At 52.8% G+C, this 139,969-nt stretch overlaps 3 protein-coding genes across 7 annotated transcripts; all 3 read left to right on the forward strand.

Moving 5' to 3' along the window:
• Positions 1 to 13,381: 13,381 nt before the first annotated feature.
• Positions 13,382 to 63,838, forward strand: LOC105483123 (intermediate filament family orphan 2). 3 transcript variants are annotated; one of them, XM_071099437.1, is made up of 10 exons: positions 13,388 to 14,391; positions 47,353 to 47,413; positions 48,702 to 48,797; positions 49,971 to 50,111; positions 50,612 to 50,674; positions 51,428 to 51,567; positions 56,057 to 56,177; positions 56,638 to 56,730; positions 57,646 to 57,776; positions 59,465 to 63,838. In XM_071099437.1, the coding sequence occupies exons 1-10, from the start codon at positions 13,727 to 13,729 to the stop codon at positions 59,568 to 59,570; spliced, it is 1,617 nt and encodes a 538-aa protein (XP_070955538.1). In that variant the 5' UTR covers positions 13,388 to 13,726; the 3' UTR covers positions 59,571 to 63,838. The 3 variants fall into 3 exon arrangements, with proteins under 3 accessions (XP_011742095.3, XP_070955538.1, XP_070955540.1); XM_011743793.3 differs by lacking the exon at positions 50,612 to 50,674 and having other exon boundaries at positions 13,382 to 14,391; XM_071099439.1 differs by lacking the exons at positions 49,971 to 50,111; positions 50,612 to 50,674 and having other exon boundaries at positions 13,389 to 14,391.
• Positions 63,839 to 65,530: 1,692 nt separating this feature from the next.
• On the forward strand, positions 65,531 to 97,703 carry LOC105483124 (aldehyde dehydrogenase 4 family member A1). Its single transcript, XM_011743794.2, has 15 exons — positions 65,531 to 65,649; positions 78,824 to 78,917; positions 79,477 to 79,569; positions 82,420 to 82,467; positions 83,289 to 83,444; positions 85,462 to 85,611; positions 85,692 to 85,766; positions 86,999 to 87,186; positions 89,507 to 89,580; positions 91,255 to 91,451; positions 91,611 to 91,658; positions 92,382 to 92,534; positions 93,331 to 93,452; positions 94,262 to 94,380; positions 95,860 to 97,703. The coding sequence occupies exons 1-15, from the start codon at positions 65,588 to 65,590 to the stop codon at positions 95,970 to 95,972; spliced, it is 1,692 nt and encodes a 563-aa protein (XP_011742096.2). The 5' UTR covers positions 65,531 to 65,587; the 3' UTR covers positions 95,973 to 97,703.
• Positions 97,704 to 112,087: 14,384 nt separating this feature from the next.
• On the forward strand, positions 112,088 to 131,200 carry LOC105483125 (taste 1 receptor member 2). Of its 3 annotated transcripts, none has more exons than XM_011743797.2 (5): positions 112,088 to 112,363; positions 114,680 to 115,453; positions 120,112 to 120,321; positions 128,274 to 128,397; positions 129,594 to 131,200. In XM_011743797.2, exons 1-5 carry the CDS (start codon positions 112,094 to 112,096, stop codon positions 130,520 to 130,522), a joined length of 2,307 nt encoding a protein of 768 aa, XP_011742099.2. In that variant the 5' UTR covers positions 112,088 to 112,093; the 3' UTR covers positions 130,523 to 131,200. The 3 variants fall into 3 exon arrangements, with proteins under 3 accessions (XP_011742099.2, XP_011742097.2, XP_011742098.2); XM_011743795.2 differs by lacking the exon at positions 112,088 to 112,363 and adding an exon at positions 114,182 to 114,249; XM_011743796.2 differs by lacking the exon at positions 112,088 to 112,363 and adding an exon at positions 114,232 to 114,302.
• Positions 131,201 to 139,969: the final 8,769 nt, after the last annotated feature.

The raw sequence follows: 139,969 nt of genomic DNA on the forward strand, positions 1-139,969 counted from the left end.
AGCCTGTACTTTCAAATATTATTATTATTTTTAGTTTGGCCATGTGCTGTCTTTTTAAGCTGACACTAAACTGTGGGTTTTGTTTTTTTTCACACCTATTCTGCAATTCTCTGACACCAACTGAGTGTCCAGTAATTCAATTCAATTCTGACAGTAACTACTTGGAATGAGTGCAGACTGCACAAGTGAAGAGCTCAGTCCCACAAAACGGCCTGATTTCAGACACTGGTCCCAGGAGGTCACCCAGACTTCTGACCAATTGGCTGTAAATTGAGAGTTCTCATGACCCCTCCTCAGGCTCAATATTCCACTTGCATGACTTGCAGAATTTAGGAAAACACTTCATTTACATTTGCTGGCTTGTTAAAAAGGGTACAACTCCGGAACAGCCAGATGGAAGGTACTGGGGAAGGGATACAGAGCTTCTATGTCCTTTCCAGGCCCCCTCCCTCCCACCCAGCACCTCCATGTGTTTACCAACCCAGATGCTCTCTGAACCCCATTGTTTAGGGGTTTTTATGGAGGTTCCATTATTTAGGCATGATTGATTAAAATCTATGGCCATGGGTGATTGAATTCCATCTCCAGCTCCTCTCCTCTTCCCAGAGATGGGTGGTGGTGCTGAAAGTTTCAACCCTCTAATCATGGCTTGGTCTTTTTGGTGACTAGCCCCCATCCTGAAGCTCTCTGGGAGTCCCCTCACTAGCAAACAAAGTACAGTAAATTCCAAGAAACTCAGAAACTCTGCTGAAAACTAGAAACCAAAGAAAAAGATCAAATATTTATTTTTAAATTCTATCATAGAGTGCCTTTAAGCAAAGGCATGCACACTCCAATTTGCCACAGACCCCACCATGCCCTATTATTGCCCACTGCCCTATTCATAGATTTGTGTTGTCTGCTCACCCTCTGTAGGTACTTGAAATTGTGATGCCTGCTTAATAGATACTATTTGCCTTAATAATAATTGAAACAGTCAGTATTAGTCCATTCTCACACTGCTGTAAAGAACTACCCGCTACCAGGTAATTTATAAAGAAAAGAGGTATAATCGACTCACAGTTCCACAGGCTGTACAGGAGACATGGCTGGGGAGGCCTCAGGAAACTTACAATCAAGGCAGAAGGGCAAAGGGGAAGCAAGCACACCTTCACATGGCGGCAGGAGAGAGAGAGCAAAGCAGGGAGTGCTACACATTTTTAAACAACCAGATCTCGTGAGAACTCACAAGTGCAGTGAGAACAGCAAGGTGGAAATCTGCCCCCATGATCTAATCACCTCCCACCACGTCCCTCCTGCAACACATGGGGATTACAATTTGACATGAGATTTAGGTGGGGACACAGAGCCAAACCGTGTCGAATAACAAAGTAGCTATCAACTGTTGGGTACTTATAATATTCCAGGGGCTGTGCTGAGCACATCAGATATAGCATCTTGTTTAATCTTCACAGAAAGTCTTCTAAATAAGGACTTTTACTTAAGGATTCCCTTGGTCCATTTGTCTATTTTTCAGATAAGGAAACCAAGGATCAGAGAATTGGGGTACATTTTCTAAGGTAACACAGCAAGTAAGGCAGAAAGCTGGATTGAGCCCAGGCTGCGAAGTGGGATGGGGTCATGTGGGGAGTGGGACCAGCTCTAACCTTTGGGGACTGGGTTTTTACTGTATGAGTGGCACAGGTTTGGTGGTCAGATGGGCCTGGCATCAACCTTCACGCCACCACCCTAGACACGTTACTTAGTCTTTTGAGCCTCAGTTTCCCTATCTAAAACATGAGTACAGTGACAGCCACCTCACAGGGTCACAGTTAGGATTGTATGTCTTAAGCACTGGGTAGAAGTTCCATAAATGATTCTTTGCTGCATCTTGTCTAAGCAGAGGGGTTGCTACAAAGTGTAGGGTCCCCAAGGGGTATCCTAGCTCCACCACCTGCAAGACCCAGTTCAAGGCTACCTCCTCCAGGAAGCCTCCCCAGGTTCTCAGAACCCATGTGGCCTGATTCTAGAACCCATACAGCTTCTAAGTCACCAAACACTCCCCCTGAGCCAGGCATATTATCCAGGTGCTTTAAGCTCAGGATTATCTCTACTGCATCTGCCCTGCAATAACTTGGATTTCTTCTTTAATCCTCACACCAACCCCATGAAGTAGGTATGAGTACCCCCAATTTAAAGGTGGGAAAACTGAGGCTTGGAGAGAGAATTGCCTTCTTTTTCCTCTCCTGCTGTTGAAACATGAAGCAAGGTTGGCCTCAAAAGCTGCTTTGTCCTCAATATATCCCCAGGGATTTTGGGAAAGGTGAGGGCAGGAGAGACGGCATCAGCTTTGGAGACAGAAGTTTGAATCCCATCTCCACTACTACTAGTTTCATAGCTCTGGAAAAAGCCAGGAGCTTGCATTTCCTCAAGGGTACAAGGGTGGAAGTTACACTAACCTTGAAGGCTATCGTGAGCCCAAAATGAGATAAAGTTCTCAGAGCAGTAGGCACATAGTAGCTGCCCAATAAATACAGGTTTCATTGCCCCCAAAGCCATGTCTTGTTCTGTGTTCTCATAACACATCTCCGATTCCTCCCTTGGTCCACTTACCAAATGTGAACAGATATTCTTGTTATTTAGACACCTGGGGCTGGAAACTTCTTGAAGTCAAGGGCCACTCCCAAACATCTTTAGATTTCCCACTTGGCCTAGTACCTTTGATGCAGTCATATCCAACCAACGTGTTTTTTTTACAAAGTGCAAATAGCTTTTCCATTTTTTTCTCCAATCAAAGTGTAAACTAGGGAAAGAATTTTACCTCCCTCCATCGTCTTGATGCGAGGATTACCTGTGAGAAAGCTGGTAAGGTGCCTATCATTGTGTCTGTCCAGAGCCTTCTAAGTATTGTCATCTTCATTAGTTCAAAAAACGCATAGGGCATTTCAAAAAGTAAAAAAACATCTGACCTTGTGGGAAGTCCTTACTGATTTTTTTTCCACTATATATATACATTTTTTTTTTTTTTTTTTTGCAATGGGAGTCTCACTCTGTCGCCCAGGCTAGAGTGCAGTGGTGCGATCTCGCCTCACTGCAAGCTCCACCTCCCGGGTTCACGCCATTCTCCTGCCTCAGCCTCCCGAGTAGCTGGAACTACAGGCGTCCGCCACCACGCCCGGCTAATTTTTTGTATTTTTAGTAGAAACGGGGTTTCACCGTGTTGGCCAGGATGGTCTTGATCTCCTGACCTCATAATCTGCGCACCTCAGCCTCCCAAAGTGCTGGGATTACAGGCATGAGCCCCCGCACCCAGCCTCCACTATATAAATTTAGACAACTCAGAGACATAAAACACACACACTTTTAAAAATGGTCGTTCTGTGTTTTACAGCATGCCTTCTTACTTTAAAGATAAGTGGAGGAACTCTTTCTACACCAATAAATATAGATGTGTTTTATCCTGCTGGATGGTCCCAATAATTAGATGGTATGGATGTGCCATGACTTATTTAGTCAATCTCCTGTTGATGGCACTTAGAGATTCCCATAATCTGTTCTGGGTAGGGCTGGAAAGTGCCGGACAGGTGTAGACCAAGGAAGCCTCCCACCGGCGGAAGCCTCTGCAGTTACAAATCAGCCACCAGGGATGTCACCAGGCTGGCACAGTGACTTCTGGCTGGCAAGTAATTTTGAAGTTGTGTTAAGGACAGTGAGGGAGACATTCCTGTCGTGGGGCTGGGATGAGCTCAGCCGCATTCCTCCTTTTCATAGAGTTGGACGGGGCAGTCCTCCGGGAAGAAGGCCTTTTGAGTCAACCTTTCCTTTCAGTCACCTCCCAAGAGGTGTCTCCATTGCCGCGACATCTGTTTCAGCAGAAATAAGATGATGAAGCTTCAGGGGACCTGCCCTCCTTCCCTCAGAGGGTTTTCCTTGACACGTGAGAGAGTCATTTGTAAACCAGCCGTCAGAGATGAGGTAAGTGGGGATTTACCGGGCTCGCCTTCAGCAAGCCGATGGAGAAGACAGGACGGGGCCCCCGGGGCAAGGATGCCCTTGTCCTCCTTTACCCTGAGGTTTCTGGAACTCCCAGGGTCTCCCTGGCAACAACCCACTTATCCTGGTCCTGTACTCAGCTGTGGAGTCGTCCGTTGCCCTGAGGCTGGTGTGGACATTGCAGTCTCTAGGCAGGACCTGGCTTACTATTTTGGACCTATGATGTTCAGGCCCTGGAATCTTCCCTTGGCCAGTGACCTTCTCCTCTCCAAGCCTCAGTGTCTCCACGTGTAAGATGGGAATGATGAGCCTTCCTGAAATTGACGAGTTTAGGATGGAATGAAATGATGCATGTGAAGTCTCCATCTGATGCCTTGCACTCGATCTGATGTCTAGGTGCTCCATAAACCACTGCCGTTAGAACTGATCTGAGCAAGGTGAGGTGAGGATGAATGAGACACGGTGTGTGGAGCAGTGAGAAGGTGCTCAGGGGTGTTGGTTCCTGAGGTCAGGGAGCCGTCTCTTTGGGCAGAGATAGTAGATGCATCAATTCATACTGTTGGGCACTTTACAGTGCTTTTCCCTGATGATAAGAATGAGGCAAGAGAGGCTGTCTCTGCTGAGAGAGGGCTGCAGGCTCTGGAGTGGCCTCAGAGAACCACCCTGATGCGGCACTTGCCCTCTACCAGGCATCCTTCCAAGCACTTGGACAGCATTTCGTTTAGCCCTCACCAAAACCCTAAGGGGCAAAGGTGCCCTTCCTATTTTACAGATGGGGAAACTGAGGCTGGGAGAGGCCTCTGGAAGAAGCTGTCTTGTTAAGCATTTGGCTTTAAATTAATTAGGGGCCAGGCACTGTGGTTCACGCCTGTAATCCCAGCACTTTGGGAGGCTGAGGTGGGTGAATCACTTGAGGTCAGGAGTACAAGACCAGCCTGGCCAACATGGCAAAATCCCATCTCTACTAAAAATACAAAATTTAGCTGGGCATGGTGGTGCACACCTATAGTCCCAGCTACTTGGGAGGCGTGCGAATTGTCTGGACCAGGGAGGCGGAGGGTGCAGTGAGCCGAGATTATACCATTGCACTCCAGCCTGGGTGACAGAAAGAGTGAGACTGACTAAAAAAAAACAAAAACAAAAAATTAAATAATTAGGGTACATCAAAGACAGGGGTACTGTGTTCTCAGGGCAGGACTTCTGGCTGTAGGGAGAAGAGTCAGAAGGAGGGTGCTTGGGGCTGGGGCCACAGGGTCTGGCTTCTCCCTCTGGAAGGAACTGTGAGTCGGGCAGATAGTGTCCTTCCCTCCCTCAAGGAACCGTCCCTTCCTGAGATGGGGAAGACAGTAAACTGGTGGAAATGCTACAGAGAAATGAATGCTTACAATGGAGAAGAACAGGAGGCCCCAACTCTGGGTTAGGGGGTGTGAGGTAGCTTCTAAGAGGAAATGCTGCCCTTACCCTCATCAGAAAGTCTAACATAAAAGGGACTGACTTTAATATTAAATGTTAGCTGGAAGGTGGAGCAATCAAAACCCTCATGCGTTGCTAATGGGGAGGTAAAATTGTATGGCTACTTGAACATCTGTTTGGCAGCATTTGCCAATGTTAAACACGCGCTTCCCCTGTGACACAGCAATCCTGCCCCTGGGGCGAGTCCCAAGAAGAACAAGTACTGTGTTCACCAAAAGACGTATGTGAGAAGGTTCCAGCTTGACTCCTAGCATCCCCAAACTAAGACACAGCCCAAATCTGCAGTAGAATGGATAAATAAATGGTGATGCTCACACCATCTACCTCTATGTAGCAAGGAAAAAGAGCAAAACAACACACAACTAAATGGATGAATCTCATACACGTAGGGTTGAACAAAAGAGGCCAAAACTAGACCGTATGATTCCACTTAATGAAGTTCTAGAACAGCCTAGAAAGGAATCTGGGGAAAGAAAAGTCAGCACCTGATTACCTTTGGGAGGTATCAACTGAGAGGGAGCATGAGGGGACCTTCTGGTGTGTGGGAAATGACCCGGTGAGTTCATCAGGGGTACATATGTAGAGCTCTACGATTAGTATTTGTGCACTTTACCTATATACGCACCTTTATGCAAAGTCAGAACAAGACAACAAAAGAGAAGGAGAAGGGCTCCCAAAGCTAAGACCTGGCCCATAAGTAAGGGCCGGCCAGTGATGAGGGAGATGGTGTCTTGGAGGAGAAGCCAGCAGGTGCAAAGACCCAGGGGCACGAGTGTGTGGTGTTGCTTCTCTGCCTGGCTCTGGGATCGCCGATGGTGCTCCTGTCCCTCTCTTCTCTATGCTCCCTTCCACTCATTTGGAGGTTTCCACCGACACAGTGAACCAGGTTGGCAGACGTCATTTCAAGAGCATGTTCCTCCAGTCCATGTTTAATGTTCTACCTTTGAGTTGTTGCGGGAGGAGCTACAGTCAGAGCAGGAGAGGGGCTGGCCTTGGAATTCAAAGCTGGATTCAAAGCTCAGCTATGCCATGAATGTGTGTTCTTGGAGAAGCCCTTTCTCCCCTGTGAGCCTCAGTTCCCCCTTACTTATCAGTAAGCAGGTCTTCTTAACATATACAGTTTTAGTGAGAAAGTCGGCTGCAGGAGGTGTTCAACAGATGCCCATCATATGGGAATGAGGGAATAAGGTCTGAAGGCAAGGGACCCATGCCAGGCCCATGGCTTCCCCTAGAGTGATTAAGTGTGGCCCTGATAAGGCCTCTGCAAACCCCGGCATTGATCATCTGTCACATAGAACTCAAACCACCACTCAAACAGTGCCTGGCACATACCAGGGATTCAAGGAGCATTGGGTTGTAATAGCTGGTGCCTAATACGTGCCAGGCATTGCTCCAAATGTGTCATACCTGTGGACTTCCTTTTTGATCCTCCTAGCCGACCTATGGATGTCTACCTTCCCATTCTACAGAGGGGAAACCAAGGCACAGAGCTTTTGAGTGACTTGCACAAAAGCACTCTGTTAATAATTGATGGAGCCTGGCCCTCGTCCCCTGCACCTAACCACACTACCACACGGCAAGAACAGATGGGGCCGCCCAAGCTGCCTCCACAGGGTGGCCTGGAGAAGGTGCCAAAGGCAACCAGGGCTCCCCCAGGGCTGCTGACCAGGATCAGTGCTGTCAGGGCAGCCAGGGGGACACTCCAATGCCCTGACTTTGACAAAGTCCACACCCTTTTCGAGGAAGACAAACCCACTCATAATAATTGTTGAGGCAACAAGCAGCTTAAGCCGCTCATAAGCCCTGAGGTGCCTGTGAAGGCTGAGGCCCGGCAATGAGCCGCCACTGCCCAAACCAGCAAGAGTCACCCTTTTTGCCAACCTTTTTTTTTTCTTAGCTGTTGTCATTGTTTTTTGGGAGGAGAGATGGGACATCTCAGGAATTCGCCTGTGCTGCTGAATTCTCACCTGCAGCATCATGTGGACTCGCAGCCACTCCCTATCCTCTGCACCGTCATGTTTTACTGTTCTCTTTAATTCCACCATGAAGAGACTTGATAGGAATGTTCTGGAAACTGCAGCCTGGGGGTGGGGACAGGGGATGCGGGGAGTGGGGAGCAGTTTATTCTCCATGGCAGCAGGACTGAACTTTGGTGCCAGAGGGCCACTGGGTGTGAGATGTTTGTTTTTTTCTGCCTCTTTATACATTTTATGGGCTTTCCACATTTGCTTAAGCAAAGTTAAAAAATGACAATGATAATAGTTCACATTTATTGAGCATTGCTGGCATTGATTGAACACTTATTGAACATACTGACTTTCCATGTATGAACTCACTTAACCTTACAATCACGGCTTTTTTTTTTTTTTTTTTTTTGGAGACAGTCTCACTCTGTCACCCAGGCTGAAGTGCAGTGGCGAGATTATAGCTCACTGAAGGCTCTACCTCCCAGGCTCACATGAGCCTCCCACCTCAGCTTCCCAAGTAACTAGGACCACAGGCATGTGCCACCATGCTCAGCTTTTTTTTTTTTTTTTTTTTTTTTTGAGACGGAGTCTCGCTCTGTCGTCCAGACTGGAGTGTAGTGACCCGATCTCAGCTCACTGCAAGTTCTGCCTCCCGGGTTTATGCCATTCTCCTGCCTCAGCCTTCCAAGTAGCTGGGACTATAGGCGCCTGCCACCTCGCCTGGCTAGTTTTTTGTATTTTTAGTAGAGACGGGGTTTCATCGTGTTAGCCAGTGGTCTCGATCTCCTGACCTCGTGATCTGCCCGTCTCGGCCTCCTAAAGTGCTGGGATTACAGGCTTGAGCCACCGCACCTGGCCTCAGCTAATTTTTTTTAAAGTTTTTTTTTTTTTAGAGATGGGGTCTCACTACGTTGCCCAGGCTAGACTCGAACTCCTGTGCTCAAGCGATCCTCCCACTTCGGCCTCCCAAAATCCTGGGATTACAGGTGTGAGCCACTGCACCAGGTCAGATATTATTATTATTATTATTATTATTATTATTATTTTTTGAGACGAGGTCTCACTCTCACCCAGGCTGGACTGGAGTGTAGTGGTGCAATCTTGGCCTCTGGGGGTTCAAGTGATTCTCGTTCCTCAGCCTCCTGAGTAGCTGGGACTGCAGGCACATGCCACCATGCCCAGCTAATTTTTTTTGCATTTTTAGTAGAGACGGTGTTAAGCCCTTGGCCAGGCTGGTCTCAAACTCCTGGTCTCAAGTGACCTGCTTGCTTTGGCCTCCCAAAGTGTTGGGATTACAGGTGTGAGCCACTGCACCTGGCCCCAGGTCAGATAGTCCTATAGTCTTATTTCCAGATGAAGAACTGAGTACAGAAAAGGAAAAATTAAAACTATTGACATTTAAAAAGAGATCATTAATAAAGAGGAACAAACTATTGATACATGCTACCACATGGATGAACCTCAAAGACATGGTGCTCAATGAAAGTGGCTAGACACAAGAGGTCACATCTTGTAGAATGTCATTTATCTGACATATGTAGAAAAGGCAACTCTATAGAGACAGATCCTAGATTAGGGGTTGTCTGGGGCAGGGGGTAGGAGTGGGGATGATGAAATATTCTAAAACTGGTTTATAGTGTTGTTTGCACAACTTGGTAAATTTATTAAAAACAATTGACATGGGTGAATTATATAATATGTAAAATATTCCTCAATAAGGTTGTAAAATAAAGAAATGCAATTACATTCTGCAAATATAACATTTCCTAAGCAGCCATGATCCACTTTACAGGAATTTCTCCAGTAACTAACAGTTCATTCATTTGTTCACCTGAACTCATCTTCATTGAGCACCTATTATGTGCCAGGTTCCATGCCAGGATGTGGGTTCCAGGGTTAATCTGATCAAGTGTTTCTGCTCTAATGGAGAATATGGGTTAGCAAGTGTTAGAAGGCTGGGCTAGAAGGGGTGGAGATGCAGACGAGAAATCCAGCAATGACAAGCGAGTATACTTGGGGCTGCCACAGGGTGGGCAGTGCTGGCAGAGCCTGGAGGAAGCACCTTCCACCCAGACCTGGCAGGTACTTGAAAAGGTTCTGAGAAGAGAAGGTTCCGAGAAGAGAAGTTTCTGAGAAGAGAAGGTTCCGTGCTTGAGGCTGGGACCTGAAGGACGAGGAGTCGTTAGCAGGTGAAATGGCTGGGGAGTGGGGCAGGAAGAATAAAAGTCATTTGTTCATTCATTTCTTAATTCTTTTATTCATTCATTCAGCAACCTTTCATTGAGAGCAGTTATGCCCATTTCCCTGATGAGGAAATAGAGCCTCAGAGAGGTAAAGTGACTTGCTAGAGCACAGATACAAACCTTAGCCAATCTCTTGTTTTAAAAGCCCACTTTTCCCCACTCTCTCCTCTTGCCTCCAAAAAGAATCTGGGCAGGTTAGACACACCGCTATGACTTTGAGGGTCAGGGGGAGGTACCCTGCCAAAAAACAAAACCTAATTATCCTTGTTTAGTGAGAGGAGGTTGGCCTGACCCTCAGGGATGTTCCTTTGTCTGTTGGAACCCTCCCCCTGCTTTGAGGACCCATCTTTAGCCCCCTTTGGATCTTGAATCAGGGAGCCAGCCTGCCAGCATCCAGGGTTAAGGGGAGGAAACCACTGAATCCATTGTCTGGACCAGGGGGGACCTACCATTGGAAAGGGAATGGGACCAGAATTCTAGACCAGGCTTTGCTACCAATTATTCGGGTGACCTGGGTTAGTCCTTACCTCTCTGTGGTCCTAAGTTTTCTGGTCCCCAAAACAAGAGCATTGGGCTGGCTGCATCCTGAGCTACAAGACTTCTGGCCTCAGATGCCTCCAGATTGATATGGGCTGGAAGTAGGGTGACACATTCGTTCTGATTTGCTCATTCAGATTTACTTTCCAGGTTTTAGCATCAAGATAAACCTTCTCAGTCCCTGATAAATTAGGATGGTTGGTCACCCTAGCTGGAGGACTGTTAGGTTAACCTCACCTCGCATTTTACCCACCAAGTCAAGACACGCAGCATCTCGCCTTTGTTCCTATGTGGCCACAGAACTATTTTCTAGCCATTTTGTTTGTATGTATCGTGTTTCTAGGGCTCAGCTGAAAACCCTCTCAGGTCCAGCTACCACTTCCCTCAATTCCTTCAGATCTTCTGGGCTCTGCTTGACCATCTCCTTTCCCCCCTCCCCGCACCCCCTCCCATTCCTCAGGATGGTCTTTTTTGGTTGTCTCCATCAGCTCCCCTGGAACCCCTTTAGTTCCTTCCTCTGCATTTAATGCGGGATCTGTGCTGAAGCAGGTGCTCCACAAGTCATCACGGAAAGTCTGAATATCTCCAGGGCCCAGGGCAGGGCTGCCCCCGCCCCCCAGGAGGGCTTCACACCCCAATTCCAGGGCAACTTTGTTGGCAGGACAGATCCTTCCTGGAAGAGGTTGCAGGGAGCCACTCCCCAGGTGTGACTTCTTAACCCTTTGTCTTCCATGGGACCACTCAGGCATTGGGTGGAGCCTGTGGACCCCTTCTCAGAATAATTTTTTACAAAGGCTTTAGGATTACAATGAAAAATCATTTACTAAAATAGATATCAAAGTATTAACAATTTGTCATATAGTGATATATGTTCTCCTTTACTAATACATTAAATAAGATTTAGTGGTGGATCTAATATGACTTTAATTTCACAGTTCTGGTAGCTTAGATGATATCTTGAGATGTTTACAGTAACTGTAGTGTGTTATGTAAATACCTGTGATTTCTACTAGTGACAAAATCACAGGGACATCTACTTGCTACCTACATTCATAATCAAAGGATATGTTAAAAACCATTGGACGGGCATGGTGGCTATAATCCCAGCACTTCAGGAGGTCGAGGTGGGTGGATCACCTGAGGACGGGAGTTCGAGACCAGCCTGACCACATGGAGAAACCCCCATCTCTACTAAAAATACAAAAAATTAGCCAGGCATGGTGGTGCATGCCTGTAATTCCAGCTACTTGTGAGGCTGAGGCAGAAGAATCGCTTGAACCCCCAAGGTGGAGGTTGTGATGAGCTGAGATCGCACCATTGCACTCTAGCCTGGGCAACAAGAGCGAAACTCTGTCCCGAACAAACAAACAAACGAAAAACCATTTAGAGATTAGTGAGGATAAAGATAAAACTTTTGTCCACCCCCGTGTCATGAACTCCCCAGAATTCTATCCTCAGTCTTCCTGGGGGTCCATGAACCTCTGCTTCAAGGCAAAGGGGTTTTGATTCTTTAGGTTGGATAAACAAGAACATCCTCAAGAGATGAGAGAATGAAGAGTAAAGGGCAGTGTCCAGATTGGGTTGGGTTAAGCAGAGAAAGGTTTCTAGATGGGTGAGTTTCAGAGCTGGGTGTTTAAGGTGAGTCCGTGTTGGCAGGAAGCAAGGAACTGCGGTTGAGGGAAGGAACTATGGGGAGGGTTTGCTTTTATGGCTAAATCAAAAACACAGCAGACTAACATCATAGCCACATCACTCCAGGGCAAGCCCGTGTCTCCTTTGTCACCAACACCACCAAGGCATTGTCCATGTAAGACAGTGTGCCTGTCCTCAAACTTACATACAAAGAGACAAAACAAACACAAAAGTTAATAACAAGACAAAAATTAAATTGCAATTAAAAAAATTCAGTCGGAAGAATCTGAAACATGCCACATATCTGGTTAAGTGCATACAATACAAGCCACAGGCGTTCACAGGTGGGGGTCACCTCCCCTCTGAGGTTTTCGGTGAGGACCAAATGCGGGAATGGACACGAGGCCAGCTTTGTGGAAGGCCGGTTAGAGTATGCACTTTGGACCATTGCGGCTACTTAACGTCTCAGTGACCTTCTCTGTAAAATGGGGATAATAAATAAGTATGGTGCCTGACATATACTGATGTTTGCAACATGATTCAGGAGACCCCAGAGACTGGAGAACTTGGCCTTTAACGTGGTAGGTGTGAAAACATTTGAATGAATGAATGAATGAATGAATGGTTCCTCGGGTTGCCTTGGTCTGCCCCAGGCTGCCCGCTAAGCCCCATGTCTGTGAAATGAATTCCCAGCTCTCGGGGTCAGCTTCATCTCAGCGTGTGGGTGTGGGTGGTGGGGAGGTGCTCAGCAGCTCAGCGGAGGCCAGGCCCAGGCCGAGTTTGTGGGTGTCATCCCGGGAGGGTCTTGCTCAGCCTCCCCAACCCCCATGCTGCTCGGCGCCTCAGTGGCGGGGGAACCGGCGGGCTTGGCGGTGCCCGGGTTGATCTCGGGGGGACGAGGACGGCAGCTAGCGTCCGAGGAGCCCACCCCTGGGTCCGCAGCGTGGAGGACGTGCCGGCCTAGGCGCCGCCTTATCCCCGTAAGGTGGATCTGGGCCTCCCCAGGCTGGAGTGGGGGTGGGGTGCCGGTGCACCTTCGGATACTGTGATTCCCCCAGCCCTTCCAGCCGCGGTCGCCCACATCCGAAGGAATTTGGGGCCAGGGGCATTCGGGGCGGAGAGGACAGAGAAACGGAGCCCTCTCGGCAGGCGACGAGGGAGAGGAGCGCCCTAAAAAGTGGAAAGCGAGCGTTGCCGAGGCTGCTGGCCCCTTTAAGAGGCCCGGCTGGCTCTGCGGCGGTTCCAGCTAACTCGGTCCCTGGTGCAGCTCTGCGGTCCGGGTCCCCCAGCAGAGAATCGGCACCCGGCGGGGAGGCAGGACCAGACGCAGGAGAGGGCGTGGCCCCGCCGGGGAGCTGGGCGGAGTCGACGCTGCGGCGAAAGCGGGAGAACCCGGCGGTGGGCGGAGCCAAGGGTCTGTGGGTGGGGCCCGGCTCTGCGGGCCTCGTGGGGCGGAGCCTCTGGCTCGGGGAACGCCGCAGAGGGAGGAGGGGTGGGCGGGGCCGCGGTGAGGGCGGGGCCAGTGTCTGCAGTGGGCGGGGCCCGCCGCAGAGTGGGCAGTGCCGGCCGAGAGTCCTCTGCGTGCGGCTGCCGCGGCCCCTCCACAGCGTCTCTGACAGCCCGGGCGGTGCGACCCGCGACCCTTCTGGCCCCGCGCAGATACCGCGGCCTCTACCGCATCCAGAGGAGCGCCCGAGTGCCCTCTCTCGCCTCGGCGCCCGCATCCGGGGCCATCCGTCCCGCCGTCGCTGCGGAGGCCGCATCTGGCGCGCATCTGGAACCGCCCGGCCGGCCGCGCTGGAGCCCGCGCCCACCCTAGCCCGGCCGCGCCGGGAGCCCTGCCCGGAGCTGGAGCCGCACCTGGAGCCGCGGGCCCGGGGCCCTGAGCCGCGCAGCCGGCGCATGGTGAACTCGCTGCTGTTCGGGGAGATGGCCTTGGCCTTCGGCTGCCCGCCGGGCGGCGGCGGCGGGGGCTGCCCTGGCGGGGGCAGCGGCGGCGGCGGGGCCGGGCCGGGTCCGTCGCCGGTGACGGCGGCGCTGCGGGACGACCTGGGCTCCAACATCCACCTCCTGAAGGGGCTCAACGTGCGCTTCCGCTGCTTCCTGGCCAAGGTGCACGAGCTGGAGCGGCGCAACCGGCTGCTGGAGAAGCAGCTGGAGCAGCAGCAGAGCGAGCGCGAGCGGCGGCTGCGCTACAAGACCTTCTCCCGCGAGCAGGCCGTACAGACCGGGCCCGAGCTGCTGCGGCCCCCAGCGCCCGGCGGCGGGCACGGCCTCGGCAGCGGCGCGGCGGCCGGCGTCAACGCCAATGCCGTGGCCCTGGGCGGCCTGCCCCCCGGCGGCGGCTCGCACCCGCAGCACTACGGCCGCCTGCCCGGGACCATCTGGAGCTACACGCAGGTGCGGCGCACGGGCGGCGGCGGCGTGGAGACCGTGCAGGGCCCCGGCGTGTCGTGGGTGCACCCCGACGGCGTGGGCGTGCAGATCGACACCATCACGCCGGAGATCCGCGCGCTCTACAACGTGCTGGCCAAGGTGAAGCGCGAGCGCGACGAGTACAAGCGGAGGTGAGTGGCCGCCCCTCCCCCGCCACCCTGGGAGGGGGCGCCCAGGTCCAGGCTGCCGCGGAATGCGTGTGCGGGACGGGGGCCGGGCGGGCAGCTGGTCCTGGCAGGTGGGCTGGAAGCTGTGTTTGCAGAGTGCCTTACACATGCCAGGAAGGCCCAATTATCTAGATCCCAGGATGGGGGTGGGCGCTGGCTACCGTGGGGGCCACCTCGATGCTATCACTGGTTAGGCACATTGTTTTGTAGGTGACATAATAACTATCTGTGTTTTATGTGATCTCATTTAATTCTCAGCACAATACAGCGTGTAAGGCAGACTTATCCTCATCTTATAGATGAGGAACCCGAGGTGCAGAAATGCTAAGTGACTTGCCTAAGGTGGCTTGGCGAAGGAGTTGTGAAACCAGGATTTCAACCAGAGATTTTAACCACTCCTGGCTAGTCTGTCTCCTAGCATAGGTATTTTTCCCAAGGAAGTAGGAAGTAGGCTCCCCTCCCTCAACAGATGAAAAGAAAAACTCTAACCAACCCACTGCCTTTTTATTTCTTGAATTAAATGAGATCATGTGTTTGAAAATGGATGGATCTGCCCCTGCCCCCTGGGGCCAGTGTCTGCCGTCTTGCTCCAGCTCTGTAACGTCCAGCTTGCTGGGTTGGATAACCACAACTATAGCAGACTGCTCACAAGCTTTTATAAAATGCCTCCTTTCATCCCTCTTCCCCCCACTCCCTGAGTTTCATGGTTTATTGAGCCCTAACAAACTCAGCCTTAAAAGCCCCCAGGAGAAGATAATGTTGGGTTGGAGACTGGACATTGAATGGACTGAGACCACCATCTCTGGCTAGAACTGGGGTCCAGACTCTGTAGGACTGGCCAGTGCATTCCTGCCCAGCTCAGATTCCCCAGCTGGGAAACTGTCATTGCTTCCTGCCCGCAGTCTGGCCAACAATACTGTCTGCTTGGCTTTCTGATGAGAGGAGAGGGGTCTCCTATCCTCCTCCTCTTCCCATAAGGGTAGAGGGGTCTGTCTTTGGCATCTCAGACCTGGCTGGGGGAGGGGCCCTCTGGCCCTGGCAGTCGCTGTTCCAGGCACGGGCAGCCTTCCACCGGAGTTATTGGCTCTGAACTCCAGGGCTTGGAGGATGTACTGAGAAGGGCCCTTCCTTCCATCTCTAAAGGTCTGCCCAGGGAGCTGGGCATAGGTCTCCTTCCTTATTCTCCCATTGGACAGGCTAGCAACTGGGTAGGATTCAAAAGCCAGCCTTATACCTGCTGGTGAGATTATCAAACCACTTGAAATCCTGTTTGCTCATCTGAGAAATGGGAATAATAAAATCTGCCCACAGTTGCTCGAGGGGAGAGCAGGACGGTGATGCTCTTCGGAAGGTATAAAGTAATCAAGCTGATGTTATTAAAGATGATAGGCACTTTGTCAAGCTAGCGGGGAGCAGAAACGCTGAGAGTCCTCAAGCTCTCTCATGCAGCACCTCACTTCCTGGGGGTAGGTCTTACACTCCACTGGGAGATGGGCTTCTCTCCTGAGTTACCTCTTTCTCTGGAGGTACTTGAGAATGGCCCACCTGGTGCCCTCTCTCCTGCGTTACCTCTTTCTCTGGAGGACTTGAGAATGGCCCACCTGGTGCCTTGCCACATAGAGGCCACCTCTCCACCCCTCATGGTCAATGTCACTGGGGCAGGCTAGGGAAACAGGCACTTGCTCTCGATGGTGAAACTGGGGAGGGATGGGCCGGGCCCTCCTGTGTGCCACTGTTGATCGTGTCGTCATGCCTCAGGCTTGTGTTGTGTTTGTTTTATTGTGTGTATGCTTTTTTGGACCTGGCTACTAAGGGGATGGAAAAGCCGTGCCCAGTCTTGGAGGGAGATGGGTTGGCATTGAGCAATGCTCTATTCAAGTTGCACCCAGGGCGTGGGGTGTGATGTCAGCTTCTGGCGCTGGCCTGGAATGAGACGGTGCTGCTGAGACAGGTGGAGTGCGGGCGTCTCTCTTCCCGCCCTTCTGGGATGCGCGCACACCTCTTCTTCCACGTTGTTTCTGAAGTTGACTCAAGACTTACGTTGAATTTTTCCAAAGCAAGTATACTCCTTTCCTGGAGCCTCAGTTTCCCCATCTGTGAAGTGAGGCAGGTGGGCTAGAATTGTAGTCCTTGAAACCCCAGGCTTTCTTAGAGATGCTTTAGGGGTTCCTTGAATATCTAATAAAAATGATCATTTAAAATAACATTAAGACAATACAGTGATAAAAATGTGCTTACTCACCTTTAAGTTCTTAATATTAACTCATTGGGTTCCACTAACACCGTAACTTGTTAATAGTATGTTTTGGGTACCTCCTAAGAATTTTCTTTGGGAAGGAGGGCAGACATTTGATAAACATTTTTTAAAAACTTGAAAAACCACTGGGCTAGATGATCTCAAAGGGTCTTCCCAGCCTTGGCAATATATAAATCTGAGTTTGAGCTCCCAGCCCGCTTCTGATCCCCTGGCCATAAGAGAAGTCACCATCTAAGGGATGAGATCCAGGTATCTGCCTGTACTGCTGTGGCCACAAAGGGTTTTAAATCATCCCAGGATGTCTATCACAGAACTCCAAGCAGTGATGCCCAGAAGGAGCCTAACCCAGAAGGAAAAGGTTCCAGGGTTTCCCCTGGTCCACCTAGAGGAACCTGCAGCTCCAGAGACCCCCACTTGCTTCCCCAAAGGACAACTTGGGATGTGAAACTCAGCAATCTTCAAGCCGGAGGCTTGTTGAGTTCCACCTTCGTGGTTTCTGGCCATGTCCACGTACTACCACCTGTGCTATTGCTTACATAAAATATTTTAACAACTTCATTGAGGTACAACTTACACATCACAAAAGCTGCCCATTTTAAGTGTACAAGTCAAATTCACAGAGTTGTGCAGTCATTACCACAATTCCGTTTTAGAGCATTGCATCACCCCCCAAAAAGATCCTTCATGTCCATTTACAGAAAATTCCCATTCCAAGACCAGCCCAGGTAATCACGGACCTGCTGTCTTTCTAGAAATTGGCCTTTTCCGGACATTTCATAGAAATAGAATCATACACTCTGTAGTCTTTGTGTTTGGCTTTTTTCAGTTAGAGAATGTTTTTTTGAAGTTCATCCATGTTGTAGCATGTATTCGTAGGCTGTTCCTTTTTATGGCAAAAAATATTCCTCTGTAGTGTAGCCCATATTTTGTTTATGAATCCACCCAGGCATTCAATATATTTTAAATTTAAAACGTCAACCGTATACCACCTAGCATCATCTCATGTGCCATCAGTGGTCCACGAACCGTGATTTGGAAACACCAACCCAAACCAGAGACCCTGGCCTGGGGTGCCTGGGCCCTGGCCCCAGTCACCACTGCTTTGGTTTTCCCTTGGCCCAACCAGGTCTTTACCACGTGGGAAATGTGGTCGCTGAAGCCACAATGAGGACAAGGTTGTCAAGCGTTGATTTGGAAACCAAAACAAACATCTCTACTCTGTCACCACCCAGGGCCACTAAAATATCCTGTTCTGACTTTGCAAGCTGGGGGCTTTTCCCTGGAGATTCCCACTGAGTTTATCTGAACTCAACAGTGGAGAGTTCCCTGAGTTGGCATCCAGGAGACCTGGACTTTAGGTCCAGCTCTGCCACTAGGTGCTGTGTGACCTCTGGCCAACCGCTGCCCTCTCTGGGCCTCAGATCCTCCACCTTTACATGCAGGAGTTCCTGTGGGTGAGCTCTCTCAGCTCTCTACTTGAGGTCCGTGACTCCAGGAGGCCCGCGTCGTGGCTGATCTTTCTGCGTCTGGAGACCACAGTGTGTTCTCTGAAGCCTTTCTCTGTTCTGGGCTTCCCCTTCCCTCTCTTGTCTCTGCCCCAGATGACTAGGGTCCAGGCTCCAGGCATGGGCAGTACTGGTCATCCCATCCCCCAGCTTAACTGGTTCAACCGTTTCCCCTCTCTTCATTGGCTCCAAGGAAGGACGCGGGAAAGCTTTCAGGTTGTCAAGAAAAAGGTCCCTCCAGCCTGGCAGTTGCTGCAAAGTTGCTCTGGACTGGTAGAGGAAGTTGCCCTGGGCTGGTAGAGGAAGTTGCCCGGCATGGTAGTGCTGGCCTAGCTGCCTGTCAGACAGGGCGACTCTTTTGGGGGCCTGGTGCCCCTGTCCAGAAGCCTGTCCAGCCATCCTGGCCCCCTCAGGCCCAGTGTGATTTGCAGCTGGCTGGCCTTGTTCCCTCCCGTGCGAGGGGCTGAGTGTATGCGCCCCCCAGTTGAAGTCAGCCTGGAGGCTAGGTTTCTTTTTTTCCTGGTGCCTGGGGTGATTGGAGGGTGGTTTGGGAGCCTGGAGAGACCACTGTGATCATCCAGCCTGGTGGTTTTCAAGTGGGCTTTTTAGAGCCCTGGAGTCCATAGCAGGGTGCCTTGGGAGACTTCGGGGACAGTGGGAGGCTGAGCACCTGAGATTTGACCCATGTTGCCCACTGTAACTCCATGCTTCTCTGACTCCCAGATTGTCCAAAAAAGATTCCATTTTAAAAAGTGTTCTGCAGTTTTTGAAAAGAAAGAAACTGCTGATTCAGCTGAGTGCTTTCGTTTTAAAGGTGGGGAAAGCAAGGCCCAGAGGGGGCTGTCTGTCTGTGCCGAACTGGGCAGACCTTCCGTCTGCTGTGCAGAGCTGGCCTCCCCACCTCGACGTGATGCCCGCATCATCTTCCTGCAGTGGAGGCTTTGTTATGTTCTTTCCATCTTTTTGTGTGTTTGCTTTAAACATTTTTTTTTAAAAAGCCACTTTCTGGGATGGGAGGGACTTTTGTCACAGCTATTTCTGACTGTGAGCCGGAAGGGGCTGGGCTGTCGGCCGGAATGAAGGACTCCAAAAAGGGATGGTGGGTGGGTCAGCTGGAGTGTCCCCTGCCCGTTCTCGTCACACCCCAGGGGGGCCCTCAAGCAGGTGGGTGCTGGCCCCTGAATGTCCCAAAGCTCGAATGCTGCCCTGGAATAGAAAGCTGAGGGCTTTGTTCCCTGCCACTCCCATTGACACTTTCGTTATTTCTGAAGCTGGCACCGATACGGATTCTTGATTTCTGATTTTCCAGTGAGGCAGCCTTTGATGGTGGAACAGGGTTTCACATCCTGGCTCTGCCACTGTCCGTGTGAACGTGGGCAAGTGGCTTGGTCACTCCAAGCTGCCCGTGGAGCTCCCCGCTTTGTCCTCTGTAAAAGAGGGGTCATCTTGTTGCTCTCCCAGGGATTGAGAAGGAACAAATGAGGTCTGGTGTTAAGGTACCTGGGGCCTGGCAGGTTTTGGGCATGCCTACCCACCCCCCAGCCCAGCCCCCTTCCCCTGGCAAAGTCTGTTCCTTTAATTTACAAGGATTTCTCAGCATGGCCCTGACTGCCTAACAAGTCCATTTCAGGGCACGTTGCCGCTCTCTCTGTCCCACGGAGGCGCCAGAGGTGGTGTTGGGGGTGGAGGGAAAGGGCTGCTTCTTTGTCCAGCATCTAAGAAGCCTGTTGGACCTACTCTTAGCCGTTGATTTGTGCCTCCGGAAATCTCTCGCCATCCCCCAGCCCTTTCTCCCAACTTCCTTTAAGAGAAACACACAAACCCCTCCATCTAGCGCCTCGGGTCTCTTGAGAACTATATTACAGAATCCCTTGGCTGGGTTGGCATTCTCACTGGGGACAAATTTGGGAGCGATTCTCAGAGCCTCAAGCTAGAGGGAGGAGAATGAGGTCCCAGAAAAGAAAAGGAAGCAGGGAGACAGCTGACGCTGAAGATTCCTTCTCAGAGGAATGCGAGGCGGGGCTTTGCCTTGGCAAACGAGACCGGATGCGGGGCCCCTGGGTCCCCCTTCCCCCCACGTGTATGCACAGTCTCACACACATGCACACACACACGCACACACACATGCAGATGCACACACCAGGCTCTCCGTTCAGTCCTGTAGCTCACGTCCCCACACATGACTGTATTTGAAGGACACAGAAGGGTAGACCTGGAATTTGAACACGCCCTTTGCTGCAACGAGATGCGTTGCCTTCCAGGAGAATTGATTTAAACTGTGCCATGTGTCAGTGACACCGGAGGCTGTGGGCTTTGCATTTGCAGTCCTGGCTTTTGATCGCATTGAGAGGTGAAAGCCGGCTGGCGTTCCATTTATTTCCTATGTCGCGGATGGCTGAAGGCCCGGGACGGGAAGGAGGCAGCCCTGCCTCCTAATCCCTGTACTCAGGATTAGGGATGTGTTGCTTTTTCCTGACTTTCTGCTGTCAGGCGGTCCTGAGCGCCCACCACCTCCCACATCACAGCCCTCCACACCCGGAGCTGTAACTACCTGGCATGTGTCTGCGCCTGCATCGACTGGAAGCTCTGTGGGGGCCGGCTCCAGCTCTGGCTTCGTCTCCCACTGGCAGAGCCCAGCCAGGACCTGGCCAAGGTCCATGCTGAGTAAATACTCATGCAGCAGGGAGGCCTGTGTGTCTGGCTGCTGTGAGCTAGTAGGCCTCCAGGAGGATGAGACAGAAGACGGACGACATAGACCACGTCCAGGGATTCGGCTGCTTGTGGAGGGGATGGCCTGCACTTGGAATCAGAAGGTCTGGGCCAAAGTTCAAAGTTTGAATGAACCCCCTAGCCTGGCAGTGCTGGGTGCTGGGGCCCCAGGGCAGGAGTTAAAAGCCGAGTGAGCTTGGGCTAATCACTGCCTCTCGAGCCTCAGTTTCTTCATCTGTAAAACAGGGATGCTAAGCTCTGTGTCTAGAGGTTGTGGAAGAAGTAGATGAGCTCACCTAGCTACAGCACAGCACATGTAAATGGTCAAGTTCGGAATGATTTCACAGGGCAGAGAGTGGTTGCCCTACAGAGGCTGAGCTACGCTGGCCCTGTGGGGTGGGCAGAGGTTGAGAACCAAGCTGGAAACCGGGAGAGGGTGTCCCGTGCCCTTTGCTGGCAGCATCTGTGGGTTGCACAGCCCTTTGAGCATTGCCAGACTGTGAGGTGCTTAGAAAATTCCAGGCCAGATGGGAGGCTGCTAAAGGTTTGTGACGTTGCCGCCGCCTGCCCACCAGGGGAGTATCCTCCCACCCACACTGGGCACCGGGCGCTTGGCTTCCTGGGCAGGATGTGGTTTCTCATTCTAGCTCTGGTACAAGAGAGGGTAGTTGTCATCCAACAGTAAACCTGGCAAATGGCAATGCCTGGTTCTCTCGAGGGTCCGTGGAGCCCAGGTTCTGCTCTGGGTTTGCCTGCAGTGTGGTCTGGTCTTCACTATGCCCACCTGGGAATGGGGACAGTGGGAAAGTGGGCTTGCCCAGCAACCCTGTGAAGACTGCATTCTCTCCGTAACGTGGCACAATTCCGTGCGTGCCATTTAATTGCTTGCCTCTCAGTTTGTTGCTCTCTAAAATGGGGGTGGGGTTTCTTACAAGTTCCGCTTCTCAGGGTAGAGGTAAAAATCAATTCAAACAGTGCAGTAGGAAAACATTTTGCAAAAGGGTTTGAAAATAAATCAATATGGCTTAATGCTCCTGTTTGTTGAGCACCTACTTTGTGCTAGGTGCAGTGATAATTATGAGAGCAGTCCCAAGAGGTGGGAAGTGATTATGCTCATTTTACAAGTAAGAGGTTCAGAGAGGTGAAGACATCTGTCCCAGATCTCGCCATGAGTCCATCTGGTTCTCTGGATCCCAAGGTCAGTGCTCCTCCCAGGAGGTGGCCTTGTCTTGTGTCCCTGGAGGTTGGCGAAGGCTGGCTCCGGGTGAGGAGGCAGGCAGGAGGCACGGGGTCTCCCCAGCACCTGTCACAATATTGCCACGGCGGGTGGCAGAACAGGAGGCGGCTGCTGCACTGGGAAGATTCCCTGCTGTCACTTTACAGTAATTATTTCTTGAGAAAGCAAATGAATCACTGGCAGTAGCAGGCAGATGAGGCTCCAGGGCCACTGTAGCAGGCCTGTCCAGTCCCCTGCTCTTTGGAGAAGGTCTCATTGGGGGCTGGCAGGGCTGGCAGGGGAAGAGTTGGGGAACAGGGAACACATATTATGACCCGTCTGATGATTTCCATGAGGTCTCATTTAAACCCGGTGGTGGCACTGCAGGATGGAAACCGAAGCTCAGAGAGGAGAAGTAACTTGAAAGTCAGGCTCCAGATCCAACCTTTATCCTGTGCTGTACCCAGAAAGGGCCATGCCCATTGCAAGCCGCTTTCCTGCTGTGAGCCTCAGTTTTCACTTCTGTGAAATGTCGTCTAGCAAAGCTGGGGCAGGCTGTGGATCTCAGACTCTGAATTAATGCTCTATTTATCTTGCCCGGCCCCTGAGTGTCCTCAGGGCAACACAGCCAGAGGTTCTCATCCACGGATCACCAGCAGCAGAGGGCCTCGGGTGCTCTGGTGGCTATTTGGGAGCTCACCTCCGCCCTGGGCTGGAGTCTCCCTAGCTTTTGCTTTCAGTCAGTGCTGTGAACTTTGCCAGGGAACAGGGAAGTTGTTACAATCATTTGGCGCCTCTTGTTGGGGAAGATGAGACTGCCGGGTATGGATGTCTGAGGAGCCAAAGAGGTGGTGTTCTCAGAACAGTGGCTGAACACCCACCATGGGCCAGGCTCCTGCCCTCGATAACTCAGAATCTGGGGACATAGACAAATGTGTCATGCCATGTGGCAGCATCACGTGATAGCAGCATGTGCCCAGTACCTTCTCCAACAGTGCTTGTGGATAGTAGGAGCACAATAAACATGTATTAGTTAATGAATTTCATTAAATATTTATACAGCATTTACTCTTTGCCAGGCTTCATTCAAAGCGGTTTGCAAACATTTAATTCATGGAAGCTCTGATAACCCTGTGAGTTGGGTACTGTCCTTAGCCCATTTTAGAGATGCTAAAACTGAGCCACAGAGACAGGGGAGGGAACTGGGCCAAGACACCTTGAAAGTGGCAAGCCCAGGCTGGGTGTGGTGGCTCACACCTGTGATCCTGGCACTTTGGGAGGCTGAGGCAGGTGGATCATGAGGTCAGGAGTTCAAGACCAGCCTGGTCAAGATGGTGATGGTGAAACCCCGTCTTTACAAAAAAATTTTAAAAATTAGCCAGGCGAGGTGGCAGGCGCCTGTAATCCCAGCTACTCAGCACCCTGAGGCAGGAGAATCACTGGAACTTGGAGGGTGGAGGTTGCAGTGAGCCAAGATCTCACCACTGCACTCCAGCCTGGGTGACAGGGTGAGACTCCATCTCAAAAAACAAAAAACAGAAAAACAACAACAAAAAAAGAAAGTGGCAAGCCCAGATCTGACCCCAGAAAGTCAGGCTCCAGTTCCAACCTTAAACCTGTGCAGTCCCAGAAAGGGCCGTGCCCATTGCAAGCAGCTTTCCTGCTTGAGCCTCAGTTTTCACTTCTATGAAATGGGAGTAATAAATCTGACCTCATGAGGCTGTTTGGAAGACCGTCTAAAATGGTACCTGTGAAGCACTTTGAAAACTGGCAAGTGGAGTGTCTGTAGGGACTAAATCCTTGGGAGTCCTGAGCTCTACCTGCTCTGCGGTTTCTTTTCCAACTTCCCGCGCAGCCTGAAGCTCTGTGAAGCTCCATGCAATGCCTTGTCCTCTCTTGCCTTTACATTCACACCTCCCCGGATCCTGGGATGGGATGTTGGACAGAAACCTGCTATGTTAGACAGCTTAGGGGAGAAGGTTTATGTGGAACCCAAAAGCTGGGAAGAGAGGAACCTGCAGCATATATTTCTGCTGCCTGTCAGCTCTGAGACCTCGGGAGAGTCACTCTGCCTCTCTGAGCCTCTGTTTCTTATCTGGAAAGTGGGAATGGTCACGTTGCATGGAAGGCAAGGGCGATGATGGTGCTCTGATTCCGGCTGCCGTGGCAAAAATCACTAAATAAGGCTGGGGGTTCTGGGGAGAGGAGTTGGGCAGGAATCGAATGGCATTTGGGCCTTTGCCCTGGCAGGAGCCCCTCCACGTGGCCGTGCTGGGGGTGGGGCCTGTCTCTGAGATGCTTGCTCAGCGCTCTCTGGCCTGCGTGCTCCGACTCTGGGATGTGTGTTCACACAGACCCTGCTCATCTGCTGCTCGATGGAAAGAGGCCCCTGCAGTGGAGACAGCGCCTTCCGCCCTCTTAATTGGCCATCTTTATTACTTGGGTTATTTAAGACGGTTCTTGGCTCGCTGCCGCCTGTTTGCTGTCTTGGGGGAGGGGAAGAGCTACTGGTCTAAGTAGACCTTGTGAAATTCCCCGGCAGACAGGCTCCTCTCTGTACAGGGTCAGCCCATCTTCCCAGGGCCCACTGGCACCCCCTTTTTGCTCCTGACCCACTGTGGTAATAGGCAGAAGGCCATCTTGGGGGGTGGTAGTGGAAGCTTTAGGGAAAGCTTGTTGCAAAGTCAGGACCGGAGAGTCTTGGAGGTCTGGGTGGGACGCTAGTGAGACCCTGGGGTGCCCCAAACCCAGGGATTCTGGAAGGTACCCAAGCCAGTTTAGAGCCAGTCAAGGAAGGCTTCCTGGAGGTGACATCACCTAGGTTGTTTTTGGAAGGTTTAGTAAGAGTGGAAGAGAAGGAGAAAGGGTGCTCCAGATAGAGAGGACAGCTTGTACAAGAGCCTGGAGTTGAGCTGCTGTGCAGGACACAGTGTGGAGCTGCTCCTGGTTCCTGGGCTTGAGCCTGGCACTGCCAGAACTTGGCCTGTCCTATGCTTGCTTCTTCCCTGTCTTGTCCCCTCCTCCCTCCTCATGCTCTTCTTGGCTCTCATTTTCTGTCTCGCTCTCCTTTCCTCTCCCTCTTTCTTTCTTGTTTTGGGCACGAGCAATCCTCCTGCCTCGGCCTCCCAAGGAGCTAGGACTACAGGCACACACCACTACACCCAGCTAATTTTTTTTTAAAAAATAATTTTTGTTGAGATAAGGGTCTCGCTATGTTGCTAGGGCTGGTCTTGAACTCCTGGCCTCAAGTGATCCTTCTGCCTTGGCCTCCCAAAGTGCTGGGTTTACAGATGTGAGCCACCATGCCTGGCCGAGTCTTGATATTACATTGCAGTTGGTTTCACACTTGCCTTTAAAGAAAATATTAGCATTTAAAACATTAGGACTTAAAATTTGCCGGGTGTGGTGGCACGTGCCTGTTATCCCAGCTACTTGGGAGGCAAAGGCAGGAGAATGTCTTGAACCTGTGAGGTGGAGGTTGCGGTGAGCCAAGATCTTGCCACTGCACTCCAGCCTGGGCGACAGAATGAGACTCCATCTCAAAAATAATAATAATAATAATAATAATAATAATATAAAATAAAACATCAGGACTCATCTGACTTGGAGACTGAAGGCTTGAACTCAGCAAGCTACTGCTGGCAGAGCCAGAATTAACCTGGTGCCAAGTTGAGGGACCTCCAACTTATAGGTTGTTCTTTTTCTGAGCCCTAAGGCATAATTCAATTGTGGGGAATTAAAAATAAATTGCTTCATTTGCTCTTGCTTCATGTTTCCTGTTGGCCCGTGATTTGGGCCTTCTCTTGGGTGGGAGCTCTGGCTCTGAGGTGACACCGCTTGGAGTTGTGTTACTGCTCTGAGCCTCAGTTCTCTCATCTGTAAAATGGGGATGACAGTCTTAGCTGATGGGGTTGCAAGGATTTGATGTTGCCTGCAGAGTGCTAAGTGTGCCGCTGGGCCCTCAGCTGTTATCGCTCCCTCCCTCCTGCCCTGGCCTGGCTCCCACCAGCCCCCAGGCCCCAATTTGTACATATAAAAACATGTGCAAATCCCAAAGTACTATTTGTCAGGCCACATCCCCAGACAAGGAGCTCTGGAAACATAATCTTTGCGGGGAATGAAGGATCAGCCTCTATGGTTCACCCAACTCCAACATTCTAGGCAAAGTTCTCAAGCCTTCCAGCTCCAGGGCTTACCCCGGAGATGAGGAGACAGGGCAGCCTTTCCTGCGCCAGGCTCACCAACACCCTGTGGGTCTCATCATTCCATCCCATCTCATACAAAAGGAAAACGGGGCACAGTGAGAACTGCCTCCTCCCTCCCCCTTTGGCTGAAGACTGGCCTTTTGTGTTCCGAGCACTTCCTCTCCCCAGTAGAGCTGCCTGGGCAGCGAGGAGGAGGTCATGTCCCCTCTCTTCTCGAGCAGACTGTCAGCACAGGGTGACCGGGAAGGCAAGACCTGGCATTCAAGGCTGTGTCCAGCGCAGGGTATCGCCTGGAGCCTGTGGCTCCTAGGAGGGCCTGATGGAATGTGGACATGAATGGGGAAGTCTTTCGCTGTCCCCACCTCCCTGGGGATCGTGGACTGTCTCAGCCTCCCCCTTGTGTGGATTTGGAAGCAACCTCAGGGGGTCACGTTGCTGGTCTGAGGTCTCACGATGAGGTAGGGCCAGGACCAGGATTCGAACCTGCCTCTTGCAGACTGTTACCGAAAGTACTCTCTGCCACACACGCGAGCTCATTCTGGCAGGCTGAGATACGGGAGTTGAAAGACAGGGGTTCAAACCCTGCCCTGCGCCCAGCAGCAGAACGGCAGCTGTTCCTCCTTCTGGGCCTCCGTAGGCGATGGGTAGATGGTTTCTGTGTTTTCATGGACTGCCTTGCGAGGCCTTGTGGGTGAAGGGCCCACTCTCAGACCTTGGCAGAGGAGTGACGTTGAAGGCTGGCTTGGCATTGTTTTTCCAGGGTTGACGTCAGGGCAGCTGGTTTAGGGTTTCATCTGTGAGACAAAGGCTGCTTTGTAGCTTCTGCCCGGTTTAAGCCCAAGCACATCACCCCCCAAGGTGGGAAACGAGGTGGAAGGGATTGCAGGGCCCAAACAGAGAAGCCTTGGAAGGCTTGGCTTATGCTCAGCCCCTCTAAGAAGGGAGCCAAGATCTCATAATTCTATAGCCATCTTGCTCACTTCCCAAGAGCGCCCTGTCTACCCACTGCAGCGTTTGAAGCCTCACACATGTGTTCTCTGGAGCATCGCACCACTCCAGCAAGGTGGCTGTGGGTATGTCCATTGTACAGATGAGAAAACTGAGTCGTGCCAGGTAAAATGACTTGTTCCTTGTCAAAGCTACAAAGCGGCAGAGTGGGCACGTGACCTCAGGTCTCTGGCTTCCAAGATCACCACTGGGTTCCACCACTGGAGTCTCATGTTGCACCCAGCTTTGGAAGGGGAATTCTAAAAGCCAAGATACCCTAGAATCAGACTGGAGCAGGTAAACCTCATGGGTTTTGCGGGGTACCTGGAGCTTTCTCTTGTCAGGATTCAGAGTTGGGTCACTGCTTCGAGCACGTGTTGCGTATTTGTATCTGCATGTGTAGGTATTTGCACATGTACATACAAGTTAAAGAAGGGAATTGGATACTGGAGGGTCTGTATCACTGGCAGGTGATTCCAGGGAGGCCTTGTGGGCAGGTGTAAGGAGTCATCCCAGGGGACACCTAGGACCTTCTGCTCTTCTTTGCCAGGATTACCCTACTTGATCATTCATTCTTCCATCCATCCAACCATCCATCCATCCATCCATCCATCCATCAGTCTGTCCATCCATCTATCCTTTTCTGGGCCACTGTGCTCAGGCCCTATGCTGCTTTGGGGATGATGCTGCCTGAACTAGGAGTTTGCAGAACCTGGGGAGCTTGCCAAGTGACTGTTAAATCAGGGCTGGAAGAGTCCTTAGAGATTGGTTAGATCTTTTCTCTTCCTTATGTCAGAGAGGGACAGTGACTTGCCCAAAGTTGCATGGCAGGTGGCGGAGCTAGGGCTCAAAGTCAGGTCTGTAGGTCCAGCCCCATGTTTCTGCTTCTCCGCTGTGTCAACAGACAGCTCTCACTCCTGGCCGGCAGCCGCCTTACCTAGCTCTTCCCTCCTCTGCTGTTTTGATGTGTTCTTGGCTTTTTGGGAGTTGCTGGCAGACTCTGTTCTGAGAGACTTCCAGAGGTGTCTATTGAACCAGCATGCAGGCCCTACACTGGGGCCAAGCTTGGCCATGCTCTGCCCTGAGATGACATCCTCCCGCGTCTGGAACAGCAGGTTGACTGAGTCCCTGAGGGGAGAGACTCCAAGGCCGTGTTTACTTTACCCTACTGGACACTGGCTTCTTTTCCTCCAAGGGTCTCCAGAGGTCATCTGTTCCTTCCTCATCTTGGGGCTGGGATCATTGCAAATCCTGCCTGAAGATCTTACTGCGTAGGAAGCACATTCCAGAGTCCTTTCTGAGACAGGCCGTCCAGTGTCCTCGTGGCCTTTTCCAGGGAAGTGCTTCCTGGTGTCTAACCATGATCCCTACTGCTGCCTTTCCCCCTTTGTTTAGCCTTTCACAGAGGAGGAAAGTGGTTGGACATCAATTCCCTGGTGGTTCTCAAGGCAACACCGTTATCTTGCTGCGTACCCTCTTCCCACCTACAATCCCCCTTTTCTCCACTTCCTGAGAGACTGTGCCTTGACTCAGATACAAGTTGAGACACAAACTTCATGCAGAAAAGATCTGGCTGTTCCCTGTAGGATCCTACAAGTTTCTGGGAGGGAGGCACATTCCTTTTTCAGGAGTCATGGAGCCCTCTGAGCCAGAAGTGGCCTGGATCCCAGGGATCACTCTGGTCCCATCTTTCCTGACGGGGAAACTGAGGCCCAGAGAGGTTGAGCAACACATCCACAGCCATTCAGCCAGCCTGTCTGCGTTGGATGTCCTCCTTCATGCAATGCTGTTTCTGTGGTTTGGGCAGGGGGCTTGATAAAGGTGGCTGGTGGCCTCTTGGCCTGGTGGTCCCTGCCACAGACAGATGTCCTGGAAGCAGAACAGCCAGCCCCATGTGGCCCCAGAGGGCTCCCTGGCCTGGAATCAGTGCTCCTGCCTGCTGGTTCCCTGGGTTGGCAGATTCCTGGGCTGCCCTCAGGGCCAAGCAGTGGCACCTCCTCCGCTCCCACCCACCTTGTGGCTTCCTTTCTCCCACAGCCTCCCAGACTCCCTTTTGGCCCTAGAGGTGCCAGGGAGGCCCCTCACCTCCAAGGGGAGAGGACAGAGGCCTGAGTGTCCAGCAGTGATTAAGTTGCCGGGGGGATACTGGCTCCTGTGGCTGGGGCAAGAAGGGGTTAAGCAGTGTTGCCTGCCAGGGCTGGACTCCCAGCTGGTGTCCCAGCCCCTGGGGCCAACCAGGCCATCTGGCCTGACAGATACCACACTGTGTCCCATCTGTCCCAAGGCAAAGTCACCAGGAGGAGACTGCCTACTGCCTTTGAGGGCCTGCAGGGGTGGGCGTGGACCCTGCTGTCTGTCCCTGGGGGGCCAGGCCAGTTGGGAAGGGGCTCCCCACTGGGCAGACTGTCCTCTGGCCACGCTCCCTGCAGGGTCTCCCTAGCTGTGAGGTGGGGGAGTCTGCATCCCTGATGTGGTCAGAGTTTCCTTGTGCAGAAGGTCTAGAGAGGTGCAGGGATGGGCTCAAGGCCACACAGTAAGTCAGCACAGGCAGAGCTGGGCTTCCCCCAAGGCCCTGCTGGTGGCTATGCCCTGTGGCTCCAGCTCACAAGCTCATTCATCCAGTCAGTACCGGTTGAGGGCCTACTATGTGCTGGGCACTTGGTCACTCTGGATACCAGACAGTTCCCCAGTCCCAGCATGGGAGAGGGAACCCAGAGGCAAAGCTTCTAAGGGGAAGCATGGCGCAGCTTAGCCAAGCCCGGGGCCCTGGATGCTGTAGCAGCCCTCCCAGCAGCCTCCCTCCCAGCCTTCCCAGCAGCTAGAGGTGGGGCTTGCTCGCTAAGAGGAGCAAAATAATGTGAAGCACTGGTGTTTATGATCTTGTGGGGTCTTCACCATCCAGGGAGGTGTAGGTACTATTGTTATTTCCATTTTACAGATGAGGAAACTGAGGCTCAGAGAGGTAAAGTTGCTTTAGCAGATCACCAGTTGGGGAGCGGCTGAGTTGGACACCCATCCCAGCTCTGCCTGACATCAAAGTGTTTTGGGATAAGGAGCAGGGGGCGGCTGCAAATGGCCTCCCGCTTTGCCCCAGGCTGGCTCCTTCTTGCTGCGCTGGCCTGGACCATCTTCTTTTTGGCTTTTTGCTGAGTCCGGGCTGGGAATCCTGTGGCTGGAGGCCCAAATCTCAGGCGGAAGAGAGCCCCCCGCTGGGTTGGAGTTGAGAAGAGAGGCTGTGCTGGTGCCGGTTCTTTTGCATAGCTGGGGCTGCCTCCCCTGTGTGGGGTGCCCGGCAGTATCTGGGCAGCACTTGGGGGATTTCCCTTGGGGGACCCTCCATCCTTCTGAGGGCTCCAAGGCTCTGGCCCCCCAGTGGGGGCTGGGCCAGGCCAATGGGAGCCTCCATAATGCTGTTATGATTATGTGACCCTGGATGAGTCACTGCGCCTTGGTGAGCCTTAGTTTCCCCATCAGCAGAATGGGGGTGAGAAGATGACAAGCTCCAATAAAGATGCCCTCCGAGGGGCTTTGCAGTCATGGAAGAGTCCCTGGGAGGCTTTGTTCCATTTCATTCCCCCTCCCATCTTAAGGGGACTGACTTCTTTCTCCAGCCCCATGGGTCGGTGGGAGGAACACTCTCATTCGTGTGTTGTGGGGTTGCCTGGTGCCCTGCCTCCGCACTCCCCACTGGTTCACATCAGGTGGAATGCCAGGGCCGGCCGTGATGACAGGAGCCTGGGATTAAGTAATGAGTCCATCCCCCTGAGCTGTATTTAGTCACTAATTCTTTTGTGCGCGTGTTTGCAGTCTAATTACCTGTCTCAGCTACGCTGGAACCTGCCCCTTCCCGGCCAGTGAGGACGATGATGGCGCTGCACAGACAGGTGGCCGTTGCCCTGTCACCCATCCTTGGTTGCACAAGCCCAACGTGTCTTTTGTTGGCTGGGTCCTTGTCACTCTTCCCTCCTCCCTCCTGGAGACTGCTCTGGAATGTTCTCCTCCCCTTACCAGCTGCATGGCAGGCAGCTCCTAGTCTCTGGAGTTGCACTGAGCCAGTCACTGCCTGTGTGGGACCTTGGACATATCACCTCCCACCTCTGAGCTTCAGACTTCTCATTTATGAATGACCTGGATGTCCCCGTCTGATGTCCTAGGATCCTGTGTTCTGTGCTTTTTTTTTTTTGGCCACACCTGGAGCCAGTTTGTGTTTGCCCATCCTCATTTAATCCAAGTGGGGTCATTCTTACCCATTTTACAGGTGAGGAGACTGAGCCCTAGGGAAGCGACTTGGCTTAAGGCCGCAGAGCCTTGCTTTCAACCCAGGTGTGCTGACTCTCGCCTGGTGGGCTCTGCCTGGCTGCCAGCCCCTCATTTTTTTCAGGCTGCACATGATAAGGAAAATCTGGGCTCCCAGGCAGCTGGCTCCAGGGCGGCTGCGGGTGAGTAAGTATGCGGGAGATTACCCTGAGGTGCCCTACATTTACCTCCAGGGCAGCACAGTCACTTGGAATAAACAGTGGAGAGACCCAAAGTACATATTACGTTTCCAAAATAGCCTTGGGAGTTGCTGTTTTTCTCAAAGCTGTAAACATATCCCTGGGCCGGGGGGCCTCTCACACTCTCCTGAGCACGGACCCCCTGGGCCTGCTGCCTCTTGACCTGAGTGCCCAGACCTGCTGCCCAGACCCCCTTCTGGCTTCCACTTAAGCAAGAGCTGGAGCCCTGGAGACTGAGAGCCGGCAGACACTGGGGATGGGGATGGGGTGGAGGGTCCATGGGGGCTTGGCCAAGCCTAGGCAGAAAGACAGTGTCCCGGGGATGGAGAGCCGTGGATACCAACTTTCCCATCATCTGCCCCATGCAAGGTAGGCCCAGGCTTCAAGGTGCAGAGAAGAGAGTAGCAGAGTTGGCTTGGACTGTGGAGGTTGTTTAGGGAAACTGAGGCTGGCAGGGAGGGGCTGGCAGGGAGGCCATGTCTAAGGCGACAGGGCTGCATTGGCCTAGATTGGATCTCCTAGAGAAGGCCCTGGAGATGACACTTACTGGGCCTTTTTAATCCAGTGAATATTTACGGGGCCTCCTTGTGCCAGGCTCTGTGCTGGGCACTGGAGTTGCATTTGTGACCCAGAGATGGGCCTGATCTTGAAAGAGATGAGGGCCGGGCACAGTGGCTCACACCTGTAATGCCAGCACTTTGGGAGTCTGAGGCGAGAGGATTGTTTCAGCCCAGGAGTTTGAGACCAATCTGGGCAACCTAGTGAGACCTCGTCTCTACAAAAAACCAGAAAAATTAGCCAGGTATGGTGGCGTGCACCTGTAATCCCAGCTACTTGGGAGGCTAAGGCAGGAGGATCCCTTAAGCCTAGGAGTTTGAGGCTGCGGAGAGCCTTTGTTGCGCCCCTGCACTCTAGTCTGGGCACACAGCGAGATCTTATCTTAAAAAAAAAAAAAAAAAAAAAGACAGAGGGAGAGAGAGAAAAGAAAGACAAGTTAGGTAGAGGAGACCAGCAGGGGATCAGATACCTCAGTACCAAGTGGCCCAGAGGCTTTGCAGTTCAGAAGAGTGGCACTTGACCCTGACCAAGGAGTCAGGGGTGGCCTCCTGGAGGGGGTTATAAGCTGGGTCATGAAGTCACATCAGGTAAGGGAGAGAGAGAGGAAAATGACAAAGGGGAAGGGGTGTAGAACCTGTTGGGCAGAGAATGCAGCACATGCCTTGGAGGTGTGATGGAGCTTGGCAAAGAGGGGCTGGAGGTGTGGGGGGGATGCTATTCAGCCTTACTCTACCGTAGCACGTGGCCTTGTTCTCCAGGACTTATCACCCACCAGGTGAGACCTCTGTCTACCCTTTTGGAGAAGAAGTGTCTGGCCCATTTCTCAGAGGAGCCTGATCTCCCAGCCCTCGCTCCTTGGGGAAGGTAGAGGGCCACTGGTAGACGAGGGCAATATTTTGACTAATGAGGAAACTAAGGCACAAAACATTGTTGCTGCAGGAGCTAGAGTAAGAACCCAGGACCCTGCCTTTCCTTGGCTCCCTGGGCAACTGGGAGCCTGTGGTAGAGAATGCCAGAGAACGTTCTCTCCAGCTCGTCACACATGGCTCTTTAGAGGGGCACAAAAGCTCTTTCCACGTCTGCACACTTGATCCGGAAACCCAATCTGGGTATCCCAGAGGGATACCTGGACATGTATGCAAATGTGAGGGTATGAAGGTGTTCACGGTCTTGTTTAGATTGCAAGGACTCTGCGGTGACAGCAGAGAGCCCATCAAACCACTGGCCCTGCAGCCACCCGCTGTGTCACCTGCTCGGGAGGATGCTGCCATATATTGTTAGGTGGAAAAAACACCTTTGAAAACCACATATGGTCGCATCCCATTGTCGTTAAAAAACAATCTCATAAGAAGAGAAAATCTCATAAGAAAAAGTTGGGAAGGATATACAGCCGATGTTAACCGTAATTGTCTCAGGGAGGGGGATTCATTTGGGTGGGTTTTACATTGGTTTTATCTGGCTTACCTGTTTTTTTCTTTTCTATGTCTTGTGTAATCATTGTAAACACTCATGCAATTTAAAGCAAGGGTAACACGAGCAGGTATTTTTGTCTTTTAAAAATTTAAGTGGTTTTGATGTTTTGAGCAGGTATACATGACATCATTCAAACTTAAAAAGATACAGAAGGGGCCGGGCGTGGTGGCTCAAGCCTGTAATCCCAGCACTTTGGGAGGCCGAGACGGGCGGATCATGAGGTCAGGAGATCGAGACCATCCTGGCTAACACGGTGAAACCCCGTCTCTACTAAAAAAATACAAAAAATTAGCCGGGCGTGGCGGCAGGTGCCTGTAGTCCCAGCTACTCGGGAGGCTGAGGCAGGAGAATGGCGTAAACCCGGGAGGCGGAGTTTGCAGTGAGCTGAGAGCCGGTCACTGCACTTCAGCCTGGGCGACAGCCTGGGCGACAAAAAAAAAAAAAAGATACAGAAGGAGGGGAAATTCTGACACACACTACAACATGGATGAACTGATTTCATTATGCTAAATGAAATCAGCCAGGCCAGGCACGGTGGCTCACGCCTGTCATCCCAATACTTTGGGGTGGCCAAGGTGGAATTGCTTGAGCCCAGGAGTTTAAGACCCGCTAGACAGCATGGTGAAATCCCATCTCTACAAAAAATAATTTTTTAAATGAATTGGGTGTGGTGGCTCATGCCTATAGTCCCAGCTACTCCAGAGGCTGAGGCAGGAGGATTGCTTGGGCCCAGGAGGTGGAGGTGCAGTGAGCTGTGATTGTACCACTGCACTCCAGCCTGGGCAACAGAGTGAGACCCTGTCTCAAAAAAAAAAAAAAAGAAAAGAAAAGAAATAAAAGAAAAAAGAAAGAAAGAAAAAGAAAGGAGAGAAATAAAACATTCACAGAAGGACAAATACTATCTGATTCTATTTATACAAAGTACCCACAAGTCGAATCCACAGAGACAGAAAGTAGAAGGGTGGTTGCCAGGGGCTGTGGGGAGAGGGGTATGGGGTGCTACTGCTTAACAGGTACAGTTTCAGTTTTGCAAGATGGAAGAGTTCTGGAGATGGATGGAGGTGATGGTTGCACAGCAGTGTGAATGCACTTAATGCCACTTTAAAAATGGTTAAGATGGTGTGTTGTATGGTTTATTTATTTATTTATTTATTTTTGAGGCAGGGTCTTGCTCTGTCACTCAGGCTGGAGTGCAGTGGTGCAATCTTGGCTCGCTGCAGCCTTGAGGTCCTGGGCTCAAGTAATTCTCCCACCTCAGCCTCCTGAGTATCTGGGACTACAAGCGGTGCCACCACACCTGGCTACCTGGCTAAATTTTTTGTATTTTTTGTAGAGATGGGGTTTCACCATATTGCCCAGGCTGGTCTTGAACTCCTGGGCTCAAGTGATCCACCTGCCTCGGCCTCTCAAAGTGCTGGGATTACAGGCGTGAGCCACCGTGCCTGGCCTCTTATGTGTATTAAGAAAAGATACAGAGGGGACAGAGTGACAGTTCTACCCCATAATCCCCAGTCACCCACGTCCCCCATGAAGGGAACCGATGTTTTCAGTGTGATGGTGGATGCTTGATTTCTTCCCTCCTGCCCCTGGGTACAAATGGGCAGTGGCAACTTGGATGGGGCCCTTCACTCATGGGTAGAGGAAGATGCCCCCTGGCCCAGGGCGAGCATTCCCTTCCATCCCCGCTTGCCTGGCACAGGGCAGCCAGTGCCCAGATCTTCCCACGCTTCTTGGGTTGAAGGGATTGAAGATCTGAGGCTGCAGGAGCCAGAGGTCCTGCCCCGGCGAGAGCTCCGGAACTCGCCTCCCCTCTGTCAGTGAGAAGAGAATTCTCTTAATCCACTTCTGTGTCCCCAGCACTTGGCTCCTGGGTGAGCACTTGGGAAATGTTTGTTGATTCTGTCCTGGGGGAAGAAGATGAAATGTAAGCTGGTAGCCAGCCTGAGTTGGGCTGTGGGAAATACTCCGGGCTGCCAGGCCTGGGTGTCTCCAGAAACACCCAATCCTTGCTCACGAAGGCTCTCTCAGTGCCAGATCTTGTGCCAGGCACTGGGATGTGGTGCCGAATTGGACACAAGGGAGATGGGACGTCCTCTTGTGTGTCTTGACAGCCCGTGTGTTGCCGGGCATTGGTAGCAGAGGAGGCTGGTTTGGCACCCAGGTACCCTTCCTCGTCCCTGGGGCCTTGGCCAGTCTACCCAGAGGAACTGCCCTCCAGCTGAGTTACCATTTTCCATGGCAGGGAGGGCAGCAGAAAGGCCGTGTTCCATGACTAATCATAGCCTCCATCTATGGAGCATTTACTGGGAGCAGGGCACTGTGCTAAGTGTGAAATGTGTGTTGACTCATCTACTACAACAACCTGGCAAGGCAGGTGCTTCCGTTAGCCCCTGCTCAAAGCTAGGGGACCTGGAGCACAGGCGGTTAAGTGCTTGGCCCAAAGGCACACAGCTCAGAAGTGCAGACCCTCTGCTCCTCCTGGCATCCTAGTCTAGTGGGGCCAGGGGTGAGATCTCTGCATTCAGTGCCTGGGGGCCGGATGGCAAGCTGCAACCTCCCTGCAACCCCATGATTTCCATAGCGCAGTGGAGCCAGAAAGAAACAGAACATTTTCCAGACCACAGCAATAAGAGCGCTGCTCTCTCAGACCCTGGAGCTAGTGACAGGGAAGGCAGAGAAGGGACGAGAGCCTCCGTTTATTCGGAGCCTGTGTATACCCTCCTTTTCACAAACTGTAGCAGCCTCCAGAGGCGGCGGGATCTTTATGATGACCAAATGGGGAGGCTCAGGGATTGGAATCTCTTGCCCAGGAGCGTGTGGTTGGTACCGTTGGGATTTGAACCTTGTTCCATCCAGCTCCAGAGCTTGGCGCCTTTCTCGCTCACCACGTGCCGGCCGCAGCTCATCGCCTTGGCAGTGGAGGTGGTGGTGCGCCGAGACCTTCCTGCACCTGGGTTCTCTGGCGCTGAGAAATAAGTACATGGGCAAAGTGACTTTTTTTCTGGGTCAGTGACTGTGACCCCATGTGTACACATCTGTGCGTCTGACCCTGGCATTGTAATCCGGGGGCATTTTCGAAGTGATGTGCTAGGGGTGTGGGCAGGGAGTGGGGCTTATGGAGCCGACGAGACACTGTCAAACCATAGAGAGGCTTGGGAACCATACGGACCTGGATTTGACCTTGAACAAGTCATTTCACCTGAGTGTGTATAGTGGGAATGATAACATCCGACTCGCAGAACTGTGGTGAGAATTAGAGATTGTGGGAGTCAAATGATTAGCACCTAATCAGCATTTTACAATAAACGCAAGTTCTGCCCTTCTTGTAGAAGAGTGGAGTCTGATGAGAGAGACAGGGAAGTGAAAATTTACAGCCCTTGGGTGCCAGTACTGAAGGTGTGAGTTCAGGACTGGGAACATCAGAATGGGCATAGTGACTTATTCCGGGGAAGTCATGGAAAGCTCCCTGAAGGAGGTGATGAAGGGGTGCCCAAGCCTGGAAGAGGTTGGCATTGGTGCTCCAGAAACTTCATGGTGGCCTGCAATTTACGATGCAGATTTTTCCTCCCTGTGAGATGCTGGTTGAGACAATTTCCTCCTTGGAGTGGCCTGGTTTTTTAGGGGTGGGGGGAGTGCCCACCTGGGTGTAGTTTCTGGACAGAAGCAGTGGGAGGAGGGCACTGGCCAGCATGCTGCTTGGGATTGTGAGTGTCCACAGAGCTGCAGTTTCTCCAAAGGTGTTTTTTGTTTGTTTTTTGTTTTGTTTTTGAGACAGAGTCTCACTCTGTCACCCAGGATGGAGTGCAGTGGCCTGATCCTAGCTCACTGCAACCTCAAACTACTAGGCTCAAGGGATCCTCCAACCTCAGCCTCCCAAGTAGCTAGGACTACAGGTGCGTGCCACCATGCCTGGCTAATTTTTACAATTTTTTTGTAGGGATGGGATCTCAATATGTTGTTCAGGCTGGTGTTGAACTCCTGGCCTCAAATGATCCTCCTGCCTCGGCCTCCCAGAGTGTTGGGATTACAGCCATGAGCCCCCATGTTCAGCCTCTCCAAAGTTGTTTTCGATAAGCGATACCAAGTGGGAATGATGCTGGGAATCTGAGCAAATATAGACATAGGGAAATTGAACAGGCACCTCAGAAAACAATTGAAACCTCAGATTGGCATTGGGGCAGGTGACCTGGGGGTTCCCTGGGCCCCATGTTGCCCAAAAAAGCCAACAGCTGGCCTGGGTGAACACCCTTAAATGCCTTGTGTGTGTTGGAAGGTGCCGTGAGACCAGCTGGGCTCTCCTGCCCTGGACCCACCTGCTGCCATCATGGCCTTTGTTAGGACAGACCTCAAAGGGCTGGGCATGCCCGTTAGTTCCTGGGGTACGTCTATGGGGTGTGGAGGGCAAAAACAGGGCTTTCAATGGGTTTTGCTGGCATGGGGATTCTGTGGCATTAGCATCTGGCTTCTTTCCTTCTGCCACGCCATCCCCGTGTAGTGCCAGCCACCCAGCCAGGTGAAGGCAGCGTCTAGCTCATTGTCATGACCATCAACAACATGGCTGTGATGCAGACAGTGGCTCTGGGGTCAGATGGCCCTGGGTTCAAGTCTGACCCCTCACTTACAGTGTGGTCCTAGAGCACTCTCCAGCCTCTCACCACCTCTCTGAGCAGCTGTAATTGGGAGGTCACGAGGATGAAGATGATGACACCAATGGCATGCTCGTGGTGGACCAGGCACTGTTCTGGGCACTTTTCATATGCTATTCCATATATGGAATGCGGGCAAAACCCCTCGGAGCTGGGCGGTATTACCAAGGCCCAGAGAAGGTCATAGCTTGCTTAAGGTCACAGAACTGCAAGATGGATAGCTGGGATTGGGTCCCAGGACCCTCTGTCTCCAGAACCCCTGCTCCCCTCTCCACTACACACACTGGTTGGAACGCAAGGACTGGCATCCCGGCTGGCTTTTGAGCATTTGTGGTTTGTCAGGTGGCTTTGTGGTCAGTGTAGGGTGCTTGTCCAGGGATCATGGAAGTTGTTTTCTGGCTTGGATGGGTGGGCCCTTAGAATTCATCCAGCTTGACATCATTGCATTACTGACGGGAAACTGGTGCCAGAGGAGGGGAAGGGACTTGCCCCAGATCATGCAGCCAGCTGGGGCAGAGGCAGGACTAGCTTCAGGACTTCCTGCACAAGGCTGCCGCCTCGTTGCCTGAAGGGGTGTGTGGCTGGGGGCCGGAGCCCACTTAGGGGCTTGCCGTTCTCTCCCACTCACCTCTCTCAAGTCCTGATGGCTCACCGCAGACAGCCCAGAGGCCAGCTAACTTCCCTGCAAAGGGCCCCATTGGTCACCAGGAAACAAGTTGGGGGAATGTCAGGTGGGGGGAATGTGATGACCCTACGCAGCTCATTCCCTCTGCCTGGCGATGGGACTCACTTTCACCTCCTTGCTGGGAAAACTCCTTAGCAACTCGATTTCAGCGCCACTTCTCTCAGTTGCTCCTGGGTCCCCAGAGGGCTAGGACAGGATGGAGAAGTGTCCTTGCTTAGGGGGCCCAGACTTTCACCCACCCATTTGCCCCTCCCTCCCCCAGGCAGGTAGAGCCGAGGTGACACCGGTGAAGAGCATGGGCATCATCTCTCAAGGGCGCCTGTGTGCCTCACTTGAGCCTGCCCTCCTGATCTGTCCATGAGCCCTACGAGGTGGGATTGCTATCCCCATTTTACAGAGGTGGAGACTGAGGCTCCTAGCTTGAGGTAGGCAGGCCCTCAGGGGATCACACAGAGGCAGATGACTTTCTCAGCTCACCTGCCCTTCCTAGAGAGGTCTGCAGAAACGCCTACAACTTTGACCCTCTAAGGCCTGCGGGGCTCGTGGCAAGCCCTCAGGAACTGTTTATGGAATGAATGAGTGAGGGGGCAAACAAATGAATGCATGCTCCCACACCGTGCTGCTTCTTCTGGGAGAGGGCACCCAGCGGGTGCCTGCTGTTGAGTGCAGGCTGTCAGAGCCCTGATAGCACTCAGGATGACTCTGGATGGAGTTGGTGTCCCTGAGGCTGTCACCTCTTCTGGACTTCAAGGAAGGGCCCTATCCAGGGTGTGCAAATAGCACTGCAAATATCAAGTCCAGAGGGATTTTGGGAGATCCTATTACAGATGGGGAGACTGAGGCCCAGGGCAGAGAAGGGACTTGCTCAGGGTCATGCAGCGAATTAGCAACACAGCCAGGATGTGAACCAGGACCTCCTGCTTCCTAGCCCAGTACCCTCTCTTCCACAGGGAACTTCCCTGTGGATGTCAGACGCCTCTGCCTCTCCCCTGAGCAGCCTTGCACAGACCTGGCCTGCTGGGATCCCTGGAGGAGGCTGCTGTTTCTGGTTGAAAGCAGCTTTGTGTGTCTGTGTGGGTGGCAGTGTGCTGGGGCACACTTGATTAGCGGCTTCTCAAACCTGGCCCCCATCCCCAGCATGCAGCCTGTGCTCCGTCCTGCCCGGGCCATTACTGCCCGCCTGTAATGGAATCGGCTGCCCTGGTTAAGTGTTCACATTAAATTAATACCTCCTCCGTGGAGACGATCAGTTGGCATTTAATTTGTCTTTCCTTCCGAGAGCAGCGGAGTACAGCTGGGCAGCCGGGCTCTGATGGGCACGTCTGCGAGGCAGCCTTTCCTGGGGATCAGGGGCTCCATGGAGATGGGAGCTGGGAGGCCACAAGAGGTGGTGACAGGTGTCGCGGGGGGGTGGGGCTTAGGGTAGGCAGGAGGGGGCCTCTTCCACACACAGGGGCTTGAGCTTATTGGCTGTCCATTTTCCGGGGAGAAGACAGGCTTGCAGTGTGCCACGTGGGAGAGGAAGTCAGGAGGCGACGCATCCACATGTGCATCAGTGCTGAGCTTCCCGGGAGGTGAGCCCTGTGTTAGCAGCAGTGGCGGGATTTCCACATTGTATTCCCAGCGCTGCCCCACTCCCTTATCGGATTTTTTTTCTGCCTTAAATATGAATTGTCTGTGGTATTAGAGGGGGATGGTGGGCAAGGAGGAAGTTGACTCAGTTGTGGTTTTCAAGTTCTCTAGAAGGGCTCAGCAGAAGCAAATGGGGGCTGTTGGGGGCGCGCAGCCCTGACCCCACCGGGGAGCCTGCTCTGGTCGTCCCAACCCATCCGCTTCTGCGAAACTGCATTTGAAGAAAGGGCTCCCGTGGTCTGCCACTGTGCCTGCAACCTCTTCCTCCAGCTCAGATATTATTTTAGAGAAGAACAGCCGGTTGGGGCCCCCAGGCTTGGCCCTGGCTCTGTTGTGAGGCCTGGGGCGAGGCACTGTCCATGCTGGGATGCCTCTGTGCATCTGCAGGTGGGCAAACACAGGAGCTGGGGCAGCTCAGAGCTGAGGGGCACTCAGCCAGGCAAAATCTCTCATGGTCTGAGCCGCCAGGCTCCAGCACGCCCCTGGCCACCTGCACCCAGCCCTGCTATGGTGGGGTGAGCTCCCTGAGGCCAGGGTGGAGCTGAGAGGGTGCCAGCCCTCCACCCCCTGGGACGGAAGCTGCTCTCTGCCCCCACCTGCCCTCTGCCAGAGGCCAGGCCCACGCTTGGCCCAGAATGAAGTCTTCCACTGAGGGCTCCAGCCCAGCCTCACCTGAGTGAGTCGGCCGAGGCGTGCCGGCCACTCGCCTGCCCGCAAGGGGTGGGCCGTTTCTACACCTCCCTCCCAACTCTGGAGGTGGGAGGTGGCCACGCGCCGTGCAGTTCGCATGGAGCTGCTGAACACCCGTGGTCTGCTGGGTGCCAGGGGTGCTTCCACCCACACCGTCCCTTTCCTGTAGTTCTCACAGCCACCTTCAAAAGCGGGTGGCTGGCTTCCCGACTCACACAGGGGACAACTGAGGCCCAGAGAAGGTAACTGACTTGCTCAAGATCACGCAACTGGGAAGTGATGGGGCAGAATTTGGACCCGTCTCTTGCTGCCCTGGAGTCTTGGGATGCTCACTCCAGGAGCCCCAGGTTCGTCCCTGGAGCCTTCATTGTGTTGCTGGACCCGCACCCACTTTCCTCCTGAGCGGGAGCCTCCAGCCTCTTTCCCTGACTGTACAGGAAGTGAAAAATCTGTGAGTCAGCCCCTCTGCTGGTGACTTCAGCTTGGGTTTCCGCCCCTCTGTAGGGCAGGCTTGTCGGTCCCTTTCCTGCAGGTCTGTGTGTCATCTTGAGCTGACGGGGGAGGGGGAGGCACTGGCCCTGAGTGGGGTGGGGGTGGGGACTGGCATCGAATCTGCCCACCCCCTTTTCCCAGTGGCCAGCGGAGACTTCTCGTCCCTCACGTGGTTCCAGTGGTGGCTCCTCAGGAATGCGAAGAGACCACATCTGGCTGGGGTGGTGCTGCCACCTCCCCCTCCTGGCCACCAGCCCCAGAGAGTGCTTGTTCTGCTAAGATGGTGGCCAAGGCCCCCGATCTCAGCTGCTGTGTGCTTTTGTGGAGTCATTTCCTCTCCCTGCACTCTTTGTCCTGACATCCCTGCCTCCCCTCCCTGGCCCAGGGCTGTGGGAAGTGGGAAAGGGAAGGTTTCTCCTTCTCCTGCCTGCTTCCTGCCCTGGCCATCCCTCCCCCTGGCCTGGCCTGGCCTCTCCCAGGAGAGGCTCTGGAGTCGAATGGATGAAGCCGAGTGCGGGGGCTGTGCTGGGAATTTGCCTCCTGTGAGCCCCCTGGGCTGGGATGGTTCAGGCTAAGGATGCTCTGGGGGAAAGGAGCTCTGGCTGGAGGCGAGGGCCATCAGGGCACTGAGGAGTAAGTGCAGCTTTGGATTCATTCAATCATCCATCCATCTATCCATGTATCCATCCATCCATCCATCCATCCATCCATCCATCCATCCATCCATCCATCCATCCAACCAATCCATTCGATAAATATCTGACTCCTTAGCAAGTGCCCAGCCAGTTTTAGGTACAGGGATACAGCAGCAAGCACAGGAATGATCATAACCAGCTCTCTGGGCCTGCAGAAGGACTGGACCCCCACTTGAGACCTGGCTCCTGTGCCTGTTTTCCCACCTAGGCCAGGGACCTTGCCTCTTGCTTCCTCCTTGCCCCCATCTCTGTGCCTGAGACCTCCCGAGATGAGTACCAGCCCCCAGTGGTGGTGGGGAAGTGGCGGTGACCGCACGGTGGAGCCATCACTGGCCCTGGCATCATGGGACTGACTCCTTTGGGCGAGAGCTGTGTGCCGTGGGATCCCACGACCATGCCACTGGGGAAGAGGAGATCCTGGGGCCTCCGCTGCCTTCAGCTGTGGGGCAAACAGTGGACGTGGATGTGAGGCTTAGGGAAGAGGTGACATTTGAGACAAACCTGGGAGAATGGCTAGGGTTTCAGGAGGCTGCGGAGGAGAGAGGAAGAGGGGAAATGAGTTACCTGACCTCCGAGCCTCATCTGCAACATGGGGACGATCCCCAGGGGAGGGCTCAGCGGGATTTTATAGAGGGAGGTATGAGTACCTAACGTGGTGGACACCATCGAGAAGGTAGTCAATACACGTCTCTTCTCTCATCCAGCACTAGAAGAGAGAAGGATTTGGAAGTTTTATGCGCTGCCGGGTCAGGGTGGGCAGGGGCAGCTCTCAGTGATTCAAGCCATGTTGGCCATGGCTGGAGTTGTCCATAGGCCCTAGGTCTTCATTTTCCTACCTGTAAAGTGGGGACAGAGTAGCTTTCCAGCCCAGTGCATGTGCAGTATGATGGAGGGGATCTATGGAAAGGCCCTGCCCCTCAGAGAGCACTGGGATGTGTTTGTTACCTCATTTTCCTGCAGTGACAGGCCTGTCAATATCCTGGAGTCTTCAAAAGACCAGAAAGGACCCCTCCCCAGCCAACAGAACAGCTCCTGGACTGCTGAGGGAGACTCGAGGAAACTGGTCCTTGTACCCTCAAAGTGATCTCTTTATGTTCACTCCAGCCTTCCTTCCCCTTTCAGCCTTAAAGGGCCTGGGCGTAGGATTCTGCCAGACCTGGATTCGAATCCAGATGCTGCCATTTCCTAGGCAGTCTTTGGGCAAGTCGTTTGCTCAGCCGTGGGCTGGGGCTGAGAGTGGGGTTTGCACAGGCTGAAAGGAAATGATGTCCGCAAACCTCTGACTCAAAGTAGGTGCACCCGTCTCTTGGTGGCAGACAGCGCCTGGCCTGTCCCTTCCTGCTGCCCTCTTTGTTTCTGTTGGTTCTTCTGTCTGAAACACCCTCCCCACTGAAACCTTACTCTTGTGGGCAGACCCAGGGAAGAGGGAGGGTTGTGCTTGGGAAGCAGGTGTTGAAATCTCCGTGCCAGCAACTTGGTTGACCAGTTCTCAGTTAAGCTGAGTGCTCCCTGGCTCTGGGTGGGTGGGGAGGGAACGCGGGTGTCTGGAGTGCCATAAGAAGCACATCGCCCCCCTGGCCCTTCACGCCAGTCCTCAGAACGGTCCAAGGACAGAGCTTTTCTGCATTGTCAACACTGGAGCTGGCTGAGCCAGGTTTTCTCCACCACTGCTGGGAGGGATGTCAGGGCGGACGACAGGCTCTTCAGTCAAGCCAGCTGCTGTCCACATACGGGGTCTGTCCTCAACCTCCTGGGAGCAGGCCAGCCGGCTGCCAACCCAGTCTGGCTTTGGAAATAAAAAGCCCATGAAATCATTTGTGCAAGCTCATCCTGGGGGTGTGGTGTGTGCAGCTCAGGAAACATGATTGAGACGTGGTGGGGCGGAGGGGGTGGGGCAGAACTCGGGGCAGGAGGGGAGAGGAGAGGTGGAGGGGCTGGGTTGTGTGGTCTTCAGAGCCTGGTCACTCAGTGCCATCTGTAGCCGAGCATCACTAGGGAGCTGTCTGCCCCAGCCCTTGCCTGCTGAACCAGGATCTGCATGGTAATAAGATGCCCGGGTGATTGGTGTGCACATTCTAGGCTGAGACTTGCTGCTTTAGAGACTGGACTAGCTTTGAGTCCCAGCTCCCTGCTTGCTAGCTGTGTGACCTTAGACAAGTTACTTTACCTCTTTGAACCTCAGCTCCCTCATCTGCAAGATAGGCTTAGTTAGAAATTCTTTCCCCAGGAGGGTTAATAATTCACATTAAAGCCAGTGATGTGTGTCCAAGGCAGTGAGCCGGGTGTGTGGCACCCAGACCGTACCCCCCAGTTAATGGTTGCTGGTGCTGTTGCTGTTATTGTGTCTGGAGAGCCAAAGATCTGGGCTCCCGCTGTCACCTTGGGTGGATTTGGGGCAAGTCTCATTCCCTCTCCGGTCCTCATTTTCTCCATCTGTACAAGGGGTCTATTGGCTCCTGCCTCGCCTTCCTCATGAGATGGTTGCTCAAAGGAAAAGTGAGGGGTGCTGGGCCTCATTCCAAAGGGCCCCTCTGGGGAATGGGGAGTGTCAGGGAGGTGCCCCTGGGTGCCTGCATCCAAGGGAGGAGCCATGTCATTCTTTATTTTTTGTGCCCTTCTTTGCTACTCCTGTTCTTGCTGCAAGATGTGTTAGAGGGCTGGCTCTAGACGCCAGGCTGCAGCCAGAGCCACGCTGGGGCTCGCCTTTGCACCTGCCCTGCTCAGTGGCTTTGGAATTGAGTCGCCTTCCCCACTCTGAGCAGCGTGGCCAGGAGAGATGATTCAGCTTGGGACCTGTGCTCCAGCCTTCACCCCCGAGGGAGGCCCCAGATGCCCTGTGCTCCTGGGCAGGGGTGGAGTGGCCTGGGAACTTTCCCCCATTGTGATTCCTGTCCCCAATGTGGGGCCTGCTCTTCTCGGTGAGAGATGGCCTGGGACTGGACTCCTAGCCTTGCTCCTGATATACCAGGTTATCTGGGCAAATGGCTTGACCATCCGGCCTCAGTTTCCCCATTTGTACAATGAGGGGAGGTTCAGTAAGATGGTCCCGGCTGATTTAGGCCCTTAGGTTCCCTTCCTGCCCCCTCTTAGCTTCCTCTGTGCCCTCTAGCCCTGGCAGGAATCCCTTGCCCTCTAGGTCTGGACCCTGGAACCCACGCAGATCTCAGCCTAGCAGCTAACGCTAGGGCTGGGAAAGGCCGGAGGAAAGAGGGAGAGGGAGAGAGTGTGTGTCCTCCAGGAGCCCTGGCCGGGGCTGTCTCCTGTGGGAGAGAGGAGGAATTTTCCTCTGTGTGTGCAAACACTATCCGTTTTCTCTTGTTTCCAAAAGCCGGTGACGTAACCGGCTCTCCACCCCTCCCTCCCCTCTGGCCTATTTTTAGCTGGCCCCGACAGCATCCTAAAAGGGTTCCAGACTGCCCTGCTCCGAGGCCATGTAGGGAGGGTAGCAGTCGGGTGCGGAAGGAGGGAAGCTCCTCTGTCTGTCCCAGGATGGACAGACATCCCAGTAGGGAAAGAACCTGCCCCCAACTGCCTCCAGGGAGGGAGGAACTCTGTTGGAGGAGCTGGGTTAGGGCCTTCAGGCTTTGACAGTTCCTGGGTCTATGAGGAGCTCCGCAAGGGGATTCTGAGCAACCAGTCTGGAGCCTCCCCACCTGGGTTTCAGTCCTAGCTCCACACTATCTCACCCTGGCCTTGGGCTCAGCTTGTGCCTCTGGGCCTTGCTTTCTGCACCTGGGGATAATGATGGTACCTACGCCATGGGTGGTTATGAGGATTGAATTAACTTCATGTAGAACAGTGCCTGGTACAAAGTAAGTCTCAGGGAAGGTGGTTCTGGAATTGGTATTATCATCTAGCCCCAGGGAAGTGCTCCCACCCCTTCCTGCGGTTAAGGGCAGGGGGGTCCGCTGAACCCTCCTCTGCCTTCTCCCCTCCTGCTTTTCCTGTTCAGCTTCGGGCAGTATGCATGTGAAAGTAGTGGTGTGGAAGCCCTTGGAACAACAGGGCCTGGCACATAGTAAACGCTAAATCAGTGGGAACTGTATTTATTGAGTTTTGTTTTAATGTAATAAAACAAACCTGGGTTTGAATTCCAGCCCCACCCACTGACTTGCTGTGTGTCTTTGGGCAAGACGTTTATTTAACCTCTCCGAGCCTTGGTTTCCACAACTGTAAAATGGAATGATAACACCGACACAGGAGAGTTCTGTGTTGGTTTGGGGAGGCTGTGGGGCATCGCAATGCTTAGCACAATGGGTGCAAAGAAGAGCCTGAGAGTGGAGCTGGCTGCAGCCTGGCTTCTAAGGACTGGCTTTGCTACTGCATCTTGCAGCAACAGCAGAAGCAGCAGCAAGCAGTGCTTGCACAGCACTTTACAGTTTGCATGCAGGCAGGTGGTGGTCTCTCCCACCTCTCTCTTCACAAAGTCCTGGGCTCATGCCTTAATGTGGCGCTTGTCACCACCACCTGGTACTCTGGTTATACATCAGCCTGGCTGTCCTCTCACACCACCTCCCCTAGGCTGCGAGCTCCCAGAGGGCAGGGGGGGATGGATGCCCCAATGCACCTTCCTTGCCCAGCTCCAGATAGGCCCCGGGTGGGTGTTGGGGTTGTGTCTGAGGGCTGGACTGGCACAGGGAGCTCACCTTCTGACCACCTGTTCCTCTTGGCTTTTGCAGATGGGAGGAGGAGCTCGCCAAGCGCATGAACCTTCAGACCATGGTAGACACGCTGCAGGAGGTAAGAGCCCTCAGACATCCCGACCAGGAGAGGCATGCCAGAGAGCCATGTGGCCAAGGGGCACAGTCTTCATACGGCAAAGCCAGGGAATTCTTGCGCAGCCCCTACTCTGTTACCTCCTACTGCCTCAGTCTCTCCTTTATGGAGCCACGAGATCTCTTCCACTTCCTCTGCTTGGAAGCTGGGAATGGACCGGCACAGTGTTGCACAAGAGCTCTGGTGCAGGGGTTGAGAAGCCTGGGTCTGGGTCCCAGGGTGCAAGTCCCAGCTGCTGTATGAGCTGGGACCAGCGACCCTTCTCACCAGTCACTGTCTCCCCACCTGAGGCTTGGACTAGGTGGTCTGTAAGCCCCCAAGCAAGAAGGGTGCCCCCGGTTGGGGCTGAAGGCCTTGGAGAGGGCAGGTGGGCACGTCACAGGTGGGCTCCCAGCCTGAGCAGGCTCTCTGTGGTGGGCATTTGGAAACATTCCCCTTATTGCTCTAGCTGGAATCTCTGCATTCTGGGCTCTGCAACTCCCCCGCCTGTGGTGTAACCTGAGCAGCAAACTTCATCTTCTCAGCCTCTATTTTCCTCTCTGTCAAATGGGAACAAAAGTAGCAACCCCATGAGAAGGCATGAAAAGTTCTTCCAAAAATGTCTAGAAATTGCATTCTGATACTGAAAGCATTTATCGTCTTAAGAAAGAGGCAGATTAAGATAATTGCCAGTGGGTAGAAGGAAAAGTTTGAACGTCTCCCTTTCTTTTATAACGAAAGTGCTTTTTTCTTTATAAATTTAATGGGTTCATGGTCAAATATGTGGAAGCTATAGAAAAGCACAAAGAAAATACAAATGATCTCCAATTCCACCCCTCCACAGTTGAAAAACTGGCGTATGACCTTCCGATCTTGTCTGTGCAGACGCACACCCACGCTCTTCAGATGCATGTTAGGTCGACACACATGACATTGTCATTTTTGAAAGCAGAGATGGCCCAATATTGGCAATTTCACACGGATTGATCTCATATTTTTAATGTAATAGGATTGCTTGTTAATTAACCTGCTCTTTTAATACCTGCCATGGATTTTCCCACGTAATAGATAATCCTTTGGAAAGTGTTTTAAGCAGTCAGCAGTGTTCAGTGGGAAGCCAGGCAGGATGAGGTCCTTGGCGCCCCTTCCCTGGCATGCAGGTGCCCAGCTGGGGTGGACATCGGGTGCCTAGGGCTCTGGACTCAGGTGTCCAGACCCTCCTATCCCCAGAAGACCTGGCCCCTCTGAAGCCTCCCCATCTCCGTCCCCGCAGGCAGCACAGGAGGCTGATGCCATCCAGGAGGAGATGAACGAGAAGATCGAGCGGCTCAAGGCCGAGCTGGTGGTGTTTAAGGGGCTTATGAGTGACGTAAGTGCCGCCCGCCGCCCCTGGGTGTCATGACCTCCCCCACACCCATCATGCAAAATGCTTCATTCCCTCCGAGGCTCTGGAGCTCGGCTTCTAGTTAGAATCCTGGCTGGCTGTGTTTGACCGTGAGGATGACGGATGCATTGGATGCATCGGAGACCAGGCACCCTCCTCCCGCCCCCTCCCCACTTCCGCTTCCCTTGGTCTGAGTAGAGATGCATTAATCTGCCGCTTAACCCATCCCGCCCTGCCCCGGGCTCCCCTGATGGTCTGTGTGCGTTTGCTCCCACTCCTTCCCAGCTCGCCTTGATGAGGGCAGGCCTTGGTGTCTGGGCGCAGCGGGGTGTCTGGCAGGTTGGGCCGGGTGCCGTCTGGTCTGTGCGGGCCTGAGAGACTCGCAGGCCCAGCGGCCTTCGGCAGGGTTGCTCCGTGAGGCCAGGAAAGGCCGGCGTGCGTGTCTTTTTGACAATCCGGGGCCCCTCTGAGTATCCGTGGGTGGGGGGAGCTGTTGGCCGCAAAGGGCTTCTTGCTGCTGGAGACCCAGGTCTCCTCCTTCCAACACTGGGCAGTACAGGGGGAGACCCCACCAGAAGGCAGAAGGGGCCAGAACGTGGGTGACTGAGCCTGGCGTGGCTCCTGGTGTGGAGGGGCGTGAAGCTGGGTGAGGTTGGTAGAAGCCTCCCAGGACCCTAGTTGGAGGCCACCGGGCTCCCTCTCACTTGTGTCCAAGGGGATCCACCCTGTGGTCCTCAGTGACTCCCACTGCTGGTCGTGGGAGGCATCCGAGAGAGAGAGCTGCCTGTGTCGGGGACAGGCGGGGTGTGCGGGCGGGAAAAGAAGGGCTCTTTCTCCAGCGGGAGTTTGGCTTGCTTTTTCCTTTGCGCTAACAAAGTAAACATGGATCCTGTGTCTGCTGGGAGGATGCCTTCCAGCCCTTAGGGAGAGCAGCACACACGGTGTCACACTGGCCCCCGACTCCCAAGGCCCCGACCCCATCCCACCCTGAGCAGCGCCGCAGCCCTCCACTCCACGGAAAAGCCTAAGGCACCCTCGGACTCCGGAGGCCTCCCTGCACCACCCCTGCTGACACCTAGGGGTCTCCCCACCTCTGTGCCCGGCCCCCCAGGCTTGCTCCATCCCTCGCTCATGTAAACCCTGCTGTCCTCCCTGCAGCCCATGACAGACCTGGACACAAAGATCCAAGAAAAGGCCATGAAGGTGGACATGGACATCTGCCGCCGAATCGATATCACGGCCAAGCTGTGCGATGTCGCACAGCAGCGGAACTCGGAAGACGTGTCCAAGATCTTCCAGGTGACTAGGGCTGCCCTGCTCACCAGCCAACCCCCCGCTCTCCTGGAGCAGCCCTGGCCTCCAGCCCTGCCCAGCCAACCCCTGTTTCCCTCCACATCCCACTCACTCCCTCCCCTTCCCTGAGAGGTAGCACTACCGGACCCTGTGGCCTCCCCAGGTAAACGTAGAATCAGGCACCCATGGACTCATAGGCTCGTCTGACTGCTTCATCCTGTGGCTGGGGAGATCGAGGCCCGGAGGGTGATGTGCTGTGCTCAAGGAAGTGGCAGAAATCAGTCTCCTGCCCCTCCAGGGCTTGGTCCACCAGCCTACACTGTACCCACTGCCCCACTTCCTGCTCCTTCCTCTGGGTGCTCGGACTGGGCATCATCCCCATGGTTGGGGAACCCTGGCCAGGTTATGGGGAGAACTGGGGGAGCTGGCCTGAGCTCTGGTAGAGGGACCTCAGAGTTCAGAAGGGGAGCTGTTGGCCTTTGACTATGTTTCATTCCCCCCCAAAGAGGCTCTCGATACCCCCCCGACCTAACGTGCAAGTGTGGGTGCCCCCGAGAGACGGCGATCAGGTTAGCGCCAGTGAGGCTGTCTTCTGGAGAGGGCTTGGGGGGCCAGTCCAGCCGAATGAGGCACATGTCATTCTCCAAAGGCTGCTTCTTGAGTTTCGGGTTGTGGTTTGGCTTTTGCTTGAGCCCAGGGCAATACGGTGTGTTGTCGCTCTGTGTGTGTGACTCTGACGTCGCTGGGCCAGATCCGGCCCTCCCTGGGCCCTCTCTCCACCTCCATGCCTTCTTGCTGTCCCCCTGGCGGGAAGCAGGGGAGGCCAATGCAGCCTTCGTTTGCTTGTGGCTTGTCTGCTTGGAGTGGAAGCTTTTGGTGAACCTTGGGCCGCCTGTCCTTTGCCTTTGCATGTGAGCAGGAGGGCTCTGGGCAGCATGGAGCCGTATGGCCTTTGTCAGGGGTTCTCCGTCTCTCTGGCTGGCTCTGAGATATCCCAGGTGACTCTGTGTCCTGGTCTGGCCTGCTCCTCTCTCCAAACTGTGGGGTTGCTTCTGTGGTAAAAGGGCGAGCTGAGCCGGCGCACCCACCAGGCCGCCCAGGGCAGGGAAGAGTCCAGCCCGTCTGTGTCCCCCTGCATGTCTCCCACCTCACGCTTCCTGCTAACGCCGCCTGCTTCTTAGAGGACCTGCACCTTTCCTGGCACTGGCCGGCCCCAGTCACGCTCATCATCCTGTGAGATGCCGGCTCCCTTCCCAGTTCACCCCTCCCCTCCATCCTAGCCGAGCCCCTCAGTTACCTTGATTGCTTCCTTTCTGGTTCAGGTGGTCCCCAAAAAGAAAGAACGTAAGGTGGCTTCCGATGATGACATCTCCGAGCAGGACGGGGAGGTGAACCGGTTCTCGGATGACGAGGTCGGCTCCATGAACATCACCGATGAGATGAAGCGCATGTTTAACCAGCTGTGAGTATCCCCGTGGCCCGCACACTCTCCGTTTCCCCGGATTGCTTGGGCAGGGGTGGTGAACGGGAGGCTTGGGCTGAGAGTAACCTGCAGCACTGGAAGAATTTGGATTCATTTCCTTTTTTTTTTTTTTGAGACAGGGTCTCACTTTGTCACCCAGGCTGGAGGCTGGAGGGCGGCGGCACGATCACAGCTCACTGCAGCCTCAACCTCTTGGGTTTAGGGATCCTTTCATCTCAGCCTCCCAAATAGTTGGGACCACAGGCATGTGCCACCATGCCCAGCTAATTGTAAAATTTTTTTGTAGAGACAGGGTCTTACCATGTTGCCCAGGCTGATCTCAAATTCCTGAGCTCAAGCGATGCTCCCGCCTCGGCCTCCCAAAGTGCTGGGCTTACAGGGGTAAACCACTGCACCCAGCCAAGATTCATTTCAACATTTGTGATTTGGGAAATTTCCTATGTTCAGCCTCTCTTGGAAGCTTGAAGAGGTCAGGCAGTGCTGAACCTGGGGCACAGTTTAACAGGGCTGGATGGCAGCTGCTGAATCTGGACAGGGGTATACTCTTCCATTCACCAGCATCCTTTATGTTCCCTGTCTGCCATTCTCCTGCCTTGCCTTTGAAAGCTTCCCCCAAAAAAGCGGTGGGAGAAGGGGTGTTCTTTCCCATGAGATACAGGGGCTGGGCTGTCCCCTCCCTGGTCACGTGTAAACATGTCTGTGTCTAAGGATATCATGAACCCAGAAGGGGCAATGGCAGATGTGGTCTTATTTGTAGGCTATTTTTCTTTTCTTTTCTTTTCTTTTCTTTTCTTTTCTTTTCTTTCTTTTTGAGACAGAGTCTCATTGTGTCACCCAACAGACTGGAGTATAGTGGCGAGATCTTGGCTCACTGCAGCTTCTGCCTCCTGGGTTCCAGTGTTTCTCTTGCCTCAACCTCCCAAGTAGCTGGGATCACAGGCATGCACCATGATGCCTGGCTAATTTTTGCATTTTTAGTAGAGGCAGGGTTTCACCATGTTGGCCAGGCTGGTCTCGAACTCCTGACCCCAAGTGATCTGCCTACTTCAGCCTCCCGAAGTGCTGGGATTACAGGCAAGAGCTACCTCACCTAGCCTGCACTAGTTTGCCCTTGGTGGGGTGGCTGTGTTGACCACATGGCTTGCAGAAATCGCTCCTGACGTTCACTTGGAGGGGGCCCCACAAATGTCACTTTGCTGACTCCAGACGCCCAACCTAGGAGATGGGGTATCCCTCCCCTTTTGTAGACAGGGAAACTGAGACTCTGAGAGGAGAAGGGATTTGGGCAACACTGCTCAGCTAGTATGTGGCTGAGCTGGGATTCAGAGCCAGGCCGCCTCCCACACTAGTGCACTCTCAGTAGGAAATGCTGCTTGGGGTGGTGGCAGGGTCTGGGCTGGATATGGTCAGTGGTGGGCAAACCTGCTGGTGCCAGCTCTTAGAAGCTGCTATACCCACTGCAGCCTCAGTGATATCATGTTAGTACCTTAAAATTTGCCATTGCGGGAAATCGGCAAATGCTACCAATCAGAGCTCTGGGAGGCTCTGCCGCCTCCTGAACCCCCCCAGAGAGGGCATGTTCCTTCTAGCAGATGCCTTTGACATCACTTGTTTCAAAAGCCAGGGGCATGGGCTCTCCTAACCTTCCTGCAGAACTCTGAGGCTGGCTCAGAATTCCATAGTCCGGAGCTCACTCCGCCCGGCCCCTCAGAGGGGCACACGTGGAGTTAGGACAGAGCCAGGCCCCCAACTCTTGGTCCAGTGCTTTGTCCCCCATGCCATGCTTGGAAGAGAATTCTCTCTTCTGTCCCTATTCTAGGCTGACTTTTAAGGTAGACAGGAGGCAGGGGCAGGGTTGGAACTGGGTGGGGACAGGAACTCTTTTGCCTGATACTTCCTGGACCTGCCATTCCTTTGAAACAGAACTGAGATGGGAGCTGTATTTTGGGGGTTTGCTATTTAAGGGTGATAAGGAGACCCCTAGATTCTTGATTCCTCTTTTGATACCCCCCATCTCATTTCTCATCTTTTGCTGCCTGCCAAGAGGGGCTTTTTTTTTTTTTTTTTTTCCCCCGAAACAGAGCCTTGCTGTGTCACCTAGGCTTGAGTGTGGTGGTGCGATCTCAGCTCACTGCAGCTTCCCCCTCCTGGGTTCAAGCAATTCTCCTGCCTCAGTCTCCGAAGTAGCTGAGACTATAGGCACACACCAACACACTCAGCTAATTTTTTTTTTTTGTACTTTTTTAGTAGAGATGGGGGTTTTACCATGTTGCCCAGGCTAGTCTCAAACTCCTGGCCTCAAGTGATCCGCCCACCTTGACCTCCCAAAGTCCTGGAATTACAGGCATGAGCCATTGCACCCGGCCAATAGGGGCTTTTGGAAAGAACCAGTGGTTGGATCTAGGTTTTTTGAAACATTGCCCTGGGCATTTCTGAGCCTAAGACAGGATTGTATGCCCCAGAGACCCCAGGCTGGGTCCACGTGGTTAAATTAAAGGGCTTCTCTGAAGAAATTATTGTCCCTGCTTTTATAAAGTCCCCAGGGCATTGTTAAGCTGACCAGGAATGGGGTGAGCTACAAAAGGAGATAGATCAGAGTGGAAGCCAGGAGGCCCCATGGGCAAAGGCTCCGGTGTGTGGAAACAGCATTCAGATCCAAGTCAGGCGAGACTGGCTGCAGGAACGGGCGCCTCAGTGTTGATAGAGCTGAATTGGGTTCACTATGGAATTAGATTTAGCTGGTTGTGAAGTTACCTAAGTTAAAACAAACAATGAACCCTCTGATCACTTTGATCACCCCCCACCCCCATTCTGCAGTTCTGTGTAGGCCACCCTGACCCCACCGCAGGCGGGGCCCTGGGCCTTTCCCGTGGACATCTCCGCCAGCTGTGGGCAGGACCTAGCCAGGCTGCCCCTGGCCAGATCTGATGAAGTGTTTGAGTAATGCAGCCGTGTTTTGTTTTGATCCAAGTCGGTTGTTTGGGCTTCAGACCAAGAAGAAGAGGGGGAATGTGCAGCTGTCCCCCGGCAGGGCCAAGGCTTCTCCTCAGCCCCACCTTGCAGATTTGTGAAGTGGGGGTCTCTTCCGAGTTCCTTCTCTTGCCCGTCTTTCTGTCCTTTCCAGCTTCCTGTCCCTCGGCTGGGGTTTCCTTCAGATCCCAGACGCTGGGAAGGAAGTGAAGTCAGGAATCGAGTATGTGATGCAGTGAGGGCTGGACCCTGGCGGCTCCCGGCCATACGGCCCTCTCCAGCACCCGCCCCCCAGCTCAGGACCCTAGACTCGGGGAGCCACCTATGGACTCCTGTGGGAATGGCTTTTGGAGGGGAGCCAGCCCTGCTTGACTCCAGGGGGCGCTCGAGGCAGCTTTTTACCAGACAGCCTTCTTGGGACCTGCCCAGTCTCCAACCCAGTCCATTGGGAACACTCATTGCCCCTGAGGATCCAGGAAGGAGTTGAGGGAGGGCGGGCAATGGGGAGAGCCCTGGAAGGGCAGCCTGGAGACAGGGTCCACACTGTCGTGTGCTACCGATGCACTGGGTCAAGTGATTTCACTCCTGCAGACTCAGCCTTCCCCTTGGAAAGAGGGGTATGTTGAATGAGCTGATCTTTAGGTCTCCTCCAGTTGGGGTAACCAATGCATTTTGGGAACCCCTTAGTCCCAGTCAGACCTGCATGGTTGGTCAACCTACTTCTGGTTCTGGCTAATAGGGAGGTCTTGACATCTCCCAGGCTTTGAATTCAAATCTCGTTTCCAGCATGTATTGTTCTAGAAGGCCACTCAATCCCTCCTCTGAGCCTCTGTTTTCTCACCTGTGAAATGGGAATGATAGTTATGCTTACCTCATGGGATTGTTTTGAGGTGGAATTGTTTTGAGGGCATTGCATTTTACTGCATGCTTAGTGGCTGGTCCAGTGCCCAGCACCTAACGGGTGCTTGGGGAGTGTCTTGATGGGGAGGAAAAAGCTATAGGAAACATTTGGCATTCTAGCCTGTTTCTGCTACATGCTAGCTGTGTGACTTTAGACAGTTGAGTTATCCTTTCTGAGCCACCATTTCTTCATCTGTAAAATAGGAATAATACCAACCTTCCCAAATTGCAGAGAAGATGGTATTATATTGAGCATCTCACTCAAACTAGGGGCTCAAGAAATAGCTGTTAAATGAATGAGGAAAATTGCAAGATTGGACTTGGAGGAAAATATCTTTAGTCCCAATTAATTAAAGCCTGACATTAAAAAAAATACACCTTTTTAATTATACCAACGATACATAAATACATTCTGCATTTTAAAAGAGTTAAACTCCTTTGGGATACGGCGAATGTCGCCTTTGGCTACTACCCCTGTCTTTTCTGAGGACAGCCTTGAAGGTGTGTACCTATTGGGCAGCTGCCCCTTTCTGTCCCCTGTGTGGGTCCCTGGAGCCTGGCTTCTGTTCAGTCATGCCCTCTGGTGTCACCCCCACAGGCGGGAGACCTTTGACTTTGACGACGACTGTGACAGCCTGACGTGGGAAGAGAATGAAGACACGCTGCTGCTGTGGGAGGATTTCACCAACTGCAATCCGACCATCGACCTGCAGGGCGAGGTGAGCCCGGCGCCTGGCTTCCCAAAGGCCAGGACTGGGGACCTGGGGGGGCACCTCCTTTCAATGGTCCCTCATCCCTGTTATTTTCCTACAGCCCCCACCACCCAGCTAAACTATCCCCTTTGGGCCGGGCGCAGTGGCTCACGCCTGTAATCCCAGCGCTTTGGGAGGCCGAGGCGGGCGGATCACCTGAGGTCGGGAGTTCGAGACCAGCCTGGCCAACATGGCGACACCCCCATCTCTACTAAAAATATAAAAATTAGCCAGGCCCTGGTGGTGTGCACCTGTAATCCCAGCTACTCGGGAGGCCGAGGCAGGAGAATCGCTTGAATTCAGGAAGCAGAGGTTGTAGTGAGCCGAGATTGTACTCTGCACTCCAGCCTGGGTGACAGAGCAAGACTCCGTCTCAAAAATAAATCAATAAATCAAATAAACTGTCCCCTTTGTTCTATTTCCCCAGCAAGAGGAAAACTTGGGCAACTTGATCCACGAGACCGAATCCTTCTTCAAGACGAGAGACAAGGAGTACCAGGAAACGATCGGTCAGATTGAGGTGAGAGCTCGGGACGTGGAGCCCACTTGTGAGGCTCTCCTGAGGTCCACGTGGTTGAGATCCTGGCGACCAAATGCCCATGTGTCATGGGCAGGGGCTGGGAGAGTGGGACAGGCATAGGATTGGGAGTCAGGAGGCCTCAGGGGCGACTAACATATTTCTTAGGGCCTCAGTTTCCTAATCTGTCAAATGGGGGTGGTGATCCTTGCCTGCCTCAGAGAATTAAAAAGAATATATGTAGCTGAGAAGACGATCCCATAATAACCAAAGAGCTGACATTAGAGTGATAGTGAGTGACGCAAGGTGCTGAGTACACCTGGTATCCTTACCTCTACCCTATGCAGTAGGCACCATGCACTCCTTTTACAGAGGAGGAGATGATGTTGGAAGAGACCAAGTGACTTGCCCAAGGCCTTGCAGCCAGGAAGCAGCATTGAAGTGCAATTCTCTCTGGCTCCAGAGGCTGTGCACGTGATCACTTCTATAAATGACAGTCATTGCTATTGTGCAGGAGAAAGGGAAGCCCAGCTCCTTCCCTAGAGGAAGTATCACTTGATAGAGGACAAGAGTCAGAAACATGAAAAAGCCTTCAGGATTTTTGTAATCAGGTCTGGATAAAGGAACCCAGAGACGCCGAGTTCTCAGAACCGGGTGGGGCACATCAGAGCTGGGCTGCTGCTGGGGTTGCTAAGCAACCATTCCCCTTTGGCCAGAAGGAGTTCTAGGGGATGTGGAACCATGTGCAGAGAGCAGAGGGTGGGGGAGGTTGATGTCCAGAGGCCGGGTCCTGATGGTGTGGTGTCAAGTGGTGGACTCGATGGCACCATCCCTGAGGAATCCAGGAGGGGAGGTTGCTGAGGCTTCTGCCACGAGGATGACTTGCCCTCACCCTTCTTCCTTATTGGTTCCTCCCAGCTGGAGCTGGCCACAGCCAAGAGTGACATGAACCGACACCTGCATGAGTACATGGAGATGTGCAGCATGAAGCGAGGACTGGACGTGCAGATGGAGACCTGCCGCCGGCTCATCAAAGGCTCCGCAGACAGGTACCCGCCTGTCCTCCCAGGGGATTCAGCTATGGCATCCTTGGAGGGAAATTCCCAAGGCTGCAACTTGGCCATGTTTCATACTGCCAACCTATCTCTCTGTCTGTCTGTCCGTCCGTCCATCCATCCATACATACATACCTCCAGTGACTATTAGCACACCTATGTGCCAGATGCCTTACATATCTAACCTCGTGCAAGTCCCACCACCACCCTGCCCCTTGTTGATTCAATAGATACTTGTCAAAGGCCTGCTCTGTGCAAGACGGTGGGGCCGGTGAGTACAGCCCTTGCCCTCGAGGAGCCGAAGCCCCATTTTCTGCTGAGCTGGGAGCAGAGGAGGCGGACGGGGCATGCTCCCGTTTGCTCACAGGAAGTGATTTCTCTTCCTTTGCCATCTGTTAGTCTGTTCTCATGGTGCTATAAAGAACTGCCTGAGGCTCAGCGTGGTGGCTCACACCTGTAATCCCAGCACTTTGGGAGGCTGAGGTGGGAGGATCACTTGAGCCCAGGAGTTCAAGGCTAGCTTGGGCAACATAGCAAGACCCCATCTCAAAAAAAAAAAAAAAAAAAAAAGCCTGAGACTGGGTAATTTATAAAGGAAAGAGGTTTAATTGACTCACTGTTCCACATGGCTGGGGAGGCCTCAGGAAACTTACAATCATGGCAGAAGGCACCTCTTCACAGGGCAGCAGGGGAGAGAATGAGTGCCTAGCAAAGGGGAAACCCCCTTATAAAACCGTCAGATCTCATGAGAACTAACTCACTATCACGAGAACAGGATGGGGGAAACCACCCCCATGATTCAATTATCTCTAACTGGTCCCTCTCATGACACGTGGGGATTATGGGAACTACAATTCCAGATGAGATCTGGGTGGGAACACAGCCAAACCATATCATCTTCTTCCAACCCAGGTCCTGTCCCCAGGAGACTGACATGTGTCAGGCATGGCACACAAGGCAGAGCCCCTGCCTTCAAGGACACACAGCCTTGTCGGGGGACAGCCATGCTGAGCAGCCATGCTGAGAATGAGCTAATATGCAGAGAATGCCTACCACACAGCACAAATACATTTTCGTTGTTTTCCTCGTTTTGCTGCATTACTGTATGAGAGGGAGGGACAGCCCTGCGGGGAGCAGATCTGTGTGCAGGGCCGTGGCCTTGCCTTTCAGACCTTTAACTCCTTAAACCCGCAGAACCCACTGTGGTTATCTCCATTATTCAGACAGAAGAGCAGACACTGAGGCAGGTTAAACAGTTTGCCTAAGCTCCCCCACCCCCAGCTCATCTGAGATAGAATCAGAACTGCAGCCCAGTGATGTTAACCGTATCCTGCATGGCCTCCTTTTGAGCGCTGAGTCATCCAGGGTTTACTGAGCACCTACTATGTGCCCAGACCTGGGTTAAGTGCTTGGAGGGTAACAGTCAAACTTGATCCACGGTCCAGCTCCCAAGGGGTTTTCTTGCTAGAGAAGTCAACACAGCCAGACCAAGTAGGGGGCGGTGCAGGGGGTTACCTCGTGAGCTTAAAGGATCTTAAGGATAGCTGAGTGAGGCAGGAGCTCAGGGCGAGGCTCCTCTAAGGGTAGATCTTATAGAAGTGGCAGCTCAGCCTTCCTACTCCTTGACCCTTGAGAGGCCCAGGGCTGCTCTCTGAATTTCCCCACTCTCTTGTGCTTCTCAGGAATTCACCGTCCCCCAGCTCCGTGGCCAGCAGCGACTCAGGAAGTACAGATGAGATCCAGGATGAGTTCGAGCGGGAGGCAGATGTGGAGCCCATGGTCAGCTGATGACTGACGCCCTGCCAGCCTGGTGGTCTTGGTGATGGGGCCCTGCCACCTCTCCTCACGGGGCCAGGAAGGCCCCTTGGAGTGGGGTTCGAAGCCGCACCACACAGACTTTCTCTGCCCTCCCTTCTCTGGAGGCCCCGAGGGACTGCTGCTTCCTTCCTTCCTTCCACACCACCAACGGTGCCCCGTCTCCATCCCCCACCCACCCAAGGAATGGTGCTGTCAATTTCTATTGTTCTCCACATTACAAATGCAGACTTCTGTGCGGACTTTGCAGTGTTAACTGTGCCTTCTCCCTTAAGCTGAGCCACTTTGAGCTCCAAAGAATTATTCCTAGCAGGTGTTTTTATACAGAACTTTAAGGTGAGGGCCGGGCCGGCTGGCCGTGGCGTAATGTGGTTTCTGCCGTCTGTCCCACCTGCTCCTCTGATTAGCCATGGGCTACGCCCTCCCTTCCTCCTGAGCCAGCCCAGACCAGCCTGGGGCTTGGGGTGCTCTGCCAACCCCCAGGAAGGAGCCGCTTGCCTCTGTGAGCTTTCTGGGCCTGGGTAGGGACCACCCCAATTTTCTCACTCCCTGAAGGAGAGAAAGGTGGAAGGAAGGGAAGGAAGACACATTTTAATTTTTTGGGGGGATCGAGTGGCAAAGTTGAAGGGACAAGGCACTGTGAGGGAAAGGCGGAGCCTCACTGTGTTTAAACTACTATGCAAAAAACAAAACAAACAACAAAAGCAGCTTGCCTTATATCATTGTGGAAGGCAGGACCTCTCCTGGGCTCCTGGCTTCCCCCTGGAGCTGGGAGGGAGGCCGGGGTTAGGGTGATGTGTGTCGCAGCACTGACTGGGTAGCGTGGGTTTGGCTGAGGTTGGTCAGGAGGCCGGGGCTGCCGCAAGGCACTGGCCTGCCTGACCGCTTGCTGTCTTCTGGGCCTCTGCGGGTTCAGGGCAGGGGCCAAGGGGGTCTTTTTGCCCTGATAACTTGATGTTCTTCCCTCCGTCGCCAGTCAACAATAGAGGGTTAGAGATCTCTAATTTCTCTGTGAGAAAGTCTGAAGGGGCCAGGCCCGGTCTGTGCTCCCTTCCACCCGCCTTGGGTTAGGACTGTCTGGCAGTTGCCCGCTTTTGGCCACTGGCAGGAGAGAGGCCTGGTGGGCTGCTGGCAGGGCAGGAGCTGGAGTGAGGGCCATCCTCTTTCTGCTCCTGGACACACGCAAGCCTCTCTCAGCAATTCCCTTGACTGGCCAGTCAGGGTGTTGATCTGAGCCAGTATCCCCCAAGACTTGAATGGCTTGAGTGGGCCTGCATTGAAGGGCACTGTGTGGCGACCCTCCCCCTTCCAAATCTCAGCTTGGAGCCAGCTGAGCAGGCTTTGCTTTATTATTATTTTTTAAACTTTTTTACCTACTGCAGTGGGTCTGTTGCCAATTTTAATTTTTTGTTGTCCCAGGAGCTCCCTCTAGTGGTCAAAGTAGCAAAATGTGCCCAAGGACTAGAACTTGGGTCCCTCTGCCTTGTCTGGAGGCAGAGGAGGGGGCTCTGGGTTTGACTGGGATTGTGGTCCCCAGAGGTCCATGGCCTTTAAGGGTCTTCTCTGTTTTCTGTTTCCCCCACCTGTGTTACAGTCTTGAAAATACTGTACATAATAGATACACGTAGAGAGAGAGAGTGTGAGAATGTGTTAGTGACTACGTGTGATGTAATTTATCACGATTTGGTGGCCTTCGTCATGAGTTTTTTCCTTTGTTTTATTTTGCTGGGGGCACCTCCCACAGGTCCCCTGCGGCAGTCTGGCTGTGACTCTTCCATAGTCAGCATCTCTTGTTAGCCAAACAGTTCCCTTTGGCAGGTACTTGGAGGGACAATGGTTTTGGAAGAGAGACGGCCCTTCTCTCTCCTCCTCACTGACCCTTGTTCTAAAGGTTACAGGGTTCAAACATACCTGATTCTTGTTGTTATTGTTGTTGCATTTTTATTTTAACCAAAGGTTATCAGAGCCAGTTGGGCTTGAACCTCAGCTGCTAAAAAGATTTTCCGTTTCCACGAGGGCAGGAAAACATCCACCCTCGTGGGTCTCCTCCGTCCAGGGCTGAGGGAGGCGTTGGACAATGTGGTGTGGGAGTTTCGTGGGCAGCGTGGAAGCCAGCCCTGGGTTGTTCCCCAAGGTGGTGGGAGGGTGACAGACGTATCTTTAGAGTTAAGACTGTAAGGCAGCAGTGTTAGCGTTGGAGGGTAACAGGTTACTGTGGTGATCGGTGTCTGGCGGTATTATTTTTACTTTCCTCCTTGTATACATAGGTCATTTGTCTTTGAGAACTAGGGTACTCTAGGGAGTTTGAAAATGGCAGGAGCCAGAAAGAGATCCTGGCCTGAAAGTCCCTTCCTGCTGGCTTTTAATATCTGCTCTCCTCTTGGGAGTGAGGACTTGGGGCAGGTGGGTGGGAGAGGGTAAGCCAGAGTGTGATGGGCCTGCCTCCTGGGCTGGTTCCGGGGTCCGGCCTGCCTGACTGCCTGCCTCTCCACCACATGCTCTTTTCAGTTAATGCCAGTGGGCTGTGCTTGTCCCCTCACCATGAGCCCACAGCTTGCCAAGAAAGACCCCAAAGCTCGCTGGGGCAGCACCAGTCCTAGCTGGGATGAATTGGTCCATCCTTTGTAAAGCTGTAAATACTTAGTTTTGACTTTCTATTTCTAAGCCCGGTGTCATATTGACACTGGTATTTTAGAATTGTTCTCAGATGGGCTCTCCTGCGCTGCCCTCTGTCTCCTATTTTTGGGGGTTTTATACAAACAGAGGATTGGGGAGGGATAGGAAGACTAGCATCCATTTGGCTCCCTGGTTGGTTGTGAAATACACACACACACACACACACACACACACACACACACACACACACTCCTCTGAGACTCCAAACAGAGAAAAAAATTATTGGCAAGCCAACATTTTCTTTCTTGTCTTGAGAAAATGTCTTGAGGTCCCTGAAGGACCAAATCCATCGTGGACTAACTCTGTGGGTAGAACTCAGATGACCTAGGGAGAATTCAACCACTTACGCTTGGAATGGGAGGAGAGGGGGTGGGGTGGGGGAAGATTATAAGATGTAACTTAAGCTAAATGTAATCTATTTATAAAGCAAGAGACTCTCATCTATTTTTATGAAAGGAAGGGTTTTTTAATCTAGGGTAGGCAGTTGTGGTAGCCCAGCATTCTCCTGTGGACGAGAAATGGTGCATGTTGTTGCTGGATTGAATAGAACCCATTCCCCTCCCCATGCCTCGTCTTCTGTCCTCACTTTTGGTCATTAACACCCATGAGCAGCTTCAGCAGACTGTAGGTCCCACTTCACCCCATTCTCCTCTCCTCTGACCCTTCAGTTTCTTGGAAGTCTTGGGGTAGGTTGCAGGAAATTCAGAAGTGTGGTGGGTGGGGGAAGGGCCAAGGCACACTAGGGAGGGGACAAGCTGGGCTCTGGGGGTAGGCTCTGATTAGTTACTCTGACTCTGGTCTACTGAGATCCATTTCCAACTCAGCTGCGCTGGGAGAGGGTTGGGAGGCAGCAGAGCATGGGTGACAGTGGGAGTACATGACTTCCTTGGAGCCTGGGCCTTTGTGGGTCCCAGGTGGTCAGGCAGCTGGAGTAGGAGTGGAAATGGCATAAGATGCTCATAGCCCAGCCCTGGCTGTGCCTACTCCAGGCCAAGCCTGGGCTGCAGTCCTTGCTGTGTTCCCCCCAGGGTCCTGGGGGAGGGATCAGGGTGCTGGGGGTTTCCTAGGACAGGGGTCTTCCCCCTTGAGACACCAAGCTCTGGCTCTGGAAGAGCTCTCTCCTGAAGTGGGGAGTCTGGAGGGGGCTGGGTGGGTGCAGGTAAAGCCAGATTCTCTCTGGAAGAGAATTTTCTATGAATGGATGATTTCCAGGCTCAGGGTGGGCTGTGTGTTAGTTCTGGGCAAATCCCTCACCAAGACCCCTCCCTCCCAAGCCCTCAAAGAAACGAGGCAAAGCCCTTCCCTGCAAGACCCCTTGTGGACGTTTCTGCATCTACCTGATTTTTAGCCCCATCCAGGGAGACTTTATACCCCATGATTCCATCCTGCCCCACCATTGCTGTTGTCTGCCAGCTGGGTCTAGCATCACAGGGAAGGGGGGTTTATACTCACGGAAAGACTACTGATCCTACCGGAAACCAACCTGTTTACTGTACTGTTGTAAATATCATGCCCTTTATATCCTGTATATTGGCTTCTTTTAAATAAAGTGAAGTGTCTTAGAACTGATGGTGCTTTTTTTTGTTTTGTTTTGTTTTTAAATAGAAGATGAATCTGCTGTTGGGGGAGGGGTAAGAGGACTGAGGGTCACAGAAACACTCAAACTCATTAGCTAATTAGCCATAAAATAGGGGATGTCATATCACCTGTTACATTTGTAGCTCACAATAAAAGCTTTGGAAGATGATAAAGCAGGAATCATTACACACATTTTACTGAAGGGGAAGAGAGGACCCGAGACATCACAGGCTCAGTAACTGGCTTGGCCTGGTTTGGAACTGATGGCCTTTTAACCACAAAGTTCCCATTTCTCCAGGCTCTCCAACGTGCCCACACGAGGTCACCTCCCCAGGCTCTACATTTGACACTATCCAACGTTCTAGTTTTTCTTGTTAATGGGCACGTTCAGGGCAACATTGCCCTAATGTGAACTGAGCCCACCTGTCTAGGGTCTTCTCCAAAGATGAAGACAAATAGCCGCCACCAATTCCAAGTTGCTTTTTGCCATTCCTAATACTTGGCACTTTTCCCTCCCCAACTCTTCATTTAAATGTTTAAATTCTCCCAAAGTATCTTAAATGGTGTAATCCGGAGAAAAAGAAGTGGCCTAAGATCATGGGGGCATTGTGAGTTGGGTATTATTACCTCCGTTTTACAGATGAGGAAACTGAGGCCCAGAAAGGATCTGTAGTCTGCCTAGTGCCCTATTGAGGAACCAGAATCAGCATCGGAACTGACTCCTAAGCAGGTGCCCGGTTCATGCTGCTGGAAGAAATATAAACAAATTAGAAGAGAGAGTAAGGAAACGTAACATTACTTTAGGAATAGATTGGGTCCCTGAGACCTCGTCATCAGAGAAGACTTCAGAATCCAAGTTTTAAATAGCATTCGAGTGTTTACCAAGCACACAACATTTTGCAAAGCTGACATTTTTACTTGGGGGTAAAAGGCTCAGGAACAACATGGTTTTGCGGCCAAAGGCTTTAAAATGAAAAGCTAAGCGTTGGCCAGCTCAGGTTTTATCTTGCATTGATCGTAATCTGCAAGAAAGCTAAGAAGCTGGCCAGCGCTGGGCCTGGTGGGTAGGTGGAGGGCGGCTGGGTCCTGGCCAATGAGGCTGGAAGGCAGGCTCATTCCACGGGCAGTGCCCGGGAAGCAGCAGGGGGCTGGCCGCGCTGTGGCCCTGCGGGGTCGAGGAGTCTGGTAACGGACAGGTTTCTGGCCTCGCACAAACCACTGGCGGCCTGAAAGAAGCCAGTCTGACGCCCACCGGACTCCGGGCACACACCAGAGGGCCGGGCGCAGCGAGTCCTTCCGCCCCGCTTCAGCACGTGTCCCATTCCGGTTATCTCATTGGCTCTATTCAGCCCCTCTCTGCTCCACTTTGGAAGGCTGCAACAGGACCGCACCGTTGATTGGTTCAGAAGCTTTGGTGTGTCACTCTGATTGGTCGGAGGAGTTCACGCCCTCTCGGGTCATACCATAACGAGAGGAGGGGAAAACGCATGCATTTCAGGACTTCGCTTTCGGGTTCCCTTGCCTTGTGTTGTGTTATGCCCCTATTATGGCACGAACAGATACTTTTTATTAGCCGAAGCTAAATATAGTGGAACTTCGGCTGATCCCGAGCTCGGAGGACAGCCGGCGTGATCCGTTTCCCCCCGCGGATCGAGGTGGTGCGCTCTGGACGGGGCTGTGCATTCTAGCGGCGCCTGGGCGGACGAGCCAGCAAACAACCCCGCTGCGACCCAGAGATGCTGCTCCCGGCGTCCGCGCTGCGCCGCGCCCTCCTGTCCCGCCCCTGGACCGGGACCGGGTGAGTGAGCACGGGGCCCGGGACGGCCCGAGCGCGCGCCTGGGGCCCGGGAGCCTGGGAGTCACTGGGCGTCCCCAGCGCCGCACTCCCTCCCTGCCGGACCCCCAAGCTGCTTGGGTCACCGCCGGGTTCCTCAGGGGCTCCCCTCCGACCCCCACACAGGCCTTTCTCCCACTGAGATCCCTTAGCCTCCTCCCTCAGGTAGTCACCTTACTTTAGCGAGGGGACCCCTCTTCCCGAATCCTGCGACCGAGTAGGGTGCCTCGGGGGCCCTGCCGGTTCCCACGCTCGGAAAGTAATCTCTGTAGTCACTCGTCTCACTCCTAATACTGGATCTTCGCAATTTGCGAGCTTCCCCCGAGGGGCACCTCTGTTTTTTAGCACACCACACATCTCACTTCCCCACCCTCGTCCCACGTTCAGTGCCCCCATCCCGCCCCGGATTCCCCGAGTCCTCCTCTCCTTCTACCAGGACTTCTGCCTCTCTTTTCCACTCCCCCCGCACCCCGCCGCCCGCTTTTTTTTTCAAGTTAAATGTTGGACAGAAAAGAGGGACTCCTTTTTTCTTGTAGGTGGAATAATCGTATTTATGGGGTGCTTATAATGAACCAAATGCTGGCCAGGCACTTGGCAGGTGTCTTACCATGAGGATTAAGTGGTTATTACACGGGGAGTACCCTGAACAGTGCCCGGCCCAAAGGCAGCGCCCGGTTGTGATTATCGCCATGATCATCATCATTATCACCTCTTTTTAAACTTCTCACTCCTGTGAGGCAGGTATTATTCGAAATAATGAAGAAAACCAGGAGCAGTTCAGGGGTGGAGCTGCCCTTCAAATCCAGATTTGCAAACCCTGCCATTGTGGAGCCCGGTGTCTGGATCCTTGCCCACTCAGTGACAAATATTCTCAGAGAGCCCCTCCAGCTCGGGGCTAGGTTTGGAGAGGTGGGTGGGACACAGACCCTGCCCCGGAGGGGATCCTAGTCTGGCGGGGCTGCGCACCTGTGGGTCAGCACCTCCTCCCATTTGAGTTTTGTTTGCTTGACCTCTGGGGCTGTTAGCGGCTCTCTCTCTCCTGATGAGCTGTGCCCTTTCTGAGTTAATCAGTGGCCCTCTCCCTTCCCCCAAAGGATGACATGGTGGTGCCCTGAACGCAAGTGAGTTTCAACCCTGCTGCGTGTCCTCTGTGGGTGAGGAGGGGATAGGAAAGGGTGCAGGAAGAGGACATGGGACAGAAGAGTTCCTCTTCTAGGCTGAGACTGGGGCCACACTTGCCATACTCCCTGTGCGATGCCATTTGCAGGCCTTGCCTGCACTCTGAGGCCCAGGAAGATGGGGCTTATAGAGTCCAGTGTTATACTGAGTGCCTACTGTGAGCTGATGCTCTACCAAACACCCTAGAGGTGAGGAGTACCCAGGGAATTTACATGGGGTAGGGCCTTTGAGGAGTTTTCAGCTTAATAGGGGAGAAATGCATAGAAAAAACCTCCGATATCTAGTAGAAAGCAATCCATATTCTAAAAGATAAGCCCATGATAACTAATAATTATCAAGCAATCAGGCACCACGAGCTTAACACCGAGCCGAGCCGATAAGTACCGTCTCATTCCTGTATTATCATGGGACATGATCTGCCATTCAGAGATATATGACTGAAATTACAGTTGGTCTAAATCCAGATTTATGCTCTGAATTATGAGGCCTCCTCATAATTGAGAGGGGAAAGAGAAAGAGCGTTTCGCAACCGGTTCCCTGGGCTCAGGTTACTCCTTTGATGCAGCAGCTGGCCGCATGCCCTAGACAGGATTTCTCAACCTCACCACGATTCACATTTGGGGCTACATTTTTGTTGTTGTGGAGTCTGTCCTGTGCACTGTAGAATGTTTAGCAGAGTCCTTGGCCTTTACCCACTCCATGTCAGGGGCACCCCCGGCCCTGACAGTTACAAAAGAAGTTCTGGCCCTAACAGGAAACACAAGTTCCCAGACATTGCCAGATGTTCCCTGGGGGACAAAAATCACCTCTGGTTGAGAGCCACTGCTCTAGAGGAACAGCTTTGGTATTCGATCACTTGTTCATGTACTCAACGAACATTTAGGGCACACCTGTGGCGTGCCGTGTCTGCATTTATGGGGAAACAGTTGCAGGGCGTTTTCAGTGACATCCCTCAGTGTCCTATGTGTAAAACTCTAGTCCTGAGAAAAACCACTGCTTTTGAGGAACACATATGGGAGATGTTTCTTAGTGTTTTCTTTTTTTGCCTTGAGTGCCAGGAATCTCTGCCAGTTTTAAAAAATACCCTTGATACATGTTTTCTTTTAGTTTAATACATGTCAATTGTGAAAACTACAGATAGGGCAAAAAAAAAAAAAAGAAAAATCACCTGGAATTGTACCACACAGAAGTACCCACTGTTAACATTTTCATTCATGTTAACTTTACATGAATATATATGTTTTTAAAAAAAAACCTCATAGAAACAAGCTCATCTGCCATGTACTTTATTGTAGCTTGTTTCTTCCCTTTATACACTTGTCTGCCTTACAGTATATTCCCAGGCCCTGGAACTGTGTCTGGCACCTGGTAAGCCCTTGGCAAACATTTAGGGAATGAATGAACTTGTCATGTGAGCCCTTGCTTGTCAACCGATATTTATCACAGCCAGCCTCAGGACAATCACCACAAACGTGTGGCCTTCATAGGTGGGCCCAGGGATGGCGGCTGATGACAATGACTGCCATTTACTTTTCATGTGGATTATTTTACTCAGCCTCTCAGCAGCCTGTGATGTAGGGGTTACCACCCCCATTTCACAGATTAAACAACTGAGGCCCATGGAAATTAAGAAAAACTTGTCCAAGGCCTTGAGCTGGTGAACACCAGGCCTCCCAACTGACTGCCTCTTTTCTCCTTTAACCCTGACTTCCTGTTCTTTTCTCAATCAGCTTTACCATTGGTGTCCTCAGTTCTCTTTGGAAACAGGCAGGATGCAGATGAATAGCCAGCCCAGGCATGTAGTAGGCTTATAAGTTCATTTCTGTTCCTTACTTCTTGTGCCAAGCTCAGACATGACTCCCGCCCATCCCATCTGACATCAGGGGGCTTATGGGCCAGAATTGGCTACTACCGTGTCCCCTGCAGTGATCCTGGGTGATTTTGGACTCTTCTCAGGCTACCTGATGGTTTAATTTTCAAAATATCAAAAGCACCCAATGCTTTTCCCAGTCTGCCCGGCCCTTGGATGGGCACAGCTTGCCCTGGGTTGGTGGCTGGCATTTCCCACCATTCCTTAGACATTCTCTGCTCTTGAACTCCCCCAACCAGTGGCTGGGGCGGTGCCTTTGGCCTGGAATGTGCCGCTGGCCACCTCGGTGAGCCCATCCAGTGCTTTGTGGCCTTCGCAAGGCAGCTTCTGTCCCTTCAGTATCCTCATCTGCAAAATGGGGATGTATTAACAGCCACATAGCAGGTGGCTGCAAGGATTAGCAGTGATGTGACCAGTGGTTTCCTGGGTGTCTGGTACCGAATGTGTGCTCTGTGAGTATTTGAGTGGAAGAATAATTAAAACGTGATTATCTTCACACTTCTAAAGTAGTGAAAGCGCCATTGAGGCAGTGCTTGGCAGTGGCACCCCGGGAGCAGCCTGCCTCCTGTGCCCCGCATCTGGCCCAGCACACAGTAGGCATTGAACAGTTGCTGTTGAGATGGCTGAGAACACGGCATGCCTTGGATCCTGGCTCCAACTCTTGACAGCTCTGTGGCCCCGGGCAGGTTACTCACCTTCTCTGGGCTCCTGTATGTTCTCATATGGAAAATAAAGATGACAGTAGTAGTCACCTCATAGGATTGTCCTGTGGGTTAAATGGTCTCACACATGAAAAGCACTTTGGAGTGCCCAGCACCTGGAATACTCAGTTAGTGCTGCTGCGGTTATGATGATCCCCTCTCCTACCAATGGGCTTCCTGGAGTGATCATCTTCGATCAGGAATACCAAGACGGCAGGGTCCCAGCAGTGAAGGATGGTGGCAGGAGGGAAGGTATGGAACTCAGATGTCCTCGGTCTCTTCCCTTTGTTCCAATTAAGTACCCCAGATGCCAAACCCCTTCTGTTATTATTATTGTTGTTGTTTTGGAGACAGGGTCTCACTCTGTTGCCCAGACTGGAGTACAGTGTCACTATCTCAGCTCACGGCAGCCTCAACCTCCTGGGCTCAGTCATCCTCCCACCTTAGCCTCCCAAGTAGCTGGAACTACAGGCGCACATCACCATGCCCAGCTACTTTTTGTATTTTTTTGTAGAGATGGGGTTTCACCATGTTGGCCAGGATGGTCTCAACCTCCTGGTCTGAAGTGATCCTCCTGCCTCGGCCTCCCAGAGTGCTGGGATTATGGGCATGAGCCACTGCACCTGACCTTCTATTAGGGTTTTGACCCTGCTCACCTCAGGGGATGGAAGAGACTTCTCCGCTTCTTTTTTTTTTTTTTTTCTTTTTTTGAGACAGAGTCTCGCTCTGTCGCCCAGGCTGGAGTGCAGTGGCCGGATCTCAGCTCACTGCAAGCCCCGCCTCCCGGGTTTACGCCATTCTCCTGCCTCAGCCTCCCGAGTAGCTGGGACTACAGGCGCCCGCCACCTCGCCCGGCTAGTTTTTTATATTTTTTAGTAGAGACGGAGTTTCACTCTGTTAGCCAGGATGGTCTCGATCTCCTGACCTTGTGATCCGCCCGTCTCGGCCTCCCAAAGTGCTGGGATTACAGGCTTGAGCCACCGCACCCGGCCCTTCTCTGCTTCTTGCAGGCTCCTTAATCCCCAAACCTTCCCTTTCCTGACAGAGGTCACGGAGTGAAGAGGCCCTGGGCTGAGCTGCAGTGCCAGTGGACAGCTGAGTGACCTTGGGCAAGTCACTGCCCACCTTGGGACGGCCACTTTCCTCAGGTGGAAATGAGGTTCTAGCTGTATGGTGAGGAGGATGAACGTGTCCCATCACCCCACCTGACCATGGGCCTCTGAGATGTTGCAGGTGCTTCAGCCATACTGTAAGTCTCTTGAGTAAGGAAGACCTGGGTTCAAATCCTGCTGTGTCACTCATGAGCTGTGACCTGAGCCGGGAGTAACTCGGAACCTCATCTGTAAACAGATCATTCTATGGTTTATTATCCCTCATCTGAAATGCTTGAGAACAGAGTGTTTCGTTTTTTGGGTTTTTATTTTTTTGAGACGGAGTCTTGAGCTATCGCCCAGGCTGGAGTATAATGGCAAGATCTCGGCTCACTGCAGCCTTCTCCTCCTGGGCTCAAGCCATCTTCCTACCTCAGCCTCCTAAGTAGCTGGGACTACAGGCACACGCCACCATGTCCAGCTAATTTTTGTGTTTTTAGTAGAGGTGGGGTTTTGCCATGTTGGCCAGGCTGGTCTCGAATTCCTGACCTCAAGTGATCCGCCCTCCTTGGCCTGAGAGGATCCGATAGGATCCCCATTCCAGCTGTGTGAGGTTGGACCAGTGGAGGGCATCTCAAGCAGAGGGGACCCCAGGGGATCCCAAAGTGCTGGGATTACAGGCATGAGCCACTGCGCCCGGCCAAAAGTATTTTGTATATTGGACTTTCTTGGATTTTGGAGAATTTGCTGAACCAGTTGAGCATCCCTACTCCCAAGTTCCAAAGTCCAAAATGCTCCAATGAGCATTTCCTTTGAGCATCATGTTGGCACTCAGAAAAGTTTCAGATTTTGGAGTATTTCAGATTTGGGATTTTTGGATCAGCGATGTCATGCCTCCCTCATACATTTGTGTGGTGGATTCAGTGAGATGATCCTGTCTCACTTAGGTTAGTGCTTGGCATGTGGTGTGCTTGACAAACGTTGCCTGATGTTTGCTGGGCAGTGGCTGAAGCAGTTCATCCCTGGTGTCTGGTGTCGGGTCTTTTCCTTTTTTTTTTTTTTTTTTTTTTGAGAGAGCGTCTCGCTATGTTGCCCAGGCTGGAGTGCAGTGACATGATTTTGGCTCACTCCAACCTCTGCTTCCCAGGTTCAAGCAATTCTTCTTCCTCAGCCTCCCAGGTAGATGGGATTACAGGTGCGTGCCACCACGCCCAGCTAATTTTTGTATTTTTAGTAGAGATGAGGTTTCACCATGTTGGCCAGGCTGGTTTCCAACTCCTGACCTCAAGTGATCCACCCGCCTCGGCCTCCCAAAGTTTTGGGATTACAGACGTGAGCCACTGCGCCTGGCTGGGCCTTTCTTTCCCTCTCGGCCCTGCCCTGGGCACTGCACTTTCTCTGCTCACCTGGTGTTGCCTTTATCTCAGTGATACGGAGGATTAGCCTTATCAGGCTCCAGATAACAGCTGGACAATCCAGGAGGCTAAATGAAGCAAAGATAATTTCCTTTCAATTTTTCCTTTCCTTGTCCTTGGCAAGCCCTCACCCTAGCCACTCGGGAACCCAAGGGGCCTGTGTGCAGCCCCAGGTGATGGCAGAAGAGCACTGGCCTTGGAGTCCAGTCCTGGGGGCCTGGCGTCAGCTCTGACACTCATGCATTGATTGTGTTTCTCAGGTGCTTACTGTGGCCGGCCCGTGTGTTAGGCTTGGGGTGCCCGGTGGTGAATGGAATGGGTACGGGCTGGCTGTGTGGAGCCTGTGGACTGGCGGGTACACAGATGGTCAGTCAGTGCTCTATAATAGGGTTGTCACTAGTGCTTCCAGAAAAATCTAGAGCTATGAGAGGATCCGATAGGAGCCCCATTCCAGCTGTGTGAGGTTGGACCAATGGAGGCCATCTCAAGCAGAGGGGACCCCAGAAAAGACCGGGGTGGCTGGGTTGCAGCAAATGGGGCAGAGTGACGGGGAATACATTTGGAGGCCTTGGTAAGGATTCTGATGTCTTTATTTTAGAAGAAATGAGAAGCCACTGAGTAATTTCTCACTGAGCTCCCCACTGCGCCATCTCTCTAATGATCAGATTTCCATATTAACTTTGGTTACAGTGTGGACTTGAAGGACTTGGAGACTGGAGCAGGACTGGCATGGCATGAGTCCAGGTGAAAGTGAATAGTGCCTCGGACCAGGTGTCTTGGACAAGGTGGAGGCCGGGCCCTCTGTGTCTTTTCAGTTTTTCCCTCTGTAGATTTCTGAAGCTGCATTGGCTGGCCTACAGCTCTTTGCAACCCTGACATCTGGTGCAGGAGGTGAAATGGTGCATGGCCTTTGTAGATCATATCTCAGTACTTGTAACCCTGACATCTCCTGCCACAGGAGGTGAAATGGTGCGTGGCCTTCATGGACTGGATCCCAGTGCTTGCAGCCCTGACGTCTCCCACTGCAGGAGGTGAAATGGTGCATGGCCTTCGTGGATCAGATCCCAGCACTTGTAGCCCTGACATCTTCCGGTGCAGGAGGTGAAATGGTGCATGGCCTTCACAGATCAGATCCCACTTGTAGAGGGTGAGGGGGACCAACTTGAGGTCTCAGGCCCAGGGCACGAGCAGAAAGGGCACTGCAGATTTTCAGGGAAACCTGAGTCAGATTCAGACTCTGTCTTGTGCCACTTTCCCTAAGTGGGAGGACTGAGGGCTGCTCTGAGAAAGGTTAAGTTGGATCCATATCTGCCCCCCAGAGCCAGGCACTTCCTGGGTGCTTGGAAAACGCATGCTGAATTATTGAGGGAGCTGTTGTTGACCTGATCCGATTTATCTCTCCATCCTTGCCATGTGGAATAAATGTGTACTGACTGCATAAATGCATGAATGGATGAGGAATGCCAAGATGGTCCTCATGGATCCTCATTGAGGCCCCAAGTCCTGTGACTGATTCATCTCTGCCTTCACCCGAGCAGCCAGTGAATGGGTACTCCCGTTAGTCCAAAATGGTTCATGAATGAAGACATAAAAATAAAAAAGAAAACATTGATGGGAGTCCCTAGGTTATTTTTAGCTGCAGTTGACTCAGGCTGAACTTTGAACTAGTGTCTGTTCTCCAGGCCACACTCAGACTGTTGGATGGACAGCTGGGCCGGTGCTTGGAGACTTCCAGGCACAGAGAAAGCCATGGGGGCATGTGATCCTGAGGTCACAGTGGGCATCTGGGTCTCTGCCCTGTGGAAGGGGGAGAGAGGCCTACAGGATCTCTATCTCTGACGTTTCCTGAGAGGGAATGGAGAAAGGAGAACTGGCTGCTACTACATTCATTCATTCATTCATTCATTCATTCATTCATTCATTCATTCATTTATTTTGAGACGGAGTCTTGCTCTGTTGCCCAGGCTGGAGTGCAGTGGCATGATCGGGCTCACTGCTACCTCTACCTCCCAGATTCTAGTGATTCTCCTGCCTCAGCCTCCTGAGTAGCTGGGTGTATAGGTGTGCGCCACCACATCTGGCTAGTTTTTTGTGTGTGTGTGTGTGTTTTTAGTACAGATGGGGTTTCACCACGTTGGCTAGACTGGTCTCGAGCTCCTGACCTCAAGCGATCTGCCCACCTCGGCCTCCCAAAGTGCTGGGATTACAGGCATGAACCACTGCAACCTGCCTACTACGTTTTAACCTGGGGATGGAATATGGTGCTGTGTATTCCTCCAGTAGTTGCTGAGTACCTGGGCCAGCCCCTGAGGCTGTGATTTTTGGGGGCGTCTGGGAGCCCATGTGACATAGCATTCTGAGACCTTTAGAATTTTCTTTGGAAAGCAAGAGCGGGAGGGGTAAGGAAAGGCCAACACTTTTAATCCTCCTGATGACCCTGCAAGGTGCATCGCATCAACCTTAAATAGTGAGATTCAGAAAGTAGGATTAAGTAGAGTTTATTTAGGCTCTGAAGTTGAGGATGGCCACCGGGGAGCATAGATTCAAGCTACCCTGAATATACACTCCGATTAACTGTAGTAACAAGTGGGCTTTTTAAGGTGCAGGGGAAAGAGGCAGTTTCTAAGTCATTTACCAAAAATTTATATTAAAACAATATAAGCTACTGGCCAAGTTCACGCCTGTAATCCCAGCACTTTGGGAGGCCAAAGCGGGTGGATCACTTGAGGTCAGGAGCTCGAGACCAGCCTGGCTAACCTGGTGAAACTCAATCTCTACTAAAAATACCAAAAATGAGCTGGGTGTGGTGGTGGGCACCTGTAATCCCAGCTACTCGGGAGGCTGGGGGAGGAGAATTGCTTGAACCCGGGAGGCGGAGGTTGCAGTGAGCTGAGATGGCACCATTGCACTCCATCCTGGGCTGCAGAATGAGACTCTGAATCAAAAAAAAAAAGCTACTGATTGGCTGTGCGTTGTTCTTTGTATGATGCTTTCCAGGATTATAAAATTAATGGATGAGGCAGCTAGTCAGAAACAAAATGCCTTGAAATAATTGCCACCGGGCGTGAATGCAAAGGGCATGACTCAGGTCTGTGTTTGTGTCTCCCCGGGCCTCATACATTTTGCATACTTCACATAGCTCACACTGCTCTGAGCTATTTTTCTCTTTTCAGTAGTATTGTCCCCATTTTCCAGGTGAGGAAACTGAGGCTCACAGACTTTCTAAGAATGCACTGAGGTCATGGAGCAGGTGTGAGCTTTGCTTCCAGATTTGTCTGCTTCTTGGGCCTGCGCTTTTCCCGTCCACGAGGACCTGGGCTCCAAAGGGGGACTGGGACAGAGTTCCACTTCTCGGCTGAAAGAGTTGATGGTGCTATCTGGCTCACCATCTTTGGTGGGTGTGGTGCTGTTGAGGCCTGGAGCGCTGCTGGAATGCATGGTCAGGAGCTTAGCTGAGGTCCCTGTCAGAAGCTTCCAGATGGTCCCAGGGGATTGACACTCCCTTGCCCCTTCCCGAGGGACTGTGGAGACTCGCAGACTCGCGGCTGCCTCTCCATTCTTTCCATGACAGTAGGCGGGAGAGGGTAATGCAGGTTTTAATGTATTTATCGTTATCAGATTTCCATAGTAACCCCATGAGGGGGTGTCAGTGTTTTACAGAGGGAAACTGGCTTCAAGACAAGTGACTTGCCCAGGGTCACACAGCTAGTGGGAGGCAGAGTGGGGGTGGGGGGGTGCACAGCTACGGCTCAGGGTGGAGGTTGATGGGGAGGGGAAGGGAGTGGAGAGAAGGTCTTATGTGCTCACTTTGCTGGAGGCAAAGTGGGGGTGGCGCATGCAGAGCTGCCAGCCCAGGGTGGATGTGGATGGGGAGGGAGAGAAGGTCCCATGTACTCACTTTATCTGCCAGGTTCTTGGGTGGACTGGCCCCTGCCCCTGCCTCAACTATGCAGGCCCCTCAGCCCCTCCCTCTGCCTCCTTCTACCTGGGATGCTCTTCCCAGCTCCTCTCAAGCCTCCTTTAAGTCTCGCTCAGGGTCACCTCCTCAGAGAGGCCTTCCCTGACCACCGTGGCTGAAGCAGCCCTATCCTCCCCGTTGTTTACTCATTGCCATGCTCACCATCTGTGGTTACTGTCATGCGCGTCCGTGTGAAGAGACCACCAAACAGGCTTTGTGTGAGCAACATGGCTGTTTATTTCGCCTGGGTGCAGGCGGGCTGAGTCCGAAAAGAGAGTCAGCGAAGGGAGATAGGGTGGGGCTGTTTTATAGGATTTGGGTAGGTAAAGGAAAATTACAGTCAAAGGGGGGTTGTTCTCTGGTGGGCAGGAGTGGGGGGTCACACGGTGCTCAGTGGGGGAGCTTTTGGAGTCAGGATGAGCCAGGAAAAGGACTTTCACAAGGTAATGTCATCACTTAAGACAAGGACCGGCCATTTTCACTTCTTTTGTGGTGGAATGTCATCGGTTAAGGTGGGGCAGGGCATTTTCACTTCTGTGATTCTTCAGTTACTTCGGGCCATCTGGGTGTATACCTGCAAGTCACAGGGGATGCGATGGCTTGGCTTGGGCTCAGAGGCCTGACAGTTACCTTGCTTATTTCCTGACCAGGCCTCACACTGAAGGTCACCTGTGTGCAGCCAGAGGCCTTGCTGTCTCTGTCACTGCTTTATCTCCAGGGTCTGAGATGACACCAGAGACCCGGCAGGTCATCAGTCAACCTTGCAGAATGAACATAGGGTCTGGCCACACTCCCTTGGTTTTGTGTCCTTCCTTCAGACCTCCCCGGCTGGATCGTTGAGCCCCAGACTCCTGGCCCCTGACACTCATAGCCAGGCCATTCTGTCTCCTATAGGGCATAAACAATCTCAGAACACTAGCCTCAGGCCATGTCCCTCTGAGACTATGATCAGATGAGACACAATAAGCCCTCTTCCTGATTTTTTTTTTTTTTTTTTCCTTGAGACGGAATCTCGCTCTGTCATCCAGGCTGGAGTGCAGTGGCATGATCTCAGCTCACTGCAACCTCTGCCTCCCAGGTTCAAGCGATTCTTCTGCCTCAGCCTCCCAAGTAGCTGGGAGTACAGGAACAGGCCACTATGCCCAGCTAATTTTTGTATTTTTAGTAGAGACGGAGTTTATTGGCCAGGCTGGTCTCAAACTCCTGACCTCAAGTGATCTGCTCACCTTGGCCTCCCAAACTGCTTTGATTACAGGTGTGAGCCACCGTGCCCGGCCTCCTCTTCATGATTTTTGTCTAAGCACAGACAAAAACAAGATCTCTGTGCCACCCACAAAGCACCAAACATCTTGGTAAATGTTCCTTTTTTCCCAGTCAGCCTCACCCCCACTTTCTGACAGCAGCCAATCCAGAGCTCACCCTAGCTTCCTTAAACCCTCCTCAAGTCACGCTGCCAAACCCCACGGGGGTTTGGATCCTAACAGCATCTTACTGAGACGCCCTGTGGTTCCCCACGCTGTGTGTTCTCCCTCATTGCGCCGACCAGTGAGCCCCACCTGTGCACCTCCAGCTGTTCTGGGTTGTCTGGGGTCATTGACACCCGAGACAGATGATATCTGGGCCTTCTGGACTCAAGTGCAGGTTTCTCCTACTCTTGATCTTGAACTAGTCATTTTCCTTTTAGGACCGAAATGACCTTATTTCTGTAGAGAGGTGGCTGGTGGGACCCATCCGATGCCACGGTAGATGGGAAGTTTGTGAATTTCAAGTGCCCTTTGGGTGTTAGCTGACTTTGTCATCATGATTCTTCTCATTTACAGAGGGGGAAACAGGCCTGAAGGGGAAGTCCCACAGCTGGGAGGTGGCAGAGCTGAGGCTCCAGCTCTGGAATGACTGACCCCAGCGTCCTAGCTTTGAGCCACCTGACCTCCCACCTTGTGATCCTCAGATGTGGTCGGGGGTGGTGGAAAGAGGTCAGAGGATTTGAGCAAGGAGTTCTTGAGACTCAGTGCCCTGGAATCAAGCACCTCACCCCCAGGGCCAGCCCTCCTGGGTCGTGAGCTGAGCTGGGGGCAGCCCTCCAAGTTCATGGTCCACATCTTGGACATTCCTGCCCACCCGGAGCGCTCAGCCCTTTGTGCCAAGAGGATCTCAGCTGGTTCACATTCTGAGGAGACTGTGTTCTGGAATGTGCTGCCCTTTCAGCTTAGAAAGAGAAGGAATTTGGGTCTTTTCGGGATAAAGCCTGCCTTGTGGGAGAAGAAAGGGAGAGTAACGCTTTGCATGTGCAAAATACTTTAAACATGGTTTTGCATCTATGTGTTTAAACTTCAAACAACCACATGAGTTCAGTGTGATTATTTTTGCTTGATAGATGGAGAACCACACTCAGAGGAGGCAAGTCACAGGCTCATGGACACACAACCGTGGGACTGGGACTTGAACCTTGGGTTGTGGACCCCCAAGGTGGGTTTTTGTTTTGAGACGGAGTTTTTCACTCTCTCACCCAGGCTGGAGTGCAGTGGCATGATCTTGGCTCACTGCAACCTCTGCCTCCTGGGTTCAAGCGATTCTCCTGCCTCAGCCTCCCGAGTAGTTGGGACTACAGGCACACACGCCACCACACCTTGCTAATGTTTTAAGTATTTTTAGTAGAGACAGAATTTCACCATGTTGGCCAGGCTGGTCTTGAACTCCTGACCTCAAGTGACTTGCCCACCTCGGTCTCCCAAAGTGCTGGGATTACAGGTGTGAGCCACTGTGCCCAGGCCAAGGTGGGTTTTTGACCCCCTACTTTCCAGTTGCATTGGATTTCAGGCCCTGGGTGCCCACCTAGGACCCCCTGTTGGAGGTAGAGGGGCTGGGGTCTGGTGATGGGGCCACTGCTGACCTCTCTGCCTGTGTCCCCTGCCCTTGTGTCCCAGGCTGCAGTGGAAGCACACCTCCTCCCTGAAGGTGGCCAACGAGCCCGTCTTAGCCTTCACGCAGGGCAGCCCTGAGCGAGAGGCCCTGCAAAAGGTAACGGGGAGGGTGGGGGGCACCCGAGAGGTACAGGGCACGGAGCAGAGGCCGCCCCCAGCAGCCCTGAGCTAGTGCTCCGTGCCTGCAGCCATCACCCACTTCCACTCTTGCTCCCAGCCTTGGGAGGAAGCCTGGGAGGGCTGTGGGTCTGGAGTGTGGGAACAGCTGTGAGGACCAGCGTGGCAGCCTAGAGCTACTTTGGGGCTTCTCAGGCCAGGTCAGATGTCATAAGCCCAGTTGTTTTATACTTAAACATGTTTTCCAGTTAATTGCCAGCATTTTAAAGATCATGAGACTTCACATAAGTTTCAGGTGCAGTTTTTTTATCTCTGTGTCATGGGTAGACTTCACCTTCCTGCAGGGTGACAATGGCTGGAGCAGAGTTCGGCTGCCCCCAAGGGGAGCACACGTTCTCTGATGGCCGCCGACCCGGCCTGGCCCCCTTCTCATTTCTGTGTCAGCCTTGGCCTCTCTGTCTGTGGACTCTGCGTTAGGGTTTTAGATGGGAGGAAGCGAGGAAGGCAGTGACCATACCCACTCTTGTCCCTCTCCCTAGGCCTTGAAGGACCTGAAGGGCCGGACGGAAGCCATCCCATGCGTGGTGGGGGATGAGGAGGTGTGGACATCGGACGTGCAGTACCAGGTGTCGGTATGTCCAGCCGGTGGGCAGGGCTCAGCCCCTCCCCTGAATATGTGACCTCTTTCTCTGACAGCTCGTAAGCTTATAATGTGTGGGCTCTGACTTCAAGGCCTTTATAGTGCCCCTCCCCACCCCAGATTTTGAATTCTGTGGACCAGTAAAACTTCCCAAAGCAAAGGACGGCACCCACACTGCATCCAGCTGCTAGCGGCACCGTGTGTCTGGGCAAGAAAGGCCATGAGGGGTCCACACAGCATCTTCTGTTATTCCTCATAGATTTCTTGCCAAGGGGATTTGGGAGCTAATGGCAAAAAGCTGGGCCCCAGGCCCTGAGCTCCTCAGATGGCATTGGCCTAAGAAGCCCCCATGCTTGGAGTCCATCCTTCCAGAAACTGGCAGGCACTTTACATGGGCCAGGAAACTCATAGGTCTGTGATTTGGAGGAGAGTAAAAGGTCGGGCCTTTTGCAAACAGGGCAAGCACATTCTGGCTCTGTCCGGCTGAAACCCTGGGCAGATGTGTGCAGGGGGAGGGATGACTGAGCGGGAGGACCCAGGTCCCCCAGTCTGAAGGTTCCCAGGACAGCCTGGGGCAGCAGTTGACCACAGAGGTGTCCTGGAGCTCTTGTCGCTGGGTCAGGACTACCTGGAGCTGTCTAAGCGTGGCCTGGGGTCTGCAGGCCTTGGCCAGGTCACTCTGTCTGCACTGGGTGTGTGTGCAGGTGCCAACTGACAGCAGCACCCACCACCCAGCTCCCTGGTTGTCTCTGTAACTGCCTAGAGCCTGCCCTTACCTGCAGCTCCCCGGGCGTCCGAGGCCGCATGGCAGCCGGGATTTTTCCAGGCAGCGAGGCTCCGGCATTCTGATAAGGCCCTGGGTGGATACTGCTGATTTTCATTTCCCACAATGCCTCGCCGACCTGGCTGGAGGTTCTGGCCACGTGCTGATCACTGTGGCACCAGACATTTGGGGTACTGGGGCATGTGAGGGCAGGATCTATGTTTGCTGGGACATAGCACTGACGGGGCTCTGTAGTCCACTGGGGCCCAGGTTGCAGCCACCTTCTCAGCCCCTAAGCATCACAGGCCAATCTCAGGTAGGGTCAGAATATACAGTGACTGTGCCAAAGTTTAACATGAAGGAGAATGGTCACTTTCTACTCAAGCCTAGACCAGTGCTGGCCAATAGAATTTCCTGCAGTGATGGCAGAAATGTGCCAGATCTGCATTGTCCGTTCCAGCGGCCACGAGCCACGTGTGGTTGTCCAGCATGTGAAATGTGGCTCGTGGCTACTGTTTGAGACAGGAAAGCTCCAATAACTCACCAGAAGACGGATAGGTAGCAAAAGTGTTAGCTGTTGTGATATAAACTCTCTTGCCAGCCCTGGGAAGGAAAGAAGTGAAATTTCTCCCTACTCTGTTGGTCGTGCTGGCATTCACCACTGCCAGGCATTAGGTTTTGAAGGGAAGACAAGGGTTAAAGAAAGACACACACACGGAGAGGGCGGCTGAGACAGCAACACTGTATATTGCAGAAACCTGAGGAAGTGGGGGACCAGCTTAATGCCACGGCCCACCGCTGCTTCCAGGCTGGGGTACTCATCGGTATGGGTGGACGGGTCTGGGCAGTATGGCTTGCTGCCTGGCAGGATATTGATAAGAGGTTGTTATGATCAGGTGGTTTGGCCCCCTCCAGTGGGATGTCATCGTGGTGTTCCTTATACCTTTACCCAGCAAGATATGATAGGGATGTTTCTTTTTCTTCCTTTTTTTTTGAGACGGAGTCTTGCTCTGTCGCCCAGGCTGGAGTGCAGTGGCGAGATCTCGGCTCACTGTAAGCTCCGCCTCCTGGGTTCACGCCATTCTCCCGCCTCAGCCTCCCAAGTAACTGGGACTACAGGCGCCCGCCACCACGCCCGGCTAATTTTTTGTATTTTTAGTAGAGACGGGGTTTCACCGTGTTAGCCAGGATGGTCTCAATCTTCTGACCTTGTGATCCGCCCGCCTCGGCCTCCCAAAATGCTGGGATTGCAGGCGTGAGCCACCGCGCCCGGCCGATAGGGAAGTTTCTTTAGGTGGGCCTTTGTCCGCCTTGCGGTCACAGGTGGCTGAGCCGGATGTTTCTCATGACCTGAGCTCCCATGAAATGTTTTACTTGGACCAAGGCCTGCAAAATAGCGGGGAGCTTACAAAATGGTGCGGTTTGAACCAACACCAGGTTCTGTTTATAAATGTTTGTTGAGGATCTTCCTATTTAGATTAGTAAATCTGGGGCTTAGGAAGCAATTGCTCTGTCCATAATGGCTTTGGGGCAGGGCGGAAGTCCCAAGCATTTCACAACACCGGTGCGTTCTTTTTGACCTCACCTGGTCATGTTGCCCATGGTCATAGCCTCATGCTGGACCAAAGAATTTTCATCCATGATCCCCTTTGGTTCTCCTGTCCATGCTAAGAGACAGGGAGGGCAGTCCGCATTTCCTAGATGAGGAGACTTAGGGGAGGAAGCGAGCTTACCTGGGGCCTCACAGCTAGTAGGTGGCAGAGCCAGGATTCGAACCCATGTCTCCCTGACCACAAAGGTCCGTGCTTTCCTAGAAAGACCTGTGGTGTGTGCCTTTCTCCTGGACGGCGAGCCTTCCGGAGAAGGAGCCACTCTTACTCATTGTATGGTGGGTACACCAGCACTCTTAATAGGGAGCAACCTGTGGGCTGGGCACTGGGGAGGGCTTCATGGGAGCAGGCCGGGGACAGCAGGCCGTGTCCGGGTCTTTCCTGGAAAACCAGCTCTGAGCTCGGCCCTCTCCATCCTTATCCTGGCACCTCCCTCCTGGACAGGGACCTCACTTCTCTCTCCTTTCAGCCTTTTAACCATGGACACAAGGTGGCCAAGTTCTGTTACGCAGACAAGGTGAGTGAGCTCCTGCTGCTGGTGACCGGGGGGTTAGGGTTGCTGCCCCTGCCCTGCCCTGCCAGCTGCTGATATGGGGGTGGGCATCAGTTGCTGTGTCCTTCTTTGGCCATGGTAGATAGGTGGCCAGGGGGCGGCTGGCACTGAGGGAGTCCCTGGGTGATGTCTTTGACTGGGCCAGGCATGCAAAGGTTAACTTGAGCCAAATGCAAGCTGCCTCAGCCAGGGCCGAGACATTCCCAGACATGCCCGTGGTAGGGCAGATCTTGGACTGGGGAGGAGGTGGATTCTGGAAGGCTGAGTCAGGGCAATTGGAGACACCATCGATGGAAAGCCAGGCCGAGAATTGGCACTGGAAAGGGCCAGCACGAGGGGCTGGGGTGACTGGGGGTCCAGGAGCTGGCATTGTGTGGCGATGAGGGCAGTTGGGGTCTGGAGGCCAGCAGCAGAGCCATGTCTCAGGCTCCAGTTGACCTCAAGTTTCTGAATGGTGGGTTCAGGGGCACCAGGTCCCAAGAATAAGGTGAGGTTTTCATTAGACCAGAGAGAAAGTGGAGCCAGTTTAACAGCTGTGGGACTCAGCGCCAAGGCCTTAGAGAGCTGACCAACCTGGCCGGGCCCTTCAGGCTTCAGACTGCCAACCGCTACAGGCTCTGACGGGACGCTGTTGGCAGTTGTGATGGCAGGGGGCTGAGGGACCAGGCGACAGGCATTGTCCCTGGATGGAAGAGAGTGGCCTTCCAGCTCTCTCCTCCCTCGCTCACTCCCCAGGGCCCTTCCCGCTGCAGGCGGCAGTCCCCAACCTCTCCCTCTCCCTTTAGAGCCTGCTCAACAAAGCCATCGAGGCTGCCCTGGCTGCCCGGAAGGAGTGGGACCTGAAGCCTATTGCAGACCGAGCCCAGATCTTCCTGAAGGCGGCAGACATGCTGAGTGGGCCTCACAGGGCTGAGATCCTCGCCAAGACCATGGTGGGACAGGTGAGGTGCTGGTGGGTCTGGTTGGGTGGAACGGGGTGGGCTGGGAGTCAGCCGTGCCCCACCCATGGCAGCAGACATCAGCTGAAGCGCTTCTGGGTCCCAAGCCCTTTTGGGGACCCAGAGATGTCCTCAAGGGACAAGGCCTAGGAGCTGGGATGGATGATCACAAGTTTTTGTGCAGAGCCCGTGTGTCCTGCCTCGGAAACGTCCCCTGTCCTCCATCCCTCTGCCCTCGCTCCTAGGCTTCGTCATGCTTTGCCTGGACTGGTGGTGGCCTGCACTGTCTCCCTGCCTCCCAGCTTGCTCAGCCCCTCGCCGCCCTCAGAATGGTCTTTCCGACACCTCCAGGATGTCACTCCTGGCTTACGACCCACCCAGACCTCTCCACCGCTGAGAGGCAAGTCCCAAGACCTGAGCCCCATATCCAGGGCCCTTCTGCCCACCTCTGTCTGGCTCGCCCGCTATCCTGCCCTTCCCTGCCAAGCTGTCCCACCCATGGTGTAGCCATCTGGGACTTAGCAGGACTCCCTGGTCACGGCAGACATCCTCTCTGCCTCTGCCCACTGTGTCCTCCTGCCTGGAATGCTTGCTGTCTGTTCCGTGCTCAGTGAACTCTTACCTCCTGGTCCAGCCCTGATGTCACCCCCTCCGTGAGGCTTCCTGAGTCTTCTCCAGCCGAAAGGACTATTCCTGCCTCTGTTTCCCCAGAGCATGTTGTTCCTGCATCAGTTACAGCTCAGATTGTACTGGAGTAGAGTGAGCTCCTAGGTACTGCCTCTTTACAAGCTTTTTGGACATAGTAAACATGTCTTGACATTCTCAGTCTTTTTCTCGTCTTTGCATGATGCCTTTCACGAGGCATAGCAAGCCCCTGATCAATGGTTTTCTCTGCACAGAGCTGGCACGACAGCTTCTCGCCCTGCTAAATGCAAGTTGAGGGAGGAGTGTCTCTAGCAGGCAGAGTGTGTGGGGGACAGGAGCCGAGAGAGAAAGGTTTATTTCACCACCTCCAGGACCTGAGCCCTACGCTGCCAACTAACCTGGGTTCCTGAAGGGTAAATTGCAGGAGCCAGAACCCAGGCTGCTTGCCACCGCCTGCTCCCCGGGCCTCATGGTGAGCACCCCCTCTGCTGCACAGAGCTGGTATGGCAGCCCCTCATCCTGCTCCTGAATGCCTCCTTAGATTGGCTCAGCAGCCCTCTGGCGTGGGTGTCCAGCTCTGCGTGTTCCCGGTGAGCCGCACATTGCTGGGAAGACAGTCTAGGATCAGTTTAGGCTCTCTCTGTATTTGGCCTAAGACTCAGGAACTTCTAGGAAGCCAGGTACACATCTTAGCTCAGCTTCCTGGGCTGTGTGTCTGTAATAGGTCATGCACCTGCCAGTGACCTTGGGTGCCAAGAGGGGGCCACGTCAATCTGGAAAAGCCCTGTTCTTGGCTGTACACAATTTTTTTCCCTGCAGCTCACATTCACTGTTAGTAACAATGGACGGTTTAAGGGAATCACAGTCACTCTCCTCTTGGTTTTTGGCCCAAACTAACCAGCAAGGCCAAACATCATTCCTGGAGAAGGAACCATCCGCCTCCCACACACCGAGTCTCTGTCCTGGTTTTCCAGTGACCAGTTTCCGGCTCATGCTAGTCTGCCCTTCTGTCTGGAAGGCTCTGATCCTGAATTTGGTCTGAGGCTTGACCATAGATCCTTTGCCATCCTCCACCATTCAGAGTTGCTATGAAACGAAGACAGTGCATGGGAAGTACCTGGCCTGCTGCAGAGGATCAGTCAATTCTGCTGATCCCCGTCCAGCCCAGAGGGCCGGCTGCAGGAGATGCTGGCTCAAGGGCTTGAGAATCCTTTCCCTCTCAGCCCCCGGGACGGGGCCTGGTCAGCCCTCCAAATGTTTCCTGGTCCCTGCTGGGGCCTGGCTCAGTGCTCGCGTTGGGCACAGGGTCAGATGTAAGAAGAGGATGGACAGGAGGCTGTTAGCTGTTCCTGACCCCTGGCCCTCTGCCTTGCAGGGTAAGACCGTGATCCAAGCGGAGATTGACGCTGCAGCGGAACTCATCGACTTCTTCCGGTTCAACGCCAAGTATGCGGTGGAACTGGAGGGGCAGCAGCCCATCAGCATGCCCCCGAGCACCAACAGCACGGTGTACCGGGGTCTGGAGGTACCTGCAGGAGGCAGTGGGCGGACACACGGGGCAGCCCAATGCCGTGGGCTTGGCCTCACTGCTGCCTCCTTCCCCAGGGCTTCGTGGCGGCCATCTCGCCCTTTAACTTCACTGCAATAGGCGGCAACCTGGCAGGGGCACCGGCCCTGATGGTGAGATGTGGGCACAGGTGGGACAGCGGCAGCTGATTGTCCTCCTGGTCCCAGCAGACAGACAGAGGCCACCCTCAGCCCCTTGGGTCTCAGCCTAGTCATGGGGAGAGGCATAGAAGGTGGAGGCTGCTTGGGGCCGTGGGTAGGCTTTGGGACCAGAGACCCAGTTTGAATCCCAGCATCGTCCCTCTCTACCTGGGAGACCCTGGCAGTCCCCAAATTTCTCTGAGGCACAATTTCCTCATCTGCAAAGTGGAAATAATAGGAAAGCCTCCATGACTGGGTTGTGAGACTCAAATGAGACACATCCAGCAGCAGGCAGGGCTGGCCCGGAGCTGGCTGAGTGTTGGCGGCTCTGTTGATGACAATTACCGCTGACCTTCGGTGCTCACCACGTGCCTGCTGCTGTCAAGCGCGGCATGGAGATGATCTCATTTCATCCTCTCAGCAGCTCCGAGAGGGAGTTGTGACTCTGCCTCTTTGCCAGATGACAAAACTGAGACACGCAGCCGTGACTTACTTGGCAAGACTGAGTGACTAGTAAATACATGATGGAGCAGAGAAGGATTTGGATGTAGAGTCTCTCTCGGGGTTGATGGTATTCAAGTCACTCCTCTGCCATTATCGGAGTGAGGGTGGCTGTTACTGGATGAAGTCCCTGGCCTATGGGGGAGACTCAGCCCAGCTCCCAGACAGCCTGGGCGGGAGAGGTCCACATAGTCATCGGGAACCCCGAGCCCCAGACAGGGGCGCTGGATGCTGATGCCGGGGTGTGTACTAGGGACATGCGTGGGAACATCCTCATGCATCTGTGCACAGACAAACACGGTGCATGGCCAGGCATCCACGTGCCTGGCTGCTGCACATGCCTGGCCCAGGATGTGTGCTGAGAGAGCCCGTGTACACTTGCCCCGCCGCGCCCAGTGAGCACTCAGCGACTAGCACAAAGAACAGACCTGCCCAGGTGATGGCAGGACTGGTTGGTGCAGGCTGCTGGGGAAAGGGAGCCTTGGCCGGAGCATGGGGTAGATCGGGCCGTGCCGTGGTCTCCTTGGCAGGGACTTTTGGAGACGGGGCCAGACGCCTTGGAGGAGTGGGGTCCGGTAGGGGATGTCCTGGTTGGCACAGGGTCTGGTGGTTCCAGGTGAGGGACGACCATGCTGTAGGGTGGGGGTGGGGGTTGAGGGCTGGTGGCGCCATCCTCATGCATCACCAGAATACCTCCCGTGCAGGGCAACGTGGTCCTGTGGAAGCCCAGTGACACCGCCATGCTGGCCAGCTATGCCGTCTACCGCGTCCTCCGGGAGGCCGGCCTGCCCCCCAACATCATCCAGTTTGTGCCAGCGGATGGGCCTCTATTTGGGGACACTGTCACCAGCTCAGAGCACCTCTGTGGCATCAACTTCACAGGCAGTGTGCCGTAAGTCCCTGGGGATGCTGTAGGCTGGGGTGGCTAGGGGACGTTCACAGGCAACCCCGGTCACCTGCTGTCTGTGAACCCAGGGTCATACACTGACCCTACTCCTTTACTTGCTGTGTGGCTGTGAGTGAGCCACTTCACCTCTCTGAGCTTCCATTTCTTCATCTGTACACGGAGTGATTATCCTTAATTTGCAGAGTCATTGCAAGGATTAAACGTGTTAATGAACAGGAAAGAGCTTCGCAGGCTGGAAGTGCACCCTACGGCTGTGGGTGATATTGATTTCAGTGCTACCTCTGCTACTGGGGAGGACACAGGGGAGCATAGAGTGAATTGGAGGAGTCAGGAAGGCTTCTTGAGGAGGTGGCATCTAAGCAGAGGAGTTGGCCAGGCAGAGGGGAAGAGGCAGGAGAAGAATATATATGTTGGGAGAGGGAACAGCACATACGATGTCGTCAAGGCAAAAACATGTGTTCTGGGGCATGGCCGGATCCTGTGTGGCTGGAGTGTGGAGTTTGGGGGCGACAGGGCAAGAGAGTGAGGGCGGGGCATGGTTCGAGTTGAGGTAGGGGAGGCAGGCTGCTACCTGATCTCGACCGTGCATGCACTCACTGGCTGAGCAGGTAATTTGGAGCTCACACTAAGGCCCAGTGGTGAACACACACCAGGGACAAGGTCCCAGCTCTCAGGCTGGAGGTGGCAGTGGGGGGTGGTTAGTCTGGTGACCATAAGATACTTAGGAGTCTGCAAAGGTGTCTGGCCTTTATCCTGAAGGTGATGGGAGCCATGGAAGGTATCAAGCAGGGAGAGTGGCTGAGTCAGAGTTCTGTGTCAGCAGAGATTGCAAGTCATGGCCCCCAAATTGTTTCTGGCAAGAGGCTCTACTTTTTTTGACTCCTAACAGTGATGGCCCAAGTTTGTATAATTGGGACAATTTCACAGATAAATCCAAATCTTGGCCTGTCTTGGTGCCCTGGATCTGGATGCTCTGATCTTGCATTTCCTGGTGGTACCACTGGCTGGAGTGGGTGCGCTGTGGCTCTCTGCATACCTGATCCACCCTGTTTCCTTTCCCTGCTGACTCCTATGGGTCCCTGTGTTTGCACCCTCATCCTCAATGATTTCTCTGTGGCCTGACGCAGGAGACTAGTCAGGAGCTGTCGACCTCCAGGGAGGGGTGGGGGGGGCTTGAAGCAGGGGAGAGACGGGGGATGTGGAGAAGGGGGCAGGTTCAGGTGAGTAGGATGCAGGGAAGCACAGGGCCCATTGCCTGTCCTGGAGTTGGGGTTGGGGTGGGTGTGGGTGTGGGGATGAGGGGGGTAATCAGCGAGAATGTTCAAGATGGGCACCTGGGAGGGCGAGCGGGCTCAGGGGAAGATGAATCTCGTGTTGGTCACTTCAGGTGTTATCTGAGTGGACATGCCTGGAGGCAGCCAGAGACCTGGGTCTGCAGCTTGGGGTCCTTCTTACCTCCTCTTCCAGGCCCCAAGCTCTGCCACCCACTTCCCTGCAGCTTTGCCGGGGGTGGGGGTGGGTGGTGGCAGCGTTAGAACTGCTGAGAAGGGCCGTTTTCCAAAAGGCCTGCTCCGGCAGCCACGGGCCCCTGGGCTCCCCGCCTATCAGCGGGTGGAGCGGGCCTGGCCCCCATTCTCCACGCTCTGATGAGCAGCGGGCTTAAAGGTGGGAAGGCCATAAATTAGTATTAGCTACTGTGTCGCTGGCTCCCGGGTGATTAGCATTTTTATTGTTTTGTGGTGCTGAGGTTGGTCACACTTGGAGCCTGGGGAGGAGGCGAGGCCCTCCAGGGTGGCAGCTTCGGGTGGGGCCTGAGCTCCCTCTCCCAGGACTCTGCTTGGTTTGGCCTTTCAGGCCTGGGCGCTGGGCTTGGCAGGGATCCTTCGCAGACCACAGCGGGATCTGTCCCTTTCGAGATACCTGCAGTGTGCCCAGCATGTCTTAAGCACTTGCCTCACACTTGAACTCATCACAAAACAACCCTGCCAGGTCAGGATTGTTCTCCCTGCTTCCCAGATGAGGTGCAGAATTCGAGGCTCAGAGAGGTTAAGTAATGAACCCAGGATCACACAGCGCTGAGTGTCCTCCTGGCTACAGAGCGTGGACCTCCTCTGCACCATCTTGCTGCCTAGTCCCCTGTTGCCCCCTCCCTGTAGTCTTGGAATGCAGCCTGTTCCCAGCTGCCATCCCCGACTTGGCTCCCACCTCCTGCTGGGCTGCTCCCCACAGTGTTCCTCCCTGGGCTTTTCTGCCCCCTTCCTCTGGCCTGGCTCCCTGATCTCCACCCTTTCTCCTGTGGTTCCAGCACCTTCAAACACCTGTGGAAGCAGGTAGCCCAGAACCTGGACCGGTTCCGCACCTTCCCACGCCTGGCTGGAGGTAAGGCCTGCCTCACCTCCTCCTCCCCTGTGGCCCCAAGGACCCCTCCCCTGGCCATTATGAAAGAGGAGGGAGGTAGAGGGGATCCAGCCACGAGTCAGGTGGATGAACCATTTCAGGCACCAGCACTGCCCAATGGAACTTTTTGTGATGAGGGATGCGTCCAGGACCTTCACTCTCCAATACGCAGCCACCAGCCACACGAGGCCATGGAGTCCTTGAAGGGTGGCCTGTGTGACTGAGGAACTGCGTATCTAGTTTTCTTTCATTTTAATTAAGTTAAATCTTAGTAGCCACTCATGGCTGGTGGCTGCTGTGTCGGGCAGTGCAGCTCTAAGCTGAGGCAAGTGCAAATGCAGATACCAGAAGTGGGAATGAACTTGTATTTGAAGAAACAAAGTAAAGCCCGTGAGTAGGGAGGGAGGAAGGCTGGTAGGAGAATACGGGCTGAGAGGTAGTCATGGCTGGACCTTGTTGGCATATTAAAATTTTCCCACAAAGAAACCGTTTCATGGTCAAAGGAATTTGGCATGTGTGGTTTTAAAGCAAAATGGACTCCTCCCGTGCAGAACTTCTCAGAGCCTTGATTGCTCTAATATGCATGGCACATCTTCAAGGGCAAGGTCTGCCATGCAGTATTTCCCATACTCACTGGGCCATGGAACCCCGTTTCTGCAAAGACCCCATGGACCAAGTGTTTTGTGGAGCACATTTTGGGAATGTGCTGAGACATAGAGGGAGAGCTGCAGCTAGCACGTGACCAGCAGAGCTGGGACTGGTGGTTCAGCACGTTTCTCTGTGGGGTGAAGTAGGGCCCACCGGGGAGTCTGGACCCTGTTCCTGGACTGGTGGGAGCTCAGATGGGGGTGTCAGGGAAGGTGAACGCTCCTCAGGGTCAGCTGTGTGGCTTTCTGCTCTCAGAGCCTCCTTCCCTGCCTCCCTGAGGGAGAGAGGCGGCTGGTTACACTCTCCAACTTGGAGCAGGTGACTTTGTCTCTCTGTGCCTCAGTTTTCTTGGCTTGAAATTGGGGATAGTAATGGGAGGTTGTTGCGAGGCTTCGGTCGGATAAAGTGTAGAGTACTTCGTCCAGAGTTGGGCAGCTGTTAAGTGCTTCCAGCTGCTATTAGCTGCTGCTTCCCACGTGGGGAGGAAACTGAGGCCAGGAGGGTGAAGTGACCTGCCTGAAGCTCCCTCCCACTGGGGAAACGGGGGAGTGGTTTCCAGCATGGGTGAGGAGGAGGGGCCCAGCCCTGGCAGCCGACATGGGGTGGGCTCCCCTGTCCCTCGTGGACAAGGGCTCAGGAGAACCTCACAAAAAGCTGTGCCCACTTCTGGGAATGGACTGGCTTTCGGGGGCCTTGGGTTCTCATCTGTCGTCTGCCGTTGTGTTGGGTAGTTTCAGTCTTCCCATTGGTGTAATGGGGCTGTTGGACCTGATCACCTCTGATGCCCTTCACCCCTCCCTGGGCCTCAGTTTCCTCGTCTGTGGAGTGGGAGAATAGGCCTGGCCCTCTGGGATGTTGGCCAGCGCTCGCTCTGAGCCTGCTCCTGCTCTGGTCTGCTCTGTGCTCGTGTTGGTCCCGGGCCATGGATGGCATAGGTGGTGCTTTGGGTCCCTAGGCAGCTGGGGGAGCCGGCTCCCCTGGTCATTTCCCCATCTCCGGCCCCTGTAGAGTGCGGCGGAAAGAACTTCCACTTTGTGCACTGCTCGGCCGACGTGGACAGTGTGGTGAGCGGGACCCTGCGCTCAGCCTTCGAGTACGGGGGTCAGAAGTGTTCCGCTTGCTCGCGTCTCTACGTGCCACACTCGCTGTGGCCGCAGATCAAAGGGCGGCTGCTGGAGGAGCACGGTCGGATCAAAGTGGGCGACGTGAGTGGCACCGTCACCCCCGCCGCGGCCCAGCGGGGGGCTGATGGGATTGGGTCCCCGGGAGGCTCCTCTGCAGCCAGGGCTGGGGTGTGTGGGGAGGGGCTCCCTTTGTCTCGGCCTGCAGCGGCTCATCTCTTCTGGCGTCTCCTATGCCTCCAGCCTGCAGAGGATTTTGGGACCTTCTTCTCTGCAGTGATTGATGCCAAGGTACGGGGTGGGAAGTGGGCATTCCTGGGGCGGGGAGGGGGGCAAGCCCTGGAGTGGGTGGGAGAGGGAGGAAGAGATATGGGGGACCCTGACCCGGGGCATGACCCAGCCCCACTGCTTTGATCAAGGCAGCTCAGCAGCCGCACATACACCTCCAGTTTCAGAAAGGGTAGAATCAGCCGTAGCCAAGAAGAGCTCATCTCGTGGCCACCCTGGAACTAGGCTCGGCGAGCTCCTAATAGCATTTGCATGTGTGCATGTACACATGTGCTCATGAATGTGTTCATATAGGGCTCTGGGTGGCTGCACATGTAGGTCTTTTTGCACATCCATTTGCACATAAGTACACACATGCGTATGTCAGTAAGTCCAGCCGCACGCATGTACATGTAGAAGGCATACAGATCCTTATATGCTTCAAGAGACATGTGACCATGCATATGCCTATATATGCATTGATTGATGTGTGTCTGTTTATACGGGAGTGCCCCTGTAGTACTAACACACGTACACATGCGTGTGTACACACAAAGTGTGCGTGTCCGTCCTTGTCTCTGCTGTGGCTCAGCCAGACCCTGGCTTTTGCCCTTGGTGTCCCCCGCCCCTGCCCCTATTTCAGGAGCTGGGCCCTTCAGGGGCAGGTTTTTCGGGGTGAGTGTGTTGTGGGGGCTGCCGCAGGGATGCCTTCCCAGCCTCTTTGACCTCCCTCCCTGCCCACCCCAGTCCTTTGCCCGTATCAAGAAGTGGCTGGAGCACGCGCGCTCCTCGCCCAGCCTCAGCATCCTGGCCGGGGGCAAGTGTGATGACTCCGTGGGCTACTTTGTGGAACCCTGCATCGTGGAAAGCAAGGACCCTCAGGAGCCCATCATGAAGGAGGTGACTGGGGCGGGCAGCCTGGGGTCCAGAGGAGGACAGTCCCACCGGAGCACAGCACACACACAGTTCTCCTGGAGACATTCTCCTGTTTCACAGATGAGGCCCTAAAGGGAGACCCTAAAAGGGAATGCCTCCTACCAGGAGAGGGTGGAACCAGGTTTTGAGCTCAGGCTGCCTGACTCCAAATCCAGGGCAGTGTCCTTGGCTCTGGCTGGGTCTGAGCACTTCCACGACCCACAGCAGCCACGGCCACTGCAGTCATAATGGCTGACATTGATAGACTTACTGTGGGGCCAGCCGTGGCTGAGCACTTGGCTGAGATGAGGTGGTTGTTACTGTTCCCATTTTACAGATGAGAAACTGAGGTCAAGGCACTTGTCCAAGTTGGCAGTGCAGGGCTGGAGTCTGCCTGTGAAGATCTTCCCCCAGCCCCTTGGTAGCAGAGGGAACCATGAACCCTTCTGGAGGGAATGGTATCTCTGGGCAACTCTCATGCCAGCTGCTGCTGGAAGCCTCTGGGACCTGGACCCTTTGTTCTCCGGGTGTGGGTTTGGCAGGGAGAGCCAGGAAATGTTTGCATTTTTTGCCGGCTTGCGGTGAGATGGACAGGGCAGGGAGCTGGGCACGTTGCTGTCCTGGAGGGAACCCAGGAGGAGGTGGCATCTGACCCTTCTTGCAGACACCGAAGTGTAGACTGAGGCCCAGAGACTGGGGAGAGGGGATTCAGAGCAGGGGCACTGGGAGGGCTCAGGGCCCTGGTCCCGTGGAGGGCCTGACACTGGGGCATCTCTCCTAGGAGATCTTCGGGCCTGTACTGACTGTGTACGTCTACCCGGATGACAAGTACAAGGAGACACTGCAGCTGGTTGACAGCACCACCAGTTACGGCCTCACGGGGGCAGTGTTCTCCCAGGATAAGTGAGTGGCCAGGCCGCAGCCCTGGTGCTGTGCTCTGAGTGTCCTGTCCCTGTCGGCCCTTGTCCCATCCCCACCTCCTGGACGTGGCTCCCAGTAATAATGCCGCCACTACCTTCTCTCTGTCCCCTCCCCTCAGCCCAGGCAGGCAGCCAGGGCTCCCCACATGGGCCCACAGCAGCAGGCTCTTTGTTGCCAGTACTGGTGGTGCCAGTGCCAGGGTGCCACTGGGGACCAGTGAATCTGAACCTCTAGGGGCAGGGCCAGGAATTGGTGCCTTTGACCGGCTCTGCAGGATCTGGTGGGGCCACACTGAGCGAGGCGATTGTCCCATGCTGCAGAGCAGGGCAGGCCAGGGGCTGCAGAGGCAGGATTCGAACCTGGGTCCCATAAGGCTAAACTTGAGGCTTCGCCTCTTCTTTCCTCCACGTCACTGGTTGCCCCGTGTCTGCCTCTGTGAGCGAGTGGAGGTGAACTTGGAGAGGGAGGAAGGGTGGGGGCCTGGGAGCTAGAGGGCCCCCTGCTCCTGAGGGACAGGAACATTGGACCAGGACAGGCCACTCCCTTGAACTTCGCAGTAGCCCTGCGATGAGGTGTGCCAAGCCCCTCCCCAGAGGAGGAAGCTGGGCTCAGAGACTGGGTAACCTGACTGAAGGCCCACAGCCAACAGCTGGCCAGCATCCCTCATCCCCGACTCGGCCTCGTGCTGAACCTGGAAAGCCAGTGTGGGCTGGAACAGGGGTGTTGAGGCTGGAGCTGGGGCTGGAGGGCAGATGAGCTGGTTGCTCTGTCACCACTGCCCTGCTTTGTAGGGACGTCGTGCAGGAGGCCACAAAGGTGCTAAGGAATGCTGCCGGCAACTTCTACATCAACGACAAGTCCACCGGCTCGGTGGTGGGCCAGCAGCCCTTCGGGGGGGCCCGAGCCTCTGGTGAGTGGGTCCCCCTTCCCACAGGGGAGCTGAGTTCCTGGTGGGAGACCCTCAGTGCTGCGTCTCGAGGGGCTTCAGAGTAACAGGAAGGATACCATTTACTGAGTGCTGATTGTGGGCCAAGCAAGTGCGCTAGCTCAGGGTCCTTTCAGCACACTTGTGAGCAAAGGGACTATTCTTCCCATTTTACAGAGGAGGAAACTGAGGCTCAAGGCCACATGACCCTGGTGGGGTTGTAACTTTGGTTCCAGCAACCGTGTTTCCTGCACCGTAGCCAGTGTCCCTTAAGTCCAACCAGCTCTACTTCACAGTGGGAAACTGAGGCTCAGAAGGAGCAACGGCTTGCCAAAGGTGACTGCTCCTGAGTGGCAGAGCCAGGGCTGAACCCTGGCATGCTGGGGTTTCCCATACCAACCAGTTCTCCAGTTCTTGGTGGACGCTGGCTGGGCGTCCTACAGTTTAACTTGATGCTAACTGCCTGGGGTTAGTGCAGACCCCATAGGTTAAGAACTCAGTCCCATAAGACTGACTCCCCAACTTCAGATGCCAGTCGCGAGTACTGGGACCCCAGGTTAGCCACACCTTGTCTGACTTGGCGACACATCAGAAGTTCCCACTTCAGTGTTGACACTTTGTTAGAACGGCTTACGGAACCCAGGGGAAGCATACTTACTATTACCCGTGTATTGCAGAGGGGATTTTAAAGGATACAGATGAACAGCCAGACGCGCAGACACATAGGGCAAAGACTGGAAGGGTCCCCAGCATGGGTACCTCCGTTACTCTGGAGTTTGGGGCTGTGCCACCCCCTTGGCACGTGGACGTGTTCACCAATCTGGAAGCTCTCCTGACCCTGTCCTTTTAGGTTTTTATGGAGGCTTCATTACACAGGCATGATTGATTCAATCATCGGCCATCGGGGTCGACTCAACCTCCAACCTCTCTGCCCTCCCTGGGCTGAAGGTTCCAAGCCTCTAATCACAGGGTTGGTTCCTTTGCCAATCAGCACCATCCTGCAAGAGCCCTCATTAGCATAAACTCGTGTGATTAGAAGGGGCTTGTTATGAATAACCCCCATCACTCAGGAAATTCCAAGAGCTTTAGGAGCTCTGGCTAGGAACCAGGGATGAAGGCTAGACATGTACTTCTTATGGCACCCCAGGACTGTGCCAGGTCCCTGCCTCTCAGTCCAGTGCCCTCTCCATGCTGCACCCTGCCTCTTAGACATAGTAGCATCCCAGCAAGGATGCCAGGCTGGGTGCGATGTGGAGAGAACAATGGAGGCTTCCCCGCAGACTGGAGACTGGAGACAGGGGCTCCTGTCCATCCCTCTGGCTCTTCTGCATGCCCCAAGCTTGGCAGCAGACCCGCTGCTATCCGCCCGCGCCGCTGGCCCGTTGATTCCATCATCTCCTCCCTTCCCCTTCTGTCCAGGCTGTTGTGTCTTTTCAGAGAAAAACAGAAGTGTCTTTTCTGCAGGAACCAATGACAAGCCAGGGGGCCCACACTACATCCTCCGCTGGACGTCGCCCCAGGTCATCAAGGAGACACATAAGCCCCTGGGGGACTGGAGCTACGCGTACATGCAGTGAGCCCTGCTCGGACTCCACCGTCCTGCTGTCTGTCTGTCCAGGCAGCCGACCTCACTGCACAGACCCCGCTCCAGCCCCTCCACCCCTTCTTCATGCACAGCTGCCTGTCTAGAATCCAGGCTTGACCTCCTTCCTACCACCGTACTCTGGCCTCTCCCATGCCTCAGGCTCTGGTTTGAGACCGTGCTGGGGAGGAACAGGGCCACTACCCCTTATCCCACTGGCCATGTGGGAGGTATGATGGTGGTGCCTGGCAGGTTCTCTCTCTCCCCTCCACTGGGCCCAGTGGCTCAGGGACCCGGGGGAAGGAGATGGAGCGGCTCTCGGGATTCTTTGGGGAAATGGAGACCATGCTGGGCCCCTTGGCAAACCTCACCACTCACAGAGGCTCCTGGCCTTGATCCCTGCCCCTCCAGGTGTCCAGAGTAAAGTGTAACTCAGGTTGACCTGTGGGGCACAGGGGGCACCAGCTGGCCTTACCCTCTCTGGTCTGGGCTGTCTACCTTCCTCACTGTATCTTTGCCCAGACCCACCTGGGCCAGTAGGCCCCTGTACCCAGCCATACACCTTAGATGCCGGCATGCCTTTCTCCAGGTGCCTGTGTTTGGCCGAGGCCCATGTGATTCCTGGTCTGCGCCACATGGCGGGGCTGGGGGGCCGCTGGAGGCCACCTGCCAAGGCATGGGATGGGCCATGATTCTGGAAAACCCTGGATGGGCCTTCGTCCTATGTCAGCCTTCCCTCGGATCCTCAGGCCCTACCTCCAGAGACCTCCACTCCTAGAGCCAGTCTCAGGGTCTGGGATTTCCCTGCAGGAGCTCAGCCACCACCATGCCATGGTGACACAGGCCGAGGCAGACATTGCCCCTCCCTTCTCCCAGTCCCCAGAGGCCTGGCCTTGGGTTCCTCAGCCTGGGCTGAGGACGTTGCCTGTAGAATCCTCCTCCTCTGCGTGGGAGTGGCTCTGTGTGGACCAGTCCCTCACTGGCCCATTCTTTTTTTGACACAGCCAATCTGTGACCACGATTCCTTCTACAGATGCCTGCTGCTTGGATTCTGAGTGGTCAGGGATCCATAAAGCATGACTTTCAAGGACGGTTTTTAGGGCACTGTGAAAGTGTTGGGACTTCCTCCAGGATGCCTGCATGGGACCCCCCCTGGAGCTGGTGTGGCCGTTCCCCAAGTGCCACCGGCTCATGGATGGGGGTGGGTACCGGTGCCACCTGGGCTGGCTGTGGGTTCTGTGTCCTTCCAGGATCTGTGTCATTTCCCATGAGGGGCCAGGGCAGGTGGCTGGGGGGACACAGGCTGGAGTGTTCTCCATTCTACTGGTTCTACACTGTGAGGTGGCAATGGGATTTGCTCTGATGCCACCCAATAAAATACCTGTTACTTAATCAAAGAGGTTGATGGTCTTTCTGGAGGGGATGGTGGTGGCAGCCAACATCTTTTAAATCTGGTGGCATTGCCAGTGTGTCAGCCGGTCACGGGCACAGTGCTCTCTGACCTCTCTGACCTTCTATCCCTTCATCCATAAGATGGGGTAAGCGCCCCCTCCCCCTGCCATGGGTCATCATGAGAATTGAATGAGTGAATATATACACATGCTTAGAATAGTGCCAGACACATAATGATTCAAAAATATTACCCATAAGGCTGGGTGTGGTGGCTGATGCCTGTAATGCCAGCACTATGGGAGGCTGAGATGGGCGGATCACTTGAGGCCTGGAGTTTGAGACCAGCCTGGCCAACATGGTGAAACCCTATCTCTACTAAAAAAAAAAAAAAAAAAAACAGGCATGGCGGTATGCACCTGTAATCCCAGCTACTTGGGGAGGCTGAGGCAGGAGAGTCACTTGAACCTGGGAAGCAGAGGTTGTGGTGAGCTGAGATCACGCCACTGCACTCCAGCCTGGGTGACAAAGCAAGACTCTGCCTCAAAAAAAAAAAAAAAAAAAAAAAAAAAAACAAGTTACCCTTTACCCATTTTCATTGTAAGAACCACTATCCTGTGTTGTGATGGTTAATTTTATGTGTCAATTTGGCTGGGCATGGTGCCCAGGTATTCGGTCAAACATTCTGGGTGTTTCTGTGAAGGTGTATTTGGATGAGATTAACATTTAAACCAGTGGAGTTTTAAAAGTAAAAAGCAAGGCAGATGACCCTTCATCCTGTGGGTGGACGTGGTCTCATCAGCTGAGGGTCTTAATAGAGTGAAGCAGGAGCTCTCCACGCAGGAAGGAATTCTGCCAGCAGATTACCCTCGCACTGAATTGCTACAGCTCTTCCCCGGGCCTCCAGCCTGCTGGGCTGCCGTGCAGACTTTGGACTTACTAAGCCTCCATAATCGCATGAGCCAATTCTTAAAACCTCTGTCTTGCTCCTATGTCTCTGGAGGACCCTGATGAATATGTGTGCCGAGGTCCCAGGGTATGTTTCTTTACAACAGCCTTTGGAAGGAAATTCTGCCACATTCCCATTTTGGAGAGAAGGAAATTTAGGTACAGAGGTCAGGGGACTTCCTGGGGGTATGGTAGTGCTGAGACATAAACCCTGGTCTGTCTGATTCCAGTCTGTTCTCTCTCATTCACCCAGATGTCCACGGCTAGTGCTGAGCTGTCTTGGAAAGACACTCAGCTGGCCAAATGATGACTGAGAGGAGCCACTGTGGCCAGTTAGCTTGAGCCCAGGGCTGTGGGCCGCCATGCAGGCCAGGTGACTTGTGGAGGGGCGGAAATGTGTGACCTGGCCTGTCCCCACCTGCCCATGATGTAAAAGGGGCTGTTTTGTAAACCACAGTGACACCTCCAGGGACAATAGGCAATACCCAGAGTGCCCTAGGCTGGAGTACAGAAGGGAAGGGTGGCAACTGCATTTATAGTCATGGGACTGGCAGGCTGTGAATGGGTTTGAACCGTTGGTGTGACTTGCTCAAGATCACACTGAGACAGACTTGGCTAATTACTAAATGCTTTACCTACCTGGTTGCTTAGAGCCTTGGCGGTGACCTTACCAGGTAACTGTGGCAGGACCCATGGAGGTCGGAGGCGGGATAATTAGCGCAAGCTCATGCAGCTGGTTAGGATGAAGGCTGGGGCTTGCACTCGGGTCTGTGGGTGCCCGTAGCCCATGCTCCTCGCCACCTGCTCCACTGGGCCCCTGACTTCCAAGCTCCTCCTCTCCCACTGTTATTTTATCTAACCTTCCCCAACCTGCTGCCTTTGCCTCCTTTTGAACTAGGGGTGACTCAAAGCTATTGCTTACCCTGTTCTCGCTCCTCTCCCTCGTCCCCTAGACTTGGGGCTGGTGGCTCTTGAGGGCCCAGTGACTGCTCGGGGAACTGAGGCCTCTTTGCATGGTCACCACAGTAAGTCCCTATGTCTGCGGTGGCCCAAGAAACCCCTTCATTTCCCTGCTGTGGCCAGGGCCAGGCCCTGGAGCATGAACCATTTGACTGAGGCCGGATGTCCCTGCCACCACTGTCCCATGGGCCGCCAGTGGAGCATGCCCTCTAAGGAAATGAGGGGCCACCTGTGCTGGCTGCGGGCCACCTGTGCTGGCTGCAGGCCACCAGGCTGACCCGGGGCTCCGGGGGGAGGGGGGTCAGGGGAAACGGCAGGAGGCAGACCCCCCCTCTGCAGAGAGTTTTCATTTTCACTAGTTCATCTCCCCGAATGCATCGTCTTATTTCCTGGGTGTTCTGTTTAGGGGCCAGATTAGTGAATAACAAAAGCCACCGTTGTTTGAACACAGGCTGTGTGCCAGGCATTGGGCTAAATGCTTCGGACATCATGGCCTCGGATCCTCACGGCAATCTCATAAAGTAGGTGCTGTTGCTTCCATTTTACAGAGGAGGAAACTGTGGCACCGATGGGTTAAGTAACTAACATGCCTGTAGGAAATGAGCAGACTGGGTTTCAGTCCCACACCTCTGACTCCTAAGCCCCTGGCCATAACCACCACCGCACGGTGCCCTGGAGCTGGACAGGCGCTGGGCTCAAATCCCACCCTTAGCCCCTGGTTCCTGTGCCTTGACCTCCCAGCTTCAGACTCCTCCAGGAGCTGAGGACCAAATGAAATACTTAAAAACAAAACGCTGCATCCCATGGCCTGCCGGGGCGAGGTGCCCAATCAATGTGAACTTTTAATTTTCAACCTCAACACTTCTTCATCCTAGATAGGTATGTTTCCAGGAAAGAGGAGAAGCCAGATTTAAATGAGCACCTATTAATAGGTCAATTGTTCCTATGAATTCCCTTGGACCACCTGGCCTGTGAGATAGTATTTTAGCCCCATTTCATGGGTGAGGACTGAGGCTTACAGAGGTGAAGAGAGACCTGCTTAGTAAGGGACAGAGAAGAACAGAACTCGTTTCTGATGACCATACCATCAACCCCTTGTCCTCATCCCCCACAGGAATCCATCCTTCTGGGTGGTCTGTGCATGGGTGGGAGGCGGCATTGCTGCTGTCATGGCTCTGAACACAACCAGCCAGCCTTATCCTTCTGTGTCCGGGGGGCTGCCAGCCCCCTGGATGATGGAGCAGGTACCACATGCCCCTCAGGCACCCAAGGTAGAGCAAAAAGCTGTTCCAGGCCTCTGCCATGCTTTCCCTCAGCCCTATGTGCCCAGGCAGCTGCCCTCTTTCCCTGAGCGTCTGGTCCATAGAGGTTGGAGGGAGCTGACGTTCTGTTGGGCACCTGCTCCGGGATGTGCATCGGGGCAGGCATCGCTGGACGGAGAGTGAGGCTCAGCGAGGGAAATGCCCAGAAGAGGCCACGCAGCAAGTGGCAGAGCCAGAACTGGAACCCCAGTGAGTCAGATTAGAGTCTTAGTTGACAGTCACAGAGAGTCATAGACCCTAGCCTTTCACTAGGGCTGAAATTGAGGGCACGCCTGTAACCCCAGCACTTTGGGAAGCTGAGGCGGGAGGATCACTTGAGGTTGAGGGTTCGAGACCAGCCTGGCCAACACGGTGAAACCCCGTGTCTACTAAAAATACAAAAATTAACCGGGCGTGGTGGTGGGCACCTGTAATCCCAGCTACAGAGGAGGCTGAGGCAGGAGAATCGCTTGAATCTGGGAGACGGAGGTTGCAGTGAGCTGAGATCGTGCCATTGCACTCCAGCCTGGGTGACAGAGTGAGACTCCATCTCAAAAATAAAAATTAAAAAAAATTGAGGGTCTCTTGCCAGTACCATGCCAGGCATGAAGCCATCAGCACTGGAGTGCATCATTTATTGGTGAGCATTTACTGAGCAGGTGCTTGATGTATTATCTCATTTAATCACCATTTGAGGGTGCCTGTGGCCATTTTACAGGTGGGGAAGCTTTGAAGAGTCAAAGCCTGCTTGTTGTCCCCTGTCCCCTGGGCCAGGCTGGGGCCTCAGGAGCCCCACAGAATAGGACCACTCCCTCGTCCTCATCCCAGCCCTTTACTTTCCATCAAGATCTCCCTGAGCCTCTTCCTTCCCAGGCTGAACATCTTTTATTCCTTCAGCTACTCTCTGTGGGATATCGTTTCTGGATCTTCGTCTACCTAGTGACCTGCTCTGGTGATGCCAGGGAGTACATTCTGGAATCATCCTGAAATGGGATCCAGGCTGTGTGACATTGGCTGAATCACATCCCCTCTCTGGGCCTCAGTCTACCCTGCTGTCAAATGGGGACGTAATGTTGATAGTACTCATCCCTTACAGTTGTTAGGAGGATTGAATGATCTGAAACATGAAAACAGATTTATTGCTGGGCCTGGTGGCCAGGAACAGGTCAGTCAACATGAGGCAGTACTGTTAAGGTCATACACCCATGTGAGGTCTGATCACCACATCACACGGCAAGATGATCACCTCTCTTGTTCTGGACAATCTGCTCTTTTGGCTATAACCTTAAATTTCACTTGGCTTACACTAATGCAATGGAAAGATTAAGAGCTCTGGAGTTCCATGAAAGTGAATTCAGGCCGGGCGGGGTGGTTCTTGCCTGTAATATCAGCGCGTTGGGAGGCCAAGGAGGGAGATCACTTGAGGGCAGGAATTTCAGACTAGACTGGACAATGTAGCGAGACCCCACTTCTACAAAAAGAAATGTTTAAAAATTAGCCAGGCATACTGGTGTGTGACTGTGCTCTCAGCTACTTGAGAGGCTGAGGCAAGAGATCTCTTGAGCCCAGGAGATTGAAGCTAAGTGAGCCATGATCATGCCAATGCACTCCAGCTTGGGCAACAGAGCAAGAGAGCAAGATCCTTTCTCTTAAAAAAGAAAAAAAGAGTCAATTCCCAGTGACTTTGGACAAGCCACGTAACTCCCTGAGCTTTGATTTCTTCATCTGTACAATGGGGATAAAAAGTCCACAGAACTCTGGAGAGCAGATGCGGTGATGTTTGAAAGCATTGCAGAGGCTCCATAAAAGCTGCTTCCTTTCCTTTAGACTTTAGTTACTATTACCCTGTTGGTTCTTATTGAGCTTGTGGTCATTTGAGACCTCCAGCTCTTTTGCTGGTTGAGAGGCAACCTGCTCACCATCACTCAGCAAAGTTTGGTGAGGAGGCTTGAATGGATCCCTGAGTGCAAAAGAGTACCCCAACCACAGCAGAGTCCCTTCCTCAGGTCTTAGGAGCCCACACCCCTCCACTCCTTGGACTTCTTGTCTCAGAGGAGTCGGGTGAGGAGTGCCGATGAGGCTGGGCCCTCTGAGAACTGGCTTTGAAGCCTTCCCAGCAACCCTCCTCCGAGGTGCTTCTGAACCAAGTGGATTGGCTTAGGGACTGCTCATCCCCCAGACCTTTCCTGGGGTGGTCCTGCATGCTTACCCTCTCCCCATCATAAGCCAGACTGGAGGTGGGTTTCTAGCAGCCCAGGTTTGTCCTGGAGTATGGAGTGCTGGTGAGAAACAGAGAGAGAGAATGGTGGGTGGGGAAGGAGGAGACAGGAGAGAATGGAGAGATATGCAAGCAGAGAGACAGAGACAGATCAGAGGGTAGGGCAGGGGCAGCAGCTGATGTATCCCCCAGTCCCTAGCGTCAGGACCCTCTTGGGGGCTCCCCCTGTGCCCCAGCCCCCATCCAACCACAGGGCAGGGGGAGGAAGGATGTTCAGGGCAGCCCCTTCCAGCTGACATGCCCATTTCCTTTCCGTGCACCTCAGGGGAAGCAGATGCCAAGGCAAATGGGCAGCTCCTGGCTCGCTGTTTCCATGGCTCACCCCTCTCTCCCTCCCCCGTGGACTTTGCATAAGTCTGTCATGGCTGTTGGTCACCTTGGCAGCCACACAGGTATGAGCATGGGGACGGCAGGCCCTGGACCAGACGGTGAGGGTGATGGCTGGGGCTGGCCTGTGCTGTGTCCAGCCACATGGGGGCACATGCTGTGTGTGCGGCACTGAAGGATAATCCCAGTGACATTCCCAGGCATTCCCAGGCATTCCCAGGCATCTGTCCTCAGGGAAGTCACTGCTCTGGACAGCATCCGTTTGCCCCTCCTAGATAACATCATGGCCTGAGGGGACCTTGCCGGTCATCTCAGTTGAGTTCTCAGATGAGCCTCAAGGGCTGGCTACGCCCTGGATGTGGGTGCATGGCTGCATTTGTTGGGGGTGTGTTGGCATGCAGGGCTTTCATCAGAATCTCAAAAGGATGCTCATCCCCAAACCATTAAAAAGCACTGAGTCCATTTTACAGCTGGGAGGATGAGGCCCAGAGAATGGAATTGACTTGCTCAAGGGCTGCATCGCAAGTTGGGGCAGAGCCGGACCAGGGTTTTGACTCTCTGTCCAGTGCACCTTCAGATTTCCGTCTTCAGAGACATCATCTATCCATACTGGCAGCCCACACTAAAAAGCTCTTCCTGTCAATGGAACCCCCATTATTTCTTCCTCGTCGGAGCCCCTGAGTCTCCACCACTCCCATTAGCCCCCATCAGGGTGTTGGGGTGTTCCAATCCACATACTTGCTAAATGCTTTTGAATAAGTTACTGGTCCTCTCTGAACCTCAATCTCCTCTTCTGCAAAATGAGGAGATAGTAGCACCTTAAAAGGTAGAATAGGCCAGGCACAGTGGCTCATGCCTGTATTCCCAGCACTTTTGGAGGCTAAGGCATGTGGATCACCTGAGGTCAGGAGTTTGAGACCAGCCTGACCAATATGGTGAAACCCCATCCCTACTAAAAATACAAAAATCAGCCAGGTGTGGTGGCACATGCCTGTAATCCCAGCGACTCAGGAGGTTGAGGCACAAAAATCACTTGAACTCAGGAGGTGGAGGTTACAGTGAGCCGAGATCGTGCCATTGCACTCCAGCCTGGGTGACAGAGCAAGACTCCATCTCAGAAAAAAAAAAAAAAGAAAAAAAGAAAGATAGAATAAAACAGAATGGCGCAGCATGGCGAGGGGCAGCGCAGCACCCGGCGGATCATGAGCATTCAAATCACATTAACAACAGAAATTGCTCGTGCTCACTATCACCATCATTGTCCCATGTTTCACGGCACAGACCCTGCCTCCCCCAAGGAGCTCTTGGCTGGTCGGTGCCTTCCTTCCTCTTTACTCTATCCCAGTGGCATCACACACTGTCCTGATGCACTTTTGATTGACTTTGTTAGAGTAGAGGGCTCAAATCCCAGCCTTCGCCCCTTGTTCCTGAAAGAAATCTGCCTTTCTGGACTTGGTCCAGAAAGAACTTGGTCCTGAAAGTCAATGTGCCTTTCTGGACTGGGGTGACTGGCCCTCTCCAGGCCTCAGTTTCCCTATCTGTATACTGGGTAGGTTTGTGGGTCTCCGTAGGCTCTCTCAGCTCTGACACAAGACATCACACTGCGGATGGGCCTGGTTCCCTGGTGTCTTCCAGTGTGCACTGGCCTCACTGGGGCCCTGGTTTCTGTCTCTGGATGCCACACAGTCAGCTCAGCCGGTGCCCACTGGATTAACAGCTTGCTTAGCCATTCTTGTTCCCTACCACCCTCCCCGTCCCAAACCCTGATACTGGGGCTTTGGGCCGACTGACATGGAGGCAGATAAAGATAGTGCAAAGAGGGCAAAGAGAGCCTCCCCACTCTATAGATGTGGAAACGGAGACCCAGAGAGGGGAGAGTCAGGCCCAGAGCCCACACGTCCCAATACCCCACGCAGGGCGCTTCCTTTTGTTTTATGAGTCCCCACCTCCCATCCCCTGGTTTACCCAAAGAGGGACAGGGACAGGCCCCGATCACACAGCCAATTCTGCCTCTTCCTGCAGTACCAGGAGGCCTCCTCCTGTTGACTTAAAGGCCCACAGGATGACCCTGCCCCAGGAGTGGTCAGGGGCAGGGGAGGGGGTGCCCTGAGATCAGGGCTACATCCTGTGGTTCCCAGTTAACTTAGATACTCTCTCTCTCTCTCTCTCTGGCATACCCTCACCCCTAAGCTTTGCCAAATAATGTGGCTTTTCTAGAAGTCTCCAGAACATTCCAGGGCCTCCTGGCCTCTTTATTCCCCAATTCAGAACTGACATGTGCAGTCATAGGTGCCTTCTTGTGGCTGTACCAGGAACGAATCCTTCCCCAACACCTGGGGTGTGACCTGCATTGAGGGAGGGCAGGGCCATCCCGGAACCCCCATGGCAGGAGGTGCAGCGGCAGCTTCTGTAGGCAGAACACACTTAGCACTGGGGCTAAGAGCTTGGGCAGCCTGGATGTACATTCTGGCTTTACCACCTAGTAGCTTTGTGACTTCTGGAAAGTTGCTTAGCCTGTCTGAGCTTCAGTTTCCTCATCTTCAAAATGGTAGTAAAAATGACTACCTTGAAGGGGAGTTGTGAGAATTAAATGATAATGTATATAGAATGCTTCACACAATGTCTGGCATTTAACAGACTCTGGGTGGATTTAATACACGCTTGGCGTGGTGATTTATACCTGTCATCCCAGCACTTTAGCAGGCAGAGGAGGGAGGACCGTTTGAGGCCAGGAGTTCACGACCATTCTGGGCAACATAAAGAGACCCCCATCTCTACAAAAAATTAAAAAACTTAGCTGGGTGTGGCAGCACGTGCCTGTAGTCCTAGCTACTCAGGAGGCTGAGGTGGGAGGATCAGCTGAGCCCAGACGGTCGAGGCTGCAGTGAGTTTTGATCACGCCACTGCACTCCAGCCTGGGTGGCAGAGACCCCGTCTCTAAAAAACAGAAACAATAAATCACACTCTGGGAAAGGCGCTATTCGTTGTTATGACCCACTCATCAACCCCTAGGTATTTGGCGGGGCAGGCATCTGTGGCCTTGGAGGCCCCTAGAATGCTATCCCAGGAAGATACTCCAAGGACCCAGACCCAAGGAGGCCAGTGTGGCTGTGGTTTGTGGTGCAGGAGAGACCAGGCTGGAGAGACCTGGAAAGGGAGGATGAGTGAGCTGGGGCCAGGCTGGAGAGACCGGGAAAGGGAGGATGAGTGAGCTGGGGCCAGGCTGGAGAGACCGGGAAAAGGGAGGATGAGTGAGCTGGGGCCAGGCTGGAGAGGCCTCAAATGCCAGAACAAGGAGCTCAGACTTGATCCAGCTGGTGACGGGGAGCCCCCGGCGGGTATTAGAGCAGAGGAGTGATGAACTGAGAGCTGTGGTATGGGGTTTTCAACAGTCAGTGTGGGGCAGATGGAGAGGTGCAGAAAGGGGGTGATGAGGGTCTGCGGGGGGTGTGGTGTGGAAAGTGGGAGGGTGTAGAGAGAATCCATGAGGCAGCGGCGGGTCAGCGCTGGGGTTTGGGCCAGCAGACATGGAGGCAGACACGGGCAGTGCAAAAAAGGGCTCCCCACTATACAGATGAGGAAACTGAGATCCAGAGAGGAGAGTCAGGCCCAGAACCCGCACCTCCAAACACCCCTTGCAGGGCGCTTCCTTTTATTGTATGAGTCCCCACCTCCCATCCACTGGTTTACACAGGCCCAGAGAGGGGCAGGGACAGGCCCTGATCACACAGCCAATTCTGTCTCTTCCTGCAGCACCAGGAGACCTCCCCCTGTCTGCTTACAGGCCCATGGGATGAGCCTGCCCCAGGAGAGGTCAGGGGCAGGGGAGTAGGTGCCACTTCGGCTCTGCAGTGGCTAAAGACATCCAACATCTTCAGGGTAACTTCAAGACGCTTTGGGACACAAAGGGGCACTTTCAGCTGGTCACGGAGCCCACGGTGCCCCCTGCGGCTGCTGATTTCGTTGTAAAAAGAAACAACCTCGCACTTTGGCAAACTCCCCTTTCTCCAAGCCTGCTCCGCACCCCCCAGTTTTATTTAACTTAATTCCTACACCAAATCCATGAGGCTGGAATTGTTATCCTTGTTTCAGTGGGGAAGAAACAGAGCCTCAGAGAGGTTAAGGAACCTGCACGTGCTCATCCAGCAAATAGCCCATGTCAAATCCAGGTGGGTCCAAGTCACGTGGTTTCAAGGTTCCCCAAGTAGAGTGGGTACTCACAGCAGGATCCGGTTAACAATGTAAGGCTGGTAGCCAGTGCCCAGTGACGATGCAGACAGGAGGCTTGTTGCTGCTCAGAGCAGGGGAGTTTCCCTTGAACTGGTGGGCACGAATGGTTCCTAGGAGGAGGAGAAGCTCAGACTGGGCCCTGAAGGAGGAGCAGGGCTTAGCTGGGGTGGGGCAGGGAAGAGCATGTTTTTATTTTTATTTTTATTTTTTGAGATGGAGTCTCACTCTGTAGCCCAAGCTGGAGTGCAGTGGCACGATCTCGGCTCACTGCAACCTCTGCTTCCTAGGCTCAAACGATTCTCACGCCTCAGCCTCTCAAGTAGCTGGGATTACAGGCGCGTTTGCCACCACACCCAGGTAATTTTTTTGTATTTTTAGTAGAGATGGGGTTTCACCACATTGCCCAGGGTGGTCTCGAACTCTTGAGCTCAGGCGATCTGCCTGTCTCGGCCTCCCAAAGTGCTGGGAGTACAGGCGTAACACACCGCGCCCAGCCGAACACGGGGTTTTCAATCACCTTTTTGTACCTTGAAGCCTCTGCCCATCAGAACCCCGGAGCCCAGCAGCCGGGTATGTGCCTGTGACAGACCCATTCTAGGCTCATGGTGTGTGGCAGGTTCCCTAAGCCTCGGCCACATGTTGTTAGGACTGGAAAGGAACAAAATAGCACTAATTGGACAAAGGGTCTCTGATTCCAGTGGGTCCCTAATTCACTGGAGCCACCTCCCTGCCTCTGACTCCTTGAGAGTATTCACCTATGAATTTAGGAATTTTCAACTTTCTGTTCTGCCCACAACCCTGCCCTTTGGTGTGGGGCCCAAGGGATGGGGGACCCAGAGCGGGTGTTGCTAGGCTGACTGATGGCAGCCTTCAGAGGGAGTGAGACCACCCCTCCCTCACTCCTTCCCCGAACCTCTTCGCCACTGTTATGTTTTTTTTTTTTTTCCAGACAATGTCTTGCTCCATTGCCCAGGTTGGAGTGCAGTGGAGCAATCTCGGCTCATTGCAAGCTCATCCTCCGGGGTACACGCCATTCTCCCGCCTCAGCCTCCCGAGTAGCTGGGATGACAGGCACCTGTCATCACTCCCGGCTAATTTTGTTTGTATTTTTAGTAGAGACAGGGTTTCACCGTGTTAGTCAGGATGGTCTCGGTCTCCTGACCTTGTGATCTGCCTGCCTTAGCCTCCCGAAGTGCTGGGATTACAGATGTGAGCCACTGCACCTGGCCACCATTACTGTTTTTTTTCTATCAAAAGCATTAACTCTGTGATGTCATGTGGTGTGGCGATGAAGGACCAGCCCCGGAGTCAGGCCATGTGGTTTGAATCTCAGCTCTGCTAGTCAGGTAGCCCGGGCTGGATTTCTTAATTTCTCAGTGCCTCCATTTCTTCATCTTTGAAATGGGGTTAGTAATAGTCCCCTTATATGAGATGCAACCATTATATGAGATGATGAACCACAAACACCGGCATGATGCCTGATTCTTACTGACAATGGCGACCACTTGCTGAACACCTATACATCACTACATGCCTGGCCTGACTTGGCTGGGCTCTAGAGCTTGGGCTCTTTTGGCCACAGTACTCTGTCTCCTGAGAGCACCTATGTCCTTTACTCCTGAAATATTTGAAATGTCAGGAAGACGAGACTTGTCCTTGGACAAGTGACAGAAGGCCAGGGCATGGCCAAGTTATCAGGATGCTCTCTCTCCTTCCAAATAGGGTTCCCCTAGACCACCTAGCCCCACTATGCTCTAAGAAAGAATCATTGTAATTCCAGCCTCCTTTCCTCCCCCTGGGCCCCTAAACATCTCCACCTGCTCCAGGTGCCCCACAGTCCGTGGCACGACCATCGCTATGTAAATGTCTGTGCAAATACCCTGGTGTCAAGCCACCAATTCTCCAGTGAGGCAGGACTACCTCCTGAGACCATCACTTCCCAGCCATGCGGCCCAGGGCAACGACCATCTGCTCCCTGTTCTTCCTGCTACGGGTCCTGGCTGAGCCGGCTAAAAACTCGGACTTCTACCTGCCTGGGGATTACCTCCTGGGTGGCCTCTTCACCCTCCATGCCAACATGAAGGGCATTGTTCACCTTGACTACCTGCAGGTGCCCATGTGCAAGGAGTGAGTCTCCAGTGTGGGGCTGGAAGTGGTAATGGGGATGGGGTGGGAGGCCAGGTCTGGTCCTGTGGGTCCTTGGGAGCTAGGCCAGGACCAAGGGCTTAGAGCACTCCTCCCCATTCACTGCCAACTCCCTTATTCTAGATCCATGCTCCTAGCCCTCAGGGAGGCCTCATACAACACGGGTTACCAAAATCTTTGACGATTGTGCTCTGAAACACTGAGACTTGGGTCATCTCAGTGTCATTTATTTTTTTTTAAATAGAGTTACAGAATGTTCAAATCTAGAGGGCTCTTAGAGGCGATCAAGACTGTTCCCACCCACTTTGGCAACTGGGGGACTCCCAATGGGTCCATGTAAAAGCCCATTTGAAATCCTTTGGGAGGCAGAATGTGATTTTTCTGTATCAAGTTCTCAGACTGCATCTTCCAAGGGCTGTGGCTGGGTGGGCAGGGGTGCTTTGGGGCCTAGAGGGGAGTTCCTCTTCCCCCACCTTCTCCATGAGCCCCTTGGGATGATGGCATCACTTGGAGATTGTGGCGGCTGGGTGCATCTGCATGTAAGCACAAAGGCTGGGACATAGAACCAGCCTGGGACTATAAAACAGTGACCTCTTGCAGAGAGGGTGAAGGTATTGTGGGAGACAAGGAGAAAGGTAGGACAGTGCAAAAGATGATTAAGGGTTGACTATAAGAAATGCATTATTTATGAAATTGGGAAAGATTATATGCTGGCTTGAGAATGGTGAAGGTGATGGCACCAGGCACAATGCTGGATTTCCTAATGCTTGTGACCATGGTGGGGAGTATAATGAAGGTGATGGTGATGAAAGTAATGGTGATGATGCTGACAATGTTGATAACAGTAATACTGGTGATGATGACAATGAGAAAAAGTATGATGGTGATGGTGATGATGATGGTGGTAACGGTGGTGATGATGGTGACAGTAGTGATGATGGCAGTGGTGGTAATAGTGTTGGTAATGATGGTACTGGCAGTGATAATGGTGATGATGATGATGGTTTTAATGATAGTGTTGGTGATGATGGTGATGGTAGTGATGATGGCGTTGGTGGTGTTGATAATAGTGATGCTGATGATGGTGCTGATGGTGGTGATGGTGTTAGTGATGGTGTTGGTGATTATGGCAGTGGTAGTGATGATGGTGATGGTGGTGTTGATAGTTTTGCTGATGATGGTGCTGATGGTGGTGATGGTGTTAGTGATGGTGTTGGTGATTATGGCAGTGGTAGTGATGATGGTGATGGTGGTGTTGATGATAGTGTTGGTGATGATGGTGCTGATGGTGTTAGTGATGGTGTTGGTGATGATGGTGATGGTAGTGATACTGGTGATGGTGTTAGTGATGGTATTGGTGATGATGGTGATGGTAGTGATGATGGTGATGGTGGTGATCGTAGTGATGCTGAAGATGGTGCTGATGGTGATGATGTTGTTAGTGATGGTGTTGGTGATGGTAGTGATGATGGTGATAGGGTGGTAATAATGGTGATGCTGATAATGATGGTGCTGATGATGATGATGGTGATGATGGTGTTACTGATGGTGTTGGTGGTGGTAGTGATGGTGGTGGTGATGTTGGTGGTGATGGTGGAAATGGTGGTGGTGATGGCGATGATGATGTTGATGACAGTGGTGATAGTGGTGGTGATGGTGGTGGTGCTGATAGTGATGGTGATGGTGTTGATGGTGATGATGGTGGTGATGATTGTCACAAGGTTGTGGTGACAGTGATGGCCCTGGTGGTGATATTGGTAATACGGATAGTGGGTGATGATGGTGATAGTGGTCATGGTGTTAGTGATGGTGCTGGTGATGATGGCGATGATAGTGATGCTGGTGATGGTGTTAGTGATGGTGTTGGTTGATGATGGTGATGGTGGTGATCGTAGTGATGCTGATGATGGTGCTGATGGTGGTGATGGTGTTAGTGATGGTGTTGGTGATGGTAGTGATGATAGTGATGAGGGTGGTGGTGATGGTGATGCTGATAATGATGGTGCTGTGATGGTGATGGTGGTGAGGGTGTTACTGATGGCGCTGGTGATGGTAGTGGTGATAGTGATGGTGGTCGTGGTGATGGTGATGATGGTGGTGATGATGGTCACAAGGTTGTGGTGACAGTGATGGCCCTGGTGGTGATATTGGTAATACGGGTAGTGGGTGATGATGGTGATAGTGGTGATGGTGATGATGGAAGTTTTAGTGGATAATGGTGGTCACATTAGTGGACGTCAGTAGAGTGGCAATGGAGGTTATAGGGATGGTATTCATTATGGCCACATGGATAATAGTGTCAGTGGTGGCCATATGGGCAATGGTGATCCTAGAGATGTGGTATGGTGACAATGACATGGTGAAAATGCCGGAGTCTTCTGGAGTGGTTCCTTCTCAGTCAATGCCTTGGCTTTCCTGTGGCAGGGAGGAGGAGCAGACTGGTTCTCTTATCCCTCCCTTCTTCACTCTGGATCTGCTTCCATCTCATACTGCTGTGGCCCCTCCAGGTATGAAACGAAGGTGATAGGCTACAACCTCATGCAGGCCATGCGCTTTGCGGTGGAGGAGATCAACAATGACAGCAGCCTGCTGCCTGATGTGCTGCTAGGCTACGAGATGGTGGATGTGTGCTACGTCTCCAACAACGTCCAGCCGGTGCTCTACTTCCTGGCACAGGAAGATGACCTCCTTCCCATCCAAGAGAACTACAGTAACTACGTGCCCCGTGTGGTGGCTGTCATTGGCCCTGACAACTCCGACGCTGTCATGACTGTGGCCAACTTCCTCTCCCTCTTTCTCCTTCCACAGGTGAGGCTCCTGGGCCCTGGGGAGTGGGGCAGAGGAGTGGCTGTCTATAGGCCTCAGAGGCCACTTCTTCCAACAATCATGGGAGGTGATGATAGGACCAGAAGCAGGGTCAGGGCATTAGCCCAAATCTTGAGAAGACAGCCCAGCTTATGGAGTAAGGGCTCAGGCTTTGGAAGTGGGCAGATCTGGTTGTGCAACTTGGCACCGAGTCTTGGCCACAGTGAAGCCTTTGGCAAATCTCTTAACTCTTCTAGGCCTCAATTTCCTCACCTGTAAAGTGGGATGATAAGCGTTCCATCCCAGGACTATCTGAAGATTAGTGGTTCAACCTGTGTAAATTTCTAGCACACAGTAGGTGGTAAATAATGTTGTTTTATAAAGCATCTTACACAGGAATAAAAACTTGAAGTGCTTAGTATTATTCTGTACAGCTGCCTAGCACAAGGTCTGCCTCACAGTAGGTACTCACGAAAGAGTGATTTGTATTACGACTATTATTATAACTATTATCATAATCATGATTGAAAGTGCCAAGTGCAGTACTGGTACAGGCTACATGTTCATTAAAGATCAGCTAGCAAAAAACTTGGCACACAGTTAGGTAGTCACGAATATTGTGATTGTTACTGTTTAATGTTAGTACTTTTACATGAAGCATCTAGCTGAGGACTGAATTCATTCTTTCATTCATGTAACAGATATTTATTGAGCACCTACTATGTGCCAGGTACTGTTGTAGGTGCTGGGGTACAGCTGGCAACAACATAGAAATCATTGCCTTCATGGAGCTTCTCTTCTAGTGGGGAGAGACAGAAAATAAGTGCAAACAATAGGTGATGCAGGATGTTAGAGGTGAGAAGTGCAATGAATAAAATAAAAATGTGGGGGCTCTGGCACATCAGTGGAAAGGAGGGGTTGGTAGAGGGAGATTGCAATTTTCAACAGGGTGGTCAGGTGGGTCTCACTGACAACTGGGCAAAGACTTGAGGGAGGTGAAGGAATGAGGGAGCCATGAGGGACCTAGGATAAGAACATTCCAGGACGAGGGGTTAGCAAGTGCCAAGGCTAGGAGGTGCCTGGTGTGTTCGTGGAACTAGATGAGCACAACTGGAGCCAGAGGGAGAGGAGAAGGAGATGAAATCAGACAGGTGTGCAGATAAATGATTGAGCGCTTAGGGGCTCTTCAAGGACTCTGGCTTTTCCTGGGTGACGTTAGGAGCTATTGAGTTCTGAGAAGAGGAGTAAAGTGACCTGACGTGTGTGTGAGCAGGGTCACCGGGCTGCCATGTTAAGCTTAGACTGCAGGGGAAAGGTGGGTGGGTAATGTTGCAGTGCAGGCCGGGGATGATGGTGGCTGGACAGGAGGGAGCGGGGAGCTGGTAGGCACTGGATGGATATATTTTAAAGGTAGAGCCAAGAGGATTTGCTGATGGATCCAGTGTGACCTGTGTGCGAAAGAAGAGTCAAGGACAACTCCAGAGTTTTTGACCTGAGTCACTGGAACGATGGATCCATCATCAATCAAGATGGGGGAGGGTGTGGATGGAACGGGCTCAGAGGAGAACAAAGGTTCAGTTTCGATTTGTGAAGTTCGAGATGTCAGACAGGCAGTTGTGGTATGCATCTGAAGTTCAGGAGAGAAGTCCAGGCCAGGGCTATCTGCTGGGAGTTGTTGGTGTGGAAATGGGATATAAAGCCGTGAGGCTGGATGGGACCACCAAGGGAGGGGGAGAGCAGCTGGAGAAGAGGCAGGGACTGAAGCCTGAGCCCAGGGTCCTTTAAGATTAAGATGTCATAGAGAAGAGAAGGAACCAGGAAAGGAGATGGAACACTCTGTGAGTTGGGAGGAAAACCATGGAGCCCTGGAGGCAGAAGGAAGAAACGTGGTTAGTTGCTGAGCCTGATGGTGATGAGGGGGAGGAGGAAAGTGCTGTGCCCAGTAAGAGTTTCTAGGTGATGGGGATGATGGCTATGTCATTTACCTAGCCCAGGATGTGGTTCTCACTAAAAGCCAGTGTGCTGATGACTATGAGGATGATGGTGTATGTGGCTTGGCCCAGAGCATGGTACATAGTAGGTGCTCAATAATCATGATGAGGCTGAGGTAAGGCACCTGGCCCTAGGGCCCGGCAAACAGTAGGTTCTTATTGCATGGGGCTACCTGGGGACCACGATGCTTGACGATGGTGTAAACCACCTACCCCTGGGGTGGCTTGCACTAGGTGCTTCCCAAATGATGATGGTGGATACAGCCCTGGGGTGGGGGCAGAGCACCCAGTGGGGCACTCGCTCATGCCACGGCCCCTCCCCTCGCAGATCACCTATAGTGCCATCAGCGATGAGCTGCGAGACAAGGTGCGCTTCCCGGCCTTGCTGCGCACCGCACCCAGCGCCGACCACCACATCGAGGCCATGGTGCAGCTGATGCTGCACTTCCGCTGGAACTGGATCATCGTGCTGGTGAGCGGCGACACCTATGGCCGTGACAATGGCCAGCTGCTTGGCGATCGCCTGGCCCGGGGCGACATCTGCATCGCCTTCCAGGAGACACTGCCCACAGTGCAGCCCAACCAGAACATGACGTCAGAGGAGCGCCAGCGCCTGGTGACCATTGTGGACAAGCTGCAACAGAGCACGGCACGCGTCGTGGTCGTGTTCTCACCCGACCTGACCCTGTACAACTTCTTCAATGAGGTGCTGCGCCAGAACTTCACGGGTGCCGTGTGGATCGCCTCCGAGTCCTGGGCCATTGACCCGGTCCTGCACAACCTCACGGAGCTGCGCCACATGGGTACCTTCCTGGGCATCACCATCCAGAGCGTGCCCATCCCTGGCTTCAGTGAGTTCCGCGTGCGAGACCCACAGGCTGGGCCGCCACCCCTCAGCAGGACCAGCCAGAGGTCTACCTGCAACCAGGAGTGTGACAGCTGCCTGAATGGCACCTTGTCCTTCAACAACGTTCTCAGGCTCTCTGGGGAGCGTGTCGTCTACAGCGTGTACTCTGCGGTCTACGCTGTGGCCCACGCCCTGCACAGCTTCCTCGGCTGTGACCACGGCACCTGCACCAAGAGGGAGGTCTATCCCTGGCAGGTGAGGGGGTGGCTGCCATAGAGACTGCAGGGCACCTCCATCCTCCTCTCTTGGGGTTCTGGGCAAATGGGTATGAAAGGGCACGGGTATCCCATTCTTCCAGACACATAGCACTAGTCCTTCCTGATGCCAAAACAAAATTGCTTTTTAAATTAATTTAATGCTCACCATTCAAGATAGTAGTCTGTTCTTGGAGATTCAGGTGGAATTCACCAGAAGGAAATCCCACAGGCAGTGGGAACCACAGCCCCGCCGCCCTACCTCCCCCGGACCCAGTCTCTCCAGGGTTGAGAGCCTGGGACGAGCTTGTGTTTTCCTGTGGACCCTCTAAGGCCTTGCATTGCTTTTATGGATCTTCTCATTACCCTAGTTCTCTATCACCCTGGTTCAGACATAGACTTTAAATCTGTTCTTCTGGCTTAACACACACATCCACATCCACAGGCACACACAGAAACCCCCCCACCACGAAGCCTTCTGGGATATAGAAGGTTTCACTGAGGATCAGAGGAGCAGAGGGGATTTACATTAGAGATGCACACTTTATACTTTGCTATTGGAGATCTCTGTTCTTAAACGGTTCCTTGGCTTTTTCATAGTTTGGGGCCAGCCTCCCACCCTGTTGCTTAGTCACTTCCCTAAACCCTGCCCATCTTCCCTCTTCGTTCTCCCCTTTCGCCACTTGCTAGATCCCTCTCCCATCTTCAAATAAGTGTTCACTTCTCTAACAGAACAAGTTAGTTTGCTCTGAAGAAATGAGAAAGTTGCTCTTTCTCATTCTATTTAATTGTACCTCTCTATCCCATAATCTCAGATCCTAACCTTGCAACCATAAACACTTTTCTTTTAAAAGATTACACTTATTCTTTAAAAGGAATTCTGGTGCCAGCTGGTAAAAATACTGCCTGTTGCTATATGTCCTGTTACATTAATAATATACATAATTATCATGGGTGCTTTACTGCTCTTTGAGTGCCTACTAGGCGCTGAATGCCTAGTATACATCACATCTAACTCATGACCCTCCTGTGAGGATAATCTACAGGTAGAAAAACTGAGGGACAGGAAGTCAAAGTGACTAGCCCGTGATCGCTCAGTGGTAAGTGGTGGACCCTGGTTTTGAACCCAGGTCTGGCCTATTCTGCTGTGGTTTTCCCACTTCACCTTCCAGGCATCCTCCCAGTTGCAACTGGCAGGAGCTATGATGAAAGACAGGTGACAGCAGAGACCAAAGGGCACCAATCATAGCAACCAGGATGTCCCATCCCTTTTGTTGAGCACCTACTATGTGCCAGGCCTGGGGGACCACCAACCCAGGAGGAGATGAGGACAGTTAAGAAGATCTGTCTGCCAAGCGCAGCAGGAAGTCAAAATTGCAGCTGTGCACGGGGCAGGGGCATCATCACGGTGGGAGAGGGTCAGGGAAGGCAGGGCTGAAGTAGGGAGTGAACAGACACTGGACCTTCCAGGAGGAGACTGGGAGAGTGGTGGCCTGGCCACGTGGTCAGGCTCGAGTGGCAAAGACTGAGAGGTGACCCAAACTGCAGGTGATACTGGAGGACATCCAGTGCCAGGTGAAGGAGAGGGGGGTTTTGTCCAGAGGCAGCAGGAGTTCATAGAGCATTCCAAGCCCTGAGATGACGTTCTTGAGACAGCCCAACAAGCCAATTTAGAGCTGGGGTGGGGGATGATGCAGTCAAGTAGCAGGGAGCCCAGCCCACCCTATGTAGGCTTCACCCAGGGTCTCCACTGGCATAAACAGAGTCCTTGTGTGAATTAGAAAATGATACCCTTTTGTGCAGACACGTTAGACCACGATGCTCTTTGGCTTCGGATGGACGCAGACCTGTGGCAAGCGCATGACTTGGTGACCTGAGTCGGCTGGACTCCAGCTGTTCCTCCCAGTTGTCCTAACTGGACCCATTCTTGCAGGGCACAACCTGCAAAATGGTATGTGGTGTCCTTACTACCTCCCACCCTCCTTGCCAGGTCACACCACGACACTCTGTTTATTTTTGTTGTAACAGGTATCCCAAGTTGTGATTGTGTTGATATCCTTTGTTTGTTTATTGGCTATTCCCCACACCTCCCAAACAGAGGCCAGTGAGAGCAGGGACCCTGTCAATCCTTTCCAACGCCATATCCCAAGTTGCTGGCACTGGTCTGGCTTGGCGTTGCTTCTCAGTGAATATTGAATGGATGAATGGATGAATGAATGAATGGGTACTTATGTGCTGGACACTGTGTTCACCTCTTTACGTGAATTCTCAGTCATGCCCAGACAGACACTGTTGAGCAGATACTGTGACTACGTGGGTGCTCTCCCATACACAGGTGAAACTGAGGTTTAAAGAGGTGACAGGCACCCAGCTAGGGAGTGGCCAGGGGTGGTGATGAAATAGTGCTGGAGTAGTGGGGATGGGCACCGCTGTGAGAGGCGAGGCAGAGAGAGAGGCCTCAGGGGCGATGAGAAGAGTTGGAGATGACACTGGGTGGATATGCTGCCCGTGGTGATGGTGGTGGTGGGGTCAGATCAGTGGGAGTCTGGGTAAATCCAGGCTGGCAAATTTGTGGCCATCCCAGCAAAAATGCTCAGTAGACTAGCAGGGTGTGGTGGCTCACACCTGTAATCCCAGCACTTTGGGAGGCCAAGGCAAATGAATCATGAGGTCAGGAGTTCGAGACCAGCCTGGCCAACTTGGTGAAACCCCGTCTCTACTAAAAATACAAAAAATTAGCTGGGCATAGTGGAGGGCACCTGTAATCCCAACTGCTCAGGAGGCAGAGGCAGGAGAATTGCTTGAACCCAGAAGACGGACATTGTAGTGAGCTGAGATAGCACCTGTGCACTCTAGCCTGGGCGAGAGAGTGAGACTCCGTCTTAAAAAAAAAAAAAAAAAATTCAGCCAGTCATTGAATCATAGAGGGTCAGGGTTGCGAGGTCTTCTCAGGTTCTGGTCCAATCCTTTTATTTCACAAATGGGGCCCTTGGCAGTGGTCTGGCTCTTCCCCACACACCTCTCTCCACCCCTCTCCACCCCTCGGGCATCTCGGATATGGCCCACCTGTTCGTACGTTGTGAGGCAGGTGGCGGTGAGCTGGGCAGAGCTTAGCAATCAAACCTGGAATGGAATCCCAGCGCTGCCACTACTAGCTGTGCAAACCTGGGCACATTTAATATCTCTGAGCCTTGGTTTTCTCATCTGTTAAATGGAAGGAATCATATGTACCCTGTTGAGTTATTGAGGGCATTTGCAATCATGATGCAAATTACCTGGGGCAGCTAAGAGGCTGAATGTACTCCTCTTCTTCTTCTCTGACACCAAGTGCTGGCCTCAGGAGAGAGTGCGGGGCTGGAGAGGTGGACTTGAGTCTGCCTTAAATGTACAGCTTATGCTGGGGTAGGGGTGGGGCTAGATGGGGAAGGGAAGACAGGGTTCAGCCTGATGAGGGAACCCCAAGGTGCCCAAGCCCCTGCCAATAATAGTCTAGGCTCCCACCCACTCAGGACAATTACAAGACCAGTGCTTTCTGACCCCTTGGGGGTGATATCTTGGATCCCTCCAGTCCCAGGTGCTCAACCCTGCTTGGGCAGGTCACTACAGAGGTGCAACATGGACACCCAGGACCTGACTCCCAGGGGCCTCCGCCATCCTGATCCTCATCCTCAGGCGGACCACCTGGTTGGAGCCTCCTTCTTCTTGGTGCGAAGGACCATTGCCCTTGGGCCTAGCAACCTGTGCACATTCCAAAGAGTCCTTCTGAATCGGGACCTCACCCGCCGGGCAGGGAAGAGCGAAGGCCAGGACCGGACTCCCTTGGCTACCTGTCTGTGTGTCTGTCAGTCCCTGAGGCCAGGTCAGCCCTAAAGGTGTAGCCGAATGGACACTCCCATTTATGGAAGGAAAATCTAGGAGCGAGGTCCATGGGATATTTGAGCTGAAGTCCTTTCAGGGTTAGCCCAGCAAGGTTCAGAAACTCGCTCAGAGTCACACAGCAAATTGCGGACAGAGCTGGGACTGGACTTTAGGTTGGAGGATGCCCACCTCAAAGTGTGCTCTAGTTTGTCCCAGCTGCTGCCTACTGAGAGCGATGGGGGGCTGGGGAGAGACTGGAATGAGAGCTGACGCTAAGGTCTGGGGAGACAGGAAGGACCCAGTGATCAGGGGAGATCCCAACTGACCTTTGCAGGTGACAGAGACAGTGGACTCTGTACCTCATCTCATGTATTGGGTTCCAGAGGGATGACTGAGGTAACTTCCAGGGAAAAGGAATTCTATTAGCACCTTGGTAGAAGTGATTCCTGTCTCAGGCTCTGCTCTAAGTCCCTAACATAGATGAACTTATTTTTTTTTTTTTTTATAGTTTTTATTGCTCCTACTTTGCAGAAGAAGAAACAGGTTCAGAGAGGTTAAGCAACAGGCCCAAGGTCTCACAGCAAGAGGCAGAGCTGAGGCCTGAACCCAGATATATCTGATTCCAGAGCAGAGCTCTCAGCCACTGACTCCTAAACTGCCACCTTTTTGGAGATTTATTGCCTCCATATTACCGAGTTGGAAATCAAGGCTAGTGGAATGGTAGAATCTTTCCCAGGCCCAGGAAAAATTCTGGCTCGGTTCTGATGCTAGCTCCACTTCCCTTCCCTCTGACCCTGCCAGCTGCTTAAGGAGATCTGGAAGGTCAACTTCACTCTCCTGGACCACGAAATCTCCTTCGACCCTCAAGGGGACATGGCTCTGCACTTGGAGATTGTCCAGTGGCAATGGGGCCTGAGCCAGAATCCCTTCCAGAGCGTCGCCTCCTACTACCCCCTACAGCGACAGCTGAAGAAAATCCAAGACATCTCCTGGCACACCATCAACAACACGGTCAGCCAGGGGGCCTCGTGGGTGGGCAGGCCGGGGGTGGGGCCTGGTGGGTGGGTGGGGCCGGGGGCGGGGCCTGGTGGGTGGGCAGGCCTGGGGCGGGGCCTGGGGCTCATGCTGGGGTTGCTAGGGCTGTTTTCATTATGGACAGAGCCTAGAGATTCTTTATCAATTGCTGGGAGATTCTTTATCGATTGCTGTGGGGGATGTCTGTTTGTGGGTGTATAGTCTGGGGTCCTTTCATTCCCCCATTCATTGGGAACTGTGTCTGTTTAGGGCTTTCTAATTTCCCAGGAAGAGGGGCTCAGGGGCCTCTACAAAGTAAACATTCACTGAACATGTGTGTGCCTGGCTTGGTGCTAAGGATTTCAATTCTCACATCAACCCTGGGGCAGTGGTCCCCAACCTTTTTGGCATCAGGGACCGGTTTTGTGGAAGACAATTTTTCCATAGACTGGGAGGAGGATAGTTTCTGGATGATTCAAATGCATTACGTCTGTGTGCTTTGTCTCTATTATTATTGTTATATATAATTGTGATACATAATGAAATAATTGTACAACTCACCATAATGTAGTATTAATGGGAGACCTGAGCTTGTTTTCCTGCAACTAGACAATCCCATCTAGGGATGATGGGAGACAGTGACAGATCATCAGGCATTAGATTTTCATAAGGAGCACACAACCTGGATCCCTCACATGCACAGTTCACAATAGGATTTGTGCTCCTGTGAGAATCTAATGCAGAGGTTGATCTGACAGGAGGTGGAGCTCAGGCAGTAATGTGAGCGATGGGGAGCAGTTGTAAATACAGATGAAGCTCTGCTCTTGCTCACCTACTGCTCACCTCCTACTGCATGGCCAGGTTCCTAACAGGCCACAGACTGGTACTGGCCTGTGTCCTGGGGATTAGGGACCTCTGCTTTATCAATAACTGCTAGGATCTCTATTCGTGGGTATACAATCTGGGGTCCTGTCCTTCCCCCATTGATTGGGAACTATGCATGTTCAGGGCTTTCCAGCTCCCCAGGAAGAGGGGTTCAGAGACCTCTGCAAATTAAGCACTCACTGGACATGTGTGTGCCAGGCCTGGTGCTAAGGACTTCAATTCTCATATCAACCCTAGGGCATAAATGCTACCATTCTCTCCATTTTATAGGTTAGGAAACTGAAGGCACCGAGAGGTTGTGTGACCTGTCTGAGACCACACAGTTAGTCCGTGGTGGAGGTTCTCTGCATACAGCATACAGCTAGTCTGTGGTGGCGGTTCTCTATATACAGCATTCAGGCTAAAGCCTGTGATATGGCTTGGCTCTGTGTCCCCACCCAAATCTCATCTTGTAGCTCCCATAATCCCCACATGTTGTGAGAGGGACCTAGTGGGAGATAATTGAATCATGGGGGTGAGTCTTTCCTGTGCTGTTCTCCTGATAGCAGATAAGTCTTACAAGATCTGATGGTTTTAAAAATGGGAGCTTCCCTGCACAAGCTCTCTCTGACTGCTGCCATCCATGTAAGACATGACTTGCTTCTCCTTGCTTTCTGCCATGATTGTGAGGCCTCCCCAGCCCTATGGAACTGTAAGTCCATTAAACCTCTTTCTTTTGTAAATTGTCAGGTCTTGGGTATGTCCTTATAAGCAGCTTGAAAGTGGATTAATACAGCCTATCATTGGATACTCTTGTTTTAGTATGGTAGCTGTGCCTTCAACTGAGTCTGACATCTGTCAATCTAAAGATCCATTATTTTACCCTCTTTAGAGAATAGACCATCAGAATTCTGCTGGAGTAGGAAGGGATAGAGACCTACCTTGTGGAGTTGGGGAGGGGATCTAGGGATCGAAAAGCTTCTGGAAGAGCCTTCATCACTCTCCTTTGCTAATACCCTGCACCCTCTTCCCCCCAATCCCCGACAGCACACTCTATCCCCAGTTGCAGAGGTACCTGAGGCTGTGCATTTCTGAGTGCCTTGAGGATTTTTGTGGAGTATATTAGGGTGGTGTCTGTGTTAGTTTCCTGGGGCTGCCATAACAAAGTATCACAGACTGGGGTGGGTGGGGAGCTTAAACAGATGAAATTTATTGTCTCACAGTTCTGGAGGCTGGAAGTCCAAGATCAAGGTGTCAGCAGGGTTGGCTCCTTCTGAGAGCTGTGTGGTAGAATATGTTCTAGGCCTCTCCCCCAGCTCCTGGTGGTTTGCTGGCACTTATTGATGTTCCTTGACTGTAGATGCACCACCTGTATTAGTCCGCTCTTGAATTGTTACAAAGAAATGCTAGAAACTGGGTAATTAGAAAAGAGGTTGAATGGGCATACGGTTCTGCAGGCTGTACAGGAAGCATGATGCTGGCATCTGCTCAGCTTGTGGGGAGGCCTTAGGAAACTTACAGTCATGGTGGGAGGCAAAGGGGGAGCCAGCTTTTCACATGGCTGGAGCAGCAAGAGAGAGTGAAGGAGGAGGTATCACACACATTTAAACGACCACATCTCACAAGAACTTACTCACAGTCAGGAGGAGAGTGCCAAGAGGATAGTACTAAACCATTCTTGAGAACTCTATCCCCATGATCCAATCACCTCCCAATCACCTCCCACCAGGACTCACCTCCAACATTGGGGATTACAAATGGACATGATATTTGGGTGCGGACACAGATCCAAACCATATCACCACCCCATCTCTGCTTTCACCTTCAGGTAGTGTTCTCCATGTGTCTGTCTCCAAATTCATCCCTTTTATGAGAACACCACTCATATGAGATTAGGGACCCACCCTCCTCCAGGATGACTTCATCTTAACTAATTATATGACTATGTTCCTGCAATGACCCTATTTTTGAATAAGGTCACATTCTGGGGTCCTGGGGACTAGGTCTTCAAGCAGGATATAGTTTAGCCCATAACACTGTCTTAACTTGGGTTTCTCCGAGAAAGCAGAGCCTGAGATAAGGGCTTATGTGCAGAAGATTTATTCCAGGACATGATACATGGACAGGAACAGGAGTGGGAGACTGGGAAGAGTTCCACAGGGAAGAGGGAAAGTTGGTGCAAGAGAACAACCTCAAGCCAGACACTACTCTGAGCAACTGGAGGTCAATCTTACTGGGACCTCCCGAAGAGCTACCTTAGCATTGTCTCCCAGAGATGGGTGGTAGTAATCCACTAGCTCCCATTGCCTGGTGGTCGGGGGTTGCTCTGTGGGGTGTTAGCTCCAGAGGTCTCCCATGGGCATTTCATACGGCAGCCTTAGGGCAGAACACAAGACAGAGCTGTGTAGCCAAGGCCAGGTGCTGACAAATGGCATTTGCTTGAAATTGGTGACTGCAGCAATGGCTGGAGTAAACAGTGGGTAGAGAAAATATGAGGCAGGCCACAGATAGGTCCATTTCTTGTTCCACTCAGTGGCTTTCCATGAGCCTGGGGAGTCACAGACTTTTTAGACTTTTTAGAGCAGCAGCCAGCTCAGTCTCTAACAGAGAGCTGTTTGGTAGACTTAGCCACAGCCCAAGGTTGTCACTGATATTCATCTCTCTCTTCCACCGACCATTCTGGATTTCTTCACTCCCAGCCAGCATTTGGCTGCTCTCAGTCACTTGCCTGGGTGGTGATCCAGACCTACCTCCCCAAGGTTTCTGGGCCCTTAGTTGCCTTGCCTTTCTGCGCTGTGCCTGCTGCAGATCCCCACCAGCAGGTGCACTGGGATTGAAGCACCCAGGGTGCCAGACCTACTCCTTGGGTGCCGGACCTACTCCTTCCTACTCCACTCGTGTAGCAACCACCTCAGCTCTACCCACAAATCCAGGTCAGTTACCTCTTCCTTTCTTGACCTTCTCATTCACTGGCATGAGGACCCCAAAATGACCATATGGTAATCATAGAGCCCTATAGTGTCTGCTGGTGGAAATATTCCCCCTTTGTGGACCAGAATCTCTATTCCAGCAAAGTCTAAGATTGTAGAGAGGAGAAGCACCAATGCTGCAATGGGCCCATGAGAATAATGGTGCATGTAACCAAACTTTCTGGTTGCTGGATACACATATTCTAGCTGTTGGGGCCACAACATATACACAAGCCATTCATTCAAAACTTCATCTTAAAGGGCAGTGTGCCCACCTTGCAGGGCATTCTGAAGATGGTACCTTAGCTGAGCTTTTAGTATGCCATCTCATCCCCTGGTTAGATAGGATACTTCTGGGTAATGTGGTATATGTTAGGATCAGTGGAGCCTCTGATCACGTGCCCATGTCACACCCCTTTACCATGAAGTTGACTCCTGATCTGAGGTGATATGGTATCCTGCATCAGTAAATCATTTGCTCTGGAAGCCCTCAGAAGGTGATGCTGCACTGAAATCAGGGAAGGAAAATTCTTATGAGGTTGAAACACTGCTTCTTCCAGAGAGAAAAGGATCTGATGTAATAGATCTTTCAGCAGTTGGTTGGCTGGTCTCTTTGAAGAATTGTGCCAAGTCAAGGGCTCAACATGGGTCTCTGATGCTGGAATGTTAGGTGTTCTGCAATGGCAGTAACTAGGTCAGCCATGATGAGAGGAAGCTCAAGTGAGAGGAAGCTCAAACTGTTGGGTTCATACCTGTAGCCTCCATCCCTGACATCATGGCTACTCTGTGCAGGCCCTGGGGTGGCTGAGGACAGAAGCCAGCTGACCTCTGTTGGACAAGTCCTCCTCTTCCTCCTCCTCTTCCTCCTCCTCCTTCTCCTTCTGCTGCTTCTTCTTTTTTTTTTTTTTTCTGAGACAATCTTGTTCTGTTGCCCAGGCTGGAGTGCAGTGGTGCAATCTTGGCTCACTGCAACCTCCGCCCCCAGGGATCAAGTGATTCTCCTGCCTCAGCCTCTCAAGTAGCTGGGATTATAGAAGTGCACCACCACCTGACTAATTTTTGTGTTTTTAGTTGAGACACGGTTTCGCCATGTTGGCCAGGTTGGTCTGGAACTCCTGACCTCAATTGATCTTCTGATCTCGGCCTCCCAAATTGCTGATATTACAAACATGAGCCACGGTGCCTGGCTGGGACAAGTCAACCTTTCAATCTGGTTTCTATTACTCTGTGTTTGCTCTCTGGTTTGCATTAACATGAGACACAGAGATCTTCATGCTTTGTGCTCACTCTCATGGATCCATTCATATACCTTTCCCCAAGCAACTTTGTCTCCATTCTTCCACTCTTGCTCCTTCCAGGCCCCTGAACAACCAGCCAAGCTATTCCATAAGTCCAGGATCTCAGGAATATCCATCCTTCCGGACATCTCTCCATCCACACAAAGCAAACAACCAAGTGTTCTGCTTGCACATCTCTACAAACAAGCAGTATCTCCCATCATTACTGTCCTTCAGGATTCACCCTGAAGAAAGCTTTGTATCCCTGAAAAAAGCTTAGTATGGCAGCAGTCCACTGTCAGCTCACATTAACATATCAAACCAACCTACTTGTGAATCATTCCTGAATGTTCTCCTCTATTTATTTGTCATAAAGAATCTCTCCATAAGGTCTTATGTGTGATTTGAGGGAGAGTCATTTGTTATAAGAGAAATAGATACAGGAGTCACGATAATTGATTTAAGAAATTTACTTGGACCCACTGGCGCTTCTTGGATACCATTTCCCTTATATGAAGACTTGCTTTTATTCCTGCCTCTCTACAAGACTCTGTGAATCTGATAGTCACTTGATGTCCTGGGGTCAGGTACTCAGTTTCCATAATGGCCCAGCAGGACTCCAAGAGTTGATTTTCAAGTAGTGAGTAGCATGTTGTGTAGAAGGCATGGCATTGTTGCATCTCTCTCTTAGGGCTTGCCAATTCTTATAAGCATAGATAACTCAAACATCATCACATCTCCTCGATCGTGTGGCCCCAGTGGCAGGATTGCTTACACAGAAGCCAGGGCCTTCTTCAGAGTCATTCTCTGGACCTGTTACCTTCTGCCTTGAAACTGAAACCCTTCTGAATCACCTGATAAATGGGTTGGAGCAGTATTTTCAGGAGCAATTTATGTTGTCCCCCAAATCTAAAGAGGTTCACAAAGTGCCATACTTTCATGGTAGCAGGAGTAGGGTGGATGACTTGTCTATATCTTAGAATGGATGTCCTGGCATTCTCTGTACCGTTAGCCTCCTAAAAACATCACCAATGTGACAGCACCCCCAACCCCAAGTTTTGAATCTTTGTAAGGTTTATCTCCAACCCTCTGGCATTCATAGGTCTTACTTGGATATAAAAGTCCTTGCTACTTTCTACTAACCAGGTCCAATTACCATGGTGTCATGAATATCATAGACCGGCATGATATTCTGCAGAATGTCAAGATGAACAACTTTCCTGTGGACTACGTTGAGATCGAGAGTGAAAGAGTAAACTCTGTGATAAGATAGTGAATGCTAGTGATTTGATAAGATAGTGAGTGTTAATGATGTAACATCTTTCTTCTTTTTAAACACAGATGTTTATAATAATAAATTTCCCTCTTAAGTATTGTTTTCACTGTACCCCATTAATTTTGGTACATTTTTAAAATTTTTTATTTTTATGATAAAAGACATATAACATTTACCAATTTATTTTTAAGCATACATTTCAGTAATGTTAAGTATATTAACGTTTTTGTGCGACAGATCTCTAGAACTTTTTCATTTTGCAAATTTCTAACTATTCCCATTGAGCAACTCCGCATTTCTCCCTTCCTCCAGCCTCTGGCAACCATCCTTCTACTTTCTATTTCTATGAGTTTGACTACCTTAGATACCTCCTATAAGTAGAATCATATAGTATTTGTCTTTTTGTGGGGTTATGTTGCGTTTTTATTTTCATTAATTTCAAGGCATTTTCTAATTTCCCTTGTGAATACTACTTTGATCTATTGTTATTTAAGGGTATGTTGTTTAATTTCCACGTATCTATGAATTCCCCAAATTTCCTTCTGTTATTGATTTCTATTTCATTAGATTGTTGTTGGAGAACATACCTGTTATTATTGCAGTCCTTTCAAGTTTATTAAAACTATGTTTACTATTTGCTATAAATAAATAGCAATCGTGTCAGAGGCCAAAATTTTCTCCAATGTCTCCCATTTTATCTTTGGTTTTCCCTAGATATTCCTTCTTTTTTTTTTCTTTTTCTTTTTTTTTTTTTTTTGAGACGGAGTCTCGCTCTGTCGCCCAGGCTGGAGTACAGTGGCGCGATCTCGGCTCACTGCAAGCTCCGCCTCCCGGGTTCCCGCCATTCTCCCGCCTCAGCCTCCCGAGGAGCTGGGACTACAGGCGCCCGCCACCTCGCCCGGCTAGTTTTTTTTTTTTTTGTATTTTTTAGTAGAGATGGGGTGTCACCGTGTTAGCTAGGATGGTCTTGATCTCCTGACCTCGTGATCCGCCCGTCTCGGCCTCCCAAAGTGCTGGGATTACAGGCTTGAGCCACCGCGCCCGGCCGAGATTCCTTCTTAAATGCAGTCTCAGCCTTGCAGTTATTTCGGCTGTATCCCTTGATTGACGTGGTGGTGAGATAGAGGGGAAGTGTTCTGTAATCCTGTGATTAGGTCTCAATCTTTCAATAAGCCTGTGCCCCAGAACTGTGACCTTCATAAGTGCTTCTCACCCCACCCCCTTAGGTAAGACAAGAAGGCTAGAGAGGGCTGGAGTTGGGATTTTCTCTTTACCCATGTCAGTTAAGTTCTGGTAAAATTCACATCAGTTGGGTTCTGGTAAAATAGTTTCCCTTGAGGAAAGGCATTGGTTAAGCAGAACAGAATTGCTCTGAGCATATTTCAAAATGGCTCCTTTCCTGCTAGAAGCATGAGGGTTTTTTTTTTTCCCTACAGTTTCTACCCCAAAAACATAGGGGGCTCCTAGACTTCCTCCCCTGAACATCCTGCTGGTTGGAGAAGGGAGGAGGCCCCCAGAATGTGGGAAAAGAGGACTCAGGGTCTCTTGCCCTCCCCCCTCCAGATCCCTGTGTCCATGTGTTCCAAGAGGTGCCAGTTGGGGCAAAAGAAGAAGCCCGTGGGCATCCACATCTGCTGCTTCGAGTGCATCGACTGCCTTCCCGGCACCTTCCTCAACCAGACTGAAGGTATGATTCGCGGGCCGAGCACTCCTGCCCTGCCCCTGCCCCGCCCGTGGAGTCTCTAGGGCTTGTCTCCTTTGGCAGGGTCTCTGGAGTCTCCCCCAGGGGGTGTGAATGTCCAAAGCCCAGTGACCTGATCTGATTCCTCTTGTATCCCCCCAATACCTAGTGTAGAGCAAAATCCTCCGTACAGGCTGCTTCAGAGAGGGAGGGAGAAGGGAAGCGCCAACACTCCCCCAAGCCGGACTGCAGCTCATCCCACTCCACACACACATAGCCCGGGGCCCAGGGAGCCAGGCTGGGGAACACCCACTGGATGAATGAATGAATGAATGAATGAATAGTGTTTGCAATAGGAGGAAAGTTTCTGGAAGACAGGGAAGACACTCTCTCATTTATCCCTCTGGCTTCCCAAGTGCCTAGCATAGCTCAAAGCATAGCCTGGTTGCTCAGTGGGTGCTTGTGGAATGACTTCCTTGATGAGAAGAATGATCATTTCTCCCCATAGAACATAAAATCTAGGAATGTGCAGACAACGTCGCCTCTGTCCACATTAGTGTTTAGCACAGTTCAGAGTTGGAGCTCAATTTTTTTTCATGACTTCATGTAAATTAAATGGATGAAGACATTTACCAATACAAGTATTTTATATGTACCTAGCAGACCACAGGACACAGAGGAGGTGGTGAACGAGTTTGCGGAATGATTTCATTGGCCTTCCTCCCACAGTCAGTCAAAAGCAGGGAGGTGAGGGCTGGGTTTTATCCATCTCTCTGTGGCCTTCCACCCCAGGTCCCTATCACAATGGATGCTGCTCAAAAACACATGTATTGAATGCATTCTTTGAGTAAGTAGTTGAATGCCTCTCACACCAGAGGGTGAGGTCTTGGAAGGGAGGAACTATAGTTGGTAGGCTCTGGGTCAAGGAGACCTGGGTTCAAATCCTGCCTCTCTAACTTGCTGACTTCAGGCAAGTTACTTAACCTGGCTGAGCCTTGGTTTCCTCATCTGTGAAATGCAGTTGCTGTGAGGATTTGATGAGCCAATGCACATAGGAGACTTGAGGAGTATTGGCTGTGAATGCAAGGGTTGCCCTTGCTGCTCTCTCTCCATCCCTGGGGCCTGGCCCTGTGCAGGGCTGGGAGGATGCAGGTGCTTGGGAGACGGGCTTGGCTAATGGGAGTCGCTGTGGGCTTTTGCAGATGAATATGAATGCCAGGCCTGCCCGAGTAACGAGTGGTCCCACCAGAGTGAGGCTTCCTGCTTCAAGCGGCGGCTGGCCTTCCTGGAATGGCATGAGGCACCCACCATCGTTGTGGCCCTGCTGGCCGCCCTGGGCTTCCTCAGCACCCTGGCCATCCTGGTGATATTCTGGAGGCACTTCCAGACGCCCATGGTTCGCTCAGCTGGGGGCCCCATGTGCTTCCTGATGCTGACGCTGCTGCTGGTGGCATACATGGTGGTCCCGGTGTACGTGGGGCCGCCCAAGGTCTCCACCTGCTTCTGCCGCCAGGCCCTCTTTCCCCTCTGCTTCACCATCTGCATCTCTTGTATCGCCGTGCGCTCTTTCCAGATCGTCTGTGTCTTCAAGATGGCCAGCCGCTTCCCGCGCGCCTACAGGTACTGGGTCCGCTACCAGGGGCCCTACGTCTCCATGGCGTTTATCACGGTACTCAAAATGGTCACTGTGGTGATTGGCATGCTGGCCACAGGCCTCAATCCCACCACCCGTATTGACCCCGATGACCCCAAGATCATGATCGTCTCCTGCAACCCCAACTACCGCAACAGCCTGTTCTTCAACACCGGCCTGGACCTGCTGCTCTCAGTGGTGGGTTTCAGTTTCGCCTACATGGGCAAGGAACTGCCCACCAACTACAACGAGGCCAAGTTCATCACCCTCAGCATGACCTTCTATTTCACCTCATCTGTCTCCCTCTGCACCTTCATGTCTGCCTACAACGGGGTGCTGGTCACCATCATGGACCTCTTGGTCACTGTGCTCAACCTCCTGGCCATCAGCCTGGGCTACTTTGGCCCCAAGTGCTACATGATCCTCTTCTACCCGGAGCGCAACACGCCCGCCTACTTCAACAGCATGATCCAGGGCTACACCATGAGGAGGGACTAGTGCCACCCGGTGGCGTCTGGGAGGGAGGGAGGGCCACGGCGTTGGGAGGTGGAGGCCAGAGGTCTTCCCTGGCTGGTTCAACTCCAGAAAGAAGCAGGGAAGGCATCCCCGACTACTCCCACCTTTCCCTGGTTAATAATTTAGCATTCCTTGGAGGTCCTTTGCATCTGGGCCATTTTTACCCACTTAGTGATGGGTGTCTTAAAACATCCACACTTCATTGCTTTCCCTTGACCTATTTTACACGCCAGGCACTGCCATCTTCTAGGAAAAAAAACCACCCAAGGTGACCTATTGGTCTCCAAGGACAAAGTCTCATTTAGTAGCCTACAGCTGCCATCTGGCGGTCGCAGTGGGCACCTGCGGGTTGCAGCTCATTCCCTCACTCATGTTCAAGGCAAAGGGAGGCCTTGGGTGCGCTGGGCTGGGTGCCCTGGGCTGGGTGCCCTGGGCTGGGTGGGCTGGGCTGGTCCAGGGTTGGTGTGGGCGGGTGGGGCCTGCGGGTCAGCACGTGAGCTCGGATAGTGCAGCTATGGCTCCATTTGGTAGCCGTCTCACATGTCCATTTCCTTTCCTTATTCCCGAAGCGCTTGGGCCCAGGTCCCTGGGTTATCTCTAAGGGATGGCCAGGCATAGCGTGCTTCCCAAATGCTTGTGAATAAACCTCACTTGGGTGAAATGAATGCACTTCCTTCCTGTTTTCTGACATCCCCTGAGAAAGAACATATGGAATCAGGAGACCTCAGTCTCAATCCCAGTAGTGCCACTTCCAAACTGTGTGACGTTGGGCCATTGTGTTGACTATGAGAGGACAACAGTTAACATTTATTGCCAAGTCCCTGGTTAAGAACTTTACTACTTTACCCATGTATTCCTCACAAAACTCTATTGGTTGTGTGCAATTATGCTCCTTATTTTACAGATGGTGGGGTGAGGGCAGGGGCAGGGGCAGGGGCAGGAAGAACTCAAAGAGGTTATGGAGCTTACCCAGAGTCATAAAGCTTGTCTGAGCACCCCCCCTTCCCCTCCCCAGAGCCCATTCCTGGAGCCACTGTCCTCTACAGAGTAACATCCAGGCAGCCCTGCCGGGGAGGCTCTCCCCACCACAGTGCACAGGGGGAAGGCTCAGGCTTCCTGGACAAGGACCTTGCTATGGCAGGGGCTTCAGATTTTAAGCAGGTGGCTGGTGGGTGCAGTGGCCAGGAAAGCCTTTGAGAGAAGCTGGCATTTGGAAAGAGCCTTGAAGGACAGAGAAGTGTTGGAAGGCAGGACGTTTGGGTGTGTGGGGGAGGGAAGGTGGGGACAGCAGGAGGAAAGGTGGGATGGAAGGAAGCCCAGGCAGTTTCAGGGGGAGCGTGTGGCTGAGAGTGGCCGGGCTGTGAGAACCCAGCTTCAAAGGACAGCTAGGGCCAGATGTGGGGTGCCCGGCCCCAGGTGTCTGGATCTTGTCTTCTCTGGGTGGCTACTGTCAGAATCCTGTGCACATGCTGGTTTACCCCTCTCCTGGATCACCTGGGATGCCATCTTGGCCCTTTCTGGCCACTGTGACCAGCCTCCTCTGCGGCTGGGTCCTCTTCCCACAGTCTCCAGGGCTGGCCTGGCCTAGTGGGCTGGAGGCTGTTGGGCGCAGACCCCAAGGATAGACGGTCAGGGTCTTTCCAAAATGTCCCTTCTCTGTCCCATCCACTCACTTCCCAGGGGAGCCCAGAGGCTGGGCCGAGGCCCATCCCAGCCCCGATGGGCCTCCCCTTTCGGGGAGCCACTCTGCATGATCCATCCCTGGGTGCAGCTGTGTCCCATCCCCCTTGCCCTGGGGACCAGATTGTCAGAGGCTCAGGGAGTTTTAAGCTGTTAATTCTCTTTTCTTGCATGCTTCTGATGCCTTGGTTTAATTTTTTTTTTTTTTTAAGAGATAATCACTGAATTTCTTGGTTCTGCCTCGCGGACCACCATGAGAGAAGAGAATGCTGGAATCCCACTGACCTCAGAGGGCCTCTACTCCACACCTCCTACAGCAGCCCAGAGGCTGGGATCTTGAGCCTTTAATGTTCCCCATCCAGTGATGGGAGCCTCACCAGGACAACTGTAGTTATCAAAAAATTATTCTTCGATTGAATCAAAACCCTACTCCCTGGGATTCCAGTTTATGGACACTAGTTTTATCCTTTGGGACCATGAATTAAATCTAATTCTTAGCCTAAGCATGGTAGCTCACGCCTGTAATCTCAGCACTTTGGGAGGCCAACGTGGGAAGATTGCTTGAGGCCAGGAGTTGGAGATCAACCTGGGCAATGTAGCAAGACCCCTTCTCTACAAAAGTAAAAATTAGCTGGGCATGGTAGTGAATGCCTGTAGTCCCAGCTACTCAAGAAGCTGAGGTAGGAGGATCTCTTGAGTGCACGAGTTCAAGGCTACAGTGAGCAGTGATTGTGCCACTGCATTGCAGCCTGGGAGACAGAGCAAGGTCTTGTCTCTCCCTCCCCCCCCCGCCCAAAATCGAATTCCTCTTTCTCATGATGCATTTTACACACAATAACAAAAAGAATTGCCTTTCAAGGAGCACCTGCTGTGTGCCAGGTACTTTTTACACATTATCTCCAGTCCCCACAATGACCATGCCCCATGGGTACCAGTGATGTTGGTGGACACAGGCTGATGCCTCCCACACCCCTTCCCTCTGCCCTACCCAGCAGCCCCTATATGGTTCCAGGGAAGATGAGGCTATCTCCTGGCTCCAAGGGGTGCAGCCGGTGACCTAGGCCAAGCCAATCAGCACTGTTCTTCCCAGTCTGCAGTGATTGGCTCAGAGGTGGGTACATGACTTTTGGTTGGTCCAATCAGAGAGACTCTCAGAACTTTTGCTAGAACCAAGCTTGTTTGTAAAGGAACTTGCAAGGCTCCAGACAGAAGAGCTGGGGGCAGTTCTTGTGGGATCATGAGGCGAGTCAGCCTCAGGGGAAAGCTGAACCTTACAGAAGGCAAAGAAGAAGGATAGAAAAACTCAGCCCTTGAAACTCTTTGTGAGCTATTGGATCTCACCTGACCGCAGCCCTGCCTCTGAAACCTTCCATTTCATGAGTCAGTTAATATTCCTTATTGCTTAAGTTAGCTTGAGTTGGATTTTCTGTCCTCTGCAACCCAAAGCATCCCTGTACTACTGTAAAGGAAACTGAAGCTCAGAGACGCTGATTAACTTGCCCAGGGTCACCCAGCTGTTAAGTGAGCGAGCTAGGATTTGGGCTCAAGGGGGGATTTGGGAGGGGTTACAACAATTGGGTTTTCCTCACGTCATCTCTTCTTTGGTCTGAAGGTCCCCAGGTGCTCTTAGGACCTGATTTAGGCCATCATCCTGGTCCTCTCCTTTAGACACACTCTGATGTGCAAGCTTCTCTCTTCGACCACTTTTCGAGCTTTCCTCTTGTTGGTCCCTGTCATCCTTCCCAGATCCACAGTCTCTGGCCACCTGAGTGATGTCCCCTAAACCAGTCACAGTCAGGAGCCCTCCTGCCTCAGGAACCTCTTGTGGCTCCCCAGCACCTGGACTGTCAGTCCTCATTAACATTTTTGGTACATTATTGGAAACTGTGACTTTCGACAAAAAGACAAGGCATATAGTGAACCAATATTTTGTTCTCATCCATATTATAACATATTATAATGAAACAGGTTATTTGAGGACCTGCTGTAAGTCCTTTCACTTAAAGTCGCAGTTTCGAAAAACCTATCCACGACAGCATTAAGTGAGGACTTCCTGGACAGTCACGCCTGACCTCCTGTGTGTGTGGAAAGCCTCACAAAGTCTGAATCCTGCTCGTCTTCCCAGCCTCATCTCCTGCTTAACTCTTTTCCTTGACACTTACCACTGTCTAATGCATTATATGGTTCACTTCTTTGTCTTTATCTCTCCCAATATACTGCAAACTCCATGAAGGCAACGAATTTTGTGCATTTTGTTTGCAGATGTGTCTCAAGAACCTAGAAAAGCACTTGGCACAGAATGGTGCTCAGTAGGTGCTGTTTGAAAGAAAGAAAGAAAGAAAGAAAGAAAGAAAGAAAGAAAGAAAGAAAGAAAGAAAGAAAGAAAGATAAAGAGTGAATGAATGAGTGAAACAGAACTTTAATGGATCGTGAGGTCAGAAGCCAGGAGAACTTGCAGCAGCCCAGGAAGTAGGGAAGGTAATGGACAGAGTGAGTCTGTGAGGAGAGGGTGTTGGAGGCCAACACCTCATTCACTCATTCATTCATTTACCCACTCATTCACTTATTCATTCACTTAGCACATGGCTATTGAGCAATACTAAGGGTCAGACCCTGTGTGGCACCGAGGGTCTGCAACCAAGAGCATAGTCCCTGTTCCCAAGCAGCTCACATTCTAGTGGGGGACTCAGGACACCAGGCAGATGCTCACAACACCATGCGGTCGTCTGTGATGGGGTGGCTCATGGTGCCACAGAGACACCCAGAAAAGCTTCTTGCCTTGGGAGTTGGAGGAAGGCTCCCTGAGCATTCAGGCATCAAGTAGAGACCTGAAGAATGAATCACTGTGAGCCAAGCAAGGGACATGTCACCATGGGTGCACCAGAGGAGCGGCCTGGCCAAGGACCCAGGGCAGGGAGACTGGGAAGGTCAGAAAAAGAGTGGGGGCTAGTGGAGCTGGAGCTGGAGAGAAAGTGGGTGAGCTGGGGGAGAGGAAGACAGGGAGACAGGGAGAGGTGGGCAGGGGCAAATAGAGGGAAAGAGAGTGGGGAGACAGGAGAGAGGGAGGAAGGGAGTTGGAGGTGGAGGCAGAAAAGGGAGAGAAGGGTATAGAAGGGAAGAGGGAGAGAAGAGGGAAAAAAGAGAGGGGAGGGGGGAGAGAGAGAGGAGACAGGAGGAGACAGGTGAGAGGGAAGAAGGGAAGGAGGACAAAGGAGAGAGAGAAAAGGGAAGGAGAGTGCATTAGTCTGTTTTCATGTGGCAATGAGGACATACCTGAGACTGGGTAATTTATAAAGAAAAGAGGTTTAATAGACTCACAGTTCCACAAGTGAGGAGAGGCCTCACAATCATGGTGGAAGGTGAAGGAGGAGCAAAGGCACGTCTTACATGGTGGCAGGCAAGAGAGCCTGTGCAGGGAAACTACCCTTTATAAAACCATCATATCTTGTGAGACTGATTCACTATCTTGAGAACAGCATGGGGAAAACCTGCCCCCATGATTCACTTACCTCTCACTGGGTCCTTCCCATGGCATTTGCGGATTATGAAGGCTATAATTCAAGATGAGATTTGGGTGGGGACACAGCCAAACCATATCAGAGAGGAAGGGAGAAACTGAGAGGAAAGAAGAGAAGAAGGGAGGAAGTGGGGTGGGGGAGGGGAGAGAGAGAGAGAAACCATTGGGCTGTGCAGTTCTGGTTGGGGGCCCTCACCCCTCTGTGCTGCCCTTCCCTTCTGTGCGATGGGGTATGATGCCAGCATTGCCCTCCCAGGGCTGCTGGGAAGCTTGAAGCACGAATGCCTGGCATGTGCACAGGTTTTTTCCGCCTGTTAGCTGCGCTGATTCTAAGAAATTTGAACTTTCTCCTAGGATAGAACCTTGAAGGAGTTTTGGACAAAGAAGATGGCAATGTGGGGAATGGGCTCAAGGTGTCTGAGGGAGGAGGCATGGAGACTCCTTGGAGTCTGCCACTGGGCCCAGGTGAGTGAGGATGGTGGCCTGGCACTGGCCAGTGGTGGCTGTGGTGTTGGGGCCACATCTGTGGTCTTGGTGACTGACTGACCATGGGAGTGAGATGGGGTGGGCAGGTCCTGGTTTGGGCACTGGTTAGCTGAAAAGGCTGTTGGATGACTGTGTTTGTGCCACCCAAGAGTGAGAAGGGACACCCTGAAGTCATTCCCACCATGCCCCTGCCTTGGGGCAGACCTAGGACCCAGCCTAGTGGCCAGTGCTGGTCTGGTTTATAAAGATCTCTATGAGTTTATTCTTGCATGGCTGCAAAGAAATACCTGAGGCTGGGTAATTTATAAAGAAAAGAGGTTTAATTGGTTCACAGTTCTACAGGCTGAACAGGAAGCATGGCAGCTTCTGCTTCTGGGGAGCCCTCAGAAAGCTTCCAATCATGGCAGAAGGCAAAGGGGGAGTGAGGTGTCTCATAGGGTGGGAGAGGGACAAGAGCGAGAGCGCGGGGAGGTGCCACACACTTTTGAACGATCAGATCTCATAAGAACTCATTCACTATCAGCACCAAGGGGTTGGCACTAAATCATTCATGAGAAATCCACCCCCATGATCCAGTCACCTCCCGCCAGGCCCCACTTCCAACACTGAGGATTACAATTCGACATGCGACTTGGGCAGGGACACAGATCCAAACCATATCCATCTCCCCGGGCAGGCCCATGAACACTGGATGGAGAAAACTGGCAGAAGCTTGTAGACACTCTGAGAATTTGGGGCCACCTGGACAGATGCCCATCCAGGCCCACTCCATAACCAGAAGGAACCACTCCTGCTCATCCTCCGGGACAGGAGATAAGGCCCATTTCTCCTGGGCTTCAAATCTCCCACCTTGGGCTTCCCTAGGGGACCCTCAGACCCGCTGCCATCTGTGGGGCATCCGGGCTGGGGGAGAGGAGGAGGCCAGGGCACTGCCTTCCCCTGCTACAGGGAAGTGGGAAATGTGAGTTTTCCATACAATAATGGACAGGCCCATCTGCTTCCAGTTAGCAGCTCTGGGTGAGCCTAATTGGCAGATCAAACCATTTGATGTTCCATGTTAGATAAGTAGTTAGAGCAGCCCCAGTGGAGTCTGACACTTTTTGGATGGATCCCAAGCCCTGCATCGTACCACCGCGGGTCCTGGGGTGCTAATGCAAACCAGATACTGGTGCACAGAAGCGGGAGGATATTCACAAGTGTCAAGAAGCTTTGAAGCGTCTGGGCAGATGCGGCCCTGCCTTCTTCCCCTTGCACCGCTGAGGAGGGGTGCGGGGGCTCCTGAAACTTAATCTTGAACGTTGAGGAGGAGGGAAGAACCCTTGGAGGGTGGCTTCCTGACACCAGCTGTGGGTGGGGACACCCAGCAGCCCTCAGGTTGAGCCATGGCAAAGAGAAGCGGTGGAGAAGTATTGAGCTCAAAGTGGAAAGACCTCGGTTCTTACTTCCCATACGACCTGCTGCGGGTCACGTGGCATGAAATAACTGATGCTACATGGCTTTGGGCACGTTACTTCGTCTCTTAGCGCCTCAGCTTTCCCATCTGTGAAATGGGGGAAAATAATCCTCCCTCACTCAAGGTGGAGAGATTTGGTTTAGATCCCTGATTTGCTACTTACTGTCTTGGACATATTGTTTTTTTTTGTTTGTTTTGTTTTTTTGTTTTTTGAGACAAGGTCTGGTTCTGTTAAGCATGCTGGAGTGCAGTGGTATGATCATGGCTCACTACAGTCTCTACCTCCTGGTTCAAGCAATCCTCCCACCTCAGCCTCCCAAGTAGCTGGGACTATAGGTGCACGACACCTTGGCTGACGAATTTTTTTGTTTTTGGTAGAGATGGGATTTTGCCACATTGCCCAGGCTAGGACCGAATACTTAACCTGTCAGTTAAGGAATTCATCTGTTACTAACCTTATCTGTAAAACAGGGTTAATACTTGGGTTGTCATGAGTATTAAGTGAGATAATACATGTCAAGTCCTCAGAACCGTACCTGGCCCAAGCACACACTGGATAGGTGTTAGCTGTTGTATTAGTCAGTGTTTGATGGGTTGTGCTGTCGTGACAAACATCCCCTGAATCTCAACGGTTTGCAGGAACAAAGATGGATTTCTCTCTTGTGTTACATGGCTGCTATCGGCTGGCTGTGGCTCTCTTCCTTGTGTCTTCTTTCCTGGGTCTGGGCTGAAGGAGCAGGCCTGTCAGAAAAGTGCTACAGTCACAGCAGAGGGAAGAGAGCCACAACAAAAGCTCACCATGACTCTTAAAGCTTCTGCAGGGGGTGGCACATGTACTCATGCTCGCATTTAATTGGCCAAAGCAAGTTACTTGATCTTGAGCCTGGTGTTAATGGGTGAGGGAGTTAAGTCCTCTGGCAGGGAGGCCCCCCGACGTGTGGAGGGTTCCAATGAACACAGGGGCCTGGAGATGGGAGGGTTATTATTCGAATGTTTAGTCAAGAGTTTGATTTGGATTGTGGCACAATGATGAGTTTCTCAAACGTTGTCATTAATCTCTCCACACTTGTTTGTGCTCTTTCTCCCTTCAGGCTCTGGTTTCCCAGGAGCTCAGGGCCCTCCCTGAGCCTGTCTGATCCCTGCTGCTGTAAGGAAAGGCCCACACAGAATAATTCACAAAAGGTGAGTTAGGAGCCCTCAAGAGGAAACCTGGACACCACGCTTGACACACCAGCAACAGTGGGATTCAGGCACCAGCCTGGAAGGAAGAGAATCTTGCCAAGGAGGCCTTTCCAGTACCTGTGAGGGGGGCTGCCTGGATTGCTTACCCCAGACCCTTGACCCAGAGCTGAGCCATCAGCAGAGGCTCACCCTTCGACTGTGCTCTGAGTCATGAGCCGGCCTGCCCAAGCAGACATTCAGGAGTTGCTTCAAGACCTGCCTTTTGGGGGGCTCCTCAAGTGGACTTGTGTGCCTATAGCTCCTCTCCTAGTGACCTGGACACACAGGCTCCCAGGGAGGGGACAAGTTTGCTGAACTCTGGGCTCTGGGCTGTGCCACCATCAGTCCCTTCTTCCAGCCCTCAGGGCTGCTGACTGGTTGTGGTGCCAGCAAGTACTTTGAACACAAGTCACAAAGCTCCCGAGACTGGGTGTGCCTCCCACCTTGCCCAGAAAATCTCAAAGCCCAGGGAGGACCTTGTGCATGGCTTTCTTATGATGGCAAACTGAAGGTGTTTTACAAAGATGAAGAACAACCACTGTAATGGCAATGGGTGCCATTTATTGGGCGCTTCCTATGAAACAGGTGCAGTGTTTAGCATTTTGCACACATCATCCCATTTAATCTTCATAGCCACCCACTTGGGTATTGCTATTATCCCCATTTTATAGACGAGAAAACTGAAGTGCAGGGGAGTTAAGTAAGTTGTCCTGGGTCATTCATTCAGTCATGGATGGAGTTGAGACTGGGACTCAAGTCTGTCTGACTCTAAAGTGAAAATGGAAGTGGTTCTTCTAGTGGTTAAGGTGGGGATAGCACAGTGGCCTTTGTAGCAATGCTGTGATAACATGTAATATAATAGCAGTACCAATGACAACAGCCACCACTGAGACAGCTCTGAGTTCAGACAACTGGGTGGGGAGGTGTGGAGGAGGGCAAAGCTTGTATGTTAACACATTTCCTTCCTGTCATATGTAGATCTTGTGTTTAATTCTTATGACAACCTTCCAAGGTATACAAAATTACATTATTATGAAGCGACATATTTTCTGAAGAGGAAATTGAAGCCCAA

This window comes from Macaca nemestrina, chromosome 1, assembly GCF_043159975.1.
Source record: "Macaca nemestrina isolate mMacNem1 chromosome 1, mMacNem.hap1, whole genome shotgun sequence".
In the NCBI taxonomy this organism is placed as follows: domain Eukaryota; kingdom Metazoa; phylum Chordata; class Mammalia; order Primates; family Cercopithecidae; genus Macaca; species Macaca nemestrina.

What these genes read in the sequence shown, in the direction of transcription:
- LOC105483123 (XM_071099437.1), top strand. Translation starts at nt 13,727, where the DNA reads ATGGTGAACTCGCTGCTGTTCGGGGAGATGGCCTTGGCCTTCGGCTGC. An exon ending in CGCGACGAGTACAAGCGGAG is followed by an intron (nt 14,392 to 47,352) that starts GTGAGTGGCCGC and finishes TGGCTTTTGCAG; the next exon opens with ATGGGAGGAGGAGCTCGCCA. An exon ending in CCATCGACCTGCAGGGCGAG is followed by an intron (nt 56,178 to 56,637) that starts GTGAGCCCGGCG and finishes CTATTTCCCCAG; the next exon opens with CAAGAGGAAAACTTGGGCAA.
- LOC105483124 (XM_011743794.2), top strand. Translation starts at nt 65,588, where the DNA reads ATGCTGCTCCCGGCGTCCGCGCTGCGCCGCGCCCTCCTGTCCCGCCCC. An exon ending in AGCGAGAGGCCCTGCAAAAG is followed by an intron (nt 78,918 to 79,476) that starts GTAACGGGGAGG and finishes CCCTCTCCCTAG; the next exon opens with GCCTTGAAGGACCTGAAGGG. An exon ending in AACTTCACAGGCAGTGTGCC is followed by an intron (nt 87,187 to 89,506) that starts GTAAGTCCCTGG and finishes CTGTGGTTCCAG; the next exon opens with CACCTTCAAACACCTGTGGA.
- LOC105483125 (XM_011743797.2), top strand. Translation starts at nt 112,094, where the DNA reads ATGCAGGCCATGCGCTTTGCGGTGGAGGAGATCAACAATGACAGCAGC. An exon ending in GGGAGGTCTATCCCTGGCAG is followed by an intron (nt 115,454 to 120,111) that starts GTGAGGGGGTGG and finishes TGACCCTGCCAG; the next exon opens with CTGCTTAAGGAGATCTGGAA. An exon ending in CTTCCTCAACCAGACTGAAG is followed by an intron (nt 128,398 to 129,593) that starts GTATGATTCGCG and finishes GGGCTTTTGCAG; the next exon opens with ATGAATATGAATGCCAGGCC.